The sequence below is a fragment of the Astatotilapia calliptera genome, chromosome 11, assembly GCF_964374335.1.
Source record: "Astatotilapia calliptera chromosome 11, fAstCal68.1, whole genome shotgun sequence".
Lineage (NCBI taxonomy): Eukaryota > Metazoa > Chordata > Actinopteri > Cichliformes > Cichlidae > Astatotilapia > Astatotilapia calliptera.
Genome location: NC_137432.1, coordinates 28,171,387 through 28,315,565, shown reverse-complemented (window position 1 = coordinate 28,315,565; position 144,179 = coordinate 28,171,387). Strand labels below are relative to the sequence as shown.

General features: G+C 39.4%; 5 protein-coding genes across 13 annotated transcripts; 4 read left to right on the top strand and 1 right to left on the bottom strand.

Annotated features, from left to right (window-relative positions):
- The first annotated feature begins 41,272 nt into the window (after positions 1-41,272).
- On the top strand, positions 41,273-53,154 carry gnl2 (G protein nucleolar 2). The gene is made up of 16 exons (XM_026184292.2): positions 41,273-41,480; positions 42,095-42,179; positions 42,279-42,373; positions 42,578-42,717; positions 45,404-45,588; positions 45,700-45,766; positions 45,847-46,005; positions 46,103-46,216; positions 47,830-47,958; positions 48,606-48,710; positions 50,140-50,298; positions 51,108-51,215; positions 51,309-51,790; positions 52,164-52,246; positions 52,481-52,560; positions 52,717-53,154. The coding sequence occupies exons 1-16, from the start codon at positions 41,417-41,419 to the stop codon at positions 52,852-52,854; spliced, it is 2,193 nt and encodes a 730-aa protein (XP_026040077.1). The 5' UTR covers positions 41,273-41,416; the 3' UTR covers positions 52,855-53,154.
- Positions 52,839-55,317, bottom strand: dnali1 (dynein, axonemal, light intermediate chain 1). Its single transcript, XM_026184294.2, has 6 exons — positions 54,733-55,317; positions 54,318-54,454; positions 54,080-54,249; positions 53,800-53,978; positions 53,381-53,545; positions 52,839-53,294 (listed from the first exon to the last, which is right to left on the bottom strand). The coding sequence occupies exons 1-6, from the start codon at positions 54,811-54,813 to the stop codon at positions 53,259-53,261; spliced, it is 768 nt and encodes a 255-aa protein (XP_026040079.1). The 5' UTR covers positions 54,814-55,317; the 3' UTR covers positions 52,839-53,258.
- A 2-nt stretch (positions 55,318-55,319) lies between these two features.
- snip1 (Smad nuclear interacting protein) lies at positions 55,320-57,995 on the top strand. The gene is made up of 4 exons (XM_026184293.2): positions 55,320-55,638; positions 55,840-55,966; positions 56,321-56,862; positions 57,053-57,995. The coding sequence occupies exons 1-4, from the start codon at positions 55,430-55,432 to the stop codon at positions 57,303-57,305; spliced, it is 1,131 nt and encodes a 376-aa protein (XP_026040078.1). The 5' UTR covers positions 55,320-55,429; the 3' UTR covers positions 57,306-57,995.
- Positions 57,996-59,615: 1,620 nt separating this feature from the next.
- Positions 59,616-79,784, top strand: LOC113031861 (mitogen-activated protein kinase kinase kinase 5). 3 transcript variants are annotated; one of them, XR_003273814.2, is made up of 28 exons: positions 59,616-60,116; positions 60,216-60,355; positions 60,865-61,052; positions 61,224-61,392; positions 61,798-61,904; positions 62,088-62,258; positions 62,354-62,466; positions 63,530-63,689; positions 63,811-63,961; positions 64,167-64,271; positions 64,596-64,645; positions 65,075-65,170; positions 67,429-67,513; positions 68,899-69,032; positions 69,433-69,560; positions 70,850-70,986; positions 71,086-71,191; positions 71,301-71,458; positions 72,058-72,244; positions 72,340-72,508; positions 73,451-73,616; positions 75,008-75,229; positions 75,327-75,432; positions 75,667-75,910; positions 76,163-76,275; positions 76,468-76,643; positions 77,400-77,497; positions 77,629-77,670. XR_003273814.2 is itself a non-coding variant. In XM_026184333.2 (28 exons), exons 1-28 carry the CDS (start codon positions 59,777-59,779, stop codon positions 77,922-77,924), a joined length of 4,017 nt encoding a protein of 1,338 aa, XP_026040118.1. In that variant the 5' UTR covers positions 59,620-59,776; the 3' UTR covers positions 77,925-79,784. The 3 variants fall into 3 exon arrangements, 2 of the variants coding, with proteins under 2 accessions (XP_026040118.1, XP_026040119.1); XM_026184333.2 differs by lacking the exon at positions 76,468-76,643 and adding an exon at positions 77,828-79,784 and having other exon boundaries at positions 59,620-60,116; positions 77,629-77,705; XM_026184334.2 differs by lacking the exon at positions 76,468-76,643 and adding an exon at positions 77,828-79,784 and having other exon boundaries at positions 59,622-60,116; positions 75,008-75,193; positions 77,629-77,705.
- A 6,686-nt stretch (positions 79,785-86,470) lies between these two features.
- On the top strand, positions 86,471-126,207 carry map7d1a (MAP7 domain containing 1a). Of its 7 annotated transcripts, none has more exons than XM_080308047.1 (19): positions 86,471-87,040; positions 102,361-102,561; positions 105,177-105,245; positions 105,876-105,896; positions 109,946-110,109; positions 110,393-110,504; positions 113,088-113,192; positions 114,249-114,371; positions 114,516-114,637; positions 114,742-114,872; positions 116,250-116,488; positions 117,004-117,280; positions 117,927-118,107; positions 118,953-119,057; positions 121,186-121,236; positions 121,332-121,392; positions 123,024-123,105; positions 123,486-123,721; positions 125,272-126,207. In XM_080308047.1, exons 1-19 carry the CDS (start codon positions 86,971-86,973, stop codon positions 125,280-125,282), a joined length of 2,361 nt encoding a protein of 786 aa, XP_080164173.1. In that variant the 5' UTR covers positions 86,471-86,970; the 3' UTR covers positions 125,283-126,207. The 7 variants fall into 7 exon arrangements, with proteins under 7 accessions (XP_080164173.1, XP_026040001.1, XP_080164172.1 ...); XM_026184216.2 differs by having other exon boundaries at positions 114,492-114,637; XM_080308046.1 differs by lacking the exon at positions 105,876-105,896 and having other exon boundaries at positions 114,492-114,637.
- The last annotated feature ends 17,972 nt before the right edge of the window (positions 126,208-144,179 follow it).

Here is a 144,179-nt window from a genome sequence, read left to right as displayed (position 1 = left end):
TAGGTACTATTTTACAACAAGAAGATTAGTGACAAGCAGCACTTCTGAATTGGACAGTCAGACTTTATTCTTAAAGTTCTGTAGTGACTTTGACAGGCTGTAAAGTCATGAGGACATCCACTGACTGCCAAGTGATATCCCACAGGAGCACTAAAACAGAGCCAGACAGTCATTATTGTATCAGTTCTAAGATGCTTATGCATGCAAATATTACAAAGTCAACTTTATTAAGGTCATAATTTCTGTCGTAGCTGAAAAGCCAAGGGTAGTTTTGGACAATGCAATACCTCCAGGGTAGACTCCAGAGCAAGCAGTTTAAAGAGAGGGAATTATTAATGACTAATGATAGGTTTATGACTCCAACACTGTGACTGTGCAGAACACTGAGAATGCTGAAAAAGATATACAAGAAAAGTGTTACTATTGTCCCTAAAAATGTAAATCAAAGTGAGATGATGTTAAAACCATTCTGCAAAATGCAGTGATTTATAGGTAGATTATTAATGATCATACAAAAAACAAACAAAACACAGCCTGTTCGAAGTTTCCGGTGGTGTATTTATGTCAAGATACCCTCTATCTATTTATTGTCAGTGTTGTTTTCTTTGTTCAGGCAGTTTCAGGTCTTCAACCTCTATAAAAAGAGTACCTTGATTACATTGCTGTCGCTCAGTCTTTCTCCTCTGCTTTGTGCCTCTGAGTCTAAAGTCTCATTGAGTTTTGAGGCCTCAATTTCACATGTAATCAGTATTTAGTTTTAATGATTAGTAACAACCTAATCCAACCCCGATTGGATATTAATAATGAACCTGTGGAGCTGTGTTAGTTTTGGCAAACCCATCTGACAGTAATGTCTGGCAATTGGAGCAGTTTTAAGAAGACCAAGAAGTTGGGTGGTTGATAAAACCCTTGTCTTTCAGATTGACTGACATATTGTAGTATGTCATTCAAAAACCAAATGCAAAGTCACAGTTGACCAGTCATAAACAGAGTACTATAGGCTGTCAAAGACACACACATAGTGGGGGTGGCTTTCCAGACAAAAGCTAAGGTGATAGACAGATACCTAACTTTCCAAGTCCTACAGGACCCAAGCTCTGACACACTTTTTCATGCAAAAAAAAAGATCTTAGACTTTGACTGCTGGATGTGTCAAAAGTAAATAGACACATGTGCATGTGTGTGTGTGCACACCGTTCACAACTTTAAACTGTCTGAGACTCTTCAGGCCTGCACCAATGTCTGCCAGTCATCAGTGCAAAAACCGTCAGGACCCATGCCAATTCCAAAGTACATACAAACTTACCATATGTGCATTATTCAGCGCTCACATGAACTATTATCACATACTTTAGAACTTATGGACCAAAATGACAGTTACATATCACAGAAAGAGCTGAGCAATACTTCAGCTATCAAGAAAGAATAACAAGAAAAAGACGGATCAGCAGGAACTCTGAAATATGATGGAAATGCTGTATGAACTTCCAAAGCCAGACTTTTCATCACTAGTCCTTGTACTTGGAAGCTTAAAATCTAAATTAAATATGGTGTATTATTCCACAGAACATTCAGTACCCACTGTCACCAACTGCCTGAATTCATCAGCATGATGAGTCTTACACTTCTTACAGAGTTTTCTGTTGTTTTAAAAGTGACAAAATTTTGGCTAAAATATTTACGGTTGTGTTAGTTGGCAAATGATCTGATTACTGTAAACAGATTGGCCTTTTCCCAACCTTTAACCATAAAGCTTGTTGCTCAACAAAATGTTCACAGAACAAAATCCAAATTTGCTTTTGCAGACACTCACACCATAGCCTAGAGTAAAGTCATCCCAAATATCTAATTTGGTCCTATCCAGTGGAGAACCACTGCACAAATGCTAAATTTGATCTCAGCATTTTTTTTACACATGAGACTAAATTGTGAAACGATGTGGCGCTGACTGAGATAAATGTGACTGAATTATTCATGGGCCAGTGATTGAGCAGATGTTGGTCACAGCTGTGCAAAAGACTGATTCAATGACCGTTTCGTTTCTCTTCTTTAAGCAAAAAATATAGGAGTTAAAATAGTATAAGTGACTAATTTCATTGACCCAGCAATTTATTTTCATCACCAAAGGGCCATTAAAAAGCCTGGGAGAACAATAAGGAAATTTAGAATGAAAACACAATTTATGGAAAGCAAAAAAGTGTTTTTGGCGTCAGTCTCTTTGTCTATGTCTCAAGGCTAATTTGACTCCTCTTTTGGACTGTTGTCATTTTTGTGTTTAACAAACAACATAAGACTGAAAAACTATGATTACGGAATTACAAAGTAAAAGGTTTAATTACGGCTGTGAAACCCTATCATAACTTAAGTAAACAAAGAAAGATATCCTGAACCATTGCCTGCTGTTTACTGTAACACTAGGCTTCTTGTCTACTTTGTCATGGTAAAGTGCAGACACAATAATCCCTCCTGGGAAAACACACACCATTTCTGCAGTGGTGCTGATAGATGAATGGTTAAATATTGTAACCAGAGATCGATGAACACTGCTGTGTTAACGTCATGTTTTTTTGAGGAAGACTGTTGTGTATGGAACAACTTCACGTCACTGCACAAAGAAAAAAAAACTGAAAAAAAGACAGCACTGTTTATCATATTCTGATTACAGCTTTCCACTAAAGAAATATTTGGACATCCACGTGCCTCAGTTCCCTTTTACTCAAACAGGGAGAAAGAATTCATTTTTGCTCCTTTTTAAAGAGAGTAGACTCTTTCTTCAGAAAATCCTGGATCTTCCTGATTAAAAAAAAAAAAAACTTTTGTGATTTTACACTTTAGAGTTTTTTGTTGTCATTTGGTTTTATTGTACTCTGGTAGCTGTTTCAGCTACACCTGAGACAAACACAAAATCAGCATCTTGGATATCTATCTATCTATCGATCTATACAAATATATACAAACTAACAAATGAGTGTGTAAAATTAAAGAAAAATTCATAACTAATAATATGAAAATGAGGAAGAAAACAAACTTTCGCCATCTATTCTAGTGTTTCCATAATAGGGTGAGGGCTGTCCAGAGGCACAATATTTTCTTGGTCTTAGTTGTATTTTAAAGCCATCTAAATAACCGCATGTGATTTTTTTGTTTTAACTGCGTAGAACTTGTTGAACCTCAGCCTTTACTGCGACTACATTTCCGCTGAAACCCTAGCAAAGCTATGTTTACTAAAGAGGGGAACCGTTTCATTTTTGAACATACAATTCATTCATAACAATCTGAGAAGTCATAAACATCATGTGCACAATTTATCACATTAATTTATTCTACATCAACATTATGAGTATGTAAACTTAAATAAAACCCTTCTTGTCAAGTGAATAGAAGCTCATATGTTAATGGGAAGTGTTTTCTTTGACTCTAGTTCCAATACTTGAAAATAAAGATTAATGACATCTGAAACAATGTGCCCAGAAGGTTAGCATGTGTTTGCCAGATTGGTCAAGGCATTTTGAGAGGATGTGCAATACCAGTAAACATATTACAGCATGTCAGTCAATCTGAAAGACAAGACATACACACCATATTCCATCATTATAAACTTGCCTAAGTAATGCCAGATTGATAGTATGCACTCTTAGATAAGAATGGCATGGGTCACAGGTCTTTTGAATTATTTCCATGTCATTATTTAATCGCCAAACACAATTCCTGCATGCTAAGAAATGAAATGTTGTATTTACTTAATCCAGTTATCCAGCCAGCCTATTTTACTGGGAAACGTAATATACAGTTAAATGTAGTAATATGTTTTACATGGATTTAATTATATTGTTAATGAAATGCTAAAGCAAACAGTTACATTACATTAGCTTAACATCATTGCACTGGTTAAACTTAAAAAGGTTAAACTTGCTCGGATTTATAAAATTGCCCAGCAAGTTGTTCATTCTATATTACATTAAGTGGAATTTTTTTTAAAATTATTTTTAAACAAAACTATATGGCATATTACTTTTACCATGTGTACAAATACAAGTATTAAACAGGTATAAAATTACAAGTAGTTAAACTATTATCATAATCCAAATGAAGAAAAATAAAAACATTAGAATATATGAAAAATACTTAACACATTCTTTGTTAGTAAATTTTGTCTGACTTCACAGAAAGCTAATGGAGATCACTGGGCACTGGATTGGTCTGTGAAGTATTATCTAAATATTTTTATAGTGAAGAAATACAAATAGCTTCATGGAGAAACTGATCAGGAGGGCTAGCTCTGTGGTCGGCATGAAGCTGGACACTCTGGTGACAGTGGCAGAGAAAAGGACATTAAAGAAACTGATGGACATTATGGACAATGCCAGGCATCCTCTGCACACGGCCATTAACAACCAGAAGAGTCTGTTCAGTGACAGGTTGCTTCTCCCAAAGACAAGAACTAACAGACTTAAAAACTCCTTTGTCCCACACGCCATCAGACTGTTTAACTCCTCTCTGGAGGGGAGAGGGAGGGGAAACAGGAGGACAAAGGAGGGAACAACTAAGCTGTAGTGCCTCTTCACCTCACTGTACAATACCTTGTGCAATACTTTTGTAAATAGTCAACGGTGCAATAGACTCAATACTTGAAATGTGCAATTCACTTGTATTTTTATTTTTTATTCCTATTTATTCTATTTATCCCCTTCGTATATTTTATTTATATTGTCTCTGTATTTATATATATGTGTGTGTGTATAACTCTGTAACTTCTGTCGGTGCTGTGCTTTTTTGGAAATCGAATTTCCCAGAGGAACCCACCCGAGGGATTAATAAAGTTCTATCTTATCTCTTATATATACTTGGTCAACAACACAATTTTTATAATTCTAGCTTTGTATGCTGCAGTAGATTTGAAATTAAACAATGCAGATGTAAAAAAAAAAAAAAAAGGGGGGGGGGGGGGGGAGCTGTTCTTAACCAGTCATAAATCAAGAATGATACCACAAAAAATAATGCAAAATATAAATAAGTAACATTAATCTTGAAATTAAATTCTAATCCTGTTTGGTTTAAGGAAAAACTTTGAAAGATTTGATGGGTACTATCAGTATTGACATTTAAGCGTGACAACACTACTCTGTCATTACTCAAAGACTTACGCAATTTTCAGGATAACCAATCCACAGACAGGTTTGTTTTGGGGCTGTGCTTTAAAAACAGTGTTGCAGCTTACCAAGTATTCGTTAAGAATGCAGTCAAAATCTTCATTTAAGTAGACACATACTACTTTTAGTATAGATTCCCATCCTACTTTGACACATGGACTGTTTAGGAGGCAGCAATCAAGCAAGTGAATAACAGCTATGACGTAAATGCATAGAACACACAGAATACTGTGTTTTGTTTTGTTTTTTAAAGTGTATTAATGAAAAAGTAATACTTTGATTCATCAATTTATCAATAATCCAACTTTTTCTTTCTTTTAACAACTCCAGTGAAATTTATGTACTCTTTCTTTGGGTGCACATTTGACAGAAATACATGCTTCACCTAAATTATTAACATAACTAAAGATTTAAACTATAAAGAAAGGAGTCAGTTTCAAATGTATGTTGCTGCTGTGACTATCCTCAGATTTTTTCTTCTTCGGTTTTCTATACGTTAATATTTTTGAGTTTGAAGTTATTGTAATCAACATAACAATGTATGAAATTTCATTTCATTTCATTTTCATTTCATTTATTTATTTATTTCACACTTGGTACAACAGATCAAACAAACCAACCACACTTTCTATCAATAAAGCACTACAACCATGTGTGAAAAGGAGCAGGAAGAAGAAAATATTCTTATTAAACCTTGCCCCCTATCTACAATCCAAATGTAAACAACATCAACATATTTCAGTTCTTAAAGTGTGTACGCAAAATCTGTGAATTCAATAGAGATTAATTATACAGGGCAGAGAAAATAAGACAGGAAGTATATTTCAAAAGTCATTTATTTTAAATTCCCCCCTTTTGGAGGCCTGAATGACACAAACATTTAGCGTTCTACTCAGACAATTTAAACCAGGTGAACTGCATGCTCTAAGATTTCAACTATGAGAAAAGTCTCAATCTAATTTACTAACTACAAAGCATTTGAAATATCCACCTGTAACCTGACCTTGGTCCATACGATTCGAATTAAAGTAAAGCTAAGTTTTATTTTCAGGGAATTAGCTAATGTGAAAGTCTAGGTCAAAGATGCGGTCCCATAACATGAAGATTTCAGGCATAGTATAACTGAGAAAGAGAGTCAGAGAGGCCTCAAAATGCATGAGGCAAATAGCAACAGATGTTTGAAGGATCCAGATGTGAAAGCGTAAGTACCAAAATGGCATTTTCTATACACTGTTGTGTGTACTTGGTGGGAAACAACTCTGTCCCTCTTTCTCTATCTGTCTTTCGCTACACATATATGTGTGTGTGTTCAGTGTTGGGGAGTAACGGAATACATGTACCGCTGTTACGTATTTAAAATACAAAATATGAGTAACTGTATTACAGTTACCGTTTAAAAAGGTGGTATTTAGAATACAGTTACTTTGTTGAAATAAATGGATTACACGGCGGTACTTTCCTGTTTCATATTGTCGCAGGTCAGGACTGTTTGGGTTTTGTTTGACAGCTACGTTCTGTTGTTCCAGGCGGCAGCACTACGGTTGCCATGGTTACAGGGTGACGCTCTCTCTCTGCGTGTTTCCTGGGTGAGAGAGCGCCTTTTTGTTGTTGTTGTTGCGCTAAGCTAATAGGCAGAATGCTACAGACATAGCCCTAAAGAACGTAGCCTCATGGACAGTATAGTCCGTGCTGCAGGGAGAATGGACTGCCATACCCGTTATGTGTCTGTGAGCAAGAGGAGGGAGAAAAAGGAAAAGTACGAGCTGTCATCGAGCAAAAACGGGAGCTGGAAGCATGTAAATATAATAATAACCACTGCAGCCAAGAAGAGTGCCTGACGAGCCCAGTTGTAAGTATGCTATCCGGTTGTTCAGTCTGACGTCACTAGCCGTGTCTGGGTCTAAACTCCGCTGCAGGTCCATATATCAAACGATCACTATGGCATTACTGAGAGTTGAAAAACTGTCTAAAGTCTTTCATCTTTAATAAAATGATCAGCGTTCTGCTCTACCAGGTGTAACAATTGAGTTTAACACCCAGGCATCCATGAAAACGGAATTTATGACATTTAACGGAGTTAGAAGTTAGCAGGGAGTTAGCTCGCTAGCTTCTATCTAAATACAATATAGCATGTCCTGACTGCGGGGTTTTGGAAACAAATTAAAACGTACAGCTCTGCTATCACTTCCAGCATAAATGAAGACAGAAAACTAAACAGCAGTGACGTTTGTAGGGTTACTGAAGTTGGGCTAGCTGGTATATAATGATGTGCTACGTGACCGCTAGCGACACAGCTATGTTATCATAATATAAACAAGCTAACTGTTTTTCCACTCGATAAAAGTTACCGTGAGTGTTCTCGGTGGTCAGGAACAAATGTAATCGCATGGCAGGATGCTGTAAAAGGACCAAACTTCAGCCAGGAGAACAACTGAGATAATCCATCCACAATACGAGGTTAGTCATTCATATACTGCTGCATGGGCTGGGCTGTAGTTACATCCTAAGGTTTTAAAGACTGAGCTTAAATAAATGATTAGCGGTAATAAAAGCCGAGGGAGGTCAACAGTGATCACTGACTGTTTTAGGAGCTTTTTGAGATCAAATAGAAGAAAATACATAACATTAAACATGTTAACAACACAAAAGCCATATTAAACGCAGACTACTTTAGACCCGGAAGTAGGATTCGTCGCATCATCACTGAACAACCGGATTAAGACTCGACTGTACACCGTGTTCGTGTTTTCCTCCGAAAACAATAAGTTCCGTTGGAGCAGCCTTTCAACGCCTCTCTCTGTCTCTCGCTAGCAAAGTTGACCCAGACAACAAAGTAAAGCTAGTTTTCAGCTACGAGCCCGACAGGGAACCCGATGTATTAGCCAGAGGTCCCTTTACTACGGTTCGGAGCCACGGACCTTCAGTAATAGTAATAAATATCACAGCAATAGTATATTAACGTAGTTGTAAACAGCATGATAATATATTAAGTAATCCAAAGTATTCAGAATACGTTACTCTCATTGAGTAACGTAACGGAATACGTTACAGAATACATTTTGGGGCATGTATTCTGTAATCTGTAGTGGAATACATTTTAAAAGTAACCTTTCCAACACTGTGTGTGTTTGTGTGTTAACACAGAGAGGCAGACAACTACACATTCTCATAGCCACATTTACAGCCAATTTAGAATAACGAAACAGGCATGTTTTTGGACTGCCTGAGAAATTAGAGTACCTGGAATAGTGAGTGGCCAGCCAAGCGTTATGGAAAGACAGTTATTATTCCCCATGCTTGGTGGACACCCAAACAAAGCTAAAGGGAGAAATATTACTCCAAATTATTGCTAATATGTCTTTTGAATTCGCAAACAGGAAAAATTGTTGCTAGCAGCTATTAGAATGGCAAAGCAGATTTATCGTGGTCACAGTGTCTATTATTGCAGCTAAATACATTTTCCCACTAGACAAAACAAATTACTTTTAATGTAAGGATAGGTTGCTCTGAAACAGAAGTACAGAATGTGTACATGCAAACATTTTGTCAAAACTTTAATGTAAATTTCTGTTTTCTTTTATAACAGAGAAATACTAAAAAGAGTAGTATGAGAAACCCATACAAGGTGCACTTGTGTTTGGCTGACACATCCAAAGCCAAGGCAAAGGTATTTTAAGGTGAGCATGGTCGTAGCGGTTAGTGCCATAAACCTGCTGTTGTGCACTGGCAGGTGCGCAAGAAGATGATCTACATTAGCCAGTGGAACATAAAACAATAGCTCTCTGGGATTTTATGCAAAATTGATGAAGGTACAGCTAATGAACAGTGAACATTACTCCATTGATCATAAAAAGAAACACACGAATAGACAACTTGGCTGCTGGCTGAGATTCCACACAGTCTCATATCAGTAAATTTTGTTTCATTTTCATACCCTCCAGAAGCTAGTCTGAGGGAGTCCCCCGACGAACCCTTTAATGAATATATTTATTTTCTATTTTCCAAGTGCACTATAAGGTAAGTGTCTAATATATTGTTTCTAAAATGAAGAGATTGGTAATCATACAAACTCTTTATAGTCAACCTTTGGTCTCTAGTGATCCATTCTCACCCACTCATCTAAAATCAATTACAAAATTCAGTGCACTGTTCCTGAAGTAGCTACGACAGTTCTGTCTGATGTTTGCCTTAATATCGTCAAAATAACTGAATGTGTCCTGTAAGTAACTAAAAACTTGATATATACCATATAATCACTTTTATGTAACAACAAAACAAATATAACAGAAGAAATATGGCTCTGTAAAAGTCATACTGAATGGGGTTTAAACAGTGTCAAAAATGCTAGTGCAGTGTTCATCCAAGTTTTTTACAAAGGATCAAACTGGGAATTTGACATCGGTTTGTTAGACTGAAAACTGATTTTCTTTTTGATTGCAGACATAGCCACAAATTGGTTTCAGTTTCAGCTGTTTAAAAACATAAGACAGTTTGATATATCAGATTCAAGGATAATGATGCATTTGGTGTTTTTGGATTTCAAGAATGTTATGCTTAAGTGGTCTTGCAAACTTGTTCCCATTGTTCTCTTTGTCATTGCAATCCCATGTGCCAGGGAAGTTAAATAGTTGCCCATGTCCCAGTTTGTGACAGTCTCATGTTATAACAAAATCTATTTTCAAACAGTGCTTTGTTTTATATCATGCTTTTTGACATACACAGCACTTTTAATGTCTGCATGCAGGTAAGTAAATCCCAAAAGGTTGATTCTGTTCATCTGGACGTAGCGTTTTCAGTGACAGAAACGTTTCGTCAGTCGTCCAAGTCCAACCTTAGAAACTGTACATTTGCACAATGACCTCACAGCCCATTGTTCATTGAATGGGCTTTTTCTGACAAGAGTATAACCCATACACTTTTATTTGTGTATTTTACAAATCTATACTGTCATTTTATCCTGTATTAAGATTAAGACCAATGCCAAATCATATACACAGATATACTGAGCTGTGAACCGATAAATAAGCTAGTAATTAAATAAATAACTGCGATATCCAGACAAAATTCCAAATCCCACTGTGTCTTGGCTGATTTCTCTCACACATGGATAAAATCAAGAGTGAATGATGGCCTCCGTGACTACAAGCCTTGCATTTCAGAATTTTTAATAAAAAAATTTTCTTTTAGAATAAGTATTCAGATGCCATCCAGGACAACCATCAGTGTTTTATTTAATCAAAATGTCTAACTTGCATTTTGATCTGATGTATTAAAAATGTTATTCCTATGGAGATACTAGAGAAAAAATAACAAGTTAATAGTTTTATATCCCAGTTTTGCTCTCCTTTTATTGAATTTTTACTTCTCTTTTTTCTGCTACTTCTTTCTATCTGCTGTCTTCCTTCGTCACTTTCACCGCGTGGTGCATGGATTACACATCTCCAGTCATGCTTTTTCTCTCTGACCGATATTGTTTATGTTTCACTCAACCGCGATTCGCCTCCCACAGATGTTCTGGAACTGTCCAGGGTGTTAATCACAAGTAACGTCCTCCGTGGTGTAAAGGAGCCTGGCGTGATTTCAACCCAAAACTCTTCTATAAGGGTGGTGTGTTTTTCTCATCCAAAGGCTAATGAGTTCATTACCACGTCAAACTCAAAGAGGCCTCTGAAAGGCACTAAACTTACTAGATAAAAGACTATGTATTGTATTACTATAAAACATTTTTATGCAAAACATTAATGGTGATGGGGGCAATTTTCCCCTGGTTGAGTCTCACAAGACAGACTGGTCCTAAATGAGGAGTGATACTAAGCAATATTTAAAAAACCTGTGTAAAGAAACAAGAATTGAGGAATACAGTTACTCAGCCAGACATAGGTCTTATTCCTAGTTTCTAAAACTGGGTATCAGGACTTGGGATGTTACCGCTTTGGAGGGGAAGGAGCACACAAGGTTGAAAGGTACTGAGTAGATATAATTGGACAAGTGGCTCTGGCAGGAGCTAACACAAGAACATTGGTGTGTGAGGATTTTTAATGAGGTCAAGGGTTTCTGTGAGAATTAAAAGCAATTCTGGCAAACTGTCAGAGGACTCGGGAGGGAAATGATGCTTCTTGTATACAGTGGGGATGAGTGCTACTGATTTCAGCTGAGGGTATTATGGGGTACTGGAAGTCATACTTCAAGGATCTCTTCAATCCTGCTGCCACGCCTTCCATAGTGGAAGCACAGTCTGGGGACAAAGGTGATGACTTGTCCATCACTTTGGGCAGCATGTGGATGTGAGTTTTTTAAGGCTCTGGATGCTGTGGGGCTGTCTTGGTTGACATGCCTCCGCAGCTTCACATTGAAGTTGGGTACAGTGCCTCTCGTCATTGAGGAGGGACTGAATGTAGAGCCAGTGTTTTTCCACATCAAAAGTAGCCAAACAAGGTGATTCAGACCTTTTACAATGCCCTCTGGGTGCCTCCTTAGCAGGATATTTAGGGCAGGATATTTAGGACATGTCCTACTGGGAGTGGGCCTGGAGGGACCCAGAACACCTTGGGAACGCCTTGGGAATGCCTTAGTGCCCACCCAGAAAAGCTGGATGATGTAGCCAAGGAGAAGGAGATCTGGGCATTTCTGCTTAGACTGCCGCCATGGATGGATGGATGGATGATTCCCACATAACAGAATATAAAGAAATTGTGTAATTACAAGTAAAATAATGCAAATATTTCCTATGTCTATGTCAAGCTGTTATATAGTACTGCTAAGCCACTCCCCAAATGAACACATTTGGGCTGTAGTTGTAACATTCACCAAAAAAAATCCAAATAAATAATCTTAATTTCAGTGTTTAGAGCTGGATAATTGGTTTATAGAGTTAGTAAACTGAAAAACATGAGCAACTGTGAGATTTTAGTAAAAGTGCAGTTTCACAATGCAACACACACAAACACACCAAAGACTGGACCGGGTTTCCTGAAAATCTCTATAGCACGGCTGGATGATGTCAGCATTAAGAAACTGAGTTGCCTTGCGTGACTTTACAAAATTGCCTTCAGATATGTAACCTCCACCCTCTGCCAGTTTGAAAAGCAACTAAAAGCCACAGGTCTGATGGTCACCAGGGTTCTGTTAGACATGTCTGTGAACTGCTCTCATTAGGGTTGATCAGAAATTCAGGGAACACTGAGGACTTGTCATGGCTGTGGTAAGTGTGGACAGACCACCACAAAATGTACAAGCAGCAGCAGCAGGCTAAATGGATCTGTAGAGGCATGCAGTTTGAATGAAACTTCTGAAGAAATCAGTGGTTTTGATTGGAGTACTTTCGAGCGATGATATATATATATATATATATATATATAAAGACTAACCCTCACATCAAAGCAGACATATTAATATGTTTACATATTTTTTCTTCACCAATTTTTTCTTCAATGCATATTAAAGATTTTTGCTCTGTATTTATATATTAACTAATCCGAATCAGGGCATACTTTCATAAGTCAAGTGAAAGTTTAATTATATAGTTCGTTTTAAATAACCTCCACTGACCAAAGTGCTGTACAAGTTATACTAGATATACACTATATAAAAGTCAACAATAATCAACAATAAATATAAACATTTATGTTGCAAAGAAAACAGCTATTGTGCTGTTGAACAGATTTTATTGCATCACTTATTTCACAAAAGACAAATCCATACACTATGAAAATGTTTGAAGTCAGTTATGGCACATGCTTTGCACATTTGCAGCCATTCTCAAAATAAATAAACCACTGTCTCTCAACAACTCTTAAGGATAATATCCAGAAGTAGCAAACACAAATGCAGCTTTTCACATGCTTTGCATTTAGCCAATATCTTCTTGTTATCAGTTCCTATTAAGAGAGCCATCAGTTTACCTTACAATGCGTGTATTTTATTTTTTACATAAGACAATAGATGTTTGCTAACTCTGCCTTTTTCAATGGAATTCTAATTACCATGGACTTTCAAAGAAAAATCCTATTATATATGGGAATCCCTTATTTTGCTTTAACCCCACATAAAAAAGGAAATAGAAGAGCATCCTAATATTAATTCACATGTGTTAGTGGTCTTGAGCTCATTTAAGCTTTGGCAAGAGACACTGTATCGGTTATTGGGATGACCCTAATCATTCTGACTTCATCGTCTTTGTATTAGAAGATCATTACAGAATAATGGCTTTGCTTCTTTTAACTTCAGTGGAATCGATGAAAAAGTCTGTTTAAAACAGTTTCACAGGCCGTTTTTTTTTTAACAGAAAAAAAGAAAGAAAGAAAAGAAAAACCCCACTATAAAGTCACTTAGAATGTCAACCAAAACATATTTTAAAAAAATGGGTCATTTCATCCTTTAAATTGTTTATTGAAGCTGACACGAGATCATTAGTAAGCAGGTGGCTTTTGCCAGATCTAAATATGTTCCATTCTTATTTGGTGTAATACAACACAAAGGACACATTTTGGTTAAATTCACAAGGTTTTTTTTTCCTTTTCTTCTTTCATTGTTAGTCTGCTTGTTGGTCAGTCCACCACTTTAGCAAAAACTAATGTTGTGCAATTATTGAATAAATTGCCATAATATTTTTTACAGATATATTTGAGCCTAGGAAAACAATTCCTACTAACTTTATTGATCCCATCCATCCACCCCATCAATTTTCTTCCACTTATACAATTCAGTATCTTGAGGAGGCTGGGCCCTCTTACAGCTACCACAGTATAAGAGGTGGGGTACTCCAAAGGCTGCCAGTCTGTCGCAGGGCTAACAAATAGAGACGGACGAAAACTGGCATTCACATCAAGTTACGTCTACTTGAGAATCACAAATTAACCTAAGGCGTGATCGATACTTCTGCAGGGACGCTTTGTAGAGCCTACCACCTTACCTACAGGCAGTTATGGGCAGTTATGCTTGTGTGGCATTGTGGTATTTATGCAGTGCCAGGGAATGGAAGCAAATACAATGCTGGGACCACTCTTTGTTGTGGTCAGTTTTTTTTAATGGGCAACAATATTTGTCCATCAAGTTTTTCCACTTATTTCTATAGTTTTCAGGCCAATTCTGTTTCAGAAATCCAGTCACTGTCCTCCAGTTGAAAAATTAGGTTAAAACTTCTGGTTTAAGTTAATGAATTCTTTCAAGTTCATCAAGTTAGTCGCTCAATTATAAAACAACTAAAGGCTAGTGTTTCTGTGAAGTCATTGCATCTTTTTGTCTCTCTCTAGGGAAGCATTTGCGTAAAGAGCATAACTTTCCCTTAAAACAGGTTTTGGACTGAAGGATAATAGCATAATGTTTATTTATCTCTGAACTCAGCTATTAATCATAGGAAACACTTCCCCTATTCACACTTTGTTGATAATGTAGTGATAAGGAATGAATAATAGTGATGTGGAAATGGTACTGCTCATGCAGAAAAAAGCTCTACACATTGATGAAGAAAGCTGTGACTCACTAATGCTTTTCTCTGACGGAAGACGTAAAGCTAAATTTGGATTAAATTGCTGGAAAATTGCTGAGTCATTCTACCTTTCCCAATAACATCCTAATAACTGTTTAAACAGGCAGTTATTATTATTACCAAGCAGTAGAAATCTCCTGCAAAACAACCATAAAATGCTTTTTTGATGTACTTTTATTTGAGTTTTCAATCTGACCGAAAATGTGTAACCTGCTTGAAATTCTGATCACATCATTGAACAGGTCTAAAGCCAGCATTATCTATTTCCATACCTGCTATATACTTGACATCTTGTTAGGATTGGAGAGGTCACTGAAAATGCACTCCAAAATAAACACATTTTTGGAATTTCTTCTCTCTTTTGGGCCAGACAGATGTCCAATCTGGCCGATGAACCAAAAACATCTGAAACAACTCTTTTAACCTTAGTTCAACAAATATACTTTTCCACACTTTTAAAGGAACAACCCACATGCACGGCTTTTGCATTTCTGATGTCCTGTACATATATCCTTTAGAGTAAATATAGATGAGATTAAGAGATAGTTATTTAAATGACTAGGAATGGTGTCTATAGTACTGTATGTGACTCTTGGCAGCACAGCTTAACTTTAAAACGTGCATCTGACCAAACTACAAGACTTCTGGAAGACTTCTGCAACAGGACCTGGTCACCTTTGAGTCACTGATGGCCATGAAATCCTCCGTATGCCAAAATAATTCAGAGTCATATGTGAGAGCATCTCTCTGACTAAAGCTTGGCCATAAATAGAACAATGACTCCAAGCCCACCAATGTCAATAAATGAAGCAACCTTAGTCATACAGGCCATATAGGAAATTATACAGGAAGTGATACAAGAAATCAATACAAATAGTTTGTTTTTTGACACAGTGATTCTGCATTTTGGCTTAGTTTTTTGTTAAATATATAATTACACTGTGTAATCATGCACTGTTGTTCATCTGAAGTTGTATTTGCCTCATTTTAGAACCTTGTATCACCCAGACATTTTTTAATATGCTCTGATACATATAACCTTGTAAATTGAAAAACTTCTTCACAGCCCAGTGAGTGTTGCTGTAGAAGAGAGACCCCAAGGAGTATCAAATAACTGATTACTTGGGAAAAGAAATTGAGGATACCAGCGAAGCTCTGTTAAGGAACTAAAATATCAGCTTGTGTAACAAAAAAAAAACAACCCAAAACACGCTACCCAAATCTTTAAATGAATGTTTTGGGAAAGTGAGCAGGAATATTTCCATAATATAATTGTTGTTTATATAAGTATTGATTTGCATTTCTAGAATCAAGCTGTTATTTGACCGTTAGCATTGATACAATTTCCAGTGAATAATAATACCTTCAATGGAATCTGGTTTTGGTTTTAACAGTTGTTTGCAGACTGAACTCTGCAACATACTTTGCAAACGCAACAGTGGACACATTTTTGAAAGGGATTCATCTTTATCAAAGAGGGTTTCAAAACGAAATATTCCAGGAACAATCAAAAAAGAAAAATTAAAACAAAATTTTAAAAAAAAAGAGAGAGATCTGAATAATAGATGAAGTACATCTAAATACAGAGCTCCTACATGTATGTGAACTCACATCTCCTGGTTAAAAGTCTTGGGCCTACACCTCCAATTATGGACCGTAGCTGTGAAATGTGGAAAGTTTTTGAGGAAGTGCCTCTTTTTATGTGTACTCAACATTTGGACTTTGAACTCAAAATCAAAATAATCAGAACCCCTCTTTTTTAGCTTCTACTTCAACAAAAGTAGTCACAAGATCAACCTTTGAATGGCATGGCTCTATAGTCTAGATCAGGAATGTCAAAGTCATTTTACATTGTGGGTCATCTACAGCTCACCCATACTACGAGAGGAACCAGACCAACGCAAATGAGCCAATGCAACACAAAAATAATATGATGTTTACTGGATATCAAAAGCAGACCATACAGCTTTTCAGCTTTTTAATGAAGCTGAAAGAGGATTACAAGAAAATTAAAGACAACAGCCAAAATAAATCTGAATTGATATGGGTTACTAGATGTGATCCTCTGCCACAGAGCAGCATGTCAATGAATAACTGATTCAACTTGAAGGAGTTTGAGGAGCTGGCATAAAAAAAGATTGATTTTCACACAGAGGACACCATGGAAATGGACAACCAGCTGAGTTTCTACAGATAAGTCAATACTTCTGTGCATTACATGTATAGTTGAATTGCTTCCAGAAATGGTAAATTCTCAAAAGAAGTTTTCAGCCTTGATCACTTATGCAAGGGATCCTTAAGTTAAGACTAATGCGAGACCTGCAAGCATTAATCATGCCTACTCCAGCCAGCCCGACTATTGTCATCTCTAGCCAGCTGTAGTTCTTGTGTCTCAGTGAGCTCAATGTCTAAAAAAGATTTTAAGCCAAACAGCTGCCAAATGGAAGACTAGGTAGTTAGGCTGAATGCTAGATGTTTATAGCATTCAGGCATTAGCCTTTTCTTTCTTGGCTCCAACCTGTTAGACTCAACCAATCACCTACACACCACTTCCTCACACCAACTTTTCATACAGTCTTTGGTCTGTTAGCATTTTACATTGCAGAAGTCTCTTTTCTGGGATACTTTTTACCTACAAATAAACCCTAACAAGAAAGTGTGGTTTCAGAAGATATTGTGGTTTCCTGTTCACAAGCTGCTTGTCTATCTTTCCCAGGAGCACTGAGTTTCTGTTGCTCAGAGCCATAATACTACTCAGTGCCCAAGCCAACATCCTGCCCGGGGTTAGCTAAAGACTCCTCAGGTCCACACTCTGTTCCGTAGTCTGCACTGACTGACATCTTCTGAGTTCTCTTTTATCTGAGAGTGACAGCTGTCCACTTCCTGATGAAGCTCTTTTCTTGAGCTTGCTGTCTCTTCTAGTCCTTCGTTAGTTGGATGAGTTAGATGAGTTAGCTGTCATCATATACTCAAATGTAAATGCGCCAACCTCGCAACACATTGGCCTGTTTCCAAGTCAACTCTTCTAGCTAACCTCCTGCCAGATCACGAGTCACCCAAGCATCTTAGCAGTCCTATTTCCTGACACTTACTAAGTATGCAGCTGCCCTGGTTTCCAGTCTCTTGCCACTCGCATCCTGGTATCAGAGTAGTGTGAGGGGCTGAGACCTTAACACACCTACTTTTTAAACTGCTACTTTTAAAGAGGGATTGTAAGAGTTTTCTGTCTTTATTGATGGTTTATTTTACTGCTGGTTCTACCTGTAAGGCCTGCACTAAAGCCAGCCTTCTGTTTTTCCCAGTATTTAGGCCATCCTCCTTAGCTGTACCCTTATCTGTTCAGGCTTTAGGCCATCCACCCACCTAGGTGGTTCAGTAAGTCTAGTCAGTGTTTGGGATGGCTGCACCACCTGTCTGTTCTGCCACTGAGCTGACATATTGAATGATTACACATATCTGCCTTCCGTTTAGGCTACTTTTGCAAAGTTTCTTGTCCCCCAATTCTAAATCTGTGTAGTTATCTACCTGATTTTCATTAGTTCTCTTACTCCCGAGCCAATCAAGCCATTTGGCAGAGATGTCCTAGTTATGTTTTCTGTTCACTGACTGCAGTAATATAAATTGTAAGCCAACCAGGGACTTGGAAAGCCTTAAAATAATGTGTGCATTAGAAAAGAACATTAAGAAGGACAAGCAGGGCAGAGAAAGGAGGCAAGGGATGACTTTTCCATGGGTTCTCCAGTTCCACATTCCTGTAGTGCGAGGAGGGTAGTTCACATATTTTGCCTGCTCAGTCTAAATTTGTTTCTGTTTTAAATAGTTCTTAATTTTTCACAGTTTCCAATACAGTTAGCTGATCTATTCCAGATGGTTTAAGCATAAGGTGAGTGAGCAAGCAAGGCATATACATACTTATATGCGCACAAACAAAAATGTGCTTTTCTATACTCAAACTACATAAAAATATCTTTCTTCCACCCTGTCTCCTGATTTTCATTCAAAAAGATTTGCAGTGAATTCAAAGGGTCGCACACAAACAAGGGCAAAGATATGAGCTTCATGTCCAGTGTTTTTCTAAAATTCTGTGGGAATCATGGATTAACTTGTTAAGAAAAAAAAAAACCAATACAATAAAAATCACAAAATTGAAAAATGATCCCCTCTGAAAATGACTAAATTCTACTGCTGGCCCAATCACTGTCAAGACAAATGCAGACATGCCACATCTTGATCAATCACAGAAAACTTCTTGGCCTTGTTGCTGCATGGTTCAAAAACATTTTGTTTCAATATGACCTGGAACCACTGACTATTGGCGTGATCAACTCCAAAGTACATAGAAGAGAGGAGCTCATGAGTACTTAGTAACAAACACAAATCGTAATGTTCTGACACACATGCAAAAGTTTTTGATGATTTTCACTACTAATAAGGTCTACTATAATATTTTTCAAAATGAATACCACTTAATGGACTAGCGTGTTAAGTGTACACCATTATTCTTAAACTTGCCAGTCACATTTTGAAATTATGCCAAATATTTGAGACTGACTTCCCTGCTTCAAAGTTTTTGCAACTGCACAAATTAAAACCAGAGTTTGTTTAGAGGGTTGGAATGAATCAAATAATATTATTTATTGGCTAATTAGTTTAAACAAAAAATACAATGGAGTCTTGTTAATCTCCTTAGGGATATTTTCTAAATTCCAAGTTTGTACTCAGACATTTATTTAACCAGCAATCACTATAATAATCTCCCTCCTTTCAATAGAGCTCTCTCTCTCTCTGGCTTTCTCCCACAGTTCAAAAGGCATTCGTGTATGGGCAGAAATCTGTGCCATCAGAAACTGAATTTGAATAAGTTAAATTTGAATTTGAATTGCTCGGATTGAATCTGAATTGTAACTTGAATAAATGCTTTTAAAAACTGAATATGAATTAGCCTAGGGCTGTGCGATATGACCAAAATCTCATATCCCGATATAAGACATCTATCGTCCGATAACGATATAAATCACAAAAATTTTACATTTTCTGTAGTCGGGTGTTTTAACCGAAGCATGAAACTATACATTTTTAGATATAAGTTGTAACGGCCGCCGTTTTCCGCTATCTATTACACGGCGTGCTGCGGGGAAAAGCCTGTTCTAACGTTTGAGTCTAAGGTTTATTTTTTTAGCACCTGGCGGCTCTTTTTTGCTTCTCATCCGTAAGTACTCTGCATACTCTTTTACATGATTAAGTTTGTTTTGGAAAGTCTCAACAGGATCTTGAGCTTTATTGTGAAAGGTTTATGTGGAAGATAAACAAGAGGACACGCGATGGTTTTACCGTCATTGTTGCTAACGATAACGCATAAAAACTGTGGCTTGTCCGTCCATAGTGTGGTTAAATTAAATATAAGAGAAAGAGTGAACTTTAAGAAATTAATATAGCCACTACAGTGACCATCAAAACGATGAAAAAATATTGCCGTAAACAGTTTATTTTGCGACACCACGAAACAAACGATAGCGTAAAATGAAACGATAGACATTTTTATATCGTTATCCAATATATATCGTTATATCGAACAGCCCTAAATTAGCCTAATTTGAAATTCAATTTATTGGTTTGAAAATGATCATCACTAAATTGAAATTGAATTTCATAGTTTGAAAATGAATCCATTTGCTTTGAAACCGTATTTTATCCTTTAAAAATTTAGCTCTCGAATAATTGTAGATTCACTTCTCACCATTCAGTTTCAGTTCTACAATTCAATTTCAGTTCCAAAATTCAGTTTTTTGGGACTTACATCCGGTTCAAGAGTAATCGAGCGCAGATTAATAGAACTACGTTTTAGTAGTGGACCGAAAGTGTTACTGACGGGAATCTACAGCGTCTTGAGCTGATTTAAGCTACCACCACTTCCCCTGCCAGTGGCGGACTCCCTCAGACATCGGGGCGTTGGTGGTTCTTTGTGTCCGGGGGTGGGCGTCCAGGTACACACCGGCTCACTCCTTGGCGGCCGCTTATCGGGGCCTGGAGCCTGGGGCTTGCTCGGGCCACTTCGGAGGTGGGGTGCCCCCGGCCTCTCGGCCTGGGGCTCGGTCACTCAGGCACGGCTGGCTGCCGGCGGAGCTCACGGGCGCGTCACTGCAACTCCCCCTGGCTTCTGCTCCGCGGCTGCTGAGTGAGCCCTCATCTGGGACTCTCCTCAGCTCTTTCTGGGACAGTGGCGCGGCTGCCCCTCTGTTGGTCCTTGGTCTCTTGTGTTCTGGGGGCCTCTGGATGTCTGGAGTTTTGATCTCCTCCATACCTGCTTCATGCCCTGGAGGACGGGGCTGTGGCCCCCCCACACCCTCTAGCAGATCATTACATGAAGGAACCTTTTAAAAAACAAACGCGTCCATGCTCACAGGTGTACACACGGGTGATCACACCCACAAACTACACCCTTTTTGGCTCCTACCTCAAAGGACACTGTGTTCTGTTGATCTTATGTGCTGCACAATAATGTTTAATATTTAGTATTTACTGTCATATTCCCATATATCATTGTGATGTTGTTTATTCTATTACTCTTGTTCTCTTCTGCTTGTTTTCTTTTTTCTTTCTCAGCAGGTGACCCAGGTGATTGATATATGCATTTTTTTTCTTTTTTTCTTATTTTTTTTCTTTTTCTGCTCATTCTGTTGGTTTTTGCCCTTCTCCCCCGTCCCTCTTCTCAGCTGTTTCTCTTTCCCTCTTTCTTTCTCCCCTTCTTTCCCCCAGTCAAGTCTGTCCCGTATTCAGTAAGTGAAAATAAAATAAACAATAAAAGGTGAATCAAATGGACCATTATGGCAAGGCTGGGATGGTCAATTTGGTAAAGTAAATCCGTTGGGCATCTTTCTTTGCCTTTAGACAACAATTCTGATGGCAAAAGAGCCAAACGGGACAGGCAAAAGAAAAAAAAAAAAAAAAGACTTCAGAAGTCATTCGTCATGCCGAATGACCAGCAGATAAACTGTCAGGTTGGTAATAAATGTATTACATGTATAAGAACAAGCGTCATGTTAACAAATGATAGCCGTACAATAGCTTTTATGCTTATTGTAGCTGTTAGCTAAAAACGCTAATTTAGCGTAGTTTGTGTTGGATTCAGCTTTGACAAACAAATATGATCGACTGTTTCTAGTAGAATTCCAAAGTTGTCATCTTGTACCCTCTCAGTGCCCTGTATGCTTGCAGAGACCCCTACAGTAGGGAAACATGCAAAACAGTGTTCAAAACTTTGTAGTTTAGCTTTATTTATGTCTTACACAGCATCCCAACTCTTTAGCTAACTTTAGCTAAAGTGAATACTTAGTGTAATTCATTAGTGCATTACTGGATCACCTCTGTTTGAAGTGATATGTGACTATCACTGTGTTTAACTACCATAATAATTCTTAGGGTACTGAGTGCATGCTTAATTAGTTTTTTGGTTTTTTTTAACATACTGCTCAATTGCTATGTTTGACAGGCTGAAGTTGTCGGGTCACCTCCTAAATCAACCATCTTTTACAGGTGTTTTGCGCCAGAAATGGAGTGTCCACTGAAGACTGAAGATACTGAATCTCTACGCCTTGCTATTGATCCTTCTTGAGCCTTCATCTAGACAAGAGACATTAACTTAACCACTCTCACATGCTACTGTAGGGGTCTGTGATAGACTGGTGGGCTGCGCACGGTATACCTTGTTTTTTTCCCCTCCTGTAACTGCTGGGCTAGACCTTGAATTGGATAAGCAGAAGAAAATGAATGGATAGAGAAGAATTTGTCTCATAAATGGCACATATAGGCCTGAGATATGCCAAGTGTCAAAATTGCATCCAAGATTAGAAGACCTGGAAGAGTCATCCAAGGAATCTCACATCCATTTACACCAGATTTAATGGTGCACAAATGAAGGAATGTTTTTGAAAGTAGCTGAGGCATGAAAGGGCCCATAAATAGGCTACCAGGCTCAGGACTTTGGAAGGGTTCAATGCAACACTATTCCAGTGCAAAACAACATAGCAGCAAGCAATGTCTTCATCTCCCCTCATCCTCCAGATGTACTGAGTGAGCGGAAAGGCAAATTGACCTGAGTTACACCAAAATACGCCACAATATTTATGGGACCCTGCACAGTGAGACAGTCTGGATGATGCTAAATCTTCTGTTTTTCTTTGCCAGGATAAAAACACCATTTGCATCCGTCAATTCATCAAAAAACGGGAGTCTGAGTCATGTAATAAATGGACATGAATCTTCAAACAGCAAAAACTAATTTTCCCAGTTCAGTGGACCCAGGGAGTAAAGTCAAATACAAAGACGAGTGTGGAGAAGGAAGAGGGTGGGCTACAGGGCATAAGGACTACATAGGAACAAATAATCCCTTTACAATGGTCTACGAGACTGGTTTCTGATCTGCACCAGAGAATCTCTCTGTGGTCTGGAACATTCCTACAGACTCAGGTTTAGTTCCTCCTGGAGACTTTTATTCTAACTCCCCTGTCAAAGCCAGTATTTCAGGTCTCATATAGTACATGGCAGGGGGCCGACTTATCATTTCAGAGCAATTTTTGACCGCTGTTATAAGGACTTCTGCATGAAAAGGTCAATTAAAATTCAAGAAAAGCTTTATCCCCATGTATGAGTTAAAATAAATCTACACACCAGGGTATAAAAAGTTGTGTTTGGCCTCGTGTCAGAGGGCATTGGCTGTATGTCATTGTTTTTGAATATTTATGGACAGCACTCTGAGCTCCAGCCATGAATGTCAAGATGTTGTTTATGATCTTTTAGATTGCATGTCAGCCATGGTTTATTCTCTTAAAAAACAGATGAGTTGTGGCATCTGACAATTATACCAAATAAAAAAGTTCAAAGAAGCCTGCAAATCTGATGCCACTTAACACTTATACACAAAATATCAAGGTTAGCAACATGTTACTAAAAACTTCCACCAATCTTTCTTTGGACTGTGTTCGTTCCTGGATATAGCCTTCAGTTTTCACACCCCTTTTCTATAGAACCAGCTCCCAGTTTGGATTTAGGAGACAGGCACCCTCTCTACTTTTAAGATTAGGCTTAAAACTTCCCTTTTTGATAAAGCTGTTAGGGCTGGATCAGGTGACCCTGAATCCTCCCTTAGTTATGCTGAAATAGGTCTAGGCTGCTGGGGCATTCCCACTGAGTGTTTCTTTTTCACAGACCTTATTCACTCACCATGTATTTATACTCAATTGCTGAGTATAAATGCATTTAATACCTACTACCTTGAGTACATGCACAATGTATACAGCTTAGAGAATGACACAGCATCTTTGTATCTTTTAGAATTTTTGTCTTGTTGAAATGTAGTCTTGGCTTGTAGTCAAGCTTGCCAGAAAGTGTATTTTATGAGAATACCTTTGCCAATGCTGGAGTGAAGATATATCCTTCTTAAATGAATCTTAATTATTTGATCAGCTGGAAGAAAAGAAGGGTCACTAGAGTGACATTTATGGAGAAAAGGAATTATGTTCCTTTTCTCCATAAATGGTATCCGGAGCCGACAGGTATCGACAGGCCAAGCAGAATGCAGCTCGGGCAGTGGCTGAAGCAAAAACTCGGGTGTGGGAGGAGTTTGGAGAGGCCATGGAAAAAGACTTTCGGACTGCCTCGAAGAGATTCTGGCAAACCATCAGGCGTCTCAGGAGGGGAAAGCGGTGCTCTACCTGCACTGTGTATAGTGCTGGCGGAGCGCTGCTGACGTCGACTGAGAAAATTGTCAGGCGGTGGAAGGAATAGTTCGAGGACCTCCTTAATCCCACTGACACGTCTTCCGAGGAGGAAGCAGAGTCTGGGGATGAGGGGAATGACCCGCCAATTTCCGGGGGCGAGGTCACTGAGGCAGTTAAACAACTCCTTGGTGGCAGAGCCCCTGGTGTTGATGAGGTCCGCCCCGAGTTCCTGAAGGCTCTGGACGTTGTAGGGCTGTCCTGGTTGACACGCCTCTGCAATGTTGCATGGAGATCAGGAGCAGTACCTGTGGACTGGCAGACCGGGGTGGTGGTCCCCATCTTTAAGAAGGGGGACCGGAGGGTGTGTTCCAACTACAGGGGGATCACACTCCTCAGCCTCCCTGGGAAAGTCTATGCCAGGGTGCTGGAAAGGAGAGTTCGTCCGCTAGTCGAACCTCGGATACAGGAGGTTTTCGTCCTGGTCGCGGAACACTGGACCAGCTCTTTATCCTCTCGAGGATACTTGAGGGTGCATGGGAGTTTGCCCAACCAGTCTACATGTGTTTTGCGGACTTGGAGAAGGCATTCGACCGTGTCCCTCGGGGTGTCCTGTGGGAGGTGTTGCGGGAGTATGGGGTGTCTGGCCCATTGCTACGGGCCATTCGATCCCTATACAACCGTTGTAAGAGCTTGGTTCGCATTGCCGGCAATAAGTCGGACTCGTTCCCGGTGGGTGATGGGCTCCGCCAGGGCTGCCCTTTGTCTCCGGTTCTGTTCATAATTTTTATGGACAGGATTTCTAGGCGCAGCCAAGTGGCGGAGGGCTTTCGCTTTGGTGGCCTCAGAATCTCATCTCTGATTTTTGCGGATGATGTGGTTCTGTTGGCTTCATCGGGTGAGGGCCTCCAGCTCGCACTGGAACGGTTCGCAGCCGAGTGTGAAGCAGCGGGAATGAGGATCAGCACCTCCAAATCTGAGGCCATGGTTCTCAGCCGGAAAAGGGTGGAGTGCCCACTCCGGGTCGGGGATGAGTTCCTGCCCCAAGTGGAGGAGTTCAAGTATCTCGGGGTCTTGTTCGCGAGTGATGGGAGAAGGGTAGTGACTGTGGGTAGTGACCGAAAGAACGAGATCGCGGATACAAGCGGCAGAAATGAGCTTCCTCCGAAGGGTGGCTGGCCTCTCCCTTAGAGATAGGGTGAGAAGTTCGGCCATCCGGGAGGGGCTCAGAGTAGAGCCGCTGCTGCTCCACATCGAAAGGAGCCAGCTGAGGTGGTTCGGGCATCTGACAAGGATGCCCCCTGGGCGCCTCCTGGGTGAGGTGTTCCAGGCATGTCCCACCGGGAGGAGGCCCCGGGGCAGACCCAGGACACGCTGGAGAGATTATATCTCTCGGCTGGCCTGGGAACGCCTTGGTGTTCCCCCGGATAAGCTAGAGGAGGTGGCTGGGGAGAGGGAGGTCTGGGCCTCTTTGCTTAGGCTGCTGCCCCCGCGACCCGGCCTCGGATAAAGCGGATGAAGATGGATGGATGGATGGAAAAATTGTTCCAGGCCTGAAAAATGACCCTGTTTCAACAACAAAAAGCTACACAAGACCATGACACAGCTTTCCTAAACATGGTTTAGAGCTTTATAACATGATCGAAACCTTCCTGTTTTATTTGTTCTGTTTTGTTGATGCATTTGTATTGGAGATGTAGAACGAAAACGTAACCTAGTTCCGTCTAGGCTGATTTCTTTTTTAAAGGTAGGATTTGAACCACAGAAACACTGCAAAGGTCATATTTTTTGTGAAACAATTCCATCTCACAAAAACAGACAACGCAGATTTTAAAAATGCATGGTATGGTAGAAACTTTCATTCACTTTATTTTTTCCAATGGTAACTCATGAGGATATTAAGCATTTACTTACCACTGCTGTTCCGCGATACAAACCTAGTTCAATATCTACTACAGCATAAATTGATGAACTTGCCACAAGTATTTTAGAGAATGTTTAGCACGAATGTCAAGCCACAATACAATGTAGCCCACATATTATTGTCAGTCATATGACCTTAATAGACAACACAAAATGTTGTGAACATGTAAAGACTCTGTATACCATTTTCATATGAACAAATACTGCTAGTATGAATGTAGTATTAGTATATTACGTGCTGAAGTTACATTTACTTGTGTGTGTTATAATTGCAATTTTTTTGAATGAATATGATTTTATATGCTCTTATTATGTTTTCCATTAATGTTAAATCTCATAAAATTCAAGTCATAAAATTCTTATTTTTTTAAACTTTTTATTTTAAATGTATATTCAGTTGCCATATGTTATGTAGTTATTTTATTTTATCTTAATAATTATATTATATATTTGCTAACCCACTGTTTGATATGCATTAGTTACCATGTACTTGTTTAACTAATACAATCTAATAGAATATCAATTCTAAGCCTGTTAAAACCAGTTAGGCCATAAACAAAAGCATACTTCTATCTGTAATTTGTCAATAGTTAGAAAACTGGACTTTAATTTAACACAAAAACCAGGTGAGACAAAGAACTTACTTCTTTGAAATGTTATATAACACAGCACTGAAGTACATACTGCTGGACTTCTAATGCCAACCAAAACCCTTGAGGTATCTTTATGTCAAAAATCAGCTTAGGATTTTGTGATTTTAATATCCATTGTGAAGATACTATGCTGTGGCAAAAGGATTTGAAATTAGTAAAATATCTCATAGTGAAGTAGTAAAGCATGACTTGGCCTGCTCAGTCTTTAATGTTTTCTTTGAAAATTTGTTGCCTTTGAAAGTTTGTTGCAGCTCAAAGACCAGCTGGACAACAGCTGTAGTCCCTCAAAGGTATCCTTGAACTTGGAAGAGTACTCTAAGGGACAAAGTAAGTGTGCAGCAGTCTAAATAACACAGCAGTAGCTTACACCCATAGTTATCTGACTCTTGTAAGACCAAAGGACAATCCTAATGTCCTCTGGTTTGTAACAGGCATTTGTTTGTGGGATGTACAATATTCTGTGAGTTCTTTGTGTGTGAAAGGATCTCACAGTGGATCCTTGAATGTGAAAAAAGTGGATCCTTGAATGTGAAGATAGTAAAATGTCATAACTATGTATTAGAGGTTTCAGCTGTGCACCAAATGAAAACTATGATGGCATCAAGACTCTAGCTAGAGTCAACTAGCAAGTGAATGGTAGAGTATGGTGTTCTATAAACTATATATCAGGCTTAGAATATTATTCATAATTAAACCAATTTCTGTTAAAATAGCTTTTAACTCTCTAGAAATTCACAGAAAAATATAAAACATGTAATATACAAGAGCCCAGTATAGAACCACTACATAGAACCACTATATAGCACCTAAAGCAAACTAGAAGCCTTTCTAGATGGACTTCAAGACCTGTCACCAGGGTAAATATGAAATCTTATATAAGAAAGAAACACAAGAAATAACAAGTTATACTAAATACCAACGGTAAAACTGACTATAAGTAAAGTCACTGTATTTTTATTTTAATGAACTTGTTTTTGTTTTAAACTGTTACAGATCCGCCAGTGTTACTGTGTGTAACTTCTGGAAGATGTAGGTTCGGTCGTGTAATAAGTAAACAATTTCCTTTGGTGAGAATGTGAGAAATAATGTTACCAACACATAGCCTCTAATACTATTTACTATTCAACAAAATGAAAGGAAAGCCAGGTCTTTAAGATGTCTCACTAGCTCCATATCATGGCATTTTTGGCTAGCATGGCGCTAATGCAGCCCTTTTCTCTCCAAAACACCTTTCCAGAGGGCGGAGCTTCTGGAGAAAGCATAATGACTTTCTTTCAGTTCGACATGATTAACTCTAAAAGACTTAACATGCTTCAAGAATATGTGAAAAGCACAAGACTAAATTGTATTTAGATGAGTAATTTAAATGTTGCAACTGCCTGATTGCCTTTTTCTTTCTTTTAGTGTGGGATAAATATTTAATTTTTTCTTCTTTTCTTTTTAACTGGTTTGTAAAGAGTTTGTGCCATTTAGACCCACCCTACAACTCAGCACCAAATGTGTCTTGCAGGACACATGCATATGTTTGTCATGGGTAGAAAGAGGGGTAATGTGTTGGCCAAACCACATTACTGGCCCACAGATAGGAATTTAGGAGTTAATTGTTCCAGCATTTTACTTACTCTTGTTACATCCCTCTGTGATGTTCCATATTTCTTATTTTACAGAGAATTAAATTAACTTTAGGGAAACTGCAATATACAACAGTTAAGAAATGAAGACAGATTAAGAAATCACCATATATGTAATAGGTACAGAATTATTGCTGCATAACATATACTTTTTTTTTTAATTCAGTGAGTGCAGAGCATGGATATAACATATAACATTTAGTTATGCATTTTCTTTAAATTCCCAGTGGCCTTTCTATGCCTTTCTAACAGTTTCATTCAGCTTTCATGGTGAAGGAAGACTTACCACAATGCCAAGGCCAAAGAGATCAACTGCTTAATTGTGGTGGCCCACCTAATTTATTACTAGTCTACTTAGGTTGTGCAAGAGTAAGGCAGTGAATTAGTGAAGCAAGGATTTACATGCTGAGTTCTCCGATTTATCTTTGAACTGAGGCCTCTTTTCCCCAATCACTCATCTTCATAGATTTAAATGTGACACTGAAAGCTTAGAGAAAACACATTGGAAGTAAGGGAGGATCCTTACTCAAAGAGCCAGTGTTCTCACGAAGATCAGGATGGGAATGAGAGGCACAGTGCTTCTGCTCCTTTTCCCAGAGCGTCTCCTTCCCCTACAAACCAGGTCTACTGCCAAAAGAAGTTCAAGGTGGTCTGCAGCCTGCCTTTGATCTTCACCATCCAGGGTCCTTTGGACAGATCAGTCAGCGTAATCACTTGTGTTTCAAAGTGCTTAGGGGAAACAGTAGTGCTCCATTTTCCTTTCATAGCATGACCTCAGCAGTGGCAACCATATCCATGTGGTGACACAGACCTCAGTCCAAATAGCCTCCTCTGTTGTCCCTATCTAACTGAAAAGGCAGCAGATAAACGCAAGAGACAAGCTGCTGGGTAAACCACACACAAACAATCAGTGAAAAGAGAGAGGCTTGGTGGTGCCCACCTCCAGTGAACACTATTTCAATTCAAGTGGGGAAGACTGTTGGCAAGTAGCATTATGGCATAGGACCCATGCAAACCTTGCCAAGCAACATGTATTTTGAACTGACCCTTCAAGTTTATATCATAGAAAACCCCTGGTTTCACTGCTGAAACTGTGTGGTAAACGTAAAACCCGCGTTTGCATGAATAATCAAGTTTCTGCTAATCGGATGTAAAGTCTTAGTGCTTCATGACGGCTCTTCTTTGCTCTTTGGAGTGAGAAATTCATGTTTGACTTGGAAAAACTTGTGATGGATTTATAGCCAGCTTCTATGAACAAGTGCTGAGGCAACAACCAGAGAGATTTGGTTCATCAGGATTGCAGGACGGGAAGCATTCTTGCCTTTACTTAAGATTAGCGTTACATTTCTGAGAAACTCTCGACACAGTTTTTTCTTATCACAAGGTAACAATTTTATTGTTCCGTTAAACAGCATGGGATAACTTGCATTCTTAGCTTTTTTGGCACACTTTATGTGTCATGCAAGACTGTATTTAGCCACCAGGGAAGACAGATAGGCTTGATTTATCTTTTCTTTCTTAAGACTGTTTCAAGAGCTCCTCTCTAATCCTCAGTTTCCATGTAATATGTTAAGACACAATCCTGTCTCTGTTAGATCAGTCATGTGATATGGTTTACCCTTAGTTTTGTTCCATTAAAATCCTTTCAAATTGTGGTTATTTAGACCTCTTAGGCCATTTTCCCTGTAATAGTTGCCACATGTGTTGCAAGAGATATCAATCTCATAGGGCAAAATGCTAACCAAAAGTAATTAAGAAGCAGTTTTAAATAACAAAATTACTTCTTGTAAAACTTCATTTTTCCAAAAACCACATTCAGTTACTAACTTCACCTGGAGGCCTGGCAGTAAAGTAGTCAAGGTCTTTTTCCTTTTTCACAGGCATCAGAAATGATTCAGGGTTGAGTGTCAATGATGAAGTGATTATGTATGAACTGCCAGTTAAAACCTGTAAATGTTTTCTAATTATGTGGATTTTCTTCAACATAAAAAAACTAAACTTGTAGCAAACAAAAAAGAAAAATTTCCTTGTATTTATACTATAACTCAAACTGAAGGTCAGACTGACAGCGTACAGCCTGCGTGGAATACACTGAAAAAATGTATTCACCTTATTGTGGCTTATCTCTAGCAAAAATGGTAGTTTACATGCCACAGATTAGCACTCATAAACACTATTCATTAGAGGGCTCCGCAAGAGACTCCCAAAGACTTTTGCCAACAGATTATGCGATGATTTATTTGGTGTGAAACAACTGTGAAAATGTGGCCATGACAAGCTGTTAACAAAATAAGTGGAAGATTTAGATTTGGTGCAAATAAACAGAGAGAGATTATTATGCATTAGTGAAGCATATTCTTTTATAAAGCAGCATATTCCATCACTTCATCACCAGCTGGGATTTTCCAACACTAGCTTTTCATTTGTCTTTTAATTCATGGTTCTCACGTTTCGTTTCTGATTGAAATCTTTTTAAACTGGCGACTTTGTAAGTCTTCAGTAGTATTATCTAAAAACAAAAGTAAATTGCTGATAAGAGTCAGAAATGGTTACCTGAATCTCAAAATTTCAAAATGTCTTATCTACCCTATTTTGATAGAGATTAATATTCGGGAAATTATTCTGGAATAACATCAACTAAATGGTCCTGTGTTCAATACACAAGCAAACTTTAGTAATAGATATGGTAGCTTTCTATACCAAACACTCTCAACGTCAAAACTATAAGAAGAAGTGCCCTTTAGGCCTTCCCTTTTCACTTTTTTGTTTAGTTAGGCCCACTAAAGTCTGTACTCTGTCATCTAACTGCTGTTCCAAATTTTGACTCAGAGCAGGGACTCAGAAAGTGAGCCAGGCTGAAATATTATCCACAAATGCACGCATTCACATGAACAGTTATGGAGCGCTTCAGTGCACTGCTGCTGATTTGTGAAACAGCATCTGTCACACTAACACTATTTTACTGATTCCTGTCTTACTGTGTAGATTTTTACTTTAAAAAAAGAGTAACCTGAGTGACTTTCTCCACTATGAATCTTGTACATCTGGTGTTTCTCAGCAAGTGGTGTGGGGATGCAAAGGGATTTAAAGGAAATTACCGCACATTACAGCCTCAGTGAGAAACACTGAAGAAATAATAGCTTAATTGTACTGTTTATGATAAAACAACCTGGTAGTTTTTGGGTGGCACTGATTTACGAGTACCTGTAAATTTGTTACTGTTGTGAGCTTGTTAGTTTTTCACAGTTTTCCAACAAAAACATCGCTTTAAAACAAAGTTTACTGCTTACTGAGGGGTGTTTTTTGCATTTTATTCTCTGCTCCCGATTCTTATGTAACTTTTTTCACTAGTATGCTTTTATTTAAACTGCACATGATCAACGCAACATATTTTTAGGAGTAACGTGTGTGCCCTCTTAATATGTGTGCCCTCTTAAGGAAGATCATTTGATAAATCAAAAAAGATTCAGGCAGCTGTTACTCAGGTCTATTCTCTGTTTTGGACTTAAATCATCTCCTCTTCTTTTGATGCTTTTTGCACAATTAATCACTTTGAAAGGATAGGTCATTTTTTTCAGTGGACATCTCATCATTTACTTTGATGAAAATATCAAATCTGTAAAACACATGCTGGGACTGAGATATCATTCTGTGCAAAGTTTGGTGCTAACCTTATTAAACACAGGTGCTCTAATGCTATCCGCTGATGCCCATCTCCCCACGACTCCATTGTTCTTGGTTATAAACTACAGAGATGGATGAGCTGATTAAATATCTGCCTTAAAGACAAATGCTGTTACTTTAACGGTTGGCTCTCAATATCTTTACAATGTAATAGGCAAACCGTCTCTGCCACGAAACACAGCAAGAAGATCAACAAGTTGTGTCACATAAGAGAAATTTTCAAATCATGTGTCAAGTGTTCTCACTCCAGATACTCACGTCATCATTTCAACATTTCTTATTTTTTATGGGTCTATAAAAATGTGTGTGTGCTGTAATATAAACATCTCTCTGAATCAGAATCCCTTAAGTAAAACGTTTAGAGCTACTTTTATGTATTTTGTGCCTGCATGAGAAAAGAACAAAGGAAGTAACTGTTAACGTAACAAACATAGGTGGTAAAGAAGTAATAAGTGGTTGATATAACGTTAATAAAATTACTGGATGTTCTACTTTCTGGTAAGCAATTTTTTTTCTGTTTTAAGCTGCACATGTATCCTGTCAGGGGGTTTATTGGTTTAAAATTGCTTGTAAGCCTTCCAAGCCTGTGGATTTTCCTGCTGCTCATAAATTGTGGTCCATCTATCATATATGGTAAATGGATGATCAGTGCTTTTCTGGTTGAATGCAAAGTCTGAATAATGTTTTTCCAATCAATTCTTTGTGCTGGTTGTGTCTGACCAAAACTTTTCATGCAAATAACACAAAGAAGTTAGCAAGTTCAGCTTAGTTTAGCAGCAATAAAATGTAGCAATAAAGTTTTCAGCCACTGTAGACAAATGTGAGGACATACTGAATATATCCTACAGTCATTCTGAGGACAGAAAGACAGAATATATCCCACAATCATTGAAAAGGAGCACAAGGTGCAGAGAAAGGCAAAGAGACTGTTGCCATACATCCAGAAATGGTCTTATATTTTTAACTCAGTGCCTTTCAAGGCACAGCAAATGTTAATACCACTTTAATGCTTTGAAAGGTTTGCAAAATAAAAAGGTTATATTTAGTCAAAAGACCAAAATGTTTAAGACATCTGTAGTTACAGACAAAATATCTGTCTGTAACTGCAACAGCTGGAATTTAAATTAAATGAAGAGTTTAGCTATATCTGTTCTTCCCAGTTTGAAGAAACTATGTAAAACGGAGAAGATTATTTTGTCCTTCGATTTTTGGCTTAGATTTTAAACTTAAAGAAGAAAGAAAATTCCAATTTCCAAAAATCATTTATAGCATTCAGTCAGTTCCAATTTCATGTGTATGAAAATGAACAGAGAACATTCCTCAGTCTCCCGGCTGTATAAACTGAATACTGAATGGCGCCTCTCCAGACCAAAGTCTCTATGAAATACCCTACCTTGGAACTGAGCCACACTTGTGTAATGTACCATAAACACTGTGAAGGCACCATCATCACAACCACGTAAAACTTGCCCTTCATACATGCTAGTATCAAATAGTTCTTGCGAAAGCTGGCATCAGTTCTGTTTGCTGCTGGTAAAAAAAAGTCCAGCGTTGTGGTATTTTTTTTTTCTTATGCACATTGCTTTCAGATCTATTTGAAATTGATATAGAACATTATTAAAATTTGTGTGGTGTGTGAGTGTGCATGTGTGTGTATTTGAAATCTGACTATATTTGCACTTAACAAGTAGGTCCACAGCCACCACTGAGATAAGTTTCTCTGGTCACAAAGTATGAAAACTTTAGCCTACTAGAATCGAATTTCTTGAAGTGTAAAGAAAGCTTTGAATCAACATTTTGATCTTTATGAAAAAAAATTCAGAAAATACCTGATTTCACATTTAATTGAACTAATAAGATATGGATGTAATAAAAATTAAAAACAAAAAGACTTGTGTAAAGTTGGACCAGACTACTGATACATGGTTTGAGCTTTATTAGTCATTTTATGTTGCAGACAGTAGTCACTTAAAGGGCTAGTTGGCATGTGGCCATAGATAGGGCAGGTGACAATGTCCTAATGCAAATTGCATTGCACCCTCTTCTGGATTAAATCGGGTATAGCAACATAGCATTAACACGAATAGACATGAGGCATATAGTTTTCACTTCTTCATTAATTCATTACTATCCATGAATAATTTTAACAACAAATTTTATTTTTATTGTAATAGGTTTAGCACTTTCAAGCCACAAAAACTGCTAATGAAGTGTTTACATAACACCTCAGGAGGGATGCGAATTGATAAGGATTTAGCGATTTGGATGACATTATCAATGTGATTCCTTATCGATCATCTTATCGATTCTTATTTGGTTCTCATTGGTTCCATTTTGAGAGTCTTCACCAATGCTAACCAGCATATAAAAGACATCACATTCGTGCAAATTAATTATGTGTTGTGTGATCAAATGTTTGCACACATTGGAGGTATTTCCCCTTTTTGTTGTGATTGGTGTTGGAGCCATTACTCAAAAAAGTAATTGTTACACGTACACTACTTGTTACATCACTTTCTCCATAAAATGACCTGGAACTCATTGTCTCATAATTACCATTGAACAATATTAACCTATAGGCTAAAGTCCCACACACCAATGAAAATCCCGATTCCAGTGAGGACCCACATACGGTGCTTCTCTTAGTATTAAGGTATGAACCCAATGCTGAAAGCACAAAGCAAAGATGAAAACCAGCACAAAGAGATCTTAAAAACCTTAAAGTGATTCTACTTTAGAAACATGAACAGGTGGATGGATGAACAGAGGCCGCAGCCTGACTGTTTATCCATTTGTTACCTGTTGAAGTTCAGGGTCTGGCTGCTGGGCTGAGGTCGGCATTCACTCAAGCTTTATTATCACTCTGGGTTTTTGGCTAGCTTAACATTAATAGTCAGTGCTTGTATTATCATGAACAAGGCGAATGGACATCTGTAAAGAGTGGACCTTAGCAAGCTCGCGGACACTGAAATGCTTAGTTAATCATCTCAGGATTATGCCCATTTGCATGTCCTGCCCTACAGAAAACCTACGTTACCTGTTGGAAGTTAAAGGTCTGGCTACTGTGGTCTCCATTAATGAGCTTTGTCATTACTCTGGGATCCGTGGTAGCTTTTTGTAGCATCCTGTCTGTGCAGATGCTTGCAAAGAGCTGAAGTTTTTCTAGCAATAAAAAGCAGAATTTATGGTAGAGCAGAGAGAGTGCATTCGCTGTCCGCTTTCCGTATACATGCAGTGAGCTCTGTTGTCAGATGGAGACAGTGTACAAAGTATGTGACCAGTCTTTGGGCCAATCTTGCTGGTGTTACTACTGGTCCATGAGCATTGAAAACACTGAAAAGTGTCCCTGCGACCACTGTCTGTGTTTTTCATTATTTAATTTTTGATCTTTGAAGATTTTTTTTCTTTTGTGTGTGTGTGTGTGTGTGTGTGTGTGTGTGTGTGTGTGTGTGTGTGTGTGTGTGTGTGTGTATCGTTCTCAACCAATCAACATTGGGCAGTCGAACACCTGCACTCTCCCAACAAACTACAATAAATCACGCTTAATGCGGCTGCTTCTGCCCTGGATGCAGTTTGCGCTTTGCCATTGCGCTCTTGTCATTTTGTGCAGTAAAAATAAAAGTAATATCAAAATGTCTCTCTGCAGATCTCTCAACCTTTTTTCCTCCTCTAGGAACTGAAATCAGTTGATTGTAGCACAGGAGCGCAAAAAGAAAAAAAAAAAAAAGCACATTTGTTTGATGTGGGGCTTTTTTCTTTCTATCCACCCAGCCTGTAGATAACTTAAGAAACTTCAATGTACAGGGTGGGCCATTTATATGGATACAGCGTAATAACATGGGAATGGTTGGTGATATTAAAGTCCTGTTTGTGGCACATTAGTATATGTGAGGGGGCAAACTCCTCAAGATGGGTGGTGACCATGGTGGCCAATTAGAAGTCGGCCATCTTGGATACAACTTTCGTTTTTTCAATAGGAAGAGGGCCATGTGACACATCAAACTTATTGGTAATGTCACAAGAAAAACAATGGTGTGCTTGGTTTCAACTAGAGCTGGGCGATATAAGATTTTTTCATATCACGATATGTTTTTTTCATTTCAGGCGATAATGATATCAATCACGATATGAGCCAAATAACTATATTTGTAAGATTTAAATGTGCCGTTGCTCACAAGTAAAATGTGAAATAATCAGCAGCTTGTTTTTATTTAAATATTTATTTCCCATAATAAGTTCAACAGGGTAGATGTACTTAAGGAACATGAGACTTTTTCAGATAAATAAATGCAAATATTGCAAACTACACAAAAGGCAGCCGCTAAAGTGCAATTCACTTGTATTTTTATTTTTTATTCCTATTTATTCTATTTATCCCCTTTGTATATTTTATTTATATTTGTCTCTGTATTTATATATGTGTGTGTGTGTGTGTGTGTGTGTGTGTGTGTGTGTGTGTGTGTGTGTGTGTGTATATATATATAACATTCTGTAACTGTAACTTCTGTCGGTGCTGTGCTTTTTTGGAAATCGAATTTCCCAGAGGACCCACCCGAGGGATTAATAAAGTTCTATCTTATCTCTTATCTTATCTTAAAGCATTTAAGTTTCAAAATAGAACAAACGAAACAGACTACTAAATTGTCAATTCCACTTAGAAACAAAATATTAATTCTAAAAATAAATCTTAGTTTGTTTTACAGAACAGACAAAACTGACTAACTTTTGTCAATATCAAATAAACTGAGAACTAAAAGGAAATTCTCAATCTCTCCTTGTTGTATAGCTTAGCTTTTCAAACAGTTTTAACAGTTACTTTAGTCTGACAAAAGCCGAATGACGAATTAGCGCTTCCAGTCAGAGACTGAGGCTACGTCCACACGTACACGGGTATTTTTGAAAACGGAGATTTTCCGTTTTCGTTTTTAAAAATAATCCCGTCCACACATAAAGGCAGCTACGCTGCTATGAACATGCCAAAGCAGCAGGTGGAGCTAGATTCCTAACCGTGCAGAAATGTTGGCCAATCAGAAGTCTAGAAGCCTCGGTGGGAAAAAGTAAACAAAGCTGAGGCATAGAAGCAGAACCGAGTCGTATGTGTGGAGGGACAGTAACTGTGTGTATATGTAAGCATTTAAACACTGCAGAGAGTAGAATTAACAGTAACAGTATTGTAGACGTCAAAAAATGCGCACACCTTTGACGCTGCGTTTTCTCCATTGTTCTAGTCCACACGTAAATGCAAAAACTGAGTTTTTAAAAATCTTCGTTTTCAGTGACCAAAAACGCCGTTTACGTGTGGACGAAAGGTGCAAACGCATAGAAAGATCTGCGTTTTCAAAAATACCCGGGTACGTGTGGACGTAGCCTGAGCATGCACCAGTTTATTGTATTTCCAGACTTGCTTTCGGCACAATTTACAGTGCACGCTACTCTGTTTTTTGTCAGACTTGAAATAGCCGAAATACCTTCACACTACGGAACTTCTATGGCTCTTCCGTTCGACAATCTCTCCGGCATTGGAACCATCATCTGTTTTCTCTTCGGTAACCTTCGGTCACGCTCGGTTGATTTTTCTAGTCGGCACACTCATTTCCTCCATTACCCGGGCGGTACGGTGGCTGGCTGCTTCCCAAACGGCTTGGCACTTGTGCTGTACGTAACAAGTCACGTGACGTGACGCTGCGGCTGTGATTGGTTCGGCTCTGCGCTACTTAATTTGGATTGGCTGGGGTTTTTTTTGTTTGTTTTTTTGTTTTTTAAGAGGACAAGAGCGGCGAGGTCTATCGCGATAGTTGAATTTTTCTATCGAGAAAAAGTTATATCGCGATACATATCGTTATCGTTCTATCGCCCAGCTCTAGTTTCAACGTAACTTTATTCTTTCATGAGTTATTTACAAGTTTCTCACCACTTATAAAATGTGTTCAATGTGCTGCCCATTGTGTTGGATTGTCAATGCAACCCTCTTCTCCCACTCTTCACACACTAATCGCAACACCGCAGGAGAAATGCCAGCACAGGCATCCAGTATCCGTAGTTTCAGGTGCTGCACATCTCGTATCTTCACACCATAGACAATTGCCTTCAGATGACCCCAAAGATAAAAGTCTAAGGGGGTCAGATCGGGAGACCTTGGGGGCCATTCAACTGGCCCACGATGACCAATCCACTTTCCAGGAAACTGTTCATCTAGGAATGCTCGGACCTGGCACCCATAATGTGGTGGTGCACCATCTTGCTGGAAAAACTCAGGGAACGTGCCAGCTTCAGTGCATAAAGAGGGAAACACATCATCATATAGCAATTTCAAATATCCAGTGGCCTTGAGGTTTCCATTGATGAAGAATGGACCCACTATGGTTGTACCCCATATACCACACCAAACCATCACTTTTGTTGTTCCAACAGTCTTGGAGGGATCCATCCAATGTGGGTTAGTGTCAGACCAATAGCGGTGGTTTTGTTTGTTAACTTCACCATTCACATAAAAGTTTGCCTCATCACTGAACAAAATCTTCTGCGTGAACTGAGGGTCCTGTTCCAGTTTTTGTTTTGCCCATTCTGCAAATTCTGTGTGCCGATCTGGGTCATCCTCGTTGAGATGCTGCAGTAGCTGGAGTTTGTATGGGTGCCATTTGTGAGTAGCTAATATCCGCTGAAGGCATGTTCGACTTAATGCCACTCTCCAGTGACATGAGGCGAGTGCTACGCTGTGGGCTCTTGCTGAATGAAGCTAGGACAGCCACTGATGTTTCTTCATTAGTGACAGTTTTCTTGCGTCCACATTTTGGCAAATCCAACACTGAACCAGTTTCACGAAACTTAGCAAGCAGTTTGCTAACTGTAGCATTGGAGATGGGTGGTCTCGTAGGGTGTCTTGCATTGAAATCTGCTGCAATGACCCGGTTACTGCGTTCACCAGATATCAACACAATTTCGATCCGCTCCTCACGTGTTAACCTCTTCGACATGTCAATGGCTGTGAACAAAGAGAAACTTGTAAATAACTCATGAAAGAATAAAGTTACGTTGAAACCAAGCACACCATTGTTTTTCTTGTGACATTACCAATAAGTTTGATGTGTCACATGGCCCTCTTCCTATTGAAAAAACAAAAGTTGTATCCAAGATGGCCGACTTCTAAATGGCCACCATGGTCACCACCCATCTTGAGGAGTTTGCCCCCTCACATATACTAATGTGCCACAAACAGGACTTTAATATCACCAACCATTCCCATGTTATTACGCTGTATCCATATAAATGGCCCACCCTGTACTTCAACAGACGCCCTCTGCAGGTAGACAGTTAGTAGCTGTCCACGGACTGACAACGCGTTACCACCGCAGAACCATAATTTCCCTCCAGGCTTTACTTACAGCCAATGGCTGTGTCCCAATTCAGGGTCTGCACGCTTCAAGTACGCATTTTAAGTGTGATTACGTCACCGCCACGCGACGACGGCTGTCCCAATTCAAAGTGTACTTCAAATGCATACTCCAAATGCGCCGTCGATTTCCCCAAATATCAAGCGTGGTCCGTGCACGCTTCGTGGTCCCATATATCCCACAATTCACAGCGCGGCGGTGGGTGTGGATAATTTTGCCGCAAAATACGGCAGAAGGGAGCGGCCGAAGAGTGAACTGTAAGTACTCAATATGACGTCACTTATTTATGTGCGAATGTTTAATAATGAAGAACATTAAAACATTGCTGTTGGCCACATGTCGGCAAAGTTATGTGACATTAGTGATGTTTGTACTTTCAGCCTCTACACACACACACATATATATATATATATATAAAACACCCAGCACGCCCCTGCGGGCGGTTTATCCTTCAAGCTCAGGTCCTCTACCAGAGGCCTGGGAGCTTGAGGGTCCTGCGCAGTATCTTAGCTGTTCCCAGGACTGCGCTCTTCTGGACAGAGATCTCCGATGTTATTCCCGGGATCTGCTGGAGCCACTCGCCTAGCTTATATATATATATATAAAGGATAAACATTATTTATACTGTGTCCAAGCTGGGTCAACTTTACTGTTATTCCTGAGCCCAAGTGGTACAGGAAGCCAAAAGAAGGACAAAGTGCCTTGGGGGCTTGTTTCTAAACAAACAGGACTACAGTGAGATGAAACTAAACATGGAGGCAGATACTCAACTAATCAATATATATATATATATATATATATATATATATATATATATATATATATATATATATATATATATATATATATATATATGTATATATATAAAAGATAAGATAAGATAACCTTTATTAGTCCCACACGTGGGAAATTTGTTTATATATATATATATATATATATATATATATATATATATATATATATATATATATATATATATATATATATATATATATATATATATGTATATATATAAAAGATAAGATAAGATAACCTTTATTAGTCCCACACGTGGGAAATTTGTTTTATATATATATATATATATATATATATATATATATATATATATATATATATATATATATATATATATATATATATATATATATCTGACAATACTATAATATTGGCCATATTATATTTACATTACCACAGTGAGATGACTTTAGTCTCATGAACAACAAGAGCTAATTGTTATTTACTAACTACTCTTGAACTGACTGTTCAGTACAGAAATGAAGCCCAACAATCATGTTTTACAGTCCCGTAGTCTCAGCCTCAGATACTCAACTAATCAAAGTTATGTCATGACAAAAATGAATGACCAAATGACCAACAAAACATTTTTCTCCTTCATTTATGTCATACTATCTCGCGTTTCTCGCGGTTAGTATCATGGTTGCTAGGCAACCTGAACAGCGCGACGAAGGCCAGACCGTCCCATTTCACAAGACTCTCACTTCCGCACTTCTCGTACTTATAGTACGCACCGTACGTAGTACGCGTAGTGCGCGTACTTCAAGCGTGCAGACCCTGAATTGGGACACAGCCTAAGTACGCACGCAGGAGCTTTCTGATTGGTTCTCACCTCCGTCGCTCTATTGATGATGTCCTTCCTGTTCACCCTAAGAACACGTGTAGGGTGTACATTTTCGAGCTGAGGGGAATAACGGCAACAAAACATCGCCGTTCAGACACCTTCGTATTTTTTTTCTGTGGAAGGCTTTACCGAGTAAGAGGGCAACATGGTGAAGACACGGTACAAGGGGAAAAGCTCAATAAACCCCTCAACATCCAGCAGCAACCCCGGTGAGCTAACTCTCCCATTAGCCAAACTGCTTGTTTACAGCTAATGCTAATTGTTGCTAGTCATTGTCAGAGAAAGTCATATTTGCGTTATTTTAGATAATAATAGCGTTGCGTATCAAAATAAGACTTCACAGCGGTGTGATGAATCTAAAACTTAACTTACACTGTTGCGTACTGTAGGAAGATATAGCCTTTTAAGTTTTGTCGTGTCAAACACCTGTTTTATGAAAGTTAAACATATTTACGGTAAAATCTGAGCTGCAATCTTGGGGTGGAAAATGATGCTCCTTTAAAAATGAACGTGTACGGTGTGTCTGGTTAGTAGTCATAACTAGCAATGCAGTATATCTTGATAGGAATTATAAAGTTACGTGTTTGTATAAGCTGTTAACAGCACTATACCGGCACCTTACACTGAAACCCAGTCATTTGTTCAGCACATTTAAAACTGTTTAAGGTAATAAAACATGAATGTTGTTGCACGGTCCTTAAAAAAAATCAGATTATAAATATGGTATTTCCCTTGCAATAAATTGACTAACAAGTAAGTGCATTGTAATAACATGTGGGTTTCGTTAATGAGCCGTTAAAGTAAACATAAATTTATTCGACAGATCGAGCCAAAGGTGCTGGTGGAAACAACATGAGGGACCGAGCCACTATCAAGCGCCTGAATATGTACAGACAAAAACAAAGATGGTAAGCAAATATTTTTCTTTTCTTTTTTATTGATATAGTTTACTGTTACAATGTACCGTAAGTGATGTGTCAAGAATTAAAGAGATCTTTTGTCCACAGTGATAGCCGTGGAAAAGTCGTCAAACCTTTACAGTACCAGTCCACAGTAGCTCCGGGAACTGTTGCCAGAGTTGAACCTAACATCAAATGGTTTGGTGAGAAATGTCTTTACTGTTGTGTATGTTATAGTGTATACTGTAAATTAATTAAATTGGAGGTAATACCATTTGCTCATATGTTGCTCTTGTTTGAAATATTGTCAGTTGAATTTGTAAAAATAAAATGTTCACTACAATAATACCATATCATTTTTATTCTTATTATATGACTATCCCATATTTCTATACTCTGTATTTAAGCAAATACCCGTGTGATCAAGCAGTCATCCCTCCAGAAATTCCAGGAGGAGATGGAGGCAGTAAAGAAGGATCCATATCGTGTGGTGATGAGACAAAGCAAATTGCCTATGTCCCTTTTGCACGATAGAGTCAAAGCCCATGTGAGTATAAAGGCTTTAAAGCTTATTCTTGTAAGATTTTTATTATATATGTATGTATTGTTATGAACAGTCACCACCAACACACTGAAATTAAAATGAAGCAGTTGAGATGTGTTTGAATTGCAGAGGTGACATCTTAATTCAAGGAGTTTAACAAAAAATATTGAATTTGTTGTTTAGGAATTACATGTATTTTTATCCATAGTCTTCCATTTTCAGAGGCTCAGAAAAAATAAATAATAATAACTGGATGTGAAACGCTGTCAGGTATAGACCTAACTGTATAATTAAAATGCAAACCTTGGGATCTAAACATGATAACAAAATAATAGCAAAACAACAAATTGTGCCAACAAGGGTAAAAAACAAAAACAAGAGATTTAAAAGAGGACACACAGTTTGCTTGCCTGAGATGTCTAACCATGGCATTACTGGGCGTAGGGACCCAGACAACAAAGGCCAACTACTGCAGTAAGAAAACACAAGTAAGCCTTCCAGGATCTCTAACAGCAGCACATGGGGAGTTAGGTGGTTCCAGCTGTGGTGTGGAGGCGAGTCTTTATCGGCTACCTCAGAATTTTAATAAAGGTCAGCAAGGATGGATGTAATATATCACTTTTCCAAGTATGTGTTAATAGCCTGGCAAAATAAAGTGCATTGCATTGATAACAGTATAATGGCAGCATTTATTAAGCTTGCTTTCTCAGAGTTTTACAGGCAACTTCTTAATTGCCTCTTGGGGGTGAATAAAGTCTTCTGATTCTGAAACTGCAGATGCCAGGGAGTGTACTTCATCTGACACTGCTTTCTATTTCCGTGTGGATGGAGTGTACCTGAAAGTCGGCACAGAGCCTGTGACAAAATTAATGTTTAAAGAACAAGGCCGCAGAAGAAAGGAATAACTTAATATTAGATAGCTGTCTTTGCAAGTAAGGCTGTTTGGTCAGCTGAGAATGTAAGGAGTCTAAAAATAACTTAGACATTGCATTATTTCAAACATTAATAAGCAACGCACCCTCAATAAAAGAGAAACTAATAATGTGGTTCGTGCTGAGGCTAAAAGGATAAGTTTCCATGGATTTGAAGTAAATCAGCTGCAGGGTATTTTGGGGTATCCTATTTTTATTTCAGCGAAGCAGGCAGACATCAAAGGTAAAGGGCTACATGTGGGGGGGGGGAAATCAACCGAAACTGCTCTAGCAAACACACTTCTTCACGTTACTTTATAAGATGTTGTGGTCTGGTGTATCTTCTGATACAGTAGCTGACTGGGGCAGTCGTAGTGATGCATAGTAAAAACGGGATTTAACCCCCCCCCCCCCCCCCCCCCCCCCAAAGAAGAAATAAATAAATAAATAAAAATAAAATCAAAGATTATGTTATTAATAAATAAAGTATGTGATTTAAAGTGTTCTGTAAGCTTAAATATAAATAGCTCTTTGCACATGGGTCTAAACTTGCTTACGACAGTGGGATTAAGAGAGTGATTCTTTTAAAGGGGTTAACAAGTGGCATGTTTAAAATTTGAGTAGGAAATAACCAGTAAGTGGAATGCGTTTAATAATGACTAAAGTAAGTAATGCAGATAAAGATCATAGCTATTTTCGTCTGTGTGAGTAAACTCTTTCTTGAGGCTTCATGAGGTGAGACGAATAAGAGGACTCACTTTAATCCTCATACAATTTTTCCTCTGCCCTACTGTGAACCTGAATGTACTGGCTTACGCTAGGCATGAGAGAGCTGCCTTCATCCAGACTTGGATTTTTTTTCCCTTCAACATAACCAACACAGTTCTAAATAAAATCCAGTTCTTGTTCTTGTGCCATGTGCTATAGTCCCTCATGAAGTTGAGGCATTTCTTAGAGTGTGAAAGAGTTCAAAATAATCTCTTAATTCATCACCGGGTTACCAGAAGATGACCTTTTATTATTTTTATTAATATTACAATTATGTAACTAAATGGCACAGAAGTGCTAGTAAAGTATGAAAGTGCTCTGTAATCTTAATGTATGATCACTGAATGACCAGTGGAATGATATTGCTCCAAAAGGCAGACAAATTAAGCAAGAGCCAGTGGTTCAGTCAGAAAAATGTGTTTTCAAACAACCAGAGTGCTTTGTAGGACCTCTTGGCAGATAGTTGAGGTGACCTGAGGCTGTAAACAGTGTTGTTTCTGACTAACCTGCTCCTCCACCCCTCGTGGCAGTTTTGCAATAGAGGTATGGCGTGTGTTTTAAGATCGCTGGAACACTTAATCAGCACTGGCATAGTCTTTGCTGTTTCACTGGCTTTGTCGCATATTTGGGTGTTCTGTTTAATATATTCATTTATTGTGTGTTTCTGACTGAAACTGTTGGAGAGCTGTTTGTGACTGTATCACAAACTGTGTTTTAACATTGGAAAAAAAAGAGCTTTATGTTTCCTCTCTGCTTAAATACAGCATGATAATGTTAAATTTAAATGGATTTTGCAGTCCAGCTTCAACATCTGGATCCTTTAAGTGTGTTGTTCATGCTGGAAAGAACAAAGTCCAAACTTAATAAAACCACAGTCATAATTCTATCTGATTTTGTAAATAAATGATATAAGGTCCTGCTGTAAGTATATTGCTGGCAGAGCTATTCACTGTTAATATAAAAACTTTTTTTTTTTTATCACAAAATGTTCTATCTTTCTATAATTGCAGAACTCTAAGGTTCACATTCTAGACACGGAGGGTTTTGAGAACACTTTTGGACCTAAGGCTCAAAGGAAGAGGCCCAGTCTTGTTGTGGGCGATGTCAAGGACCTTGTAGAGCAAGCTGAGGCCTCAGCCCTAAGTTATAATGCAGAAAATGACAAAGACCTGGTTACCGAGGACACAGGGGTCCGGTAAGAATTTTCTTTTTGTTTCTTCTTTCTTTGTTTTTTTTTGTTTTTAAATGCATTTTTAAATGCATTTAAAGTGTCGTTAAATCCCTGCTACTTTTTTATTCACTAAAGGGCGGAAGCACGTGAGGAGATTTTCAAAAAGGGTCAGTCCAAGAGAATCTGGGGAGAACTTTACAAGGTATCGTCTCCACCTTGTGTAGTATGTTAGTGCAGTAAAGTGTTGTGTGGTCATTCTCGAGTCCTCTTTTATTTTTACAGGTGATTGACTCATCTGATGTCATCATCCAAGTGCTGGATGCCCGAGATCCTATGGGAACACGGTCTAAGAGCATTGAAACGTATCTAAAGAAAGAGAAATCCTGGAAACATCTGATCTTTGTTCTAAACAAGTGTGACCTTGTGCCCACCTGGGTCACGGTAAGATATTTACAGCACACCCCCCTGGTTTCCTGTATGACTGGTTGTAGTTGCTTTTCTTAGTATTAAACTTGGTCTCTGCTCATTGTTAAACCAGAAACGTTGGGTGGCTGTTCTGTCTCAAGAATATCCCACTTTGGCTTTCCACGCCAGCCTCACAAACTCATTTGGTAAGGGCTCTCTCATCCAGCTGCTCAGGCAGTTTGGCAAGGTAAGAAATGCTTTTTGTTCGAAATGCAAAAACTTTCACAAATAAAATATTTGAGTTGTTTTATTATATAGAGTTTTAAAAAATACATTTATCATCATGTTGTTGTGCAAGATAATAGATTTGTCAACTGGTAGTAATTTGTAACAACTTAATGTGTATATAGCTGTGAACACAATATCTGATGCTTAATTAGGTTAGCTGGGACACTGTAGGCATTTAATGAGCAGTATTTAATGTGTTAATGTTAGAATCACAAACATTGGAATAAACATATCTGTTTGATGACAAGCTACATTGGTTTGTCAATTGTGCATTATTATTGTTTTGCATCATATTTCCTTTCGATTTTTAAACACTTTACTAAACTGTAAAATATGCTTTTAGGTCTTTAAGTAGTTTACATTGACACAATATATTAATTTAGCTGCAGTAAACCACCACAGTGGAGTTTCAATCAAGCTGTAACTGAAGATTGACAGGCTGTCTGCTTTAAATCAAGGGGTTTACCAAAAGTATTGCATTAACTTTTTATAAATCACATCCATATACAGTCCCCCATTTTCAGAGGCTCAAATGTAATTGGCTAATTGACTGAAAGGTAGTTTCATGGTTAGGTGAGTCCCGTTCCTTTGTTATTCCATGACAAATTAAACAGATAACTTATTCGGATCATTTACAACAAGGTACAAACCACTGGTTACAAACATTAAAAGGGCAGGTTAGACCATATCAGAGGACATGTGAAAGAGTCTCCGCAGTTCTGGAAAACAAATCACTGAAAACCGAGATGAACTTTTATCAGAGTAATGGATAGAGAAAAGTATAGAGAAGGAGAGAAACAGCGCATGAGCTGATTAATCCCACATTATATTTCAAACATAGTAGAAGCAATTCATAACATAGACATGTATGGCTGCCAGTGGACATGGACCACTTGTGTTTACTGATGATGTGACTGCTGATATAAGTAGCAAAATGAATTTGCACTTCACTGCGCAAATGGATAATGATCCAAAACATACTGCAAAAGAAACCCAAGAGATTCTCAAGGCAAATCAATGGAATATTCTTCACTGGCCAAGACAGTCACCTGATCTCAACCCAACATGAACATGCTTTTGAGTTACAGAAGACAAAACTGAAGCTATTTTTCAAAAGAGGGCAGCAGCTGAAGACAGCTGCAGTAAAGGCCTGGTACACCATGTGAAAGAAGGACATTCAGCCTCTGGTGATGTCCATTAGTTCTAGACTTCAGGCTGTCTTTCTGAGGTTACTTTTCAGCTTCTGAAAATGGGGAACTGTGTATAAAAATGGCAGTAATTCCTGAACATTTAACTCGGTGCATTTTTGTTAAACCACTCGAATTAAAGCTGAAATGAAGCACTTTTTTTTTATCCACTGTGGTGGTCTACAGAGGCTAAACTACAAAGAATGCTTCATTGTCCCAAAACTGTGCTGTGTTCCACACAGTTACAACCATAACATTAGATTATGTATTGCCCTGACTGCCCTGGCAGCATACTTGAGAAAAGCTTGAAAGAGACAACAGAGGAATTACATCCCTTCAAAGAGGACAGACAAAGACTTCCTGACTTTATTTTTCCCTCACGCAGCTCCACACAGACAAAAAACAAATAAGTGTGGGTTTCATCGGATATCCAAATGTTGGAAAAAGCTCGATCATCAACACTCTGAGGTCAAAGAAGGTTTGCAATGTTGCACCCCTCGCTGGAGAAACGAAGGTAAAATCAATGTATCGTATTAACTATACAGTAGTTAGGTTCACATGATTATATTTTGGGTTTAGTCAAAGTCCCGTTGCTGCTTAATGTTGATGGCTTCAATAACAGAAGCAGTCTACCCTCTGTTTTTAAAAATATAACTGAAAAACTAAGTGGAGAGTAAAAGAGTAAAAACAACCATTTTTTATCCTTCATTTCCTCTCTCTTCATCTGTTTATCCTTTTTGGAAACAAATGAAGGGTTGAAACCTTGGCGTACAAAGACCGGTCAAGGGGAAAGTCAGGGGAAAATGGCTTTACCTTTAGAGCCAAAATTGTAAGCTTGGACTGTAACTGAGCAGTTTTTCTGCACACCTATCCAGTGACTCTCATAGGCCTGTGGCCAGCAGTGCTTTATTTCCCACCTTGTGTTTTATTCTCAGCACATACTCAGCAATTACGAAAGCCAAACAAGGTTATGATCCGTAGCACTTTCATAGATCACGTACATTTTGCTTTCCCACTTATAATTCTTTCAGCAGTTTTTCCTTGTTTTAAGATTTTATATCAAATGATACCAACAAGGTGAAATGTGTTTCTCATCGTTTGTGAAACAGAATTTTATGGACCACACATACAGCGTTAATCTTTCTCTCTCTTTTGTTTAAGGTGTGGCAGTACATCACTTTGATGAGGCGCATCTTCCTCATTGACTGCCCTGGTGTTGTCTACCCCTCAGAAGACAGTGAATCTGATATTGTTTTGAAAGGAGTAGTAAGTCTGTTTTTTAAAGTTTATTCCAATTGATTTTTTTTTTTTTTATTAATTAATTTGAGTTTTTTAATGTCTGCCACTGCAGTATAATAAGAAGGGTGAATTTATTTGGACTTCCCATAAAACTAGGAAAAACAATAACATCTGAAAATCTAAGCACAGATCCGAGAAATGGTGTCCTGGTAACTTAGTATACCGTATTTCCCGGACTACAAAGCGCACCTAAATATTAGCCGCACAAGCTAAAATCAGGGGAAAATCCTGTTTTGTACATACATTAGCCGCACCTGACCAAAAGCCGCAGGTGTTTCAATGTTGACTTATCATATGTAAGAGAATATGCACAAAGGGAATTGTCAGGAAAGAGATGGCTGTTTGGAGACATCACTTTTATTAATATTTTGAAAAACAAGTTATGGGTACATATTTGCACATGTAGTACATAACAATAACCTACAGCACACCAGAACAATAGATTCGGACTACCTTTTAGGCTCAGGTGCAGTGACACAGCTTTAACAAGAAGAAAAGTCAGTCATTCACCACCATCTTTCTCTTCTTCCTACGCACTAAAACCACCAAAGTCCTCTTCTCCAGTGTCGGATACAAACAGGCTCAGGATGGCTTCGTCATCCACTCTTCTTCTCTCCTTCGTTGTCACTTTCAAAACCAAAGAAATCCTCATTGTCAGTGTCAGAGTCGAACACCCTCAGAAGGGCCGTGGCGGTGTCCTCCTCTCCATCATGCAGCAGTCCAGCCCTTCAAAATCCGTTGGTGATCGTGGATGTTTTCACACTTTTCCACGCTGTCAGAATCCACCGGTGGAGTTGGGCATAACTTGCTTTTTGGGCATAACTTGCAAGTTTATCGCCGCTCATCATCCACGACTCCCGCTGAACGCGTAGCGCTACTTTGAAGTTTGTTTTTCGCGCTACTTCGTACGGCACTACGTTGCCTGGCGGACGGACATGTGACTAACATACCACTCTTGAACCCCGATCCTTCCGCCAGGCAACGTAGTGCCGTACAACAGCGGAACACACAAAACAAATCGTCTTACGATATGACAAAAATCATGGACAATCCATAGAAAAGCCGCACCTGACTAAAAGCCGCAGGGTTCAAAGCTTGTGCAAAAAGTAGCGGCTTATAGCCCGACATTTACGGTAATTCACCGAACTGTTAATGTTGTATTTTTAACAGTCTCGAGGATTCGGGGAATAACGAACTGAGACTTTAAAGTGGTTTGGGCTTCATCATACTAATACCCAACTGTTTTTAAAAATGTCTTTATCTGCTCTATTTCTGATCCTCGGGATCCTTGTGGGGCATCCGAGGTTCAGCATTTCACCCTTAAAGTCAGCGTAACTGAAAGGTTGCACGTTCACGTCTTAAAGTACTCATCTTTTTCTTTCCCCTTTTTGCAAAGGTTCAAGTGGAAAAGATCAAGAACCCAGAGGAGCACATCGGTGCAGTACTGGAGCGGGCCAAACCAGAATACATTCAGAAGACCTACCGCATCCCTACTTGGAACTGTGCTGATGACTTTCTTGAGAAACTGGCGTTTCGCACAGGGAAACTTTTGAAGGTTCATTTTCTTATTTAGAGGCTATACTTGAAAACTGCTTTGTATATTTTTTCCAAACATTTGCTTTATAAGTTCTGATGATATAAAAAATATATAATTTTATAGCTACAATGGAGCATTTTAACTCATTGTATGTGTAAGAGGTAATGGTTAAGGTTTACTTTTCAGCTTGGGTATTTATTGTGCTGTTTTTCTAGAAACAAGTGTTTTAATGCCTCTGTGTAGTTTTGTGGGGAAGTTAATGACTGCTGACTTTGCTGCAAAAGCAGGTTTTACAAACATTTTTCCCCTTAAAGTTGTGTTCCTACCAACTTCATTGTTGCACATTTCTCCCATGTATTTGAATTTAGGACTCACCTTGAGCCTTATTTCTCTCTAAAAATGCTGTACTGTCTTGACATTTTCTCTGAAATATGGCGTAGGCAGAAATCTAGAGAAGGCAGGACTGAAACAAAAACAGCCCTCCCCCCCTGAAGAGCTTGGGTCTTATGTATGTGCTGTGTATGCATTTAAAAAAGTTACATTCACTTCATTCTCCACATAGGACACGATGAGCTCTTATTTACCAGATGGAAACTCTCTGCTTAACTGATTGTACCGCCAAACTTTCTTTCTGCTTGGACTCTCTCCTTTCACTGCCAAATGTTTAAGTCTGAAAATAGAGTCCAGAAGAGCTGCAGGGCTACAGCTGCCTCTGAAACACTAGATATATATATATTTTTTAAATGTATTTATTTATTGCTGCCTACTTCAGCTTTAAATCACTAAGTCTTAAGATGTCTTAGCAATCTCTTCTTGTTTTTGTACAGGGCGGTGAGCCAGATCTCGCCACAGTCTCTAAAATGGTATTGAATGACTGGCAGAGAGGACGTATCCCCTTCTTTGTGAAACCCCCTGGACCTGAAGGAGATCAAGAGGTAAGATTACACTGAATTTCTCTCTAGGGCTTTTTAAGCGCACCAAACTGTGCCCTCAGTGTAAACCTGTTTTTATTGCTGTGTTTTCGCTAGGATGAGAAGCCACTGCCAGTTGCAGGACCGTCGGAGGTAGTAGAGCATGTGCAGAAGGAACAACCAGACAATCCGGACGCCATCTCAGAGGAACGTGAGGAAGAACAGCAGAGACAGAAGGAACAGGTCCAGAAGATTCTGGCTAATGTCAGACAAAACTTTGGCAAAATCAGTGTGGCTCCAGAGTTCAGCGAGGAAGACTTAGTTCCCATGGACATGCCTGATCTGGACATGTCAGATTTTTCTGGCTCTGATGGTGAGGAAGATGAGGGCACAGAGGAAAACGAAGGCAAAGAGGAAGATGCGACAAGCGTTGAACCAGCTGATGAAGTGACTGACATCTCTGAGCCCACAACCTCTCAGACTGAAAAGACAAACGGCAGCAAGAGTTCACGGGAGGTCATACGTGAGCTGGATGTGAAAATCGCCAAGTACAAGCAGTTTCTGGACCGAGCCAAATCCAATCGCTTCTCTGCAATCCGGTCAGTCTGCTCAAGCCCAAACCTCACTCGCATATTTTCTTTGTCTTGTGTACTGCCACCATTGTGTTTCGTCCAGTAACGTAATGTGAAGTTGTCAGACATAGAGATGCCACGCATTTTAGGTGGTCCGTGCTAACCATCCTTGAAGCTGCTGATGACTAGCAGTGATCATTTTGATGCCATAACGTTTGTGTCTTTTGTGTTCTTTAATGCTTGTGTTGAATTTCAGCACACACTGAAGAACAAAGTCAAGTAACCGCTGTATAGTTAATCTGAGCCTAATTTAATTACTGTTCATTTCAGCTGACCCCAACAGGGATAAACTGTTTGCCTTGTTTTGTAATGATTTACTTTTTTCCATTTCTTTGGACAGGATACCTAAGGCGCTTTCTGACAAAGTGTTCACAGACATCAAGACTAAACAGTCAGCAGCGACTAAGCAAGCACAGAAGAAAGGTAGTCAGTCAGCTTGTTTGTTATGACTTTGTATGGTTCTGGATGTAAAAATAATTTGGGAAAGGCTTTATCAGATGTGGTTAAGGTCCAATAAACCTTCTGCAGTTCCAACAGAATAATCAATTACTGATATTTATCAACTTGATATTTTGCACAAACTTTAGATTTGAATGGGTACGTCAAGTTAACATTCAGGCAGTGACATCAGATCTGTTCATCTTTCTTTGAATTCAGCTCCAAACCAGAGGGGTAAAAAGAGGAAAGCTGAGGAGGGTGAGGACCTGGCCCAGCCGAACAGACTCACGTCTAAACAGGTATGCGGTGTTTGTTCTCTCTGATGTCAAACAGGCCAGATTTCTCTGGTGAATGTTCTTCTTACTGATGTAACATTGGAAATGAAAAGCTCTGGTCTTTTTTAGAAGAAGATTTCACTTTTTTTCCTCTTCTGTTTCTCTTTTCTTTCTCTACAGAGAAGAGCAATGGATCGTGCTCAGAGGACGAAGAAAGTTGGCGTACGTTATTATGAAACTCACAATGTGAAGAACAAGAACAAAAAAATCCCAGCATCAGGCACAGAAGGTCAAAATACCAAGAAATCGAAGCACTAGACTGGAGTTGAATAAAATAAAACACACATGTAAGAAATCTGTATCTAAATTAGCCTGAAGCTATTTTTATTGGGATAAAAAAAGGTTGGCAGAAGGTGGAACACTAAGGTGGTCTTAATCAACTTGATGCCTTATCTTCATGACTGTTGTAACTTTGTCCCCTCAGTGCAGAACTGTATTTGAATGACATTTCATTCATCATATACAAGTGTACTGCTCTCTTGACGTTCAAGAGCAATGTGCAGTAGTTGTTTGAAGTGTACTTGTTATGCCAGAACAATAAAACATTTGTAAATTACACTAAGTTTTTACTTTAATGTATCATTAAGCAATAAGATGAATTACAAGTGAACACAATCTTGTACAGAGAAATGCCAGCTAAGTGTTTGTTTGTTTTTGTTTTTTTACTTCTTTGGTGCAATTATCTCTTCCAGTTGAGCCTGAAAAGAAAAAAGGGGTGGTTAAGAAATCTTTAGACAACACAATCTACAAGAATTATTCTCTGATATGTAATTGAAAAAGTCACCTTAAGCTGTTGGTTGGTTCTCTTTAGGAACTGGATCTCGTCATCGTGCCTCTTTTCCTCTAGCTGTCGCTTTTCAGCTTCTATCTTCTCAACTGTTTCACATTTAGCCTTCTCTTCATTCAGCGCCTTCTTCAGTTCTTGTTTCTCGTTCTCTAGCTCCAAAATCTGCCCGTATAACAACGCATACGTGTGAGTTTGTTATTGATGCAGGGTCAATCCTGTAAAAAGCACTGCAGCCACTGTCATTGTACAGTAACTGTAAAATAGAGAAATTGTGCTCTCTGCTGGACTCCTAGCTAAATGACAGCTGAACTACATGAGTGGCGAAGTAAGTTTCCCAGCATCTATAAATTGCTTAGTATTAAAAATATATATTGTGACCCTGTATTTGTAACTCATAAGGAACCTGATATCCTTACTCTGTTTTTCATATCAGCTTCGCCCTTCTTAGCCTGCAGTGCCTTTCTCATGCCGTAAGCTATGCTGCTTTCATACACGGTCTGGTAGGCAGCAATGGTCATCTGAATCTCATCTCTGACCAGCCACAATAGCATACCCCTCTCAGCGCAGTTGATGGTTACCTGTCTGAGTAATTCATCTCAAAAGAAAAAGAATGACAAAAAAACTTATGTGATTTATTGTATTTATGTGTATTGATTCTACCTTCTATAATCAGCAACATCTCAGCTTCTTCCTTACCAAAACACTGGGAATAGAGCTCCCTGCGGACAGGGCAGATTCCTGTTTCTTTGGCCTGTCTTTGCTGCAGTTTTGTGTTTAGGAGTTCTTCTAGGTGCAACACATCTGCTCTCGTACAAGGTGTACTGGATACTTTCTGCACCCACAGTTGGTTTCCCTCCATCCACTCCCTGTAAGAGGAAAATTTGTAAAGTTCTGAACTTGCTGAAGAACACGCTATGGATAGAAAAAACTCTACCTGGGTGGGAGGATTGAATTGAGGAGCTCCTCATTTTCCTGCTTAGTAGCCTCAGCAGATGCTGATTTTGGTTTAGGAGGTGGTGGAACAGGTGTAGAGTCAATGGGCTGCTGAGGGCTTACTTTCAAAGGGCGTCCCTGTAGTGACAGATGTTTCATAAACTATCAGACAAACATATTATTACCCTGATTTGATTTTTTTAAATGACTGATACATTTTCGTAAATCTATTATAAAATACACCTTACAGAACCACCTTGTAACTGTGTATGCATGCAAATATATTAGTGGATGTAAGTATAATTGCATTAAGCTTTAATCAGACTCTCGGGATCTTGGATAGCATAACTTTTACATTAATCTCAAATCTATCCCTGAGACTTGTGCCATAAACACGGCTGGCTCGATAAACTCACCTTTGGTGATTTTCTGTCTGTGCTTTTGTTGACCAGAACTGGATTGTCGTATTTCAGCAGCGTGTCAGCTGGAGGAATCATTGTCGTTTACAATAGAGGAATAGAATAAACTTATACAGTAAAACCTGAAACTTCTTGGTCTAGCGTTTAGTTACATAAAGTTCACGCTCATTGTTTGGGTTGTCTTGGCAACAATGTCCGTTACGTTTTAATGTGTGCGAGCGGAATCAGCGCTTAGCTCCAGGAGTACAGGCTAGTGACACTTTTTTTTTTCAAAAATTCTTTTGAGATAAATGCATTTTTATCAGTATTTTAAAAAATCTATTTAAAAGAGCCAAGTGGGATGTTTGTTTGTTTTTTACTTTTACCACCTTGTGTATCTTTTACTTTTACTATGCCTTTTTTGTTTGTTTTGTGTTTACTGGCTGCATCAAGTAAAAGTAATGTGTGTTAAACGAATATGTAAATAATGAAAGAATGTGCCAGCTTTTTCAATACACTAAATATTTAGGCTGTACAGGAAATAAACTGGCCGGCATCTCATGTCGGAACCAACGTGAGACATGGACACTGGCGGAGCTTAATTCTCGGTGAACCTCGGGAAGCGGAAGTGCGTGATCTCGGCGTAACGGGCGAAGTTTGTTACATGCCGAGGCTTTTGTTTTTTTTGTACATACAGTGGTGTGGTTGAAAATGTATGCTTTTTAGGTTATACAACGGTCGATTTGAGAGAATTATTTTAAGCATGGCCAAAGAGAAGCGACACAGGAGAAGAGAAAGTCCGGAGCGTGAAGCCGAAGTAAAGATAAAGCAGGAGAAACTGAGCCCTGCTAGGCCACAGAGATCACGCCGCTCCAGGTCGAGATCCCCCGGCAACTCCAGTCCACAGAGAGGAGGAACGAGTCGGTGTGTGCACTAAAGTTATCATACCACCTTAATTTTGCCACGTGTGTCATATTGATCAACTTGACAACCGTGACAGAGTCAGTTTTTTTGAGTATATCGCTGTAGTACTTACTTGGGCTAGCTACAGCCACTAGTTGCATCTCAACGGTGGGAAATGTCGTGTGAACGGTCGCTTAATACTCTCTTGTGTTCTTCATTTAGGTCACCTGCAAGGACGAGGGACCGTTCACCAGGTAGAAGGGGAACCTCTCCCGCCAGAAGAAGCAGCAGATCTCCGAGAAAAAGGAGAAGCCGTAGTCCTCACCACGGGGATGTCAGAGTAAAGCGGGTGATTAGTTTCAAATTATTGGGAAACATTTTGCAATTCAGCAGCACCACTGGAGTATAAAGTGATCTAGGTGGTATAAAGTACTCATCTGGAATTTACCACACAGAAGCTTGTGTAACCCAAGTGCTAGTCAGATAGTACTAACAGTCTGAGGCAGTCTGTTTTCTGTGTAGAGACCCAACATTGGTCTACAGTTGTCCCATTTTTAATGTTTTTCAGAGGCATCTGGCAGTAATGACAATATATGTCAAACAAACTAGAGCCCACTATTCCATACTGAAGGGTAATGCAGTACAACATAATTAACTACTCAAAAATGTAACTGTGTAAGTATTCTGTAAATATATGTCACAGGAACGGGATGAGCATAGAGCTAGCGGCGACGAGAGAAGAAGAAGAAATGAGCAACCAGAGGACAGACGGAGTAGGTGGGAATCTGATAGGCCACGGGAGAGAGAGCGCGGTGGGGAGAGGCATAGGGAGCGAAATGCTCTTGCCTCTCAACAAGCTGAACGACAGCAGCAAGATGAGAGACGCAGGGAAAATCGCCAGCGACGTGAAGAAAACCAAGAGCGAGACTTGGGGAGGTCAGAAGAAGAGGGTGATGAGGCAAGCGCTGCTCCTGCTGTGAAAGAGAAGCCAAACTTTGAACTTTCAGGGGCACTCACAGAAGACACAAACACATTTCGGGGAGTGGTGATCAAGTACAACGAGCCGCCTGAGGCTCGGATTCCGAAGCGCCGATGGCGACTGTACCCTTTCAAGAATGATGAGGCTCTTCCAGTCATGTACATTCACAGACAGAGTGCCTATTTGTTGGGGCGACAGAGAAGAATTGCTGATATCCCGATTGATCACCCATCCTGCTCCAAGCAACATGCAGTATTCCAGTACAGGTAGGAAGAACAGTCATCAGCACATTTTTATTTATTTTTTTACTCTAGTTTTCTTTTTGTTTGAAAAGCATGCTCGATCTGTGGTGATTACTATTTACTATTGTTGTTGTCCAATATGTTGAATGACTCTTTAGTCGTGATCCCCATTTGCAAATAGATCATGTCCACCATTCTGTCTTCATTTCTACAGACTGGTGGAGTTTACGCGGGCAGATGGCACCACGGGCCGGAGGGTAAAGCCTTACATTATTGACCTTGGCTCTGGCAATGGCACTTATCTGAACAACCAGCGTATCGAGCCCCAGCGGTACTATGAACTCAAAGAAAAAGATGTCATAAAATTTGGCTTCAGCAGCCGTGAATACGTGCTGCTTCACGAGTTCTCAGACACAACCGAGGTAGACGCCAAGCAGGAAGAGGAAGACGAGGGCCTTGATGAGTAAATTGTTCCAAAGTACTTGATTGCCGAAGTTCATTCAGGTTAGATAATATCATCATCAAAAACAACAACAGAAAAAGAACTGTTTCTGCAGGGAATGGAGCAATAAGTTTGAACTGGTAAATGCAGGAACTGATTTAAGTAATGGAACAGGATTTGTTGGTGTATATTGTGTAATTACTGATCTCTTGCTTGAACCTGCCACAGCTGTCTCAAAGAAGACTTTTTCTCAGGTTGTATAATGTCTATGTGATAAGTGACGGATCTTACATCTCACATTGCTCGCATTACATTAAGATGTGCTCAGTGACAGATAAAGATATCTCACCAATCTATAGTTATATATTCTATATTTTTTTTGCACCACAGCACTTAGTGCAAAGCATAGCTAATTGTCTATGTCCATGCTATATGTGTCAGTGTACATTACATTATTGGAATGTGAACTCTAGATTCATGTTTAAAAAGCATTTTTATTGTCAGAGTAAACATTGCAGTATAAGATGTAAGGATATTTCCTTTTCCTTTTTTTGTCTTTGCTTGTAGTGCAGGAAAAATTATTAACGCTGTTGTGTTCCCTCGCACTACTGGAATCTGTATGCACCATTCTTATTTTTGCCCATTCATAGAAGTTCATAGTAAATTTTCATTTTTGTACTGTAAATAAATTTTTGAAGAGTTTTATTGGAGCAAACTGGTGTCCGTTTGTTTCATAAAATGTCCCGTTTTAAGGAGGACAATAGGCACCATAATTATTTAACAAGTGGGTAATACAATTTGTTTATGATAATTTAAGCCTTTTAATTACAGTACTCTCTAATAGTCATCATCATTTATTTATATAGCACTTTTAAAACACACCTGGTAGACCAAAGTGTTGTACAATATAAATATAGTAATAGCAAAAACCAGAAATAGCAATAAAATTAATTTAAAAAAAAATGTCAGTCACCCACAGACTTAAAAGCCAGGGAATAAAAATAGGCTTTTAATCTGGACTTAAAAACTGGCACTGATGTAGCTTCTCTAATATGGAGAGGAAGGCTATTCCAAAGCATTGGAGCCGCAACAGAGAACGCTTGGTCTCCTCTAAGCTTTAGCTGTGACTTTGGGACTGAAAGCAACAGTTGCTCAGCTGACCGAAGCAAACGAATAGGGACACGAGGCCTCAACAAATCAGACAAATAAACTTGTCCCTGTCCAACCCCTATTAAAAGAGAATTGCAATAATCCAAATGTGAAGTATCCCTTCATTTCTTTATATTGTGCTAGGAAAATGGGTGCAACAATTTACTGAAAGACATGCAAAAAAAAGTACAGTAAGGCAAAAATAGTTTGTACAGTTCTGTACTATTAAAAGTCGATACTTGATAGAACCGCCTTTATTCCCCAGCACAGCAAAATCTCTTGACACTTCTTTAAGCAGTTTTCTAGGCTTCTTGAAAGACTTCCCTAAGTTTTTCTTTGTATGTTGCCTGCCTTTTGTTTGACAACATTGAGGATCTGGCTCTGGGGAGGCCGATCCATGAGTTTGGGGGGGGGGGGGGGGGGGGGGTCCACAAGTATACTTGTGACATGTGCAATGACAATAAAGTTGAGTTCTATTCAATTCTATTCATTTTTTTAAAAGTACAGCGTACTTACAATGTAAGATGTCGAAATGTTGTTTATTTTTCCGCTAAATAACCAGGAAATTACACTGTACTGCTTGTGCTTGTGCACTACATAGATTACAGTATTTTTTTTTCCTCGTTTCCTGGAAAAATTACTCGTTGCTCCCTTATTCTGCTATACCTATCTTTAAATATTTATTTATAATTACTTTCTAATTTCAAATAAAACACGCTGAAATTCCATTTAATCACGGGGAAATTACGCCCTTGGTAGTGTGCCGTATTATAAAGTGCTACCAAAATGACTGTAGATTTCAGAAATCCTTCTAAAATAAATAAAAGAATCTCATGAATCACTTTGTTATGTTCTGTGCTTTTTTGTGCTAATAATACATAATATCTGTATAATAAAAAATACCACCTAAACTCACGTGCGCCATACAAATTGAAAGCTGCACACTCCGTCATCTGAAAAGTAAGTCCATGTGGTCTGTTGGTCAAACACCCACAACTGCGCCATCACCGGAGCGCCAAGGGTGCTCTGTTGACACTACATTGGGACTGCGAGAATTTTGTTTTACTTAGACGTCTCAGACTCGTGCTCCTCATAGAGGACAAGAAGGACTTGCTGGGTCCTACTGCAGAGGTCATGCGAGAGTATAGGTGAATATCCTCATAACACCAGCGGGCGGAGCAGGGCAGAGCCGACGTGGGCGGGTCAAATGGAGACGAGCTCTGGGAATGTATGTGGTAAGAGATCGGATCTACCTTGATCAGCGGCGCTGTTATGTTGCTATTGGAAGTCGTCCCTACTAAAGGGCACGCTTTGAGCTTTAGCTGCGGAACAAACGCGAAGTAAATAATGTACACGACAGAGCGCAGGCGAATGAGCCTGCGAGACTCAAAGAGGAAGGATCCAGTACGGGTGTCCGCTGGAAGTTTGTGGCAGGACTCTTTGGCGTTAGAGCTGAGCGCCAGCAACGGCTCGGGTAAACAGATCGTTTCTCCGCGGAGTCGAACCAGAGCAGTGTCAGTGGCATACATTGTCAACGAGGACGCGTCAGTGCCGCACACCGAAGAAAACTTATCACTAAAGTGTCTGAAGGAAGCCTGCGCGGACGCACACGCTCTTCTCAAAACGATTTCATTTGACAGAATTTCCCAAGGCACGACAGACATTCTGGATAGTTTCTACAATGCAGGCAAGTGACGGCATGCAGACTGTAGGGTAATGTAGCGGATATATGAGCACAGAATTATACCAAATTACGCAAGTTTACTTTTATAATCCCCCCTTACAGATGTTGCAGTGGTGGAAATGAGCGACTCCTTTTGCCAGCCTTCCCTTTTCTACCATCTTGGAGTGAGGGAAAGTTTCAGCATGACTAATAACATCATTCTGTATTGTTCTAAGCAAGATAGTGATCTGCAAGCTCATAAGGTAACACATGCTCCCATTTATTGTTACATATTGTTTATTGTATACAGTCTCATGTGCTGGAAATGGAAAATAGTTCAACAGGCTTTGCTTTATTACTGCAACTACGGTGGGATATTTTCCTGAAGGGCTAAAATATTGTTGTATCTACATTTGATTTAGAGATGGAGCTTATTTAACAGCAAAACACCAGTTAGGGTTAAAACTTTAATTTGTGCATTGTACTTAATGTGAGTGAGAGAGATGGAGCCAAAATTAAAAAGCTATAGCAATTGTTATGCAATGTAAAGCAAGCTATGGCTGCCATTAATTCATGTTTTCATTATTGAATAAGTGTACATATTACCTTGTTAAAATAATTTCAGTGCATTCATAACAAAGCTTTAGCCTTGAAGTCATTTGTGCAACACACTTGTGACTGCTTTGTCTAGTGTCAAATGATGCTGCGGTTCCATTGTGGTCATGCAAGCTGTCCCAGCATGATATTTGATGCATCTATTGTTGTCCTGCAGGAGCAGTGTGGAAGTGACACCTTCATCCCATATGTAGTGTCACCTCAGGGCAAAGTGTTTGCCTGTGACGTTGCCATGATGACTTGTATCAAAGACCTGATGCAACCTAGTTTCCAGCTGGAGCCGCTGCTCATCCCCCTGGTTGAGAAACTGGTGCACCTGCTGAACAATGTGCACATTCAGTCCAGGTCAGACATAAACTTTAGCAGGGTGTGGTTAAACATTATTACTTATTTAAACATTATTATACAGTGAATGCATGTTCTTGAGCTTCCCACGTATGCAATGTCACTTAGCGTGTTTACAAAGGATTGTGAAATTGTGGAATGTAATACCAACACCGGACTATCTGCTGACAGTGAGTACTTCCGGGAGTCAATTAGGCATGAGATTCGCATGGCACGGGAGCGGTTCAGCGGCAGAGCCTTGAGCGAGGAGTTAAACCACATCCAGCAACGCCTGGATAGTGTAGATCTGCTTTCTCCAGATATTGTAATGAACCTATTGTTGTCCTACAGGGACGTTCAGGTATGCATTTCTAAATCTGTGTGTCTAAACTAGTGATTATTTATTAACACATTATTTTATGTTATTGAATTAAACAAAACAGCGTATTGTTGTCAGAACTCAAACAGTTTTAACATTATTATGATCATATGATTGCATATCTGTTTAGCCATATTTCATTATAAAAGAGCTACTGTTCAATCTGGGAGCCTTCACAAGTATTTGTATCAACAAAGAAGATCAGATTGTGTGTTTAGTGAACATATGAGCATTAACAAAAATAGCTATGGGGGGTGAAATTATTCACAATTGTTTGTAAATAGTAATATTTTTTATATAATAAACTTCAATGTAAATTATTAAAATTGTCAGGTGTGATTCAAGCATGATAATCATTATATTTCACTCTCTTCCACTTTTTCTCAGGATTACGATGCCATGATAAAACTGGTGGAGACTCTGGACAACCTGCCTATGTGTCAGGTGGCGAAGCATCAGAATATCAAGTTTCACTATATATTTGCTCTAAACAGGTACCAACTTGACTGCTATTGTATCTTGAGCTTGTCAGTATAGTTCTGTTGACATCTTTGGTTCACGCTAGGTGCTTTTGTGTCATTGTCAGTTTGCAGAGATCTTTTAGTAAATTCATATTCACCCAAGATATGAAGTTTTTTATCATCACAGTGGTCTGTTATGACATATACCCATCCTAGGAGGAATCAGTCCGGAGATCGTGAAAAGGCTTTGAAAGAAATTCTGCCAATTGTGGAGTCAGGGAACAAGGTGGCATCAGACGTCTACTGCCTGTGTGGACGCATCTACAAGGACATGTTCATGAGCTCAGCGTTCACTGATGAGTCCAGCAGAGACCAGGCCTGCTATTGGTACGCCAAGTTTGGCCATACAAAGTTTTCCACATTTGAGAAAAGTGGCATTTATGTCATGTTTTCCAGACTGTTTCTTTTATATAACTTGCCAGGTATGGGAAAGCCTTTGAGACAGAGCCAACTCTTCACTCAGGCATCAACAATGTGGTCCTCCTAATAGCAGCTGGCCATGAATTTGAGACGTCTATAGAGTTGCGCAAACTAGGTGCTTTCTGTTTTTTACCTTTCCATCAGAGAAAACTTAATGTCTGTGGATTTATTGGGGCGATCGTGGCTCAAGAGTTGGGAGTTCGCCTTGTAATCGGAAGGTTGCCGGTTCGAGCCCCGGCTTGGACAGTCTCGGTCGTTGTGTCCTTGGGCAAGACACTTCACCCGTTGCCTACTGGTGGTGGTCAGAGGGCCTGGTGGCGCCAGTGTCCGGCAGCCTCGCCTCTGTCAGTGTGGCTACAATGTAGCTTGCCATCACCAGTGTGTGAATGTGTGTGTGAATGGGTGGATGACTGGATATGTAAAGCGCTTTGGGGTCCTTAGGGACTAGTAAAGCGCTATATAAATACAGGCCATTTACCATTTATTGTGTCATGCATTGAATTTGATCCTTGAAATTCATTTTTTTGATGTTTTAAATGTCTGAGATGATGTGCAGTGCCAGAAAATATATTATTAGGATTCATCATAAGCTCAGTCAAAATTAGATTAATACTAAACAGTTATTAGTTGTGTTTTAAAACGTATTTCCTGTTACAAAAACTTTGAAAAGTAGACCATGTCATTAGTGCGATAAATGTTCAACTGAGCTACAGGATATGAGTCACGTAATTGTAATACTCATTAATCCCAGTCAGTGAACACTGCACCTTTATGAATGGGGAGATTGTCATCCTGGAAGAGAGGATAGAAATGTTTGCTTTTATTCTTGTCTCCAACTTGTCAAATATACCCCAAACTGTCCCAGTAAAATGCCACAGCTCACAGAGCCACCAGATCCTATCACTGCAGGGAGTAAAAATTAAGTTGTTTTTTCCCGTAATTTCTCACCCATTTGTGAGAAAATGCATTTCATTATGCTGTACACATCATATCATGTTGTTTTCAGTTGTTGGCCAATCATGTTTTGACAGTGCATAGTATTATAAAGGCATATTACATTGTATTCAATTATTTATTTTGTTCTTAGTCCATAAATGAGATTGTAACTGTGGTCAGGGTCGTCCTCTGTTGATTTGTTAGTAACCTCTTTTGTTTTGTTTTATGATGTCAATGTCTAGGTGTGACTTTAAGCACCCTGCTGGGTAGAAAGGGTAGTCTGGAGAAGATGAAGGACTACTGGGATGTAGGTTTCTACCTTGGAGCAAACATTCTTGCAGGTGAATACAGGAAAGTCATTGAGGCCTCTGAGAAGCTCTACAGACTCAAGGCCCCTGTTTGGTGAGACTTAATCATCCATTGTTGATGAGCAGTATCAAGGTGTTTAATCAGTTATATGATTGTTTTTATTAAAAGTGTGAAAAGCAAATAACAAATAACTGCCGAGTTCAATTTCTGTTAGGTATGTGGCATCTATTATGGAGACATACATCCTGTACCGCCGGTTTGCCAAGTTACCTGAAGTGAGATCTCCTAAACAAGATACAGTGGACTTCTGGATGGAGCTGCTTTTGCAGACCTGTAAACCCACTGCCTCATCAAACTGTTGTCCAGTAAGACCAAACACCTTACTGTAGCTGTAAATAATAAACAGGACACTCATCTTCTCACGGAGTAACTATTGATCAGGATTCAGTTCTGCTCATTTGGATTGTAAAGTTAACATGTAACAAAGCAGGAGATTCCCTGCCATTAGAAATGCATTAAACAGCCACGTAGATATTTAAAATAGATAGTACTGGAACTGGTGTTTTTCAGGTGCTCATTCTGGAGCCCACTAAACTCTTCCAACCAGCTATTGTGTCTGTGAACGAGGAGGACCAAAGTCGCACTGTCCAGCTAAAACACGCCACACGCTTAAAGGTATGTAAACTGTCTGGGCCCCCACTCTTTGAGCCACTCTCTGATTGGAATACATTTGACTCTTTGAACAAGTCATACATACGTGTGTATGAATGTATATCATATTATGTAATAAACAAGTTTTCTGTCTGAGTGTACAGTCGGCTGGGTGAGTAGGCATGTTCTTTTAGAGCCACTGTGCATTTAAAACATCAATATTTGTTCCTTTTATTCTTGCATATGTATTTATTAGTATGTAAAAATGGTTTACTGTGTGTGACAAACTCTGTATTAGCTGTAAAACACTCTTTTAACCTGTGTCTAAATTTGTATTTAATTCTGCAGAAGGGCTTAAACCAGTGGACTTTCCAAGCATCTGAAATTCGGGGAGTGAGGTAAAATAGAGCAGAGCATGTGACCTTTTTGTTGATTCCTCTGTGTCTGCAGGTCAGTGTTACTGTGTACTTCAGCTGTGTCCCGTCTACCAGACAAATATTCCAGAAAAAGTCATCTGCTGGGTGACTTAACAATAAATCGTTTTATCAGGCTGTGGTATCATAGGGGGGATGATGAAAAACACATTTTCTATTAGAGCCTAGTGGGGCCTTGCTCTTTATCACTAATACTTAATACATTTGATTTACTTTTATTTACCTATAGCTCCCACTGAATTAGAAACAATAGCTATCTCCTTCAATAGAACAAATAAGGATTAAGAGATACAGCCATGATGTCGTCTGTGCCAGTTTTATGTTCAACATATTCAAACATAAAGGTTTGCCTGTTTGAATGATTAAAACCTGTTTACGTCTTTCTCATTGCAGTGCTTCAAAGATTGATGAGCGGAGCTGCTTTCTGTATGTCCACTACAACTCGGATGATTTCCAGCTCTGCTTCCCATCTGAGATTCACTGTAAGGGGTGAGTGATTAACACTTGTGTGAGATCATGTGAATGACATCCTCGCAGATCAACTGATTTGCTAGATAAGATCTAACAGGTTGCGTGTACAGGGTGCAGAAAAACAGTCGGCATGCAAATGAAAGTAGTCAATGACTGGATGTTATTACTTGGTATGAGTCATATTTCCTGTACTGTCCTTACTTGCTTTTCAGAAACCTCTTGACATAATTTAGAAAAAAAACCCCATCCCAGCTGAAGTAACATCTAGTACTGCACTACCACACAAGTTTCAGTTTTCTGTTTGTTGCCATATTTTTATAGTTTTTGACAGAAGCTTATATTCACTCATGACTGGCATGAATGTCAAGTTAATTTAGAGTTTTTAATGGTTTCTTTCTCCTGTTCTTTTTCCAAGGGTGGAATGACTGTAGAACATGCATCTCTAATGACTTTTAAAAATCACAAATTGAATGAAGAAATTTGAATTTATGTTAGATATTCTGTAATTCACACAAGGTGGGAAATATACATATAGGCTCATATACACATTCACGCACTTAAACCTTTTATCAAGTTGTGCCGAAGGTCTTTTAAATTGACAAGAACAAGGTCTTAACTTCTTGTCAGTGATCATGATTGACTATAACTAGTAGTTTCTCTTTGGTAGTAAGAATTTATTTGACAGCATTCACTGGATTGACCAATACTCAGAACAACAGGAAAATCTTAGAAGCTCAGTGACGACCTAATAAGGAGAGTTTTAGATTTAACCTATTTGAGGAGGTCTTCTGGAGCCATTTCAAAAAAACTGCAGATTCAGACAATTGTATCTAAGTAAAGCTTATTTGCATAGGCTTATTTAGATGGTCCCGAAGAAGACTCAAGCTGTCACCCTCAAATGAGAGGAAATTATTTAGGCTGTTTAGGAACATCTAAGGAACTACTAAACACTTTCCAAAATAAATGGAGTTTTACATCACCATGAACTCAGTGGGTTCCAACCAAGAAAAAGTCCCTTCCCCAGACTAAATACCTTCAAGATTTGCTGAAATTTGCAGCTGCAAACATGGACAAGCCAAATGCCTTCTGCAGAAGGATTTTTACACTTAGATGGCCACAATGACAAGAGGTATGTTTGTAGGAGTATAGGAGAGGGACACTGTACCAGCTCTCGTGGTACAGTGTCACGGTAGTGGTAGCATCATGCTCTAAGGCTGTTTTGCTACCAGTGGTACCAGTACATTGAAAAAAGTGGATGGAATCCTTCCTTAACTTCACCATATTTGGGTGTCCCAGCAAGACAATTATCCCAAACACACAAAGCTGGTTTTAGAAGGGATAAAGCAGGCTGACAAAACTTTTGAATGGCCTTCCCAAAGTACTGACTTTAACCGTAATGAAAAGTTATGGCTTAAAAGCCAGGTTCATACCAGGAAACCAACCAATTCAAATGAACTCTAGCACTCCTGCCAGGAAGAGTGGTCATATATCCAGCCAGAATTATGCCAGAAGCTTGTGCCAAAAGTGTCTGGTAAACCAAATATCAGTGGGGGGTGTACAGTATGTGTAGCCTGTATGTTTAATTTTCACTCTGTTTGGATGAGAAAAAATCCCAAATGAATTCAAAACTTCTGCACCCACTTATTGCTTTTTAAAGTTATGCATGCTGTGCAATCATTCCACCCTGGAAAACAGAATAGTTTAATGAAATCGATAAAAGCCCAATATGATCAAACATCCATGCCCATTATGAGTGTAAATGAATTTCTGACCACAGCTGCATATAATAGAGTTTGTTTGTTTTTTTCCTATTAACACACTGCCAAATATACCATCCTGCTTTTCCTGTTTTCACTGGTATGTTTTCTTTTAAACAAATTAAGTTAAAATGAAACAAACTGTGATAAATAGAACTAATGAGGGATTACTTGTAAGCAAAATATCCACATTTTCTAATTTCAGTCTCACATCAACCTTTTCTATCACTTGTTTTTTTTAATTACCAGAGACAATATCAGGCTTCTCATTCACATCTATTCAAATTTGATCAGCCATTGAAAATAAATATGAATTTTATTGTAGCTACTTGCAGTTGTGTATTTTGGTGTGTGTGAACCAGTGTGGCTAACAGCCAAAAACCTATCAATCTGTTTATAAGTAAATCCCTCAGCAGAAATCTACAGGGACCTCTTCACTTGAGCTGATGTTTACTGAAAGTATATTTAAATTTATGCTGCAGTGAGAAATATTTTTATGTATGTCTCTTCTCTACCTAGTTTCTGTGAGTTGGTAAACTCCCTTCTCCAGGAGGCTGAAAACCATGTTCAAGATATAGAACATACACTCGGAGAAATACTAGAGGTCAGTTACAGTTCCTTCTATATCCGGATGCAATATGTGTTCTATTTTAGGTCTGTGCTAAAAAAAGTGAATGCCATTTTAGTTAGAACTGAGCTACTCTTGCAGACGTGGTTTTAACGTGTGTTTCACTCTCATAAAACCATGTTTAAAGTTAAAATTTGAAAAGCCAGTGTTATTTATAAAGAATATATCAAATCTATGTCTGTCAGAACTGCCTTAACTCTACATGACAAAGCAAATATATTTGATATTTTGCTCCATATTGACATGATAGTGTCACATGGCTAATCCACAATGCAAACATCCTATTTCACCACATCCCAAAGGTGCTCTAGTGCATTGAGATATGTTAAAAAAAATATTAAATCACTTCCACCAGCTTGAATCACTGGTGCAAGGCAAGATGCATCCTTGCCTTTTGCATTCAAAAGAAACTCATATGTTTCTTGTAGTAAGTAGTACTAGTGAGAGAGTAACTGGGTAAACTAGAAAAACATTGGTGGGAAGAAATGCTCAAAATGCTGTTTTGATTCATTTAAGGTGGGGACCCCATGCAAAGTGTAGTCTAAGTTTCCGGTTCTTAGTTTCCTGTTTTAGTGAGTTTTTATTTGAGTTACTGTTGCCTTAGTATCAGCTCAGAACAGTGTGGACAGTCTCCTCTGACAACTGGCGTTAACAAGCCATTTCTGTCCAGAGAACTACTGCTCACTCAATATTTTCTCTTTTTTGGACCATTTTGTGCAAACTAGACATGGTTGTTCAGGAAAATCCCCATAGATCAGCAGTTTCTGAAATACTCAGACAAGGCTGGTCTAAATATGAATCATACTGACTTCAAAATCACTTATATGACATATATTCCCCAGTCTGATGCTTGGTTTGAATTTCAGCAGGTAGTCATTTCCATCTCTGCAAATCCCGCCATTCTCTGCTGAACTCTGGCATCAACAAGGCGTTTTATCCAGAGAACAGACACTCACTGGATATTTTCTTTTTTCAGATCCTTCTTTGTAAGCCTTAAAGAGGAAAATCTTAGTGCGTCACCATTTTGTGGAAAACTCAGACCAGCCTTTCTGGCACCAACGCCCATGCTCTTTTTAAAGTCACTTAAATTTCTCCACATTCTGGTGTTCATTTCCTACTACATCATGTCGTTTTCACCATGCTTGCGTAATAAAAATGCAATGAGCTGCTGCCATGTTATTGACAGATGACATATTTGCATTAAATATTGATCAGGTATTTGTGAGTTCATGAGTATAGTAAAACCTTTAGCAGATGTCGCATTTTGCCTTATTTAAACCTCTGAATGAAGGTCTCCTTAAGTTCCTAAAATTCTGTTTCCATTCACTCTATACTGATTCTTACTGATTCTCATTCTACAGTATATCTATGAGACCAATGAGAATGGTGACAAGGTAATACTTGGTAAAGGAACTTATGGTGTAGTGTATGCTGGAAGGGACCTGAGCAACCAAGTACGCATCGCCATCAAAGAGATCCCCGAGAAGGACAGCACGTAAGAAAACACATATGTTACCCTTCTGATGTTGACACTTTCAGATTACGCTGTAGTCAACAAAATCTGCTCAGTTACAGTAATAATATGATAGCGTTTAGGTAGTGTTAACCACATGAAAAGAAAAATACACTGTCGACTCTAGACAGACGTGGAAAAAAACCTTCTATATGTAGCAAAATATTTATTGCTTTTGCAAACTTTTAAGGCAAAGGTTTAAGCGATTAAGTCCCTTTAAATAGTTTGTTTATACATCCAAAATCCAAACCTAGTTGTGGTATATTGTTTATAACTCCTTTTTAATGATGGAAATGAAAAGAGGCCTAAATTAGACAATGCAAATCACTTGTACAAACACAACAATCTCACAGCAGCACCTTTATTCTTTTGTGTTGATTAGGTATTCTCAGCCCCTGCATGAGGAGATTGCTCTGCACAAGAGGCTTAAACACAGGAATATTGTCCAGTACCTGGGCTCTGTCAGTCAGGATGGTTTCATCAAGATCTTCATGGAAGAAGTACCTGGGGGTAAAAAGATGACATTTGATCTTCTAACACTCCTAGCAATAAGAGTGCCTGTCATTACTAAATCGTTACTGTAATATAAATCAAAGCTTCAAAAAAGTTTTTGTTTGATTTTTTTAAATTTCACATCTGTTTGTGGAAAGAGCTGTTATCACAAATGTAAATGTGTAATTAATCAGTTTGCTCATATGTAATCAACAAGCAAATAATTATCCTCTTTTTTTTTTTTTTTTTTTTTTTGTGTCCTGTTTGGATCTTTAGCCATCAGAATTGTTGTCTTAAGGCCAAGAAAGATGCCAAGCGGATTTATTTTACCAAGTGGATCATCATGGCCTTGCCATATTGGTCCATTTGATTGACCTTTATTATAATTATGAATTTATTTTATTTTCAGTTGCTACAAACGGGACAGACATGACTGGGGGATAGGACAGGGAGAAAGAATGAAAGAAAGAGAGGGAGAGAAAGAAAACCAAAGGGGAGAAGAGACTGTGAGAAGGGGGAGAAGAAAGAAAAAAACAAACAAACAAACAAAAAAACAAAACACCTGGGTCACCTGTATGGAGAAAAAAAAACAGAAGAGAAAGCAAACAACAAAGAGCAACATAATAAAAAAATGGCACCATCACAATAAACTAGCTAGCAGTAGATATCAGTAGATACTAAATAATAAACGATATTGTGCAGCACGCAAGATAGACAGCGCACAATGTGCTTTGAGGCAGCAGCCAAGAAAGCTAATTATCCTCTGACGTAATGAAATTAGGTCACGGGGTGGAGCGATGTGGTTTGGGAAATCAGAGACATGGCGTCAAGCACAGGTTCCTGAGAAATTCTTAAACACACACAAGCCTTGCTGTTCCCAATAAGTCTGTTTCCTTGCTTTCTGTGTGCTATTTGTCGTGGGCTTCAGGGAAATCATGTGACCAGAATTGTAATGCATGTGTGATTATGTAACATCTACTGGAAGCCAGTTTTAAAGAAGTGGGTGGTTCTGAAGACATCCTGTTCAGTGGAGGAAAATGTTTACAGAAAATGGTGTGATTGTGTGAAAAACATCTTGAACCTCTGATTAGAAACGTGCACAGTCCTAATCCATTGCTTTGTTTGATTGTGCCAAATGTAATGGAGAAACAGTTATTTTAGTTGTGCATCTTTATTGCATCTTTTTTAAAACTAATAACCTTGTCAGGCGCTGGTTTAGTTCAGTGCGTGAGCGGGTGACCGTGTGGGACGTGGCTCGAAATCAGTGGCGTGGGTCACCTTGTGAAATTATGCATTTCCTCTTACAGGTAGCTTGTCTTCTCTTTTGCGCTCGAAATGGGGTCCTCTGAAAGACAACGAGCCCACCATCATTTTCTACACCAAGCAGATACTTGAGGGTCTAAAGTACCTTCATGAGAATCAGATAGTCCACAGAGACATCAAGGTGAGCAGATCACCTTTGGCTTCGTGGCAAATAGTTTTCTGGTCTACTGTGTCTTAAAGTTTAGCTTTGTGGTATTCACTGGTTTTGTTCCTTATGCAGGGTGACAATGTACTGATCAACACTTATAGTGGAGTTTTGAAGATATCTGATTTTGGAACCTCCAAACGGTTAGCAGGGATTAACCCCTGTACTGAAACATTTACTGGTAAGTTGACAGTTATGACATTATTAAAAGATTGTTATTATTAAAACATTTTTACACGTGAACTCCTCACAGTAGTCGAACTTTCACTTTTCTGGTGGATTTTCAATAGGAACTCTGCAGTACATGGCCCCTGAGATTATAGACCAAGGACTTCGGGGTTATGGGAAGCCGGCAGATATCTGGTCTCTAGGGTGCACTATCATAGAAATGGCAACAGGCAAAACACCCTTTCATGAGCTGGGAAGTCCCCAGGCAGCCATGTTCAAGGTAAAAAAAAAGGAGTTGTGTTTTCTACGTAAGTTAAAAATGCTCACAGTGGACTTTACACATAAGGAAATTTGGCAGATTGCGGCATTGTGGAATGCCTGGAATTATATTTCATGGAACATTCGGGAGACTTTTCCTTTGAAGACTTTTACATTTCATGATCATTGTTTATTTAGTTTTTACAAGTACCAGGTGGATATTAGATTGATTAGATATACAAAGTTTTAAATTCAGTTACACTTTAAGTGCATAATTATTTGCACAACACAATTCTGTGTAATTTTGCCTCTGTACAGCCTGACAGTGGTGCACATTTTTATATAGTCCCCCCACTATCAGACCAAGTGCTTACACAAAATAACATAACTTAAGTATACAAACTCCTTTTTAACACTTGGATGAAAATCATTTGCAGTCAGTGACACACAATAACATGGTTCAGAAGCAGAATGACAAAAATTGTGTAATTTTCTCAAAACTCATCCTCCTAATACATATGAACCCAGACAAAGAGAGCTATCAGCATAGCGTAAGAGCTAGCACAGCACAAGAATCTCAAAGCAGAATGTTTCAATGAAACTTTAAAAATTCCCAACTAGGTTGGCATGTTTAAGATCCACCCCAAGGTTCCAGAGTGCATGTCAGATGAGGCCAAGGGTTTCATCATGAACTGTTTCGTGCCAAATCCAGATGAAAGAGCCACAGCAGCAGAACTGCTTAAGGACCATTTCCTAAAGTCGTCTACGAAGAAAAAAGCTAAAGCTGTTCAGGAATCCCTGTCTATAAGTGAGAAATACACTTAAAATACACACATTTCACCTCTTACCCATTTTTGCTTTCTATAGCAATGATGCAGAGTATCTAAACCCTATTTCTTACAGCTGACTATCAGCGCAGTATGTCTGTGCCTATCTCCATCCTTGTGGAGGATACTGATTCTTACTCTGACTTGATTGACCTGTCTTGTTCTCTGGACCTGACGAAGTCGCAGTCCTCTCTCAGAGCAGAAGAAATCTCAGAGAGCCCACCGAGCACCAACAGCTTCCTGTTGTGAGTAAGATTATTCCTCAAAAGAAACTCAAAACCTTTTCATTTGTGCGCAAACTATGATTGTATTGAATCTTACTTTACTGGTAAACCACACTGAAGTTCGTTCTTCACAGTCCTATAACTTGTGAAAAAAGGCTATAATGCAAAATTCCCCATGCCATTATTAAATAATACATCTGATGTGTTACTGATAGCCATATCTACATTTTTCTATCATACAATGGTTATTGCTGTCATGGTCCTGGGCCATGTGGGCCCAGTATTCTTAGTTTTCATGTATTTTTGTATTTTGTTCTTTATTTAGGCCATGCTTCCTGGGTTGATCTGTTACGTTGTTCCTTATGTGTTTTCCCTTCGTGACTCTCACCCCCTGTGTGCCCCTCTGTGTATTTATGAGCCCTCGTCTCTCTTTGTGTTTTATTCTATGTTTTCCCCAGCCCGTTATGTCTGCGTTCTCCCCGTGCTCTCTCCCCTCCTGTTTGAACCTCTGTGTACTTCCTGTTTTACTTTGCCCATCTCCCATCAGTGTTACGTTCACTCCTGCCGTGTCTTGTTATGATTATCAGTGTCACCTGTGTTCCCCGTGTGCATCCACTTCCCCTGATCATCCCTCATGTGTATTTAGTCTCTGTGTTTCATACAGTCTGTGTCACCACCTCTGTGTTCCGTATTCCAAGCCATAGCTTTTCCTTAGTTTATTTCCAGTTTAGGTTTTCGTTTGAACGGTTACTCTTATGCTGCCTTCACTCTGTTCTGTTCCTTTTCATCAGCCATAATAAACTGCTCGCTTTTGTTTAAATCCACTCCTGCATCCTCGCCTGTGTTCGCACCTGGGTCCACCACACACGTTTCCGCACGGTCTGCCTCCGCAGACCCTGACAATTGCAGCATGTTCGTGGCTTATCTGTGCCATTTATGTTTGTTTGCATTCAATTTTTCCAGAATACCAGATGACTCCACATCAGACATGAGCAGTCCATCCTCAACAGAGGAGAGTACTGGCCTTTTTATGCTGAGAAAGGACAGTGAGAGGAGAGCCACGCTGCACAAAGTTCTCACTGACTACATAAGCCATGTTGTGTCTAGTATACAACAGTCTGTGCCTCAGGTGGGTAAAGAAAAGTTACCGCACTGTCAAATTCTGTTATAGAATTGCTCTTCAATTCTGAGACTGAGATGGATTTTAGTTCTCTAATAATGAATAGCTCTTTATAATAGAGTATTTGAAAGCTTATCAATATCTGCATGTTTAAACTATTAGGTACACGTTGACAGTACGGGATTGTGGGACTCTGTGATACTAGTCCCCTCCGAAGGTGCTCTATTTGATTAATATCTGGCCGACACTGACACATTCTTTCATGTTGTTTCCATCAAACTCTGACCTTAAAATCCAAATATCAAAGCAGAAAAATTACTGTGAACTGCAGCCTCAGTTTCCTGTTCTTAGCCGACAGAAGTGGTACCTGTCTTTTGCTGTTGTGGCTATCTGGTCAATCTCTAATTTCTGGCATCACCAAAAAATTTCTGCCCAATTTCTGTCTCGTGTTACACATATTTTCTTTTTATCTGACCATTCTCTGGAAACCCTAGAAATGGTAGTGTAATGGTAGATCCCAGTAGATCAGCAGTTTCTGAAATACTCACACCAGCGTGTCTGGCAACAACATTTAAAAACATTCAAAGTCAATGAAATCACCTTTCTTCTCCATTCTGGTGCACGGTTTGAACTTCAGCAGGTCATCTTGATTATTTCTGTGTGCCTTAGTTCATTGAATTGGTGACATGTGTTTGGCTGATTAGATAGTTGAGTAAATGAGCAGTAGCAAACATATTTAGTAAAGTACCTGGTGAGTGTATAGGCCATACCAAATGAACCGATTCCTTTGTAATCTACTATTAACATATTGCCTTACACGTATTGCGCCACCGACATTGCAAACTAGAGAAATAGGAATGTAAAGCCAAAGAATGTACAAGCTAAGGTTACCTGTTTAGCTAAAACCTGTGGGAGTTTCCCTCATGAGGGTTTTGGTCCTTAAATGCTCTTATATTATTATCTTATGTTTGATAAGATGTTTCTTGAGGATAAATAAAGTTTCTATGTTTCTTTTTCCTTTCTTTCCATCTACTTCTTTCCAGTTATGTACTGTTCCTCTATAAAAACCTTCAGATTTTTCTTTGCATCACAATTTTTAACCATACTTTTACAATAAGAGTTAATAAAAGATGTTAGTGTATCTCGTTTTATGCATTTAGGTTAGAATTTGTTTTGAGCAGAGCATTTTTTTTCTTATAATCCTGAAATTTTTGTCATTACTAAAGGAGAAATGACCATTAATAGGAACATTGTTATCAATAACAGATCACAGTGAAAAAGACCATTACTCTCCAGCTGAAAAGAACTACAGAGAGATGAAGTAGATGGGTTTATATACTTTGAAAACGAGAACTGCAGAATGTATCCTGATTTTAAAGTCTGCCTTTCTCTGTTAAAAGTATGGTGATGGCTCCTCGATCACTCCAGACCACATCACCAAACTCGTTATTTGTTTGCGTGACAACATCCATTCCCCGGACAGGAAGCAGCTTACCAGCGGCTTGCTGGAGCTTCGAGCTACGCTCGTAGCTGCCTCAGTACCTCTGAACAGCCTACAGGTGGTGCTATTTAACTTCCAAGATGCAGTAAGTTACTTCGGAGCCCAAAGCCAGATTTTGCTGGTGATTGCACTTCACTTTCAAGATTTTTTTTATTTAGCAATTACATCACAATTGAGAATAAGCCTCCTTATATTCATACAAAGCCTTCTGACCATAGGTGAAAAAAGTGTTGAAGCAACAAAAGGTTAAACCTCATTGGATGTTTGCTCTGGACAATCTGCTGAGACAGGCAGTACAGGATGCCATAACTGTATTACTGCCAGGTAAAGTAGGCATGTGCTTCATTCCATAATCTGTTTAACATTTTTTGTTGAGTAGAAAGAAACAACAACATAGTGGTAAGAGTGTTTGCCAGAGGAACATTGTATTTCATTGTATTTTTATTTCATTTACATTTAAATTTATTTATTTTCTTGCCTGTTGTTTTTTTTTAATTTATTCATTTATATTTCTTACTTATCTGTTTTTCTGATACTAATTTACCCTTTGCCTTTCAGAACTCAGACTCCATCTGCAGTCCTCATTCGAGAGTGAGGACAACACGTCTGAGGAGCTGTTTGCCGATCCAGACACTCCTGTAGCTCTAGTCCCTGACCAGCTGGTGGCACCAGCATACACACAGCAGCCAGATCCAGCAAATGATGTGCTGCCTAGAGCCAACCCTAAACCTGCAGACTTCAACCTTAACACCAACTGGCCACTCAGCGAGAACCTGAGAGATCTGCGACTGGAGACCAGAAGGTTTATTTCGCCTGTCACCTTTATCGTTCAGAGAATCTACAGGTTTATTAGATTCTCTGAACAAACTACATACATACATAAAATACATTTTTATTTTTTGTTTTCTCAGCTTTCTTTTCATATCCCCCTCATATTTCCTGTAAAATAGAATAATCGTGACTAACATTCCTATTAGGTGTACACAGTGATTCATTTAATTTTGGGTTGCAGGGCTTTCTGCTGCATGTTAAGGCTATTTGTGTTGTGTTTCAGACTGCTGAATCATCTAAGCGAGAAGGAGACAGAGTATCAGGAGCTACTGAGGAACTCTCTCTGGAGAAAACAACAGCAAATAGACGCACTGAGGAAAGAATCAGTCAATGAGGGTAATGTTGTTTTAATGCCAAAACTTGTTACAATACTAGCACAGTAACTGCTGTGTTACAGTAAGCACTTCTTTCCCCACTCACCTCTTTTCACTCTCTTCTCCCGCATGTCATTTTTTTGTCATCTCTCTCTCATAATGTGTATTTTTTCCTGTCTATCCCTGCTCCCTTCTCTTTCTCCTCACCCTCCAGCTGGTCATGGCAGATGGGTGCCCCTCCCTGAGCCTGGTTCTGCTGAAGGTTTTTTCCTGTTAAAAGGCAGTTTTTCCTTCCCACTGTCGTAAAGGGCCCACTCATGAGGGACTGCTTGATTGTTGGGGTTTTTGCCAATACTATGGGTTTTACCTTACAGTACACAGGGAATTGAGGTGACTGTTATTGTGGATTTGTGGTTTATAAAGAAGCTTGAACTGAACTGAATTGTGTCTGTGATCGTGCGTTTTTCTGCAAGCTGAGTTGTGCAAAATAAAGGCAGCCTGCTTTATTTTCCTGATTTGAAATATTTACAAAAGGCTATATCACTGAAGTGTATTCTCCTGATTTGCTATATCCTGAACTAAATTAGACTTGAATCTGAACCATTCCTTTAGATGATGAAATTTTCTTGAATATTTGAATATTCTGTTTGTACACCACAATCAAACCTCTAACCCTAGAAAATGAATTCAAGTTTTGCAAAAAAATTTTTCTACTAGATATGAGACAGTAAACAAAGATGTTTAATAGTTATTTGAGGAGCACTGAAGTTATTCTCTCGCCTTTTATCAGACAAACATCAACACAAGCTGCGACATGAGCAGTATCATAGGAAGGGACCAAGCCTTCTTTGGATTATCAGTACACTCAGTGATTCTAATTACTATTTCTTAACATCTGCGCCAAGCAATCCCTACCACACCTTAGCTACAGGCTGATGGTGGATTTCTGCCTGGCTAGTTGCTGTCAGAGGCGTTGGCTGCCAGATCAGCTGCTAATGTGCTCAAACTTGACTTGTTAGTTTGTATAATGATTATACGGGCTGGCTGCCGAAGACGCTTTTGTTGTGTGTAACATTAACACCATTAAATACACCATGTGTTTATGAGTGTCTGAGAAAACCTAATGGTTGTAACTGTGCATTATAGATGTGGAGTTGGCTTCACAGAAAAGCTCCAGACCAGAGAAGAAAGCCTTAGCACGCTGGCTAAAGACTGTCCCCGTAGATCAAGACACTATCAACAAGGTAAATTCAGCAAAAGCTCAACTTTGCCTTTTTTTTTTTTTTTTTTTTTTTTTTTTATAACACCCCTAAGGCTACTTCGTGTTACTCATCCACCTGGTATTAATCCACACCTCTGTGATCCTGTTTTCCAGTTGCTCGCTCATGAGTTCACCTTGGACTGTCTCCTCCGTATGGCCGCCAAGGATGACTTGATGTACTGTGGAATAAGGTGAGCTGCCTCCACGCATCACCCCCTCAAAGCACGAAGTCTACACCGTTATTTTAAGTTTCATCATAAGTTTAAGCAAAGTGACATTGCACATGAATGTGAGTCCACTGTTGCTGTTGCAGAGGCGGCATGCTGTGTCGAATCTGGGCAGCTGTAACAGCTTACCGGAAGACCCAGCTCAGCACGCACAATGAGGACAGCGAGGACACCCTTCTTTAATGGCTGCTGATGTTACACATCAAAGGGCAGGTTCATAGACAGGCTGGCCCTGTGTGTGGTCTGGAGGAACAGAGGCATTTCAGGTTGCTGATGTAAAGCAGATTAAATTTTGAAAACATTTTTAAACTGTGAATGTACTATAAAGGAGCATCAGAAGCTTTTTACTGAAAAGCTAAGTCATGTCAAAATTTTATTTTGTTATATTATGTTTTTACATTTTATCTGGGTGTCAGAAGGTAGAGCTTTAATTGTATCTTCAGAAGATATTTCATCTAGTGACGCTGTTTTCCTGTTTCACAGAAAGCTAAGCAGGATTTGAAGTTATTAGAGACTATGTATAAGACTAACCTGTATTCCTGGTTTGGAAAACAAATGTTATTTGTACTATAAGCCCTTATAAATTAATTCAAATAATAAACAGGAAGCATTTTTTAACAGTCATTCAGACTGGCTTGTTATCTCCACACAGTCCTTTGTTTCTAACAGGGAGAAGGTTTTTTTCAGGGTGTGATGTAGCATGGAAGAAGTGATGTAGTGGTGAACAGTCTTTAAATTCCACACGCGTTTCCTCATCTGTTTTCACTGTGTTGACGTCTCCTTAGAGACAGTGATGTGAACTTTGTGTGTGTTGGTTGATATGTGTGATGCATGTGTCTGAGAAGGTCTATTGTATGACTTTTTGCTGTTCTGGGTGGTTTCATGCTGTCTAGTACTTAGTTCTTCAGTTTATGAAAAAGAGTTAAATTTTAAGTCTAGACATGAGAAACTGGGCTCGAGTAAAATGACGAGACTTAAAAAATGAAGAAAAAGATCAGGAGTGTAACATTTCAGAATAAGTTAGGCAAACAATCTTTAGAGAAGAATGAGGAGATTCTGAGGATGTTCTTTATTTTAATAGGAGTGACAGAAAGGGAGTTTAATGTCATATGCTTGTTAACTCCATTCTCTTTCAGTAGGGATGTGACTTCAGTGGAAGCATTGGGCTGGCTCCTGCTAGCCATAGTACTCACTATTGTGAGTACTATTCGAATGATATGCAAAAATACATGTTGCCAAATAATGGCTAGTATTTGCTTTTAAGTCCAACCCTCTATAGCAAACATAAAAGCATTTTCCACAGAGTGATGTACATTAATATGCAATACACAACAAATGTGGTATTTGACCTACAATCTGCAAAGTCAGAATGGAAAGGCAGTCCTCTCTGGAGATCTGTGGATACCTCCTGCATAGAGTTTAAGAGAAAATCCCTTAATAAAGAATAAAAAGAAAATGCAAAAAATGTGAATGGATGAATCCACTATCAGAACATCTAACTATAATTACAATTTTCTATGGTATACTTGCAATATTAAACACTACCGAGATACTAATTAAAATCCACTGTAGCTCATATATCACTCGTACTATAATTCAAAACTGGCATTTCCCTTTCCTGTGTTCACAGATTTATGATATGCTTCATTTATTCGTTGTCATAAGGTCTGAAAAGCTCTTCACAGACTTGGCCAAAATACTGATTACATCTGTCTGGCAGTAAAGATCAAAAGCTCTGATTTACCTTTGGACTAATTTAATGGGCTCAGCAAATCGGAAGGTGTATCAGTAAATCAAGTAAGGCATCTTTCTCTTGTGTCCTTGGATGCTGCCTCAGAGAAAAGTAATCGCCCTGCTCGAGTATTATCAACCAGTTTTAACAGATTTGACCATCTCCTATCTCCAGATCCTTGCTACCTATTATTTGTTTATCAAAGCATGCAAAATACACAAAGAAGGATTCTCTTTATAGTTGATATTTAAAATATATGTATTTATAACTTCTGTATTCACCTCGACTTTTAAATAAATCTGTTTTTGAGATTTGAGTGTTCAAATGTATTTCTTTTAGGTAAAATGACAAGGTGGTTGCTGTTATGTCTGGCACACTAACACTCACATGAATTCTTAACAGTGAGTCACATTGCCTTAAAGAAACAACACAGGCAGCAGGGGCCATATTAGATTCATTTCCTGATACACATAATTGGATGTAATGTGAATGTATCCCCCTGAGTCTCGCTTGTTTGAATAAGCTTTAAATCACAGTAGCATTAGGATTGTACAGCTAATAGCATGCAAACTGTTGGCTTTAATCAGCCAGTACGCCGTGTGTGGAGAGAGTAAAGTCGAGGTTACATTATGTTTTTCATTATTCACACTGACAGTCATATAAATCTGAAATATACTATTTGTGTTGTTATTTCTGCACTGTCTGTTTATCTATTCTGTTAAGTATATTAAGAGCAATGAATAAAGCTCAATTCCTTGTATCTGTACACCCCTATTTGGCAAATAAATCTAATTCTGTTTTTCTCAAATGAGTCTTATAAATTGCTGCATATCCTTTAGTCTGTGCTTCCTGCATTTCTAAAGGAATCATGTTTGTGCTGCCTTATCACTGTTCATTCTTCTCTTTTCTTAATCCCTTCATTTCTGTTCTGTCAGGAGGTGGAGCTAAACTACTGATATGCAAATAACAGGGACTGTTAGGGGGATTTTGGCAGGCTCTTGGGGGGGGGGGGGATTGAGGACGACACACTGGGAGGCCCAGAAGCTCCAGGGATTACTGAGCTCACCCTGTTTGCCATCCCCCAAAGGACAGGTAACACCCCCCCCCCACACACACACACACACTCACACACACACCCCCCGTCCTGAACAGCAGCATGCATGCGTGGTAAAGAGCTAAATTTGACCATTTCTTGTGAGATATGATTAAAAATGCAGCATGAGTCAGACATTTTGCGCTTGCACTGAAGAATAAATAATGTTTCTAAATGTAGCACCACTTCAAGCGGAGGTTAGTTAAAAATTCATCACTTTTTTTATGACATATTAACAACAGAGCTCGCTAACAAGCTGACTACTGTTATTTTCCCTGAAGTCTGTTTAAAGTGCGCACTCAACTGCTTACATGCCTGCAGGTGCGCGCACACTTATGTATACAGTACTAGATGCATGAAAGGATCACGTCTCCTCAACACACGTTCCCTTCAAAGAGCAGTAGATGTGTGCAATGTGATCACATGGACAGGTTATGAGCACATTCTTTGCATTTCTGTTACACTCATGATGACACTTTACTGTGTATTTTTTACCTGCACAAAAATAGCATGATTTACTTCATATTATCCTAGGGAGGTTTGATAATTGTCGATAATTAATTTGTTTATATAGAGTAAATGTGATTCATAGATATATATTTTTCATGTAAACTTGCAACTGTTGATTAGTATTTGTATTTCTCTGGATTTTTTTTTTCTTGAACCTCAGGAAGAGGAAATAATATTAGAAGCAATTTTACTGGAAGACAAAGTGTTGTTGCTTCAGGGGCCAGCCTGTAAGGCATTTAAAGCTATTATAGTATTTACAGAAAAGACATAACATGGACACAAAAGACAGACAGCTGTGATAGTTACAGCTGGACAGAAATGTTCTCTCATCAATATAGATTAATCCTGTCTAATCTAGAGACTTGCATTAAAAAAACTAATCCTGTGAGCATCAGCATGAGTAAGAACATGTGTGTAAATGTATTTGTCACAGAGCTCAGTTGGAGCTTGACCTGAAGAGCATATCACTCTTTGTTTGTGTCTGTTGTTTGGGGAGGGGGTCAGTGTGAAGGCAAATCATTCATGTGACTCTTAATATCATTTATTATTGTGATCATTGGGTATAATATGCAGTGGGAAAGAATGAAACTTTCAGTGTTCAGTTTAAGTTAACAGGCATGCCTAATGTGGTGGCTGATGAGTATATATCAGAGGTATCTTCAAAATTACTACATAATTCTGTGATGAATATAAAAATGATTTTAATTATGTGCTTTGGCCAGTGCAGCATAATTTTAGAATGTTCTATACTTTTGTTGACCTTTTCTCCCCTTTTGTTTATTCTGTTATTAAAAAAAGGTTAATTAGCTTTCCTTTCCCTTCCTTTATTTCCTTTACTTCCTGATTACTTTGCGGTGATGTTGCTGGTGTTCTCTTGGCTGGTCAGTTTAACCTCACTGAAACTCAGGCTGTTGTAGTGATGGTCTCCCTCCCTTTAAATGAAACTAGAGGTCAAGGGAAGGCACTCCCACCCCTATAATTCAAGTTTTTCTTTTTCCTGCCTCTGTTATTTTCCTCTCTCTCCCTGTCCTCGGTGGGTTGTCATGGAAATGAAAGCTGGGGTGGGGGTGGGGGTGGGGGGGGGCTTCTATTATTGAAGCAGTTGTGGGTTTGGTAGTGGGCAGGGAGTTGGGTATAGTGAAATGAAGCGATTCATGCACTCATAAACAGAGAGTGCGCTGGAGCAGAAGGGCGGTGGGGTGAGGGAGAGAGAGGCGAGGAAAAGGAGAATAGAGAGGGGCCCCGGGGGTGAGCGGAGAGACGAGCCAACTCCACGTGTTTTGGCCCTGTTTCTAACTGATTGCATGTTTTAGGCCATTACGTCATGGTCTGCGAGGCTCTGCTGTTTGAGAAACACTGCTGCGGAATCTCATTCCTCATGGAAGATGGCAAAATGAACTCTTGGTAATGCCACCTGTTGTTGGGATGGTAGGAAGATACTGTTCAAAGAGTAGTGAGCATTGCTGATTTTCTCATATGTCATATAACAGATGAAAGTAATGTGACTTAACAACAGACTCGTGTAAAAAGATCTAAAGACTGACTCTGTCATTTATTGGCTGATCTTAGAAACAATGAATTCCTTAGACCCGGGGAATTCCTGGGAATTTCCTTCAGTCTACAAATTTTAGTCTAAATACTTACTAACTATTCTCCTTACATGTTGTCTGGTTGTCTGTTTCTCTGTGTTAGCCCTCCACCTGACTAGCAACCTAGACTCAAACCAAGGACAATGTTTATATGTTATCAACTGGGACATTTTTTTTGTTTTAAACCCTGAAATTAGGTTTATTTTAATCTTATTTTAATATAGATGTCTGCACACACTGTATCTTAAACATACATATTCCAAGATTCTTGGATATGTAACTTAATAATATATCAAGATCTCCCAAGGCAATTAAAACTCCAGCCCACAATAAGAGGCAGACTACATTCAGATGATTCAGACCAAACAGTGATCTTTCTCCCAGCGCCCCAGAGACACACACAAAGACAGAAGCAACTCTCCCACACTCTGTCTCGCCCTGTAACTCTGCAAGGGCTCACACACACATTTTTAATGTGACATGTAATGTAGGACATGATTAAATCACACTACATGAAACAAAAGACAACATAGTCGTAAATTATTTGAACCTACAGGCTCCCTGCAGGTGCCTTCGCCCTTTCACCCTGTTGAGTCTAGACAATGGTGCAGTAAAGCAACAGGTTTGCTTTCTGAAACCTGAAAGCAACCTGAAACAGCTACTCCAGCTTTAGTGACATCGCTACAGTGTTGTGCAAAAACAGTATATGTTCTTGCAAACAAACATTTTCCATTAATAAATCATATCTACCCTTTCCTTATTCTACCTGCCCTTGCTGCTTAAAATGCATCCTTTTCTTAAAATAGAGATGGGTCAGTGCTCTCTGGGGACATTCTGAACATTCCTGCTATTGTTATTTCATTACTAGGATGAGGGTTGCCCTTGCCATTCATAGCAGCTGACCTCTAGACTTTGCGTCAGTCCCCATTTCTTAGAATCAAAAATATGAGATTGGAGTTCTTCCATTTGCAAAGGTGATTGATGGACAGCTGTTTAGATGATTCAGTTCTCATGCATCTCTTTCACTTTCACATTTTACTTGCTTTTTACTCTATGTAAGAAACGGTTACTATTTATTGGTCAACTACGTGTAGCAATCTCAATATAAAAATGCTAGGATGCTTATTTTACAAAGAACTACTAGACCTTTGCATATATATAAATATATATACATATATATATACACACACATGTATAGCGTGCCTGAGAGGGATATAGCCATTATACAAAGGAACAAAAAAAGCAAGCATTAGAGATCAGCTTCACCAGGATGTTGCGGTCATGCCTGAACAGTTTGGGTTTACATTAGTCTTTTGATCATCTTTTTGAACAACCTTGTCCCTTTCAAGAGCAGGGGTCCTTTTGGGTCATGTTCAAACAACCCAAATTCAAACTGGTACAAAGGGTTAGGGTTATTCTGCACATCTAAGTGCAGACTACTGTTTCCACAGAAACCCCTCAGCAGCCCTGTTTTCTCCAGCACTATCTGTTGTTCCTTGAATGTTAAGGCTCTCAACCATATCTTTAAATTACTTTGAGCTTTTGTTCTTCTGCTTTTCTGGAGTGTGTTTACTAATGCAATTATGCCCTTTAATCTCATATTCTCACTCTTCTGCCTATTTTCAGTGCACAAACTGCTTACAGTGATCAGGGTTAGTTTTAATGAGATATGCATTTAGCTTATATACAGCTTCACGGGTTACTGAAACAGTGGTACGAATTCACAACAGAAACGGAATAAAGGATCTAAGAGCCATTAATTGCTGAACCTCCTGAATTTGTGCAACATTTCAGCACGTGTAATACAAATTTAACGGTGGCCAAATGTGATGTTTTTTAGTTTCTGATTTGCATCCATGTCACTTTGAATGGCTCATTACTTAGAATGCTTGATAAATGGACACATGGCTCCTGATACTGAGGTATGCTTTAATTTCCCTATCAGACTGCTTGCCTTCAATACTAGGTCTTTTGTGCAGTGTGTTGTGTGTAGGGTTTAGCTCTACTGTACCTTGTTTTTGTTGCGGTATAAAAGTAAAAAAAATATCATTCAGTATTTTTGTTTATTGCATAGATTGTATATAAAATACATTATTACACTCTTATTTCTTATGTCTTTCCTGCAAAAACAGGTAATGACCTCAATGACATTCGCATGAAATGAGTGATTAAGATATTTTATTCCCCAGGAAATCTACATTTTTTAAGTCTCCTTGCGTCAATATGTCATAGTCAAAACAAAATGTGGAGAGCACGTCAGTATCAGAGATTGTTCATGACTTCAGATATATGTTTAGTTAAAGGATGTTAATGTTTACACTAAGTACGGGAATTCTTCCTTGTCCTATGACATGAAAGAGTTTAATAAGGGCTTACACATTTCTAAGGTTCCTGGTACACACTTATGGCTTCTATCTTCCGTAAACAAACATGACATTTTTGAGCATTCTTGAGCTTTTGGCTGACTAATGGAGCCATTGATCTTTAATTAAAAGCAAAGAAATATGTTTTCTGCTTGCTTTCCATGTGTTCTTGACTTGAAGGAAATAAGAACTGAACTCTTAACTGCTCCTTTTATCTTAAAATTAAAAAAAGACGCTAATCTGTGATTTAATTATAGATAGCTCTTGAATCAACATAATTCAATGACATTAGGGTTACTGGGAGAAATCCACTTATTTAAGTCATGATTAATTTATCAAGGATGATTAAGAATAATATGATTACAAGTACATGGAGACTTTAAGACACACGTGGTCACACTTTTTTGGCTTCAATTTGGCAAAACCAACACACTCCAGCAGCATACCCAACCCCCACTTTCTTGAGCACCCCCCACTTTCAAGTTGCAGTGACAGGTGGCTCTTGGGGGTTTGGGTGAATACAACTCAACAGCTGCACAAAAGAATCCCAATGGGGTCCTTTTGACAGGGTGTCCCCTCTCAAGCGTGCCGATGGGCGCCTGGCCCAGCCCCCACCTTGGCAGATGCTGTAGGAGATCCACAGGTGGTAGATGAGAAGACACAGTGGAGTTCTTAGAAATGCTGTGTAATCAAGATCCATTTTTAGGGACTTGTTTTTGCCACAATTAAAAAACACAAGCTGCACACAAAGTCTGCACAATTTTATTATCTCAATGCAGTAGGCTGAAGTAGATTCCAAAATAAAACCTTATGTATGTATTTTGACTGAGCTGTCATCTTCTACTATTGTTTCACTCCTGTATAGTGTGATTGGGAATGTCTGGTTTCGTTTAGACTCTGAAATCTCAGATGAATCTTCTTTAACGTGTCTCTAAAGATTATAGGAAGAGAAGAAGTATTTACTTTTTAGCTATTTAGCTTTTTTTCTTTGGGGTGTTTTCCTTCTGCACTTAATTGGGGTTAAAAGTACACAAAAGCCACCTTTCCTTTTATTCTGATTCCTAGATAAACCTGTAAAGCCGCATGCTGGATTATAATCCCGGAAAGGCATTTGAATTCTGCAGGTTAAAAATGATATACTAGCATTTACCCAGCAGCACGTGAAAACCTGTTGTACTGATCACGCCTATGTGGGGTTTCAGTATGTAGGTACATTTTTATGTGGGGAAAATGCTTTAACCAACTCATGAATTAGACAAGCTAGAGACTAAACTATATCATCCAGGCACACAGGTACGCTTTACAAGTCAAAGGTTTATTTGAATGTGAACTGTGAACCGGCTGCGAGTCTTGTAGTTTTTGTGGGTGAGAGAACCAATCAGAACGTCGGGGGGAGGTTAGGGAAAAAATATTTTTAACATGAAAACAGATACAGGGATGTCAGTGAAATCTGTGCTAATCTTGCGCTAAGCACATTCGAATGTATCAGTAATTATTCGTGTCTTCTGTATCGTTAAGGATAACTTAACAAATAATACCAGAGTGTCCCCCTTGTTGATAGTGGTACAGTCCGATCCGGAGGCCAGTGAGGGATCGTTCGCACCAGCAGAGCATCAGCTGTGGCGTGTCGTGGAGTGAGAAACTTCTCTCCCTCCTCCTTGTTGCCTCTCTTTCTTCTCATATTCCCTCGGACACCTTGTCATCTAACTTTTCAGAGACGCAGTGACCGGTGAACAGCAGCTGGCTGTACAGGCGAGGGTTTCGTTTGTTTATTTATTTTTTATTTCTGACCTATCTGGACGCTCTCCGGAGGATTTCCTTTTCCAGTTCATGCAACTGGAGTGACTCGACCAACTCCCCCCTCACCCCACCCCACCTCCGAATCCCTGCCTGAGGAATGAGAGGACTGCTGGAGAGGAAGAGCCGAAACTCGCATGTTTGAATGAACAAAAGAACAGAAAGCGAGGCTATCGCTCCCGGAATGGAGGGAAATATTCTGCCTGCAGCAACATGTAAGTCATAGTATAGACAGGAATTTGGGAATTCAAAAGCATGCACAAGTGCTTTGTCATCCACGTCCTTTGTCAGTCTGCAACGAAATGTTTTAAGACGCAACATAGTTGTCGAGTCAGATTTAGAGGTTAGGAAACATTAATGTTTGCGGGCTCGACAGTGTGATGGAGAATAATGAATGTGGGATCAATTATTAATGTTGATCTATTATGGGAGCAGAGAGGGAGACAGACCGTTCATAAAGCGTAAAGATAACGCAGCCTAGTTTAACACCTCAGTCCCAGAGCAGATTTGAATCTGTGTTGTGAGGTGATTTATCAATTTGCAGATCTTAATGTAGAGAAAAAGTCAAACACCGGTGCGATCAGCTGACCGTTGTTGTCTCTTAAAAAAAAGAAAAGAATGTCTGTTGCCATTTTTTTTGCACAGAGCTCAGGTTATAAGGGTTATAATAACAACACAATTTGCACTAGATGAGGTAATCTCACTAGTCTCACCCCATCCCATCCCCCGCCTCACGTTATGTTTAGCTCTCTACTAACACGATGGAGTCACAGGCGGTCTTGTATCATTTGCGGTCTCCTCTTTGCGTCTCTTCTCCTCCAGCAGAGCATGTTTTCCAAATTCAGTGAATAGTTTATGCACAGGTGCAGTCATGCTCCCTGCTGGTGCCGCGATGCATCAACAAACTCCTAAAATCTAGAACATTTTAATGAGATCAGCTGCCGACCAAAGTGCAGGATGAAGAGTCTGCAACACACTCTGGCCAGCTTTGCCGTAGTTACAGATTTATATGTGCAGTTACAAACGGTGTGATCCCACAATCATGCAGTTCAAAGACAGTTTTCCCATTCGGTCGTAACAAATGTCTGAGCCTGAGACAAGATGGAATATCCATGCTGGAAGTCTGCCAATGTGAAATCTCTCATGTAAGACAGATCGACCAAGTCTGGTCTAATATTTTGGTTTCCACGTTAAACTACTGTATATTATTGACATGTTGCCCGTTTCTGAAAATAGAAGGGGACATACAATGTGTCTGATAACAAAAAACTTCCTTCCTTTTCCTCTGTGGGGGGAGGTCAGTGTGATTTGACTCTGTCTCAAGCAGGAGGGGACAGATGCTTTACTCTGATTGTAGGTGCCTTCAAAATGTTCTGAATAAAGCTTGCATTGAAGGCTAGCTCACTCTCACAAGAAGAAGACTGATTTCAGGCCACTCTAATGTTTCATGTAATGAAGTCAGCCAGACTATTATGCTCCCACGCTTATTAAAAATGATCAAAAGTTCTTTCCCCAGGTTTCTTTGATGCATTGATGATCAGAGATCCAATGCTCCTTGTGAGCAACGCAATCGTGCATTGCTACATTCGACTCAAGCATGATATTACATTAAATCCAGTATGTTGCTTTAATAAACATTTGACCTCTTTATGAGCTCAGTTATGAAAGTGAAGAAAGGGTACACTAGTTGCTAAAAATGTCTTGCTTCATCATGTCCTCCAAAAAACACGTATTCTTGGCTCCTCAGCAAATAATTGACACAACAACTGAAGGCAGCGAAAGCATGGATTACAGTAAAATAGGCTGTCAGATGTCTGGGCCCTTTTATTTTCAGGCTTTCATCTTCTTGAGTTCTTCATTCCCTCACAGTTTAACAGATGGGCTTTGTTGTCCTCTTAACTTGAACAACAAGGTTGTGACCAGTTAAGATAAAAAACAAGCTCTATGTTCTACGTCTACCTGCAATTTCTAGAACATTTACTGGCATCTCAGAGGGTTTGAACTAACACACAGACAGCAGACTATAACTACAGTGACAACTGAAAGCGTAAGCGGAGTCAATAGAAGATGGCTCATAATGTTGTCAATTGTGTAATAAGGGAGAATCCACCAGCTTTGCCTGTCAAGCGTGTAGTGAACAAGATCTGTCAGCTACACATTTGCACGGGTGATTATGTAATCAAAGGAATGCATGCAATCAACTGTGCTGCACTTTTTTATTTGGGGGGGTTGTTAGGTTTGTTTGCAAATTAACAGAGGGCAGAGTCACATGCGCCCCTTTAAATTAACTAACTAATGTGGGTTCTTTTAACATCAGAGGGGAGTCGTTGTTTGCAATGTCATGATGTCTTAAGGTGATGTTTTCATGGGTTTCTGAGGATATGTGGAGTAAATGTGAAAGCACTAATGTTTAACGTGGCCAACTGGGAGTATATTAAGATTCATATCTGTTACCATGTTAAAAAACAAAGATTGTGATAGAACATTTGTGAATATACATCAAAAAAGATATGGATTTTACTTTGTATGTTGAGCAGTGGCTTATTGGCAGTATACTTAAAAAACAACTTGCCATTATCAGTTTTAGCAGGTTGACTCTGTGTGCATGTCATCAGGAATGTGGTCCCAGACTGTACAGAAACTACCACAAAGCCGGTTTAGAGTACTTTGACTGTGTTTCTATGTCTGTCTGTGCTAATGTTGCAACTTTGCGTCATTCAGCGACAAAACATTACACGTACATAGGTGGAATAAAAATGCAGGTGAGAAAGGAGTGAAGGATGCTGGAAGTATAAGGGCCAAGTGGCCCATTGATTTTCCTGTTAGGGCTGGACAATGTTAAAATTTTCCAGTGAAACTATCAGTGTGAACTGGAGCTAATTAACAATCTAAATGATCTAAGTAAAGTAATTAGATGGAGAATGGCTTGTAGTCTCTAAAGATACAAAGATACAGGATGCTATTAAATACTCCGAATACGCAACCTGTACCAAGAGCCACCAAGACATATCTTTATATCCTACCCTCTATGGGCTCCAGTGTACCTAGTTAGCTCTGGAATTTGGGGGACACGGGATTGGAAACTTTCACACTGGTGCTTCCTTCACCAGTACTTATTATTAACTTAGCAGTAACCAGTGCTCATGACACTACATTTGCTAGTCACATGTGATGGAAGTATTCATTAGTGTATGGGCAGAACTCCCAATACTATCTTAGTAAAATAAAAAAGAAGAAGACATCACCTTATGGTGCCATTCAGCATTTGCACTTTTCAAATTAAGTATTTACTTATTGGATTCTCAAGGAGACAGATTACTAAATTGGTGTAAGGAAACAATCAAAAAAAAAAATTTGAAAAATTGCCTGAAACAGAACTAGTACATGTCTTGACCATGAACAAATAAAGTAGGCCAAATAAGTATTGAACAACTCAACATGTTTTTCTGTAAATATATTTCTGATGGGGCTAGTCACTGTTACCGATATCAAGTGACTAGCCGCTAGTCACTTGATATCGGTAACAGTCAAAGTAATTCACACATATAAAACAAATATGTACGTTTTATAAAGTGGAGTGACACAGGGAATACGTTTTGAACACAGAGGTGCAAAAAGTGATGGGAAGCCAATGAACAAGTTGAAATCTATTTCTGTTACGATCAAATTAATATCAGGTAGTTCAGTCCTAATCGATGGTTTCAATTCCAAGGTGTCACACAAGAAACATCTCATGATGAGTAAAAGCAAACACTTCTTTGAAAACTGTTGCAAGCTTATTGTTGCAAAATATACCGATAGCATCAGTTACAGACGTATATCTAAACTTCTGATGCATAATATCTGGACAAGCCAATGAACTATTGAGAGTATATAGTCTGATCAGATGAGACCAAAACACTCTATCAATAGAGAAATATATTTACTGTGAAAAATGTTGGCATGTTCAGTAGTTGAATAGAATATTTCCACTGCTGTAGCAGATTTATTCATTCGATTGCTGACTCTGAATTCCCGTTTTATGCCCACGTCGTGCAGTCATTTCCATTTTTTTGCATTTCTAACTCCATTAATGACGCATTTTCATCAGTTTTATCAGTGTGTAATGTTCTCTGTGATAGGTGTTGGTGGGAGCAATGAATGGTGATCTGTCTCAAGATGTTCTGCAGTTCATGTAGTGTCATTAAAAACCTGATTCTGATATTCTGCAGTTTTTTATACTGTTTTTTTCCATCTCATTTTTGTATTACTTGGTGCGCGTACAAAAGGACCAATCAGTGAGCTGGCTCCATATTACATAATCCAATTAATTCAGAATATGTGGCTGCAATCACTGATTACATTGTCTATTTAATGGATTTTTCCAGGCATCTTAATCTGGCTTTTTAACAAGAAATGCCAAACTTCATGCATGCTTGAAAGGATTAAACTGGCAAACGGAGTGAACTGTAACACTTTACCACACACTTTGAGAAGATGATGCTTTTCTTTTGGTATCAAGATTAATTGATTATTCTTCTAAGGCTACTGTGGGTGGCCATGTTCAGATATTTTCAAACTCTACACTGAGTGAACTTTATAATGGGACTCGTGCCATGTTTTAAGTTGGGAGAGAAAAGGGGAAAAACAGAAACATCTGAGTCACACAGAACCGACTGAAGTCATGCCAACACTGTGGCACTGAGGTCTGCTTTTAAAGCTACAGTGCAGTCTTTTGACAGTGATGCATTTGTAGTTGAGTACAGAAGAGCCAAAAATCTCACTGGACTGGCAATGAGACAGTGACAAGGGCCTCAGCTCTGAGGGTGTTTGACACTGTAGAAACCAAGATGATTTGAGTATTATCAGTGTCATAGCTTTTACATAAAGCAGCAAGAGCAATAAATATTTCGTATGCTATTTCTCTGTGCGAATATCCTCAAGTTCATTTTAGAAGTTAAAGAACATTTTATGCTAACCTTTAATTTCAAGTCAAATATTTTATCCAGAGACAAATTCTCCAAATACTCAAGATGTGCACAGAATAATCTGTAATAATTTACCCTTCTAACAATCAAAGTAAGATAATTATTTTAGGAATAAAAGCCCTTATTGGTTTATCTAATGTTTAAAAGTTTTTGTATATACATGTTTATCTATATTTAAAAAAACTTATAAGGGAGAAGTCTCTGGAAAACCCTCCCCATTAACAAGCATTGCATGGATTTATGCTTGTGCGTTAAATCTATGCCATAGGTACACAATGACCTCAAACCCTGTGCTGTAACTTGGGTGGTAATCTGTAATGTAACTACATGTCGACACAGCTTGCAATGACTTTAACTAGGCCATTCGGTCCTAGTGTTTCTTCCTGTGCACTTCCAGCTACTACTACTTCTGTTGCTATTTTTCAAATTGACTTAAAGAGAGAAATTGCAGACCAGCAGGGGTTTACCATGCACAGGTATAGGGTCAACAGCATCAGCCACTTATATTGGTTGTGTGGGTTCTTCGTAGATTCTGCACAGATGTAAGAATTAAACTTTTGTTGTAGTCTTCCAGGATATAGCAATGATCAGTAAGTGCATACAGACACCATTATTTACCAGCTGCAACAATTTGGCTTGTTGTTATTACCTTGTGAAACTGTGTGTTTGTCTGTGTGTTTCTGGAGACACGTGGGCCAGCATTTTTATGTCTGTCTGTGGGTAGACTTTGTCAATGTGATGACACTAAAACCCTGAAAGATGCAGTCAGGTGAGTTTACACGTGTACAGCCATGATCAAAATGAGTTGGAAGAGTTAGAAGTTGGGTGTGGTGTTCAATATTTTTGTGTTTTTGTTTATTTTTATTTGTAACTTCCCATATATCATAATCATCATCTTCATGCTGTCTAAATATATACAGTGATGGCCAGCCATCAAAGTGTAGCTAGGATTATTTTGTCGTTGTGAGTCCCTGTGTGTGTTTGCATGTGTCATCACAGCAAAATGTGGTTCTGCAGATACCAACTGTTGCAGCAACAACTACAAAGGTGGCTTTGAATACTTTGGGAAATGTTTCTGAGTCAACGGTGTCACAACCCTGCATGATACACGGAGCTTCAGAACTATAGACGGAGCTTCAGAAATTCACAGTTGAATTATAAAAACAGACAAATAGTATCTTTAACATGAAAATATGGATTAAGGTAGGATTAGAGTTAAACCAGTCTATCTTTGAACCATCTATAACAAATTAAATTGCATGGCATGTCAAACGCCAGGGTTTGTGTGCAAATAGTAGTTCCTACATTTTGATTAATGTCACTTAAATATCTCTGCTGATTCCTGATTCCCTACTAATTCACTCAATTCACTCAATGGCCAGAGGGGCCGATGGCGCGATATGGCAGCCTCGCTTCTGTCAGTCTGTCCCAGGGCAGCTGTGGCTACAACCGTAGCTTGCCTCCACCAGTGTGTGAATGCGAGAGTGAATGAATAGTGGCATTGTAAAGCGCTTTGGGTGCCTTGAAAAGCGCTATATAAATCCAATCCATTATTATTATTATTATTAATTTCCACAGTCCAATTACATGTGCTGTTAGTCACACATAAAAATGACCTGAGGCTGTAGTTTTAATACCCTTCCCTCTAAAATGAAATGCTTGTGACACCAACACCATTTGCTTCTGGAAAATAAATTTGAAGACTAGCTTTACTAAAACCTGTATTTATCTCATTGGGTCCTTTGGTCTTTTCCATATAACACTACCCTTTGATATGTAATACGTCTGATTATCCAGACAGATACAACTTGTCCAGGACCATCTGTGATGACTTTGAGCTGCTGGAGTTAAAGCTAGTCTCAGAGCTCATTATTATTTGGGGATTACGAGGTATGTTGAACAAAAATGAAGACAACTGTACTTAACCTTTCTCCCAGCCAGGTCCAACGGATTTTGTTAAGCATATTGGTGAGATTTTTAGATCTGTTGGTAGGATGCCCCATTTCCAGTTTGATTAGAGGGATTTACCTGCATCACTGTTAATAGTCAATATATATATATTTTTTAAAAATAAAATGTGCAAAAGCTGTTTAAATTACTGGACCTAAGAATGACGAGGCACATTCAACAAACTGAATGCACCTTCATGCAATGCATTAAGAAACAAAATGCAACACAAAAAAGTGCTACTTGGAATGCATCTGCATTCCCAAACCACCTCCTGTCTTTTAGCCTTGACTGTAAGATTCTAGAAGGAAGCTGATGCGGCAGTGCTGGAGCCTAAATTTATTATTAGTGAGCTGTACCACCCTTCTCTCTGGTACACTAGAGGAAGGACGAGTAGAGGGAAGTCTTGATTTGGATTGTATTGCTTGTTCATACCACTCTACTGCTCTGAAAATATCCCAGACAAGACTGCTCCATGCCCTTTATTCGTCCAGTCACCAGACCTATCTGCTAATATTAGATCAGTCTCTCTTCAGCTAAAGGGCATACCTCGTATAGTGTAAACACATCTTGGTCTCCCTACAGTTTCCTGATTTTCACCGTATTTCATGTAATCAGAACTTTTTTTGTATTTGTATTAAAAGAAAAGTGCTTACTTTCTAAATAAATGCAACATTTTAAAATACTGTAAGATCAATGCAGGCCTCTGGGGATGAAAGTATTGTAATGATGTTTGCCTCTTCTTAAGAAGTTACCTGTGATTATGAAACCCAAGAGTGGACCTTGTAGCCAGCAAAGAAGTTGCGGGTCTTATGTGGGGAGACAAAAATCCAGTTAATGACAACTTTTGGATGTAATTGTGTGTTGGATGGTCATAAGATTACTGCTTGGGATGATTTTTACTTTAGGTAATGTTTACAAAAATAGGCATATTGCAACAAAATGACAAACTGCTCTGTGAGCTACATTTTAAAGGACACATAGTCAAGGCTATTATGAAATGTCCACAGCACTGCTGTCACCAATTATATTGTCTGTACCTATTTATTGTTCCTAGGGATGTTTCTAAAGCACCAGTACTACTTCAAACAGCTAGAACCAGTTTGGTCTTTATTATATTTCCAAATTAGTGTTAATTCTGGAGTCTTGTACAAAGAAACTGAAATTAGGTTGTGACAGAAATAGAAAATTAGAGAAATGCATATTACAGAAGCTTCCATGGTGGCATTGAGGAGTCAAATAAACTTTATGACATCCTACCTGGCTAACCACAGACTATTGAAATCTACTGTATGTTTCTATCTAGTAAAAATGCCAACGACATGTAGTCAGTCATAAGAATCCATTATAAATTTTGACTCTGTTGCCCTTGAAGGCACAGTGAAGCATTGTTCTTCTTGTTAATAGGCTTTGGCATAATAATATTAGAGTAATTGGGGTCAAGGAATAATTAAATTCCCCAAAGATCAAGCTAAAACTGTGACAAATTGTTCCTAACCTCTTCTGACTAAACCTGGTCCTGGAGTGTGATAGGGAACAAGGAAAAACGCAGTCATTGAAACCATTTCCTAACTCCCAAAAGGGATGTAAAGCTGGTAAAGAATGCCAGTCAGGCACTCCTGACTGGCATTCTTTACTGCTTTCAGTTATTAAAGCATTTTGCACAACCTCCGTGTCCTCTGCTGTCCTTCAGAGCAGTTTAGTTTAGTGTAGAGATGCTTGACACTTTGTCCCACCTCTGGTTGGACCGTTTTTGTTAGTCCTGTGTGTATGTTGGAGCATGTTGGTGGCAGCAGCAGATGCGGGATCCCTAGGGATCCGCTGCTGGTTCAGATAAGCGGAGCCTTTCATCAGCGCGGTAGTTTTGGCACATACACTGGTGCAGGGGAGAGCAGCAACTAAATGCCGGGCATTGTTGTTGGTCCAGTCCAGGTGATGGGATGAACGCCGTTGCAGTCATTGATGGAGACATTAGTATTCACTGGCCAGTTACTATGCAGGGAAGGAATGCTGTGATCTGAACGGTCTTGAGCCTTGTTGCTTGGTGTGCACGGCCACTTTTTGTTTTTATAAGGCAGACATTAGCTAAATCCTGATGAGTCAGTGTGCAGCTTATGTCACTATATTATGTTTTCTATCATGTGATTGAAAGTCTTTGTATTTTACTGTAGGGCAAACAAAAATATGTTTGAAGATTTTAGCTCAAATGCGACAGACTTTTAAAACACTGTATACACCAACCAATTAATAACTTGAGAACAACAGTTGATTCTTACACCCCCCTCGTTCATTTCCTTTCTTCTGTTGTTATGGAAACACATTATCACACATTTATAAATAGAGATTGACATATCGTCTGTCCATTACATCAAATTCACATGTTTTATCAGCCAGTAAAAATGTACCAAACTATCTTCTGCCAGCACTTTGTTGCTGAGTCACGCATTGGGCTTGTTAAAAATCACAAAATTCATAATTCATGTTGGAAATGAAAGAGTCCATATAGAAACTTATACTTAGCAAAGGACCTACATCTAGAAGAACAGGGACCTGTTTTTAGTGCATGTAAAATACCTACATATGCACATGCTCGACTGGTTGCAGAGGCTTTGAATGGTGAGTTGAGGGAAGGCTGACTACTGTCTATATTTTTTTTCCCCATTTATATTTTTACTTTTCTAGATTTCTGCCTATAGCTGTTTAAGGAATTTCCCCTAATTAATGAGCCTTTCCTCAGTTATAAATAAGTAAAGTCTAAGGTGCAGTCGCATCTACTTAAACCTTTGTTCTCACACACACAGGGCCTGGTCTGGCTTTGAGCCTGTGCTTGTTGTTTACACTAGGCTTCCTGTGTGTCTGGGCCCCTTGCCCTCTTACATCATCCTATTCGGTGCAGGAGGGACACAACGGGGTGAAGGGGTGATGGGTTAGGCAGTAAGCAATGAGGTAGTTCATTACTCCCCAGGCCCATCCTAAATGAGATGCAGATCCATTCTCCTTGTTTCCATACCCTCCCTCCCCCCTTTGTTACCGCCCCTTTCCCTTTCCAGTCTTTTGATTTTATACTCCAAGGCTCTTGGTAGGCCCATTTACATTTACATTTTCCTGGGAATGTGCTGCATTTCCACTCCCTTTATCTATGGTTGTTTTATTTATTTGTATTTTAGTCCATTTTATAGGTGGTGTTAACACTGGCCATTTTTTCTTCTTATCTGTTTGGCACAATAGGGATGTACATAGGATTAAAGCTCTTGGCTTCATAAATTTTCCATTATATTCTTACTCTGATTTGTGTCTTGCCAAAAACTTTGGCAGAGCTCTGGGATGACAAGAAAATGTTTAAAGCTTTCCACTACTTTGATGCATTTCTCACAAAGGAGTGCCTGCCAGAGTTTCATATTTATATGTTTTACAGCTCTTCCTGGCCGAAAGTATTCCTCCTTGAGCAGTCGCTGCCATAAGAATGTGCTGTTGTTTGTGCAGTTTGCTGACTCTGTCATATAGTGAGTCATGTGTTTTGCTTTGCTACATAGAATTTTTTGTTATCCTGGATCATAGTTCCCCTGTGAGGTTAGAACAGGTAGAAATAAACAGCTGTGTGGTATATTATTTGAGAGTACAAACATGTCTGCCTGTCAGAATCTGTGGTTTTTATATTTGTGCTAAGAAAAAAGAATTTTCATTGAAATGCAAAGGGCTGTTCCAAGGACACGCCTTTCTCACCTCTGCTTCATTTCTCAATAGTTATTTTTTATTGTTTGAACAAAGAAATTATTTCTAGTCTGTTGTTACTGAAATAATTAACCTGGAAGGATTTTTCTGCATTGCAGTTTATGATGTGGCTGTTTAGGAGGTGGAAAAAGGGCTCTGTGGCGTGGGTATTTATACACCTGCTCTAACAAAGTAATATGCTGTGAAATTGGATTTATGCTTAATCACATTTGGTGTGGCAGTAGAACCAGTTGCCCCAGTTTTAACTTGGCCCTTTACCCACAATATCTTCAGTCAGACTGTAAAGCGCTAAATTCCTTTGTAATTGTGCTTTGGGGGTGAATGTACAATGGACGTCATTAGATGCTGTGCTCTGTGCTTTCCCAACTCAACATTTGAAGTTTCATGCTGTGGTTCCAACTGAAAAATGGGACTGAGTTTCTGCTAATTACCTGCTGATTCTCAACCTGTCATTTTGCTCCCACACTGTGCTTATGCATCCGTGCATACACGCACTTCTGCAGGGATTTCTTTACCATTTTTGCCAATTCTTATAGATACTTTGTGCCATTCTGTCACTTTTAAATGTAAATGTGCTTCAGCTTGGTGCAGTAGGCTTTTTTCAACACCTGCAGCTAGAGAGGCCACAGAGGAGACCTGATGGGGGTAACAGAGATGTGGTTGAGCTGTATGTTCAACCGAATCATACATGGCGTGCTACAGATTCCCGAACGGCCTCTGACCCACTTTACTTTAGTCTCTTGGTTTTCTCATGCCCATATAATATGCAGGGGAACAAAACAAAGCATCCACACCAGGACATTATGTCTTTTTGTTGCTCTTAAACATGATTTTCTTTGTAGCCCCAGATTTGTCAGATAAAATCAATGAGAGATTTTGGATTATCAGACAAATAAAGATAAATATTATGTGGGGTTGAATGCTCATACTACAAAGCTGAATCATTGACAGATGCTAGAGGTACACACCGCAGTCAGGATCCTGTGTGAGATTTTATCAGGCTTGTGAAATAATGACCCAAGCATTGTGTATTTTTTTTCTCTGCACTTCCAATAATAAGATGGACCAAAGTGTTTTTCCATGTTTGTTCTTGGTGGAGACTCCAGCCTCTCAGAGGAAGCTGATGTGCATTGATTTATGAATAATGTAAGTGACAAGCAGGTGGTCTAATGGCTTTCGGTTGTTGGAAACTGCCACGTAAATACAGAGAGGGTGTAGTTATAGGTTAATTAAGAACAACCTTAGGTGGTAGAGTCTCTCTGTTATTGTCCCCCAAAAAGTTGGGAAGATGTTTAAAATGGAAGTAAATATGAAATGCAATGATTTGGCCATTAAACACAACTTTGTATTTTATTTATTTTTCTTTTTAAGACATCCTTATCTCAACATTTGCCGTTGAAAAGTAAAAAAAAAAAGGCACATTTACCTATGTCGCCTCTTCGAAATAACAGTTCTGAAGACACCATGACGTGAGTCATAATGTAATAGAATTAAGTGGATAATTGTCTTTTGGCAATGATTTCACATATAAATGCTCCAAATGAGAACATTTCATTGTGCAAGAGCTAGATAATTTCATTAGCTTCGCTCAAGCCAGTTTCAGAACATTTACAACACCGAATTCGTAAACCGCAGAATTAGATTAGTGCCATGCGTTTCGTCATTGCATTTAGCTCATCTGTGCAAATATTACTCAAGCATCCTGTTCAAAGCACCACATTAGTGTGTCCCCGTCGTGTTTGCTTTTAGGGGTCACTGCATGGACAGCTTTCCAAATGCACCGGCACCCATTACTGTCAGCTAAAGACATGCAGTAGTCCATAAATTAGAGCAATTACGTAACTACTAACTTAGCAGACGTCTTTGACATTTTTATGTTGAAGGTGATAAGTGGAGGATACTTGTGAACAAACTTGTGCCGACACTCTGTGCACCGCTTCACAATTCATTGTGTGCATCCTTGGTTCCTGGCTTTGTGTCCCCTGTGTTTATATGCAGTTTTGACAGAGTGAATTAGTGCAGAACCATCGACATATACAGTACGGTGCAAAACTCTGTTAACCCTCATTTCTATATATTTTATTTCCAAGAAGCCAAGGTGTCTTGTTATCTGTTCAGTGCCCTTGAGCAATACTTACTCAAGCTTTCTGAAAAACCTTTAAAGTTTTCTTTGGACATAGGCTGCTTTTTTTAAATTTATTTATTTATTTTTACTAATTTTCAGGCCAGTCCTTGCAAAAAACCCCCCCAAAAACCCCATGGTTCGATCCCAGACGGAGAGATGAATATCTTGGGGGTTGCATAAGGGAGGACATGCAGCATAAAAATCTACCAAATCAAATATGCAGCTTTACTTTGTGAGTTAGCTTTACTGACTCAATCATTCAAGCATAAAAAGGCACCCAACTCAAGGGATGAAGCAGTGTTGGGTGTACACCAATTACAACTACCACCCTTTGACAAAAACACATAATTTGTTTCCATTTCTTTATTTGAATGTACAAAAAATGGTGTGATGGGGATAAAATAGCATTTTTGCACTATTAAGATGATTCCCAAGAGCTATTAGCCACAAATTTCACATATCTTGACAGAGAGTGCAGTATCCTTAAATTTGAGAAAACTGAACAAATGGGGTTCAAAGAAGAAATGGCAGGGCTACAAAAACTATGTACAGAAGGAGCGCTGTATCAATCAACCCTTGTTTCAGTCTCTTGATACACAGCAGCAGTCCTCTCCCTCAACTCCCATCCAGTTTTTCTACCTCAGGTTTCATTCCTATTCGTTGTCACTACCACCTACACAACAGAGTATTCTATGTTCTCACTCTCTTCAGCATTGCCAATGTACAGTACAGTAACCTTGTCACCAGCTAAACACAGTCCTACAAGTTAGTTCTTTGTGGTTCCAGTTCCCAGGTGTATGGAAAAGTGCTCACAGAGTATAATGTTAGAGCTGTACCAGCTCCTGCCACGTTTGGTAGTCTAGCTGTCATATCTGCCCTCTGGGATGTGTGAGAAAAAAGGGCCAGATGATAAATTCCAAGATAAGGTTTGTGTGAGTCATCACCTGAGACTTCACGTCATCACCTGAGACTTCACAGTGGTGCAACACCTGAGGTTCTGTGTAGCAAAAAAATGTAGCAGGGTTTGATTACTAAATCACAAGAATAGTTTTCTGTGCAAAGACATAATCTGAATGATTTAACCTGACCAAATCCAGTAAAAATATCCCTTCTTGTTGTATTACATTGCGTAATTTCCTTTTTTACGCAGGCTTGCACCGAACAGATTTTAGTGCTCATCGTCTACGTTCCGCCTATCTCACCACTATCCCCCTCTTCCTTTCCGCTCTCACTGTCATTGCAGTGTTTTGGCTGCTGTCCCGTTGCTATGCAGAGACCACAACAATGGCCCCTCTCTGTCACAGCACATCACTGCCCGAGGAATGCTTATTTAATAGTGGCATGCTCTGACAATGAAATTGCATTGTCTTGTCTCCCAGCTGAACTCTTTCATAGACTCTTACTGCCTGTCAGCCTTTGTGCAGTTCAGGTTCATCAGCAACAGGCTTCATTTCCCAGATTGCTTACATAGCCTATGTGCCAAGCAGAGTTCAGACAACCTCTGCCCCATGTCTTTATTACTTTTTGAATTCTACCAAGTGTCTGCAGTTGCAGTAGTTGAAGGTTGACCAACGCTCTTGGATGACACTCATCCATACAGACTGTTTTCAGGTTTTTATGGACAAGGCAGCAGACGTACAGACGTGTGTGTGTGCGCGCATTGAGTTCCACAGTCCGTTTAAGGCTTAAGAGGCACACTGTACAGTTTACACAAAAATTGATCAATTCCCTTTGAAGCTGCACAGAATTGGCCTCGCTGCTGATTGTTCCTTTTCTGTGCAAACTGTTGAACAGCACAGCATTTCTATAGTAAATCTTCAGCGCACTCACTGTCTTTGTGTGACAGCCCCCAACTGTCTGTGCTGTTTTTGGATAAGTCTGAATAATTTACAGCATGTTGCCCCAGTGTGTACCTTCAGACACTATACAGAAAACACTGTTCCCCAACATGGTTCCACGGGGAGTGCAGGGATACAGTGCTGAGTGGACAAAGCCAAGTGTCCCTGCCATGAGGATCTTTGTTTGACCGTCAAAGCCTGGGCAAACTAATGTTTGAGTTAGAGATTCAAGTTCAGCAGCCTGCCAAATGTGAGTCATAGTGCTATTAGTGAAGCTGCCGCCCTAAAAGGCCACCCCAGCCCCCTTCCCCAAAAAAAAAAAATCTACAGATGACTGCTGAACCTAAACTGTGTGCTCCTGAGTCGTTTTCATTAAAAACAGGAAGTTTAACCATTTTTGGATAGATGATTACTCTGATTTTGTTTTCCAGTGACTCAATAGAATCGTCAGGATGCCAAAAAGCAATTACAGTGTTTTGCTCTGCCAGAGACTCAGGCTATTTGTACAGGCCAGTCTGTCAATAAATCGGTAGCACAGTAGAAATGCTATTATGTGTAGAGACAGAAAAGGAGGCTTTGGACTTATCATCTCGTGCTTCTTGACAAATGGTGCAATCTCTGCAATTGATAATATTTTTCAGTCTTTGGAAGAATTTTGTACAGAAACAGAGACATCTCACTCATTACTTTTGCAGTGTTCAGTTGGATTATTTTCTTTCGGTGGTGAGAATGTTGTTCTTAAAGATCCTCTCCCATCAGTCGGCTCCACCTCACACTTCAAGAAATTTACATCATGCACACTGAACTACTTCGTAGGCTCAGTAGTACATGGAATGAAGATAAACAGGTTGAGTTACGGATTCCTGTTACCTTTTGGCTCTTCATTTACTAACTTAAATTTATTTTGTATTTTTCTGTTCCATCAGCTCCCTGCCCAGTTCTAAACACAAACCCTGTGAGACCTGATCCAGAGGGGGAAAGCAGTCCTTTGAAGACGGACAACACCGAGAGGATGGATTCTCCAGCTAAGAAAGATACAGACCGAAGACGGACGACCCCTTCAAAATCTGACATTATCTCTCGATCACCTGCGTCACCAGCATCACCAGCCCTCAAGTCAAAACGAGGTGAGCAAAAATGAAAGATTTTATCTTTTGAGGTGTTCCTTAGATAGCATTTAGCTGCTTAAAATTAATGGAGGCTGAATTTGGCTGACTGGTAATGGTATAATTACACTTTTGCATTAAGTTGGAGTGAACTCAACTCTCTTTGGCCAGTATTGGAGTCACAGTGACCACAGGCTTTCAGACACAAAGCAAAATCCAATAGTGCTGCTGCAGGTTATCTTTATGTGTTGGAACAGTCGCTGCACAGGATGTTATGTTATGTGAGAACAGCTTAGCCTGCAGAATATGAACAAATTAGCTTTTGGTAAGTGGATAGCTATTGGTGATCACTGCTATGCACTAATCTCCAATGAACGGTCTGCAGATGGAACCTATATTGAAATTTCCATTTCAAAGAGTTTTTCCAAGAAGGCATTGAGGTTTACGTGCCATTTGCACTGTAGTTGTTCCACTAGGACTCTGTACAAGAAGTGCCTTTCTCTTAAAAAAAAAAAAAACCCAACCTTATTTCTTTTTATTTTTCAGCTAATAACATTTTACTGTGGTCATGATCTTTATTCTCTTAGAGTAAAGTGACAGGACTACACCCCCACAAGTTCCAGGTGTCTCCCAATCTTAGAAAATACTGCACAGCTGGATACCTCATTGAGAGTTCTTGGTTTATTTGCCAAAGTTTGCCCTGTCCTGGGTCTCCAAACTTTATGTAAGGTGTGCACCTTACACACAGCTATCATGCAAATGACTCTTTAAGGAAACTGCCTTTGCTGTTTAAACAGTTTTGCTAGACGGTTCAGTCTGACTTCTGTCCAAAAGATTCTGGTTGCGTCGCTTCTTGCAATGTTTGTTTCAGTGTTGTGATTATGCCAGATGTTAATGGTGGCAAAGGCCAAATTGTTATCTTAGTGAAAGTCTCTTAAGCATGCTCATTTTCTTGCATCCTGACTACTACCCCAGTAATCCGTATATCCTGTGCTGCTCCATTTGTAAAGATCGGAGCCAAAGAAATAACAGAACTGACATTTTAAGAGCAAGCGTGAACAGTCTGAAACTCAGATGCCGCACCTCGTAGTATTTTCTAGGCCAGTCTGTTTTCCTCTTGGACACCTTGTACATTTGACTTTATGATTAACATGGTGGTGAGTTGCGAACATCAGCAAGTAACACTTACCAAGGCCACGCACATGGCATTTCCAACATACTATAAATATCAATGTAGGTCAGGAGTTGTTCTTAGGGGAGGCTGCATGGCAGATTGTTTTCGTCTTCATGATTCACACCTCCCCCTATTCGATGTTGCTGAGGAGTGATTTCCTTTGTGATTGATGCTGAACATCTGGACCGTAAAGATCGAGGAGGATGATGTAGACTAAAGGCTCAAGAATGCCTTCCGTGTCACTGTTCTCAGTGGGTGGTACTAGGGTATGTTGGCTGTGGTAGAAATGGTATTTCACAGTAATTCATTTGAAGTCTGCAGAAATGAGTTGCATACATACTGTTGAGAAAAAAACATGCAATTACAGAAAAAAATAATTAACCTTTCCCCAATTTAAATCTGTTTTAACATCAACTATAAGTGTTAATTTAATATGGGTTACCAACCACATCTCAACACACTGTTCCACTGACTGTTTTTGTTAGTTGTAAATGATCTTTATTGATATATTCTTAGGCTCACATACCAAGACAAAGTGTGCCTTTGGCTTGTTTGAGCATTTTTCACTAGACATGCCCAAAATTTAAATTACTGTGTCAGAAAGCTATGTTTATATAATTTAGTTATAACATATTCAAGTCACCCACACTACGAGATTTCTGGTATTTGCCACATGCTACTGCTTCTATTTTGATGGGATTGGCTTGCTGGCAGAATTTTCTTAATTTTTTCCTGTTGTATCTTAATCTAGATAATAGAATACACATTATCTGTAGCCCTAGGTTGTGCATTAGTGTTGAAATTGTGATATTAGTCAGTCAGTCAGTAAGTTTCCTGTCAATGCATTATGCCATGGATTTTCTTGTGGAGCCATTTAGAGATTAAAAAGCCATCGCTGCAATGACTTTATAGCAGTGAAGAAGGCATTTACTGCATTTCTATTTATATGAGGTCAGATGCATCATTGATGCCTCAAGTCAGTTTGCAGCTGAGGATGGTTTGAAATGGAGTGGTTTTCTGTGGGGCTTTTAGAAGATTGTAGAACTTATGATTAAATGATGTATTCTTTATATCTTCAAAAGGTGCCCTTGACTAGTCGGCTTTAACTGATATCTTAGTAGGTGTGTTTCAAATAGGTATCATTTTAAGTACTGGGAGATGCAATGCTAGAAATCTGCAGATACTGAATGATTCAGTGTGTGTGTGTGTGTGTGTGTGTGTGTGTGTGTGTGTGTGTGTGTGTGTGTGTGTGTGTGTGTGTGTGTGTGTGTGTGTGAGGGAGAGAGAGAGAATAAGACATGCTGGATAAAGCATTTTGAGTCCCCAAGTAGAGTAGAAAAACGCTATATAATAACCACAATTTCCAATATATAAAGTGTCTGGAGATGATTTAATCAGTTTGGATGATGCAAGGTGATACCTATCATTAATCCTCTTTCTTCTGCCTTCATTCTAATCTTAGATGCCATGAAGTCAGAAGACAGGCAGAAGCTTGCAAAAGAGCGGCGAGAGGAGAAAGCGAAATATCTAGGTAAGTAAAAACCAGGGGTGGGAGGCCATTTCTTTTAAATGGATAGAGAGCTCCACCTGGTGTTAGGGTGGAGGAGGTTGTTAGCAGTTGATTGGCTACTGGGTTGGCTTTAGGCTGCAAAAGGCATGCTCAACATTATACACACAGACACTTGGAGAGGATAAAAAGGTAGTTTGGACTTCTACAGAAAATGGGCCAAAATCAGTAAAAGCCAAGCCACCATTTTACCAGAGACAAGTGAGCATCTGTTTTCTGCATGCATGCTGAAACAGTCTTGAGCACTATCAAGACGCTTATTTATTGTTTTTGTATGAACAAAATCATTGCTTTAGCTCAACTGATACACATTACATTGTTCAAAAATGCTGCACGAATGACAAAAACGTACACGTTGATGGGGCTGAATATTTTATAACTTTTATAACTTATGACGAGTTGTGAAAGCCGAGAAAGTGCCCCAACTTACACTGATGCATTTTCAAGAAATGTCACAGCTCTCTCAGCACCTATGAGTTGTCTCTCTTTTTGTTTAACACGTGGCTCTCACATTATCACTTGCCTACTTGCCATGCACTGCTTTGCATGATTGACAGCTGCCTCTATCTTTTCTCTCACCCTTTACTCCTGCAGAAGAGCTCAGCAAGTTGCAAGGTAAGCCACTCACCTGTGTTTTTGTGGTGGTGGTGGTGGTGGTGCCAATGAATACCCCTTTTGATCATTCAGTTTCAGCTTAATAAAGTTCAGTAGTAAAAGCTAGAGCTGGGGAATGCACCAAAAGCTCAATTATCCTGCCTATAAAGAGAAGCAGCATGTAGAATAATGACTACTGTTTCAGTAATAGTGTAACAAAAATAAAGCTTTTTTGTAAATTTTAAAGCATAATTACACTTTAAAAAAAAAAAATCAAGTTAAGTGCTGCAAAGACAAAACTTGCATATTGACTTTTGGTAATAAAACCCAGCCCTAGAGCCTTTTCATTTATTTAATCCCCATGTTTCTTGTTTTAATCCTCCTCTTTTCCTGTGACAAAAATTTAAAATTTCATCCTCCCTTTCTCTGAACATCATAAATATGACTTAAACAAAAATCATGTACTCACTAAATCATCATTTATGTGTGAAAACCCTGTTACTTAACAGGAAGTTGTGGGTGACGAGAAGCCCGCCCTTACACTGACTGTTGTTTATCCACGTTCTAACAGCAGTCACCACAAAACTCTTCGGATTAAAAAAAAAAAAAAAGTACAAACACCAAGCCACAAAACCACCATGATAATCATCTGCCGAATTTATCTTGGCTGTGAAATTATATATAAACAACTTTGTTGCCAAACAGGACAAAAAAAGTTCAAAATGTTCTTAAAAGGGAAAATATGCAAATTAGTGTTCAGATACTGAGCCGAGTTGTATATCACCCAGCCTGTACGCACCGCGATACTTGCGTGAAAGTCACACAACGCAGTTCTTTTTTTAAAGCTAGTTGTTGTCACACTCGTACTTTCTGTAAAGCTTTGCTGTCTAATCCAAATTTGTGTTGGATTGCAGTAAGATGAGGTCAGCAGACTTCATACTGTGGATCAGTCTAATTGGGTGATCACCGTGGTACGCCAGATGGTAGGGGTCTGATCTAATACTCTCAGCCAGCTTGGGATAAAAGATGCGATCCTGCTAAAGCTTGTGTTTACAATATCAGCTTAAGGGATCTTATATCGCCAGAACCATTTCTAGTAGCAGAGGTATAAGTAGAAAAAAAATCTACATATACGAGCTCATCTGCTATTGGATTTGTTCTGTTATAGTTGCATAGATAGATGCTACTCTCATACCCTGTCCATCTTTGGTGAGGAGGTATAAATACTTAATGTACCAGGGTTAGCGCAGCCCTTTGGCAATGACTATTTAATGGCCATACTGTAGCAGGTCTAGATGCTGCTTGTCAGCGCTGATCACTGTCAGGAGAGAGTTGAGGAATGTCAGTGTCACTCTGGTACACTGTAACCGTCAAGACCCCAGCCAGTATCCAGCTCATTTCCTCCTGCAACCCACACCTACAGTGGGGCAAAAAAGTATTTAGTCAGCCACCGATTGTGCAAGTTCCCCCACTTAAAATGATGACAGAGGTCAATAATTTGCACAAGAGGTACACTTCAACTGTGAGAGACAGAATGTGAAAAAAAAATCCATGAATTCACATGGTAGGATTTGTAAAGAATTTATTCGTAAATTAGGGTGGAAAATAAGTATTTGGTCACCTCAAACAAGGAAAATCTCTGGCTCTCACAGACCTGTAACGTCCTCTGTAAGAAGCTTTTCTGTCCCCCACTCGTTACCTGTATGAATGGCACCTGTTTGAACTCATCATCTGTATAAAAGACACCTGTCCACAGCCTCAAACAGTCAGACTCCAAACTCCGCCATGACCAAGACCAAAGAGCTTTCGAAGGACACCAGGAAAAGTATTGTAGACCTGCACCAGACTGGGAAGAATGAATCTACAATAGGCAAGCAGCTTGGTGTGAAAAAATCAACTGTGGGAGCAATCATCAGAAAATGGAAGACATACAAGACCACTGATAATCTCCCTCGATCTGGGGCTCCACGCAAGATCTCATCCCGTGGGGTCAAAATGATCATGAGAACGGTGAGCAAAGATCCCAGAACCACACGGGGGGACCTGGTGAAAGACCTGCAGAGAGCTGGGACCAAAGTAACAAAGGTCGCCATCAGTAACACACTACAGCGGCAGGGAATCAAATCCCGCAGTGCCAGACGTGTTCCGCTGCTGAAGCCAGTGCATGTCCAGGCCCGTCTGAAGTTTGCCAGAGAGCACATGGATGAGACAGCAGAGGATTGGGAGAATGTCATGTGGTCAGATGAAACCAAAGTAGAACTTTTTGGTATAAACTCAACTCGTCGTGTTTGGAGGAAGAAGAATACTGAGTTGCATCCCAAGAACACCATACCTACTGTGAAGCATGGGGGTGGAAACATCATGCTATGGGGCTGTTTTTCTGCCAAGGGGACAGGACGACTGATCCGTGTTAAGGACAGAATGAATGGGGCCATGTATCGTGAGATTTTGAGCCAAAACCTCCTTCCATCAGTGAGAACTTTGAAGATGAAACGAGGCTGGGTCTTCCAACATGACAATGATCCAAAACACACCGCCCGGGCAACAAAGGAGTGGCTCCGTAAGAAGCATTTGAAAGTCCTGGAGTGGCCTAGCCAGTCTCCAGACCTCAACCCCATAGAAAATCTGTGGCGGGAGTTGAAAGTCTGTGTTGCTCGGCGACAGCCCCAAAACATCACTGCTCTCGAGAAGATCTGCATGGAGGAATGGGCCAAAATACCAGCTACTGTGTGTGCAAACCTGGTAAAGACCTATAGTAAACGTTTGACCTCTGTTATTGCCAACAAAGGTTATGTTACAAAGTATTGAGTTGTATTTTTGTTATTGGCCAAATACTTATTTTCCACCCTGATTTACGAATAAATTCTTTACAAATCCTACCATGTGGATTCATGGATTTTTTTTTTCACATTCTGTCTCTCACAGTTGAAGTGTACCTCTGGTGCAAATTACTGACCTCTGTCATCATTTTAGGTGGGGGAACTTGCACAATCGGTGGCTGACTAAATACTTTTTTGCCCCACTGTATGTTCTGAAGAACCATTGCAACTGTGAGAGAATCAAATTTAAAAACGTAACCATCAAATGTCACAGACCTGACTTGCATGGAAAGAGTGGAAACACTTGTGTGACCTAAAGGTTTCCCTTCTGAGAAGGGAGGAAAAACTGGATGTGGAAAACTGCATTTGTAGGCGCTGGGATCTATTTCCTCCCCCTACTCGTCTCATCACTGCACAATAGGTGAATTATAAAACAGTTTCCACTGTGCTCTACTTAAAGTTCCCTAAAGCTTTAAGTCCGTGGAAGGTAGAGTTAAGGTACGTCTCAAATCGGGGCCATCGAACTCTGATATATGCACTGCAGCAGTTAGAAGTGTTTTCTGCAAGATGCTGACATGCAGGGCCTCAGTATAACTTTTATAAATTTCAGATCCCCTAGCCTCCAGTGCCTCTGCAATTATCCATCACTCTAGTCTGAAATCCACTATCAGTTGATTTTGGTGCATCAAGTGCTTCAGGGCGCAAAGCTTTACTTCTTTGAAAAGCCGATTGTTTGTGGAGGTTTGTAGTTTAAAGAAGTACGAAGAGTTGTGTACACAGAGGCAGCTGCAAAAGCCTCCTTCACGCTGTTTTTGAATGGCTCTGTGACAAAGAGGTGATTTCCATATCAAAGTGTGTGGTTTACTGAAGCTGAAGTGTAAGCTGTATGCGATTACGATGACATAAAAATGTCAGTTCAGAAGTCCTGCATCCATCTAATTTGGTTTTATGCAGTATTGAATTTATTTTTTCCAAACTCAAAAAGAGGTCTGATGCGAAGACCAAATTTGTTTTTCAAAAACTGCTTTATGTAATTTAAAACATCAGAGTTGCTTGATTTTGGGATTGCTTCAATGTTGGGATTATTGTTTTTTTTTCTCCCAACATGCCAAGTAGTGACTCTCATAGAGAGTAGAATTGGGGTGTTATATATTATTCTGATCGAACAGTGGAGGGAGACAGGACTTTACTTTTTCAGCACTCAACTGGAAAATATCTTCTCTCCTGACTATATTATCTGCCTTCTCTTAGCGGCCAAAAAGACCCAGTGGCTGGAGAAGGAGGAAAAGGCGCGGCAGCTCAGGGAGCAACAGCTGGAGGAACGACGCAGGAAGCTCGAGGAGCAGCGGATCAAGGCGGAAAAGCGGCGAACGGCCTTGGAGGAGAGACAAAAACAGAAACTAGAGAAAAACAAAGTATGTTTGGAAAAGCAATACATGTAATGTGATGCTTCAGCACCTTTGAAAGTGATGACTGCTAGATTTTAAGGTGAAATTTCAATGCACTCTGTCTGTGGGAGAGCACCTGAACTAGGTCAGCTGCTAGTTTCAATTTAGGGATTTAGGATTTTCGTCAGGGACTCATCAGCTACACAGGATTCAGGCTGCTCAGTTCACAGACATACATGCCATCCCTCCATATAGACTTAAAATGAATTCACATGCTAAAGACTGATATCTGTTCTGGTATCTGTTTCAGGAACGGTATCAGGCGGCCATCAACAGGTCAACAAAGAAGACGTGGGCAGAAATCCGACAGCAGAGATGGTCGTGGGCTGGTGCACTAAGCCAGAACTCAAGCCAGAAAGAGGGTGAGTATACTGGTGCCTCCTAGATAATGTAGTTTTTCTGAGGAGAAAATTATTTTGCCTCAGTATTACTTATATCAGTTATACTTGGATCTGTTTTTTTTAATGGGACTTTCATGTTTCAGCTATAGCAACTTTGCATGATCATTGTTCAAAATGGTCCCTATTAACCTTTGTTTGTTTCATTTGCTGTTTGAAACAAACTATTTGAAGTCTTTTTCTCTTCCTTTTTAGTCAGCTTTGTTCTGATAGGCTGCCTCTTATAGACAGAAGATGGGAAAAGCAGCTGTGTTTGTCATCTACGCTCACACTCAGAACCGTGTGTCTGAGATGGCCTTATTAAAGATATCTGTGGTCAATGACATCATTCATAGCAAAGAGTAGCAGAAAAGCTGTATGAAATTAAGAGTTTAAAGCAGCCTGAAGTCTGGGCTGTTGGCTGATCCCATTTCAAACTTTGGCCAACATTATGTAGATGACAAAATAAAGAAACAGATAACAGACCTGCTTTAATGATGCAGTTTAAAATAATTGCACATCAAATTCTCCTTCGCTTTCTCTTTTTTTCTGCTAAAGTTGGTCATTTGGCCTGTAAAATATTACAGCTGTTATAGTTTTCCAATTCGCGTGGTGGTCAATTTTACATTGGCATACATTCTCTTGATGGAGCAGACATCAATATTTGTTTGATGGATTTAACACCAAACAAATATTTGATAGTATGAAACCATATCGGTAACACCGCCAAAGCATTTAGATGTGCTGCAGTATGAAATTGGTGCATTATCACCTTGTTCAGATGATACACCAAAACAAATTTTATTGCCTGCTTCTTATTCCCAGCAGTAATCAATAGCTTAGACATTTGCAGTGTTATGACAGGCAGATGATGCCAGCAGTACTCTGTTATATTTTAAACTGGATATGTCTTTACTACATCAGTCACGCTTTTCCTCCTTGAACGCATTTCTGTCAGTACACACTGTTTTGTCTCTTGAACACACTGTTACACGGCTCTTAGCCACTGATCGTGACCAGACTGTATTGATTGCACAAAGTGTATGTGTGTTGCAGTAAGTAGCACGGCACCGCTGACTAGCAACAAGATTCAATTTGTTGTATGCAGTTGCTTAATTTGGGGCTAATAAGTGTCTTGACAGTCCAACAGCCAATTAGATCAGAGCCTTGGTGGTACGCTTTGATGAATGCTTCTGTACCGTGAGCTCCTGTGAACATGAAGTGTCCCATGTTCCATTTTATGCCATGTAATCGCTTCAGCCATATGCCAGGGGAATTATGGACACTCAAACCAATCTCCTTTTCCTCCCTCACTCACCAGCCTGCTGTCGGTCAGATGATGGGAGTAAACAAGTGTAAATAGGCGCCAGTGGAACATTTGAGAGCTCTAGATGTTTGTTTTTGTCCTTTGGAAATGCTCAGATGTATACATCTTAGCCTCAATCAAAGAGCATACTGCATCATGTGCTGGATTTGTGTGTTTAAACCCACAGTCATGCTCAGCCGACTTTAATGCTGCACCTCCGTGACCACTAAATTGTCCAAGTCATTTGGAGAAAGAGAAGGTTATCCATCGATTGGACTGTGTTTAAGGGATATGAAATTGGGACAGATACAAGTATTGCACATGGATGGTTGCTCTTTTGAAGCGCCAGTTTACGTCAGCAGCTTTGAAATTAGTTTACATTTCCCTGTAGCCACTTCCCATCACATGTTTCCTTGTCAGGGTTGTATTTAATGTGCCATTCTTTTCACTGGGTTTGTTTTAGTGGCCTGAAGAGGCGGCTTTTAAAGGTTCCTTCTATATTTGACTTGCAATAGTAGATAAATGCAGATATTTCCTTAGTTAGTTAATGTAGCTATGAGAGTTGTTTGCACTAGATTATATAAATTGAGGCTGAGTGCTTATAAGTTGTATCAAATTTAGTGTATGTGTTCTTAACACCTAAAAATTAACATAACTTTTTAAATTGAAGTCATGTCCAGGTTACGTTGAAGAATCCACAAACATCACTGGTGGTAGTTTTACTGGAGTTACTTGCTCACCAACAAAATTGTGCTGATAGAAACTGTGCAGAGGAAGTGGTACAGAGTTATTTGGAAAAGAAACAAGAAGAAGCAAAACAAAAATAATATTTCTTTCACTTCCACTTCATTGAGCTCGCAGAAACAATATCTGATTGTAAGAGTAATAATACTGTGCTACAGTACAGTTAGAGTTTGGTTATGTGACACTTTGTTAGGAGTATCCACAAAGAAATATCATTCTTTAAATGCATGTTTTGTGCCACGGGTGGTCTGTCTGTACACTTGAAGGCTTGCAGAGGTGAACAGATCTCTTCCTGTGTGGATGTTTGTAATCAATGGATGGTATTGTGCGGTCAGCACACAAGAATAGCCTTGGATTGGGTTGGATTACACTTGGTGTCGTTGCCTTTACAGTGAGTGGGTATAAATTTGTAAAGGCATCACCTCAGCATAGCCCATGACGTCACACAAGCTCCACATCTTCTTCTCAAACCATGTGACCTGTGTGAACATCTGTGTGGCGCTCTCTTGGCTTCTTAGGCAGATGCTCTGTTTCAACGGTCAACCTGCCCAAACACGTGGACTCTGTTATAAACAAGCGACTCTCCAAGTCCTCCGCCACGCTCTGGAACTCGCCCAACAGAAGTAAGGCTACATCTGGAATGCCCCGCTCCTGTTTTAAATGTCCATCATTCTGACACTGCCAGCACTACCGAACCCGTCCATCATTGTCTTTTTTCAGTTACTTCTTCCCCTTTGATTTCAATCCTCTTCTTGCTTGATGGTTGATATTAGACCCATTTCCATCTTCCAAAAATCACAAGTTTTTTTTTTTTCATTCCAAACTTTGGGTTGTGGTTTTGTTTGACATGCTCTGCATGCTCATATTTTGATATGGGAGTATTCCTAGTGGCGTTTTACTGTCCTTTGGTTGGTTAATTGTGTGGTGATGGCCTTTTCATTCCTGATGTGCCCAGTCCTTTTGTGTCCATTTGTCACCATAACGTACTGAATCACAGCCGTCTTTTTGTCTTAAATGTTTTTATTGATTTAATTGGTTTTTGTTGATTTCTTTAAATCGAGTTTGTGTCTCCAAGCTTAAGATGAGTATAGCTTTTTATAGCTCTACAGTTAACAAGGCCACTGCATACTTCTACACAGTCAGAGAAGAAAGTTAGTCAGTGAGTCAGCATTTTCTTAATGTATTCTCCTCGGAGCAGGTACTGTTCCTCTGTACTGGTAGAAAAAAAATCGACGGGTAACTTCCTCACTTGTCTTTTTTCCCGTCACAGTTAAAACTCCCAAACCTTACTCATTCTACATCTTACACCCAAATGAGACGCAGGATTCTGCTTCTTCTCCGTTTGTGCACAAGGCTGTCTACAAAAGAATTACCAATAACCCCTCTTCTCCTCGGTCATACCCATGCAGGTCAAGGTTACAGTGGACACATATACTGGCCTATTTTTCTTCTTTAAGTGGTACTGGTGTTTTATTGGTTTATTGTATGGTTCTTCTGGATTGCAGATGCAGTTCTACACTACACTTCTACACTTTACATTTGGTGTTGGGTGAGGAGTAACATTTCCCGTTTAACCACGAATGTGAGCTGAGATATAACAAAGCTTCCTCTGGTTCACGGCATCCCATTATCATGTATCTTTGGAGATAATTGAATTATTTTATTTTTCCTTCTTGCAGCGCGCAGCCTTGCGTTGAGTCCGTGGGAGAGCAGCATAGTCGACCGGCTGATGACACCAACTCTTTCTTTCCTCGCCCGGAGCCGCAGTGCTGCTAGTGTCCTCACAAATGGAAAAGACGGTCGTAAGTTTTCTTCTTTTTTTAAAAGCCTCAAATGAGTTGTTGCCGTCAGTGTGAATTTAGTGAATACTATTAGTATATAAATGTTGGCAAGGCTTAATTATTTGTTGCTCTGTTCTTTAGACTCTCCTCTCTGCCCTCGTTCAGCCTCAGCAAGTCCGTTGACCCTGTGTGGCCATCAGCCGCACCACCGCTGCTCTGACCGCTGGAGGGTGACGTCCAGCTCACCAGATATCACCCAGCGTCAACGCAGGCGGAGCTCCACACCTGTAAGTCTGCATAATTACCTATATGACATTATTATATAATCTATATGCCGTTTCAAATCTGCTTCTTTTTGCTTTGCATGTTGATATTTTCCATCTTTATACAGATGGATAAAAACAAGAAGGAAAAGAAAGACAAAGAAAGGGAGAATGAAATGGAAAAAAGTGCCATCACTAAAGAAAAAGTGCTGAAGAAGAGACAGTCTCTACCTAGTATGAGACATAGACCTGATCCAAGGTAAAACACTTAACAGATTTAATATTGGCTTGAATATTTCACCACTATCAGTACTGTGAGTTATATATATTTTATGGCTGCAGTGCAACATTTTTATTCCATTTAGTTACAAAATGTCAAAAGAATATCAACAAGTTTTGAGTCGAACAGAGAAATTTAAGCTTTTCACATTTTAGTCAGATATCAGCTCACAGATCAATCTTCTGTTAGTAAATCATCTAATCATCTAACTGGTTCTATCAATAACTTATGATGAAGAATAATCCAGTGAAATTACAAAAACGAAAGACAAAATGAAGCTAACAATAAAGACTCAACAGACTGTATAGCATACCTATATAGAAATCAGTGAGGGGATAGCATGCTAGCATGCAACTTATTTACAGTAGAGTTTTCTTGGATAGTCAGCATATCAGCAACAGTCTCGAGTTAAGCATATTTGGTGGCCAATTTCATATATTCTTATTCTTATTTATTTTATCGGTGGATTAAAATATTCACCATATATACTACTAAAGTTCAGATGTTGCTAACCAGTTAATCCAGGCCCTGGACCATGTAGTGCATGCGTGGAAGCATCCACATTTGGCACATATACACAAAAATAAATCACAGAAACCTGAGTTCAATGCTAAACATTTTCAATAAATGTCTGGCCTCTGGGAAACCTAGCAAAAAGCTCCAACCCCCATGTAAAGTCAAAATGTCAAAGCTACCATCTCAGTTTAAAGTTTACATTATTCCATAACCTTAGAACCAGTTAAGAAATCTAAGTTATAATAACGCACCCTTTTTACTCTTTTAAATACGCAGAAACAAAAACTGCATTGTAAACCAGATTAGCCTTGGATGCACCTGACCTGCAGCCTGTTTCTGGTCAATGACTGGGTTGGTTTGGGTCTGTGCTGCAAAGACTTCACATTTCATGCATTGCTTGAGCATATGCATTGAGTGAATACCCAAGAATTTACCCTCTAATCCCCTGGTCCCAGAATAAATGACATCCATGGCAGAAAGGATAGAAAAGAAGAAAAAAAAAATCAATTTCTTTTGACTCAACAAAAAGGCAGCAAAGAGCTTGGCAGAGCAGTCAGCGCCAGAGGCTCAAGGGGGGAAAAAATCTTCAGCATAATGGATGTTGTTCCTCCAAGTGCTGCATTGCTGGGATGCTAACTGATAATGCACTATAAGGCATGATGCAATGTTTGAGTGCTTTGACTGCTGAGATCCTGTGCCGATGTCAGAGTTTCTTAAGGACATGTGCCATTTTAAGCATTTCAGGCCAGGTCTAAATATATAATGTGGTACGAGAGAACAACGCTGAGAACTGTTGACACAATTTTCCATCCTTCAGCTTTTGTTTTTACTTTTTTCCAGTCCTAGTCCTTTATCAAGACAACGGCCAGCGTCCCCTGCCACACCCAAGGGCAGAACTGCCTCTCCCAGCCCTGCTGCCTCCCCCAAGCCTCCGTCAGCACGCGGAAGCCCGTCAACCCCGAAGGCCCGGCCCAAAAGAGCCAGGACCCCTGCCAGGATAGACCACCGGACCTCTTCACCTGCCCCTCTTGAGAGAGTGAGACAGCCCCATAGGCCAGCCACCCCAGAAGAAAAAAAGAGTGAGTACAAAAAGGAGTGATAATCATGTCCTTCAGACAGGACTATAATTAATTTCAAATCAATTCAAGCAGTTAGTGAAATGATTTGTCCAAAGTGAGTTTGGATGGTAGACTCTGTCTCTCTGTGTTAGCCCTGTGGCAGACTGGTGACATAGTTCAATTATGAACAGCTTCTCTCTATTTTTATTGTCTTCCCAAAGAGATTCCCTCTGCCTGTGACTGAACAGAAAAACACATGCAGTGAAATTGAAACAGTGGTCAAAGATTACCGTCAAGCATAATTAGTCATGGAAATAAAGGGCGCACACTGAATGAGCCACACAGAGATCGTGGTCGGGGTCTTCTCTCGCACAAAGCTAAGAGGCTGTGCTAATCAGTCTTAAATATATAATTACTGCATTTGTAGGGTGAATGGCTGTGGTTGTTTACAGTTTAATAATAATTAACAGGCATCTCTTTATGAAAGCAAATACATTTCTGTGACTCTCCGCTTACAATACTGTTATTTCTTTTAGGTTCCCCTGTGGCTCCTGCCATTGTTGTATCCTCAGCTACTGCCAATGCATCAGGCACACCAGTCACAGCCAGCGCCATTTCCTCCTTGCCCGAGCCAGCCAATTCCTCTCCCTCTGTGCGTGCAGTGTCACCTGCACCCTCTCCATCCGCTAAGCCCATGGCAGGCACGAATGACCCAGAAGAGGCGGCTCGTATTCTGGCAGAGAAACGCCGACAGGCCCGAGAGCAGAGGGAGAGGGAAGAGCAGGAACGCCGCGAACAGGAAGAGAAAGAGAGGTCAGCTGGTTTTTAAAATGCATGCAAAGACAAAACGGTGACTATGCAACTCCTGTAAGCTGTGGGAAGTTTTTGAACTATGTAATATTCTCCTTTTCTTGTCAGCTATGCCAAAACCTGTACAAAAGGTTATAAGTGGGAATAAATATTAAAAAATACTTGGGCAAAAACAACATTTTGCATATCATTGTGAGGAAGAAGCTGTAGATATAGAGTAGTAGTTGTTTATGCAGCAGAATAAACCCACTCTGGACATTTAGCTATTTTCTGGGCAAATTCTGTGTAAATGGTTACATGTAAGGCAAATCATGAAGGGCTGGATGGACTATCCAAGCATATTCAAGATGAATGACTCTGCATTATCTCCAGATGTGTAACCATTTTTGATTTTGACCACAGCAAGTAACTATTTACTCCCTGGAAACTGATTTGATCTTTTTTCGGCACTCTTAATTCCAATTGTTTCCTTTCTCGTTCACACTGCTTACACTACGAGTAAATCAATTTAAATTGTTTATGACATTCGGAGCATTTGGCAGACGACTTTGTAGATAAAATGTCTTTGAAAAAGAGATTTTAATCTCAAGAGACTTTATGGTTAACTAAAAAAAAAATCTTATCTCAACCTTGTATTCAAACACTTCAGGATCCTGAGAGAGGAACGCTTAGCGAGGGAAGCAGAGGAGAGACAACGCAGGGAGGAGGAGGCACGGGCCATGGCTGAGGAGCAGAGGAAGAGGGATGAAGCGAAGAGGCTGCAAGAGGAGAAGGAGGCTCAGGAAAGGGCCAAAGCTGAGCAGGAGGAGAATTTACGGCTGCAGAAACAGGTATGCTGTCAACCTGCCCCTGGTTTCCAGAAGAGTATCAAGTGTATTTAAAGGAGTCTTGTAGTCACTCATCAGGTCTGGTTAGTTAGACGAGCATAAAACAGGACAACAGTCATAACTAGCTGATAACTCACTGTATTGCCACATCATTCCACTCTTCCCACCATGCCAAAACGTACACGGAAAACAATGAGACCCTTTCAGGTGCTGCTCACATTGACCTTGTCTGATATCATGTTCATCCTACAAACCCAGTCACCTATTTTGGGATGTTGTTGTCTTTTAAAGGTAAATATTAATCTGATCTGGTGAACATGGAGCGACACTGAATGTGGCCCCTTTAACCTTTCAGTCTGCCAGATAATCCGCCCGAACAGTATTGATTCTTCTTGTGTTTGCGGAAGTGGTTGTTGAGAACCAGATGACAATGAAGCTTGATAAGCAGAAAACAGAATGTGGCCATTCATCAGAGTGATCGATTATTCTGGGGTCGTGATTAATTGTGTCACTGCAGTATGTACGTTGCTATCAGATCAGGGCGCTTTGTCTCCCCCTTGTGGTTTGTCATAGAAGTGGCATTTGTGGTCAAACACGTTTCAGTAGAATTATGCAAAGACTTAAGTGTTGTCTTTCACTTTGAATCGCCCCCATGAAGCTGTAAATGTTGAAAATAGATCCTTTTGGCTCAAAGGTACAGAAAAATATCCCTTTTGTGGTCGTAGACAATAATTGCAGGGAGCAACCACACCCTTGTTACGTAAAAGGCATGTTATTTTGGCTGATGTTTTTTCCCTCTTCTGCTGCCATTAAAGTTGTGGTTGGATTTTTGCTTGTGTGTGTTTCAGAAAGAGGAGGCTGAGGCTAGAGCTCGGGAGGAGGCGGAGAAGCAGCGCCTGGAGAGGGAGAAACACTTCCAGAAGGAGGAGCAGGAGAGGCTGGAGAGGAAAAAGGTAGGGCCATACATCTGTCCTGCCAATGTTGTTTCTTTCAGCCAAGTAACTGAATTCCAAAAAGGAAATGGATATTTATGGGTTGTAAAGGATCATAAATGCAAAAATATCCCAGCTTGGATTTTTTTGGAATAATTTTTTTTTTTTAAAGTCCAAAGTTGTTTTTTTGTCTAACTGTCCTGTAGTGCCGTTTATCTATTTTTGGTGGGAGCTGGATTGTGTAGTAGATTGTAAAAATGTCTGTCTTCTTTTGAATATAACTGAACTAAATAACACTCGTGCTTGGTGCTCAATATATGCAATACATGTGAGAAACTCAGAAGTGATTGTCTCTTTACAGCAATCATGACAAAGTGGCTAATAAATAAATAAATCAACTTGTGAGTAGTTTCACGTAGCTCCACTGAGATATCATTCTGCAGAAGAAAGTGTCCATGTGCCTATGATAACAGTCTCATGCTAGTGGCAGCAAGACCAGATGAAAACATTAACGGTGTCCATACTCAGCTGTGCTGCATGTTTGGTTTCCTTCCAAATGCAGACGATGAAAAGAAGTTGAAATTGCTCACAACAATGTTTAAAAGTCATTATTTCTGGAAGGAGACATTGCTACTGAGTTTTTAAAACGCATTTGTTGGCACTTTGAAAACCTCAAGGCATGTGCCATCGTTTTCCTTTATATTGATGACAAGACATAACAATCTGAATGCATCAGTAGCATTACATGCAAGTACATTCGATTTGGAGTTGAACTTTTCCTTTCGAAATACAGCATCTCCAAACAGTGGCTGATTTAAAAGAGGAAAATGTTCTCTTGCACGATACAGAGTAATGCCAAAATCAATTTTGTAGTCGGTTTACAAAAGCTCTCCTCCCCCGGTGGTGGTATATTCCAAGATACATTCATCCTGAGGTCGGCCCTTTTTACATGACAAACGCAGAAAGTTGAATCCCTGAAACAAGATGAATGATGTTTTTTGGCTTATCCTGGATCGGCTGTCTGCATGCCATGATTTAATAGGGCTTACAATGTGAATGAGCATTAAGCTATATATAAAACTAATAACAGCGAGCTAGCTGTGTCAGTCATCTGTGTGTGGATCCTTTCTCATGTGTACTGATACCTGGGCCTTTGGTGAACATATATTCAAGTATATCACACACATAAGATCGTGCCTCTGCAGGCTATCTAAGCCTTTCTTTCCCTCTCCTCATCTTCTCTCCATGTGTGAAAGGCTGTTATCTAGGCGTGTCAGGCCTAGCTCCGCCAGCTGAAGTTTTGCTGTTGGCAGGAATTAGCCCACAAGAACAGCATGTCCTCTGCCCCAAAGACTTGCACCGCAGTCGCACTACACAAAACTCCTTTTACAGTCCTCTACCAAACCTAAGTGACTCAGTCTTATTACCTCAGCACAGGTGTTTATAGGTACCTCGAGCAGCACAACAACTCTTTACTCCTGAAACAGACATTTTGATGCCAAACTAGATACCAAAGCTGTGAGCGTGTGAGCGCTCCATATATGATCTTGGATCTTAAAAATGTCTCACTTTTATGAGTGGCAGCTGCAGCTATGATCTAGCTGTCCCAGGCTAGCTGTGTCCTCAAATAAAATTTTCATGTTGTTCAAACCTCTGTGCATACAAATTACCCATGCAGCGTTCTCTATATCACAGTGTAGCACACGCTTACCCTTTCTGTGTTTCCTGTTGTTCAGTATTCACTATTGTTTCAGCTCAGTACACCAACAGCGTTTTTACCCTCATTAGTCTAACCCACCACCCGATGTGCTTCAGTTTATTTTGAGCATAATAACCTGACTGCTTTAAAGAACTAATGAAAAGGGAAAGTTGAACCCTTAGCTTCTATCTAAACAATTCGGCAAGGTGTGTGGTCTAGTCCAGCCGAATAAGCGTAGCCAAATTTTCATCAAGTCAAACCAAATATTTTTTATAGATGTTGCATGAAGCCTATGTTTTACTGGTAATATGATATAACACAAGTGCCAGTATCATTGCGTTGTTGTCCACCAGTGCACAGAAAATGTACGTCTGCTTATTAGCATCTGGTTCCTTGTGGGGTATTATCTGTTTTATTCCTTTATTTATTCATTTTGTCTTCCTTTTGTAGCGACTGGAGGAGATCATGAAGAGGACACGGAAGACAGATGGAAGTGACAAGGTACATTTAAAAAAACCAAAACTTCTTTTACAAATTGAAAAAATAAAACTTAGTTTTGCTGTAAAAGTGACTGAAATTCTCTCCCACTTTCACAGAAAGAGACAAAGTCCTCCCCAGTCGAACATGTCAATGACAAACAGGCAGAGAGTAGCAAAGGTAAGCCAAGCATCAGTCTGGACTTCCCCTCAGCCTTTTACAAAACATCCCTGAGTGAAATCATTACCCACTACTAGCCTTTAATCTGCTTGAATTACAAAGGATAATTGTCTTAACTCATCTCCCATTAATGTGTTATCTAGGAAGGGATTTAAAACAAAGTGGACGTCTTCTGGCCAGCTGGTGTTCAGAATACTCTTAGACTTTTACTGCTTCGATTAAACTCAAAAGAACTCAATTTTGGTAGATTCTACTGGCGTCTATAAAATACTTTCCACTGATGTACACATAAATATCAGTCTACCTCTTTTACCTCTTCCATAGCTTGCACAAAACAAAGCACAGATATGTCATATGCTTGTTATCAGTTCCCCTGTGAGTAAGATTCAGAGAGGGATGCACTTTTAAAAGGCCTATTATACATTTCCCCTCATATCCTGTACAGCTGGAGTTGCTCTTTGCAGAATAGGACCCATGTGGCCTTAGTTTGTTGTCCAATCCCTCGGACTGAGGAGAATTGAGTGGAAGAGTCACCTTATGGCAACAGCCTGCAGCAGTCTACATTCATTAGAGAGACTTTGAATAAAACAGTGATACATGTGTTGCTGCAAAGTTTTCAGACATAAACTACTCTCTCCCTACTTAACAATATCCTTACTAGCGAAATTTTAACATCACACGTTATAAATGAGTAAGATGGAAATGCAGTTTGTGTCAAATTTCACAAATTTCACATTGCAAGGAGACACTAGCGAGCCATTAAGTGGATTGAGACCTGGCAGAAATGCCTTTTAGTTCGTCATGTGTGAGTGTGAATGTCTTCGTTTTATGATATACATGAGGTCAGAAAACTGGACGTCTGCACCTCAATGTTCGAACCCAAATGTTTAAATGACCATTTGAAAATGATGACTAGAGTTTGGCATTTTATTGTGAACGTTTTGAAAAGGATGCAGATTTGGGGGTTGAGTACCCACTCGGGAGGTGTTTCTCCACAGCTATTAAGACTCTGAAGTTAGCAGCTGGTGTGCAATGTCAAAAGAAAATAAAAATGTCTTTTATTTACTTAGCATTATGGTCCAGCCTGATCATTTTCTCTATGTTGCTTTACAGTGTTTTGGATATTTAGCAGCAAGATCAGGATTGCTTGCAAATATATTATTCTGTAGAGAGTCATGTAGGCTAGATAAAGCCTGGTCTTCAATGTTAGTTCTTTTTTCTGTGTTTGGTTCTAACAGTTAGTTTGACAGTGCTAATGTTTATTTATTTTAATGGTGGTTGCAGCTGCAGCATGCATGTGTTTAATCAAATGCAGTACACCTACGTTAATCAAATATCCTCCTATACCAGGAAAGTACCAGCTCAGTAATAGGAGCTAATAAGACGATAAAAAATAACTACTAACAGATACACTAGTCTCCTGTTACTGCGACGCAGAAAAAATGTGGGTACTATCACCAACAGTTGAAAAGCACCAAAAGTGCTGATTCTCCTTAAGAGAGTAAAAAGAGGATGCACACGTGTGTGTGTTGAGGTTAGCCTGACACATCTCAGGGTTAACACACGGTGTGGGGTGGGATGTTTTATCTCTGTGGTCACACTTAATGACTGTATTGCTTTGTTCTCTCTAGCATCTGCTGACTACCAGCCAACGCCTGAGGTCGGCATTCCCAACAACAAAACAGAAAACGGACAGGCCGATGTCAAGGAAAGGTAAAACTAAAGCTTCTTTCGTTTCTTCTTTGTGTGCACATTGATGCAAGACCACCATGAACAGCACAAAACTTGTGCCAGGAGACCAAGCTGGGAGTTGACAATGAATCAAATCAGCAGGAGGTTCACGTTGCTGTAAACCTCAAGAGAAAACACAAGAAGCCCCATGATTCTGGCCAACAGTAAACAGTTATAACAGTGGGAGAATGATTTGGTATTTAAAAATGTTTACTCTTTGCATTTGATCATGCTTCTTGGGACCATTTAAAAAAAAAAAAAAGAATCCTCCTATTGTGGTGGGATGACTCATTTGTTTTATGAGTCATTCGGACCCATCCTGACTAGAACCATACCATGATTTATGTCTTCCTCTCCAACAGCCTCTCAATCCAAGCAGTTAATGGGGTCCAGGCTACGAAGCTTGAAAACGGTCTTTCGACAAAAGAAGACACTGTCCACTTGGAAGACATCATCCATCTCACAAATCACGGCAACTCCACTAACGGAGCCTTGGACAAGTCTGAGACCAGCATGCCCACAGAGCCCATCCTTTCTTTTGAAAGCGAGGAGTCATTCATGAAAAAGGCAGGCCCAATGAAGCCTCAGCATGCTGCGGGTACAGAATTACAAACTGCTTTAATATACACAAGTGACAACAGCGCAAACATTTGTAACACAAACATGGAAAAGACAATTTACTTAACACAATCTGAAATGATTCATGAAAATATAAATAGAATAGATGAAATGATGCAGGGGAAAAAGCTACAATAGCAATCGTTCCACCACTGTTGAAATGAGATATTGATGGAGTGTTTTCCACAACTGGCTGACCCATGCTGAAAAGGTCTGGCTGTGCTTTGTAATGAGAGTCCACTTCTCTCCTTCTAGTTAACTTTTTAAGTCCTCGTTCAGGCTAGAGTTCAGGATTGTAAAATAAAAGATGAGGTTTTATTGACAGAGGTAAAAACTAAATCTAAATATATCTCCAATGAAAATTATGCAGATTCAGGCATGATTCATCTGCATCGACCTAGTTCCCATCACCCAATTTGAAAACTGCTGTACAAGGTACCATAAATGGGGTTATTGTCCTTGGCACGGAGCAAGAGAACCTGAATGTGTACTTAATATAAGGTGCAAGTCATCACCCCGGTGAAAGCGAGTCCCCCCTGAGGAGAGGAAGGTGTGGCATGGAGAGAATACCTACACTCACAAGGGGGTGGAGACGGGATATAAAAGAAATAGTGTTGGGAAGGGTGCTGAGAAGGAGGGTATCTTTATACTGTTGACAGCTATTATTCAAAGTGTCTCACTGACTTGGACCGGGACCCAGTGAGGAATTCCAAGAATGACAGAGGTGATGAGACCCTATCCACAAGTGCTTCACTGCCAGGGGTTAGAAACTGGACTCTGGAGTAATTAAGCTTCATATGACTCCTCATTCATCCTCTTCCCAGCAGCAACGTCAGCAGCACCCTGTCCTCCCCGTTGCTGCTAGATCCTAACTTTCACCTGTTATCCTGAAAGCAAGCCAGCGATCAGAAATACTATGTAAACCAAAAAGAACGATTACCTCTGTTTGCCCCTACTTTAATGAATATTTCACTACCTTTTTTTTAACTACTGCATACTTCTGGTAAGTGTGTAATTAAAAAGGGAACATTCTCACTTCTTATATGCACTCTTGTAAATCTGGATATGTGAGATGACTTTTAGTATGTCAGACTGATTTAATTTTACACAGCAGTTTCTCAGGAGACCGGTTTATTTTGAGGCATGCTTCCAGGGTTTATTTGAATGTTCATACTTGTTGAGGATATGGCCCTCATCGGTCCCACATGTGGCATTGTCAGTCAGATCGAGTTTTTATATGGTAGCCGCTGTTAACAGTAACATTCCCATCTCATTTCTTTGAGTCATGCGAGCTTTCTGTTTGCTGCATGTAAAGACGACAATAAAGGTTTATGGGCCTTCCAATTGCAACATGTTTTGCATCCTTTTGCATTTATCATTGTCACCAGGTTGGAGGTTTGCAGACCTTGCCATTACGCACTTCAACAAGGTTGAATATATAGTTTAATTTGTCTGTTAGCATGTTCATTAAGCTTGTATGACTGCTGCTCCATCTGGCCTTTAACACTTTTCTCTCTGCCTCATTCACAGAGGTCCTGTGACATATTCCAGCGCTGAAGTGCTTGTTGCCTTAGGCCACTGACCTTTCCTAGTCCTGCCAAAGCTCGCATTGCGAGCCCTGTGACCTGTGCCAATCAAAAAAAAGCAAGCATACTTCCCTCCGAAGATAAAGTGGGTCACAGAAGAAGATGACGACAACACAACTGACAGAACAGGATGAAAGGTGTTGCCGCATACGGCACCGTTGCTATCGTTCATCAAACTCTTTGCAGCACCGATTCCATGCACCTTGCTACTCAACAGTATCATCCTTTGTACATTATAGTACAGCTGAGTAATGATTACAGTATACGGAAAAAGAACTGTTTTCTTTGCTCTTTAGTTATTTAACTAAAAGAAAAAAATTAAGACTGGGTACAACTTTGTGTATAATGTAAATGAACTTTACGTATCGGGAAAAGGAAGGTTGGATCAGTGGATTAAAGCTGTTTGAAAGGGAGTCATTTCATGCTACTCTATCATGAGTAGATATGAATAAAACCCAGATACTGTACATCCTGGTTTGTACAAAACTACCTGTACCGGTTTTTGAAAAAGGTAGACTGAGAAATCAGAAGATCTGAAATTAAACGTCACAAAGAATGGCTTGTTACTTTGTGTAAACATACTGTTGGTTCATGTCTAAACCTCAGCTATGATTGATTGTATGCATAACTGGATGTAATAATAAATCTGCAACCTTTACAATTAAGAAACTGTAAGTCATCAAAGGTCAAATGTCTGTAAACGGAGATCTCCTCCACTATTTAACAATTGAAGCCGTTTCCCTCCCCCACATGTGCAAGCATGACTTTTTTTTTTCTCATTTGAAATTCTGGCGCGTGTATATGCTATAGATATATTTTGATGTGCGATGTAAGGCCAGTGGGAATATCTCAAGTCTTATTAAAGACAAGTGGTCCAGTCTCTGTTCTAATCGTCCTTATGTCCCAACCGTTTAAGGATTTGATGCATTGTGAGATTATTCTTAGCCTGATTCAGATTAGTACACTTAAGAAATAGTTCATTTGTTATCAGTTGAATAGTTTTCTACTTTCATTTGCTTTGTTTACTTCAGACGCTCAACAGTGGCCCACTGTTACTGAAAGTAAAAAGAGAGCACATGCTAAGCAAAGGAAAACCGACATCTAAGCGGGACCACAAGCCTTACAGTCTGTGCAGCTAATGTGCTAGGCATGCAAGTTGGTTCAGCTGTCCATTTCTCTTTGGGTCTCCTTTTACAAAATCTCAACAGGGGGTACATGCCACTCTATCTGCTGGCCCTCTTTCACTATATTCTGCAGGCCTGTGGGAGATCTGGCACGCTGTGTTTGCAGCCCTGTAGGCAGCTGAAGTGCACACAAACACAATTTATGCCTCCTTCTACCACACGTGAAAACATGCCACGCTGAGCATATAAATTATGTGACTATGTTCTAACCTTGGTAGAATGAGGGATTAGATTTTCAACTTGAAACTGTAACAGAGACCCCCAGTGGGCTACATAAGATGAAATCACTATGGTAAATACAGCCAAACTGTCACCAAAATGAAACCGAAAGCCAAAGACGGAAAACTCTCTGATTCATGATTAAGGAGTAGCTGATCAAGATTTAATGCAAGTAAAAAAATATCTATTTTTTTCAAACTGTTTGATAAAACACCGACGTTTTTTTGGGAACTGCTTTTCTTACGGTTTCATTATTGCTACAAATTGCCTCTTAAGTCAAGCTAATGCTCGCAAACTTTCTTAAAGCAACAGTTTTTGCAGTTACAGCTGCGTCACTGCTTCAAACTTTTTTTAAAACGTGTCAAATAACACACATCTTTAGCTCGTATACGACACAGCTTTAATCTGCAAGACAGTTGACTTGCATGAGCAGGATGTTAACTTCAACCACATCTCCTCATTAGTTCACTTTGTTGTTCCTAAAGTTGTCCAAATGAGTCTGCTGCTAAAAGCTGTATTCATCGACCCCACAAGAGGGTGCAGCACCGCAGCATGGACTGCACATTTGACTTCTCTGTTTTCAGGCTTTAAACTTTATTACTGCAGTGTGTCAAAAGAGGACACAAACTGAAATGTCCCCATTTTAAAAATCTCTATATTTTTTCCATTAATAATAATGATAAGATTTCTGCCATTTTGTGCAGCTGATCTGTCAGTCAATCCCTGGTAATGTGCCGTACTTCTCAGAGGGGACCTGAGGATTAGTGGGGACTATTTTTAGGGAGGTGTTGCAAAGCAGTGGACAGTTACAGGTTGATTAGTGCCAAGTTTCAAAATAAATTGTCACAGAATGAGGGGTGAAAAAAAAAAAAAAAAAAAGGAACTGAAGGAGTTGAATGTGTGGATGGGAAGGGTCATCCAAAAGCCAAGAGTGGTAAATGAATAAAGCAACTTTGTGCCAGTTGAGGTAGTCAGATTGTCCTGGAATAGCCAGGCCACGTGTTAAATCCACCACCAACATATGGTGTTCAAACCTGTTTGAATGATGGGTGTATTATCTCCTCTGCAAGTGTGCTCAGGAGGTGGAGGTGTCACAATTCTGACGATATTTTTACTCTCTTGCGTGAATAACGCCTTGTTAAAGCTCATATTAACAGCAACGGCAAAAAGGAAACAACCAGCTTCAGTCGCCTGAGGACTTTATAAGCATGGTGTCAAACGTTTAATGAAAGGTGCTCCATGTAGAGAATGCAGCCAGCCAAACACTGGACATACATTGACTGTTTTCCTGTCATAAATCTCTGCACTTGAGGACTGTATGGAATCTTGCAAATGTTTCTGAATGGCAAGTGTGCCTGCTCAACCTCTATTTCGCATAAGATGTGGGGGGTGGGAGGGGATCACACGATGGCGTCCCACTCCAGATAAGACCACCAATCGCAACCATCAAAGCTCATGTGCCTAACCTCTGTTTAGTGTTTATACTCACCCCTATCTTTATCTGCTCAGCAACAAGCTCTCTCTGAGCTGCTCTCAGATGGCAGGCAGTATTAATGAAAGGCCACAGAATGGCCAGCACTCACAGTAAGCGTGCTTCTCAATCCCTGGCAGAACTGTGGGAGCAGAGCAACCTCTTAGCTATTCTGATTAGAGATGGCAAGTTTTAAGGGTAACCAGGCTCTAGACCTTCTACTCCCCCCACCCCTAGAGAACTGATAACATGGAACTTTCTGAGGTTGCAGAAAGGACCCAGGGACTTGGATCGCATCAGAGGTAGACTTTGAGGACAAGTAGCAGCTGAGCCTACATGGACAGCTGTTGGATCATTGTCACAAACTGTCGGATGGAAGCTCTTTGATGAGATTCTGACGTTTCATCAAACCTCAAGTATTTAAAGAGTCTGGCCTCTGTGTTGCACTCTGCATTTGTGTTATTTTGAGCTGAGGGCATGCAATGTTTCCCCTGAATAAAAGCATGCTCCGATAAAGTGGGAACAGATTTACTGGACAAGTAGGCATTAACTTTAAGAAAGCATCTGCTTTGTGGTCAACTTGTACTGAGAATCTTTTGTTAACACCTAATAACAAAATGAAGGTTTGAATAACTGACTTGCTAACAGAAGGCTTTTATTGGCTTTTAATGTCAAGAATTTGTGCCAGAACAAATGCTTAACAATAAACTGTGCAGACTGTAAGTAGCAAACTCTGCTAATTGCAGACTTGATGAAGGTCCCATATTGTGAAGATGCACTTCAAATACTTAAAATAAACGCTGCCGTGTTACGACCAGTAAAAATATGAGGTTGCTTACTCCTTCCATTCCTCCTAGTATACGTACAACTACGTGCCCTCTCAGACTGACCAGAGAGAATATCCAGTTTCCACATAAAAACTGAAAAACGAATAGCCGCCAAGCTAACTGCTTGCTTCTTCTGAGATGATTGCCCAGGGGAGAACATATGATGATGCTAACTATTTAAATTTATGTGAAAGGGGAAGTTTCCACAGGACTTTATGCAGTCCTAAGAAAAACTACACTACTTCCAATATAAATGAGGTCACGACTAGCAGCCAGGTGCTGCCAATCAAATACACTTGATTAACTGATCATCAACAAGTGTAAGCACCTCTATAAACGCAGAGGTTAAGGAAGATTGCTGCTCTGGAGCATTCAGCTGTGTGCTCCACAGACCTCCTAGGAGTGGATGTCCCAGCAAATTCACCCCAAAGGTCAAACCTCAGAGAAACTTAAAAAATACAAACCCCAAGAGCTACGTTTCAGATTTTACAGGAAGCGGTTAGCATGTTAAATATTAAAACTCACAATAGTACAATTAGAAAAAGACTGAAGAAGTGGCTGGAAGGGCTACATAGAGAAAGCCTCTTCTCTCATAAAACAACATGGCAGCACGACTAAAGCTCGCAAAGATGCATGTGAGCAAACCACAAGCACTTATTTACCATAATGTGCGTGGAAAGCTTTTAACCTGTCCCCCACAAGTGCGTACACAACATGACACTCGGATTTATGAAACATACGCACCGGCCTATTTTGATCTTACCACACTGTAATCATTCTGAACCAGCAGGCTTGTGCAGTCTGCATCCTACCTGCCACGTTTACTCGTTTACCTGCAGGTGAAACGGAGAAAGTGATGAATATAGCGTAGGTTACGTCATAGGAGTTCAGAGGAGTTTGTTTTGATCTCATACATGCGGCGTAGATTTAAAAATACCCCTAAGGCAAGAAATGAGGAGAAAGTTCAACTGAAGAAAGGCAAAAAAAAAAAGGAAAAAATATATTTGTTTATCTTTTTATTACTACTTGTAGTAGTTGCAGTCTACATCTGCAACATCTACGTCTCACATCTGCATATGTGGCAGATATGCTGCACCCATATACTCCCTCAAGATCATTAACGCCTGCTTCTCAATTACTGCTGATAATGTTTCAGTCAAAGCCTTATGTGTCCTTGCACCAGAACTCTGGTCTAATCTAAGCTTAAAATACAAGCTTCCTTCAAGCTTTTGCACTTTCATCATAAATGTGCTATGCAAATAAAATCTAATTAGCCAGGTCTTCATTTCTTAATATACATAGTCAGAGACACTTCTGATTATTCACACAGAGGTTTGTGCATATGCACTGTTAACAAATGAGGGCCAATGTCCTCAAATGACAGACAATACCATAATGGAGATGTTTGGCCATAATGAAGAGCCATGTTTGGCAAAAAGCAAACACAACATATCAGCACAAACACCCCTCATATTAAGTGTCAAGCAATGATGGCGAGGAGGGATTATTTGGGCTTGTTTTGCACATTGCTGTCACCGAGTCGGCCAAAGTATTCTAGAGTCAAATGTGAGACGATCTATCAGAAAACTAAAGCTTGGCTGACATTTGGTCATACAACAGGATAATGGTCCCAAGAAAAGCAGCAATCTATAACAGAATGGCTAAAAAGGAAATGACTCAGGGTACTACAATGGCGCAATGAAAGTTCAGAACTTAACCTCATTAAAATGCTTTGCCGAACCTTAAGAGAACTGTGCAATGAACTGAAGCAACGCTCTATAGAAGAGCTGATCAAAATTCCTCCACAACAATGCAACAGACTTTTAAAGTCACACAGAACACAAGCTATTGCTGCTAAAAGTGGTTCTACGATTCTGGTTCTACATGCTCCTGGATTATGAGGTGTACTTTTTTAACATTGCACTAACCGGCACAAAAATGCAAAACTCACAGTGACACTATGGGAAACTTTAGGGGATTACCAGCATTACCAGCAAACGTCATCCTCTTGAGGCCACAAATGTCTCTACAGAGTGTCAGCCTACACTGCATCCACAGGGCTCGGCAACTACTGTGGTGAGAGGCTAGAACAAGGCAGTAACAAATTTCACCCCAGAGATTTCACATTTAGACGGCACACAGGTTTGATTTCAAAGATCTGTTATCTCTTCATTTTCAAGCTGATAGTTTTACAGCATTCCCTGCTAATCATCGCGCAGAGCTTCAGTTCTGCTAGCTTGCAGTGTTGGTTATTTTCAGTTCATTTGATAAATGGGAATTAATCCCTACCAGCCAGAGCATGTGCCTTTGGCACTTTTCTTTTCATTCCATTTTGGAAAAAAGAAAAAAAAAGAGGCTAATACGGTGGCTCATGAGGCACAACATAGGGATGTAAATATGTTTAAGGCAGAAAACTGATCTGCTGTTGGCCTGTGTTAGTGTTGGCTCACTAAGGTAGGACCCTTATAGATGACTTCTTCATGATAGACCACCTGCAGTGTCTAATGTCACTGTGAAGTATATCCTCACCCTGCTAATGTGTTGTGTTTGGTTGCTGTGACACTGGAACATCACAGCCACAGGAGGAATCAGAGGAAGCCACACCGACTAGTTTTTTTCCACTGGGAATTTTCATGTGACTGATATATTACTGAGCTACTTTCCCAGATTTGAAATTACATCTGGAACTAAAATGTGGTTTGTCACATTATTTTCTCTATAAAAGTTATTATTCTCCATAATAATGACAGAGTTTTGTTTGAAAATACTAAATTCCCTCCATCAGGTTTCTGTCAGTTTACTTAATGTTGTTGAGACAGTCATTTTTCAGCCATCCTCTCTCTCTCTCTCTGTGAATTTGATTTTGCTTTACTATCAAATTCTGTTTGTACCTGCATTTATGTGAACACGCAGATGCTTTTTTAAGTGTAGGAATGTGTGAAAAAGGTTCCAAGAAAGTTTATTTGCATGATACGTGAGAACAGCTGTTGGGACCCTGGAGAGCAAAGAGTGTGTAGAGAGAAAGAGGGGGAGGTGAAACCAGTGACCGCTCGGTACCACAGTGACCCTGAGTTGTCAGCGCTCTCACAGTAAAAGGATTCATGTAAACGGGGGGAAAAAGGGACACAAAGGGACATGTTTCTGTTTCACACCACACAGGGCCAAAGATCAGCCACACTTAGTCACATCGATGGCAGTGTTAGTGAAAAAGAGACTGAAACTGTCATTCTTCTTAGATACTGAATGAAAAGAAAAAAACAACAACTAACACCTGCGTTTGAGTTTTCAATTGTGCTAAAAAAACCGCTGTTAAGAAGAACTTTATAACCACGTTTTTTCCGAGAATTAATGATACGCTGTGAGCGTGATGCAACGGGTTTCGTCTTTGTTCTCACAAAGGTACAAAAAAACCTGATCATCTTTCGCAGAAGTAAAACACATGATAAAAATGTGTGGCTCACTATGTGGAAAATGACAGATGTGTCATTCGCAGCATTGGTGCAACTCTTGCTGTTAAAAAGAAATAAATACAATTATTCTTAAAGGAGTTAATAACATTCCTGTTTTTAAAAAAGTTTCCTGACTTTTCTTTACAGATATTTGTCTGTGGATGCTTTCTGAAGATTTTTGGCTTGGTCATTATTAGTATAACAATAGCTTAATAGTAGCTTTCATTTGACTTGAATTCACAAACCACATGTAATATAAGGAAAATTTGAACAGGCTGCAAAAAGAAACCAAATTGCAGTGAGCTAGTTTCAAAGATTATGTATTGTTCTTTAGCTATGAGAGGAAAGAAGATGAAGTACCTTAGAATAATGAAAGGTGGCTTTATTTCCTTTGTTCTCCAAGCAAAGTTTTAAGCTAAACACAGGACATTTTTACCAGCTGTTATACTGCAAAACTAATAATAAAAAAAAGAGTGTGTGTGCCTACATGTATAGTATATTTGCTGTAGTCCTTATACTTCCTGGTAATATAATGCCGTGCAAAGGTCTTGAATCACCCCTCGTTTCTTTATACTTTGCTGGGAAAATGGAAAAAAGTGCAGGGACTTTATGAACTGTGCAAACATACATGGAATTAATGTATATATGGGAAACAGAGCTTGCTTGAAAAAGCGCTTCTATGTATGTTGGCTGCCCTTTGTTCTGATATTCGACACTGCTCAATCCATAGCTAGTCCATGACTGATAGTCTCCACTACGTGTCTTAGTTTGGCTGCCTTTTCTTTCAATTTCCCAATTGTGGCTTCTTGATAGCCAGCCTTCCACTGGGACCATTTCAAGGCAAGGCAAGGCAAGGCAAGGCAAGTTTATTTGTATAGCACAATTCAACAACAAGGTGATTCAAAGTGCTTTACAGAGACATTAGAAACAAGAACAAATAAAAAGCATGATTTAAAATTGATTAAAACAAGCAAATAAACTAACTAACTAATTAACAAACAAACAAACAAAACAGTATATAAAATCAAAACAGATAAAATCAGAACAGTAGATAAAATCAGTAGTTAAATGTAAGTTTTGAAATTTAAGCTTAAAGTGTGGATTTGGTGCTTTATTCAAATGCAGCTGAGAACAGGTGAGTCTTCAACCTGGATTTAAATAAACTGAGTGTTTCAGCTGATCTGAGGCTTTCTGGGAGTTTGTTCCAGATATAAGGAGCATAAAAGCTGAATGCAGCTTCTCCGTGTCTGGTTCTGACTCTGGGAACTGATAAAAGACCGGATCCAGATGACCTGAGGGATCTGGATGGTTCATACTGGGTCAGGAGGTCATTGATGTATTTTGGTCCTAAACCATTCAGAGCTTTATAGGCCAGCATCAGAACTTTAAAGTCTATCCTCTGACGGACAGGCAGCCAGTGTAAGGACCTCAGAGCTGGACTGATGTGGTCCACTTTTTTGGTCTTAGTGAGGACTCGAGCAGCAGAGTTCTGAATGAGCTGTAGTTGTCTGACTGATTTTTTAGGTAGACCTGTAAAGATGCTGTTACAGTAATCAAGCCTACTAAAGATGAATGCATGGACTAGTTTTTCCAGGTCCTGTTGAGACATCAGATCTTTTATCCTTGATATATTCTTGAGGTGATAGTAAGCTGACTTTGTTATTGTCTTAATGTGTTTTTCTAAGTTTAGGTCTGCATCCATCACTACACCCAAATTTCTCGCCTGGTTTGTGGTTTTTAGATGTATAGATTGAAGTTCTCTGGTGACCTGTAATCGTTTTTCTTTGGCGCCAAAGACTATTACCTCAGTTTTGTTTTTGTTTAGCTGGAGAAAATTGTGGCACAACCAGTCATTGATTTCCTCAATGCATTTACCAAGAGCCTGTACAGGGCCTCGGTCTCCTGGTGACATTGTGATATATATTTGTGTGTCATCTGCATAGCTGTGATAGTTTATTTTGTTGTTGTTTATAATCTGTGCCAGTGGGAGCATGTAGATGTTAAACAGAAGGGGTCCCAAGATGGAACCTTGGGGAACTCCACATGTGATACTTGTCTGCTCAGATGTGAAGTTACCTATTGATACAAAGTATTTCCTGTTTTCTACGTATGTTTTGAACCAGTTTAGTACAGTTCCTGAAAGACCTGTCCAGTTCTCCAGTCGTTTGAGTAATATGTTGTGGTCAACCGTATCAAATGCTGCACTGAGATCCAGTAAAACTAGGACTGACATTTTTCCACTGTCTGTATTCAGACATATGTCATTAAACACTTTGGTCAGAGCGGTTTCAGTGCTGTGGTTCTGTCTAAAACCTGACTGGAAGGCATCGTAGCAATTATTCTGTTTTAAGAAGTAACTGAGCTGTTGAGAAACTGCTTTTTCAATGATCTTACTTAAAAACGGGAGATTTGAGATCGGCCTGTAGTTGTTCATTTGTGTCTTGTCAAGATTGTCCTTTTTCAGTATAGGTTTGATTACAGCAGTTTTTAGTGATTCTGGAAACACACCTGATAATAAAGAAAAGTTGACGATCTGTAACAGGTCTGACTCTAAAGTCTTTGAGACCTTTTTGAAAAAACTTGTTGGCAGGACATCTACAGAAGGAACTTTAACAAAAGGAGACTTTGCTGTTTTTCCCCCTGTTTCCTGAGAACATGACTTTCAGATACTGTCTGTGCACTGTAGATTGCTTTTATGCCTGCCACTTATTATTTTCTTCTCTGCTTGTCCAGTTTCCTCGACTTCTTTCAGGACACACTGCAAATGATTCTGAGATATGCCAAGTTTTTGGCTAACAGCTCTATGGGAATGGCAAAATTTATTTTATGTTGTGAGACTGTGTTATAGTTGGCAATTTTCACAGATTCAGCTAAACTAAGTGGGAACAAGTTATGTGTTTTTTATAATAGAATGGTAGTAACAAGGTGCCAAAGATACAATTTAAAATGCTAATTTGTCTATTATGTGTAGACAAAACACTGTTCATCCCTTTTTTGTTCTCAAATGATTTGTAGGCCAGTATTAAGTGGTTTAACAAACAATAAAAACATCCTCTGTAAACAGTCAGGTTGCCTAAAAATGTGCCAGTGTCCAAAGAAAAAAGACCATCAGAAAGGAAACTGTTGCTCAAAACCACTTTAAAAAACTAAATCAGACTCCTTGTAAGCAAAATATAAAGATTATGAGGGTGTTCAAGACTTTTGCATAACACAACAAGTCCACATTGTAAGAATGAATGATCATTTTAATCATGTATGGTGACTAACTTAAACCACAAAACACAAGAATCTTTTTAAATTCTGCTGATCTTGAAGAAACCAACCAAAGTCCCAATTTATTGAATATTTTCTGTCCATTTTCCCTGCGGGGACTTGAGGCCCAGCTGGTTCTCGCTTTGAGTTGGAAAGTCCCCCTTTGTGCATCTTTGTACTCATCTATTTTTTCAGTTTCTTGCTCTTTCCTTCACACATGAGAGAAAACCACTTTGCCAAAATAGTTGACTGTCTGGTTCTTCAGTTTGTTGCTGCTGGGTGTGACGTGGCTGAAAATTTGCCTTATGGAGGTGTCATCCACTGACTTACTTTATCTTGAAATTGTCAGGTGCTCCTCCCACCTGGACAGAACATGATATTTAGTTTATTAATTAGCATTAGGATCTTGGACTTCAAGCATACACTAAGATAAAAAGAAATAGAGTTCAAATGTGACAGAAATAAGTGCACACATGGTTTAGAAACAAGTGAAGGAAATAAAAGAGGAAATCCAGATATAGTATATAGATATACTGGTTGTTGGCTGAATATTAAACTGTTGATGTCTTAAACACACTGTGAACATACAGTGCAGATGGATATAATCTATAAAGTTACTATAACCACATGGTGCTGACAAACCAGAAACATTTTGATGTATTTTTCCAGTATCTTGCCTACACTTAGACCACTGGTATAAAAATGTATGACAAAATTAAACAAACTGACATTTAACTGTGATACTGGCAGTACATAAAAGGTCAAGGAATCAACAGCGGTATTACATTCTTAGCATTAATGCTTCCTGGAAATCCTTCAATTGACATTTTACTTTAAGAGCACAAATGTGAACCTTATGCTAGGACTTACTTAAAAAATGGTGTATGGATCGCCAAATTTAGCAGTATTCAGCTGGGAACCATGAATTTCATGGCCGCTGATTGAGCAGGTAGACCAACTGACAGACTGACAGTGCCTTGGCTGACCTTGGCTGTTATCGTGCTTAAAATAATAAAAGACGAATTCATCTCAAATTAAGGAAAAACTTCTTGATTTTTTTTTCTCCTCACTCTATGCAAATCAGGAATAATTAAAAGAGCTGCATACAGTATTCAAACAAGGACACAGGATTTGTTTCTGAGACTATGGGGCCTAAAAGAAAGACCCCAAGACATCAGTGTTTGTTGTAAAATAGTGTCAGGTTGCACGCTGCGTAATTATTTCAAGTAGTTTGATACTGCTTGGGTTTAAAGAGTCTTTCAAAATTTTTGTCCTTGCTGTGATATTTCCAAACAAGGAAATAAATACTGATGATTGGCATAAACAAAGCTGTGGGTTACTTTGGAAGAAAAGGGCACTGGACTCAGTTTAGTTCACAAACTTACATATGCATGTTCCAAAAAACAATTAATATAACCCTGATAGAGTGGAGTGAGCCAGAGAGCAAGCCTTTGTAGTCTACACTCACTCTCTCTCTCTCTCTCTCTCTCTCTCTCTCTCACACACACACACACACACACACACACACACACACACACACACACACACACACACACACACACACACACACACACACACACACACACACACACACACACACATTTATTAAACACACATTAAACACATTAAATGACTTCAAGCATTGAATTTTTCTAGATTGGATTTAGTGAAATTATAAGAGTGTAGCGTTAGTAACATTGCTTATTCTGAACTAGGCCAACCACTACTAAGTGACATAATTGCATGTCATCATGACTCAAATTCACTTCTTTGTCAAGTCAATACTATTCGCCCCCTGCTGTGTTACTCAGTAAACTGATGTTTATTTGTATCCTGTAAAAACCTGCATGACAAATCCACCCTTTTGCACAAAAGAGAACTGTCCTGTCTTTCCTTTTCCACAAAAAAGAAAAAAAGAAAAAGCAATGGAAAGGGGAACACCAGAACTGAAAGTACTCTACATGTGTTCTTCATCTGGTGTGAAAAAGGCCCTAAATCAACCTTCAGTAAAAACTGAAAAAAAAGAAAAAGATGATCTCAGTAAGCTGCAGGGGATGCAAAAAAGCTGGAGAAAAAGGGAAATCTCGAGGTCCAGCATCCAGGACTTGTCCAGTGTCCAAGTCCCCCTGCCCTGTAAAGCCAACTATCTCTGCACACAATGATCATAAACAAATATTTCCCAAAGACTGAGTTCTATTTCTGCTTATGTGGACACGGAAGATGTAAAACTTATGCAGCATCTTAGATTTCAAAAGGACCAGGGGAAAATACACAAGTTTAACAACGGGATGAAAATAAGAATCATGTTGATCTGAATGTTAAGCAAAGCCAGATCGCTCCACAAAGCCTCTGAGTGATGGATTGATGGTCAGGTTGCGGACAGCACACAGCTATTGCATAATTTGGCTGCTCTTGTTTACAAGTTATTTCTCAGACACTATCTATAATCTAACAGTTATAATATAACAGCTCAAGACTTCATGTATTTGATACAGTGGCGCAAAAGTGTTTTATTGCAGTGCCAATAACACTCTGAGCAACAGTCAAAGCAGCACAGCGTATGCAAGAAATATTTAATAGGTGCAGAGGTTAGACAATTTAAGAGGAGGTAAAGTTTGTGTCCTTCCAAATGAACCTGTTGATTTCATCACTCAGAGTTTTAAGCTGTTTATGAGAGGAACAATTTCAGAGTGCCTTGCGAGTTTACAAAAGTGCAGTATGTCACCATTGCTATTCTTGAACGCCACAAGCTTTCTAAGCTCTACAGCCTTGGATGTAACGCTGACAGACAGCTTGCTCTCTCCCTCTGCCCCTCAACAGTCATTCCTCTCTACGCAGAAATAGGAAGTAAGCTCTGAACGTCACTGTCGTGTTAAAAAAAAATGTTTGTGAGCTGGAAGATGCTGTGTGTGTCAACATGAGAGACGCAGAGTGATGGAACATGTGTGACAACGTGGCTGCTCTTTGCATTGTGTGTAAGAGAGTGTGTAGCGACAGGCTGTGCATGTGTCTGCAGCACAAGTCAGACAGAGAAGGGGGAAATACCGCTTAACCGAACCTTGGAGCGCAACCAAAAGCCACAAAAGTAGCTCTGAATCCAGCATCTCTGAGCTGTGTAGAGATGTCTAGCAGGACAGCACAGAGCTGAACAGAACAGTGGTTCTATTCAAACCAAACCATTTTTTCCCTGGCACCAGTTTGAATGGGTATAAAATGAGACCACTTTTTTTTTTCTTTTTTACAATCATAGATTTTGCAGAGAAAAAAATATTAATGTGAAAACAGAGAGGAAAGCATTTTTCTTCCTTCTATAACAGTAGCCTCGGACCATATGTGTCTTAGAGTCGAATGCAACAAGATTTCATTTTACTCTACAGCTACAAAAAAGTGTTTGGGTTAAAGATGATGGAGCCTCACTTTTTCCTGGTGGGATTGTTTTCTTTTCGGAAGTCAAGAGGACTGGAAATATTTCCCTCAACTGGAAGAATCAATTCACCCTTTTTACTCTGCCTGTCTTCTGTCACTCCTTCTCTTACATTCTTCTACAAACAGAGGACTGTCAGTTAAAACTACTGACTACCTGAGAATATTATCTTGAAGTCATATATCCCATCAGACCCCCCCCCCCCCCCCAAAAAAAAAAAAAAACAACCACAGAGGGAGCCAAAAAAAGCACATTTTCCTGATTAAACTGACCCCATGAAGAAAAATAAGCACCAAAACAAAGCAGGGGTTCTGACTCATCACATCCTTATATTTTCAATTATTTCAGTCACAAGTTAAAAGTTTCAGATGTTTAGACTTATCAGAGTTTGTTTGAAATAGGAATGATTTCATTTTCTTCATGAAAAAATAAATATGGCTTGGAAATGCCTGCAATAAACAACAAACGTAGATAAGTGCATGGAGGACGGGATGGCATAGAACACATACAAATATATAATTAGAGCTATAAACACATCTACAGCGCATACTGCACATTCCGTCGTGCTGTACAGTAGATATCTGAGGTCTATCAAAGCATGTTATAATGTTAAGTGCATGGCTCCAACCTATATAAACTTATTGACAAATGAAAGACACTATTGCTTATATTCTTCATAAAATGAGCACTGCTCAATTTAAGTGTCTTCCCTTAATTAGTATTTATTTTTCTGCTGCAAGTTTGGTTTTTTTTACGATTACTGGTACATTCTAATCTGCTTGGAGTTTGCAAATTCAGGTGTCTGGGTGTGTTGCAGCAGTCTATGCATGTGGTTAGGTTAAGTGGAAGTTATAAACTGATTGTAGGTGTGAATGTGAGTGTGAATGGCTGTCTGTTTCTATTTGTTAGCCCTGCAGCAGACTTGCAGCCTGTTCAGGGTATACCCTACTGTTGGGATAGGGTCCAGCTCCACTGCAATCCTCTATTGATGGAATACATTTTCATTATGGGCCATTTTCAAAGTCTCTAGGCAGCTAAAAACACATTACAAGGCACAAGATCACACATAAAAATCTAACTTAATATAAATTTGCTCTTGCAAAATAATTACTTTTGCATGACTTCTTAAAAAAAAGGAGATGAGTGAAGATAATGACGTGTTTGAGGGAAAACTATGGGTGGGACGTCTGCGGAGTATAATTGAGTTTAAGCAAAAACAATTTGGTTAGAGTTCTTGAAAGAACATTTTCCCCCCTTTTTTGAAGTGACCTTTCTCAATAAAAAACTATAGTCATCGAGTCATGGCCAATCCTAGATGGATTTCTTTCACCTGCAGAGGTGATTATTCTTTATCCTCACTCTCAGTCGCTTTCTTTTTTACACTGCAATCCTTGTTTTGCCTCTAGGTTGGCTGCTCCTCTCTTCAGTGGCAAACAGCAGATTTATACAGTGGAGAGACTTACCTGTCCATGGTGAACTAGTGTTGCAAGTGCATGAATATAATGGATGCAATACTATCAATGACCACTAGGAGAAAAAAGTAAAACTCTAAGTTAGAGCACTCATTCAGTTGAGTGTAAATTTAAATAGTTTTGAGGCACATATATCTTCACTACTTGAGTGTTCTGGTTTCTATCTGTCCTTCAAGTGTGACAGACCAATCAGCAGCCTACAAGTCCGTGCAAAAAAGGAAGTGCATTCACCAAATTGCATGAGATAAGCTTATCTATTTTCTGACAGTGACTTAGAAAGCCTTGGCTTGAACATGAGTCAGTTAGAACGAGAAGACCTGAAAAAAATTTTCATTTCCTCCAGAGACTAACTGCTCAGTTCCCAGATTGCACTCACCCGAAACACACAAATTGTACTGTTTGTCGTTCCTTTAGAAATCATTCAACTATTTAAATATAACAACTGAATGAGTAGTTGGAGAGAAGCTCAGGAAACACTTTAAAGCAGTATACAAATATACCGAGGTCCCTTTTAAAAACACCACCGTCCATCTTAAAATGCCAAAACACCTATATTCACACAACAACAAGAACCACCAGCAGCATTTATATAACAATTCTTCATGGATGTTAACTATTTATTTGGTCCTAACAACCAAGAAATTTTCCAAAACTGTAACTCCAAATGCCAAATTTGGTGTTAATAATACTTAAAACATTTAATTACATCCCATAAATGACATTTATTACAAAAAGCTTTGTAATTATCATACATCTGAAGCAAATTACTACTTTTTTGCCATCCCTATGCACTTTGCATGAAGGGTATAGGTCTCCTGGAGACAATTATCTTCTGTTAAGTAACAGTGGGTGAGAGAGAATCAAACCCAGATGGGATTGTGGCACGTTACACTATTTGGGAACAAACCAGGAAAAGTACTCCTGACCAAACTGAAGATTTCTTTCTGTGCACCACCCAGACGCCTTTTTCCCTGCGCCCATTAAAAACTAGTTCCAATCAGTGCTGTTGAACAGGTTAAATGACTCGTCTGAACATGTAGAATGCAGACTTGAGGCCATGAGGTCCTGTTACGCTACAAAGCGCTCCCTCTCCTCTACTTTTAAATATTCCCTTTCTTCTCTTCAAGTTCCAAGTCCATATTTGAACATTTCTTGGCTTTTTGGTTAAGTTTAGTAATGTTAAAGGAATCTGGGCATGTTTTAAAAGCACGCTTTGGAAAACACATCTTACTGATACTGATATATGCTTGGATAATGATTTGTTCGGTAAGCTTTACCAGGGAACTACATCGTTCATTTAATGTAATTTCTTTGCGCATAATAAATTTGATAAAGCACAGTACTGTCGGTAAAACACAAATCATATCTCTCCTAATTATTTACCACAGAGATAATAATTACAGTTTATTAACATAACTAAAAGACTGGTCCAAGTTATCTACTAAAATATATTTAAACATAAAATAACATCAACTCAGGTTTGCACAGGTCACCATGGTGATAAAAATCATTAAAAGGGACTCCTTTCAGCCCTCTTGCATTAAGTTGGTGCATTTCCATGTGATAGTGTAAGACACATGGAAGATACAGTATAATGATTTCCCCACAGAGCTTACTCATTAGCTGTTTATCCAGAGCATTGTGAGTCTCCTCTCAGGGGCTTTAAAACACTGAAAAACAATTACATGACTGATCTTATTACAGCGACACCCCTGACACTCAGAAACTCCCCTTATCTGATGTCTGGGAACAGCTGTGGTTAATAAATGTTGCTACTCTGAAAATGATTTTGACACCAATAACAGAAATTAACTGACCAAACTGTTTTCAGCATTTAAACTCTCCCAGCCCACCTGAAGAGCGCGTCTCTGGGCTTTTTAGCATTATCTGGGAGTCTTTTTGCTCCATATGAAAGACATCCAGTAGTTCAACACTGCCAGTTCTTTTTCATTCAGTTTATCATACTGAGACATGTGACATTAATTAAAGTCACTGGTGTCCTTCTGTCCTAACAAACCACAGTCAGTCCCTTGTTAGTAATGTCTCTCATCAACAGCCAATACAAAGTCATATGAGGACAGGAGTTGGAGGGGAGCGGAAACAAATAAATCCCAGCATAACACGGAAAATTATCAACTTGAATATCAGCTGATTGACAAATATCAACATAGAGGTTTAAGCAGGCGCTGCTGTATGTGTACATCCTCCAAGGTGATTATTTAGGCCAGATTTTCTTTTCTTTGCTGACTAAAAGGATTCTTTGTGGATCACTCTTCGTCTCTATTTACCTTGTGTCAGTCTTCATCTACATTTGGTTGCTATGCTTTCAGCAACAGAAGCATTTGACTTGTACAGTCAGCAATTTCTACTACATTGCTCAATTCATTTCAACTGCAGAGATTTAAAATTAGCTGTTAGAAGGACTTATTGAATTATGCATGTTTCTTTCAGTGACTCCAGAGAATTACTTTATATGGTGAGTAATGGTGATCTTTCAGCAGCGTTGTGTAAAGGTAGCTTAACTCTGTTGCTGAATTTGCAAGTTACCCTGCAAATCACTCAGCATCCCTCAGAAGCAGAAACGAGGGCTTGTGACCAGCTGGTGGCTGCATTCAATCTTTAAACAGTCTGCAAATGTCCTGGAAGCAAAGTGAATAAACGCAATTTTCCGTTTCTTCACCAGCAACTGGTGCAATGTCTTGACATGCCTTTAAGAAGAGAGGTTTGCTCCGCTGGTTAATCTGGACAGGAGAAACCACACAGTCTGTAGCTGTTAAACACTCGTCAACTGACAATGTGCTCTGGATGTTTTAAGAGGACAGGACATAAAAGGATGTAGCAGATGTATGTAAAACATGTGAAGCGGAAGGGGTTTACACATGATTCAAATTTGTGGCACAGATATTTGCATTAGAGTATACTGCGTAAAGCTTCAGTTGATGCAGAATTTCATGTTTATTTTATTTTAGTTGCTGTCGGAGTTTTCACCGTTGAAAGAAACCTCAGTTATTTCTCCAGCTAATAATCTGCAGCAGCTACATGACACATTAATGTAGCCAAAGTAAATGGAACAACAACAGCAGAGACTACTAATGAGAGTGGAAAGTATCTAAATGAGCTTGAGTTTAAATGTTCGGCACACACTGTGCAGAAGGTTTAAGTTGGATGTCTGAAGACAGCAGAAGAGTTGGAACGGTTGCTGGATGTAAATTGAAAAAACATGGCACTGAACTGTGCAGGTGGTTTTGGACTTTTCTGCACAAGTTGTGAGAATTTCTGCAGCTCTACCGTTAAGGAAGAGGGAATAGAAATGTTTGCTGTGTTGCTCACGGCAGAAAAAAAATCTGCCCAATGTGTTGCATGTGAGGTTTTTCCTACTGAGTCAAAGAACACACTGTAAACAGTTTTCACTGAAATGGTTTCTTTAACACTTTTTGTGTCGATCACATTTTTTGTGAAAAAGAAAAAGAAACTGCTTTTTCTTTTCTAAACGAACAACAATTATGTTTACATTCAGTGTCATCCATGAAGCCTGACAACTGTGTACAATAACA

What these genes read in the sequence shown, in the direction of transcription:
- gnl2 (XM_026184292.2), top strand. Translation starts at nt 41,417, where the DNA reads ATGGTGAAGACACGGTACAAGGGGAAAAGCTCAATAAACCCCTCAACA. An exon ending in ACCTAACATCAAATGGTTTG is followed by an intron (nt 42,374 to 42,577) that starts GTGAGAAATGTC and finishes TCTGTATTTAAG; the next exon opens with CAAATACCCGTGTGATCAAG. An exon ending in TGCTCAGGCAGTTTGGCAAG is followed by an intron (nt 46,217 to 47,829) that starts GTAAGAAATGCT and finishes TCCCTCACGCAG; the next exon opens with CTCCACACAGACAAAAAACA.
- dnali1 (XM_026184294.2), bottom strand. Translation starts at nt 54,813, where the DNA reads ATGATTCCTCCAGCTGACACGCTGCTGAAATACGACAATCCAGTTCTG. An exon ending in GCTCTATTCCCAGTGTTTTG is followed by an intron (nt 53,979 to 54,079) that starts GTAAGGAAGAAG and finishes TTTTCTTTTGAG; the next exon opens with ATGAATTACTCAGACAGGTA. An exon ending in AAGCTGATATGAAAAACAGA is followed by an intron (nt 53,546 to 53,799) that starts GTAAGGATATCA and finishes TTATACGGGCAG; the next exon opens with ATTTTGGAGCTAGAGAACGA.
- snip1 (XM_026184293.2), top strand. Translation starts at nt 55,430, where the DNA reads ATGCTTTTTAGGTTATACAACGGTCGATTTGAGAGAATTATTTTAAGC. An exon ending in CAGAGAGGAGGAACGAGTCG is followed by an intron (nt 55,639 to 55,839) that starts GTGTGTGCACTA and finishes TTCTTCATTTAG; the next exon opens with GTCACCTGCAAGGACGAGGG. An exon ending in GGGATGTCAGAGTAAAGCGG is followed by an intron (nt 55,967 to 56,320) that starts GTGATTAGTTTC and finishes TATATGTCACAG; the next exon opens with GAACGGGATGAGCATAGAGC.
- LOC113031861 (XM_026184333.2), top strand. Translation starts at nt 59,777, where the DNA reads ATGTACACGACAGAGCGCAGGCGAATGAGCCTGCGAGACTCAAAGAGG. An exon ending in AGCACCAACAGCTTCCTGTT is followed by an intron (nt 72,509 to 73,450) that starts GTGAGTAAGATT and finishes CAATTTTTCCAG; the next exon opens with AATACCAGATGACTCCACAT. An exon ending in ATCAAGACACTATCAACAAG is followed by an intron (nt 77,498 to 77,628) that starts GTAAATTCAGCA and finishes CCTGTTTTCCAG; the next exon opens with TTGCTCGCTCATGAGTTCAC.
- map7d1a (XM_026184216.2), top strand. Translation starts at nt 86,971, where the DNA reads ATGAACAAAAGAACAGAAAGCGAGGCTATCGCTCCCGGAATGGAGGGA. An exon ending in GAACTCAAGCCAGAAAGAGG is followed by an intron (nt 110,505 to 113,087) that starts GTGAGTATACTG and finishes TTGGCTTCTTAG; the next exon opens with GCAGATGCTCTGTTTCAACG. An exon ending in AGAGGCTGGAGAGGAAAAAG is followed by an intron (nt 119,058 to 121,185) that starts GTAGGGCCATAC and finishes TTCCTTTTGTAG; the next exon opens with CGACTGGAGGAGATCATGAA.